The 138,664-nt window shown below is 53.9% G+C and overlaps 3 protein-coding genes across 12 annotated transcripts in view; 2 read left to right on the forward strand and 1 right to left on the reverse strand.

Annotated features, from left to right (window-relative positions):
* Window positions 1–38,017: 38,017 nt before the first annotated feature.
* On the forward strand, window positions 38,018–62,057 carry GALNTL5 (polypeptide N-acetylgalactosaminyltransferase like 5). Its single transcript, XM_060196846.1, has 8 exons — window positions 38,018–38,358; window positions 41,573–41,696; window positions 43,559–43,725; window positions 48,417–48,539; window positions 54,894–55,143; window positions 57,528–57,645; window positions 60,579–60,728; window positions 61,805–62,057. The coding sequence occupies exons 1-8, from the start codon at window positions 38,103–38,105 to the stop codon at window positions 61,955–61,957; spliced, it is 1,341 nt and encodes a 446-aa protein (XP_060052829.1). The 5' UTR covers window positions 38,018–38,102; the 3' UTR covers window positions 61,958–62,057.
* Window positions 62,058–70,669: 8,612 nt separating this feature from the next.
* Window positions 70,670–97,956, forward strand: GALNT11 (polypeptide N-acetylgalactosaminyltransferase 11). 2 transcript variants are annotated; one of them, XM_060196835.1, is made up of 13 exons: window positions 70,671–70,755; window positions 70,792–70,855; window positions 81,818–82,153; window positions 85,818–85,941; window positions 86,925–87,091; window positions 88,794–88,919; window positions 90,457–90,706; window positions 93,365–93,482; window positions 94,609–94,761; window positions 95,192–95,410; window positions 96,672–96,776; window positions 97,286–97,423; window positions 97,506–97,956. In XM_060196835.1, the coding sequence occupies exons 3-13, from the start codon at window positions 81,856–81,858 to the stop codon at window positions 97,641–97,643; spliced, it is 1,836 nt and encodes a 611-aa protein (XP_060052818.1). In that variant the 5' UTR covers window positions 70,671–70,755; window positions 70,792–70,855; window positions 81,818–81,855; the 3' UTR covers window positions 97,644–97,956. The 2 variants fall into 2 exon arrangements, with proteins under 2 accessions (XP_060052819.1, XP_060052818.1); XM_060196836.1 differs by lacking the exons at window positions 93,365–93,482; window positions 96,672–96,776; window positions 97,286–97,423; window positions 97,506–97,956 and having other exon boundaries at window positions 70,670–70,755; window positions 95,192–95,331.
* Window positions 97,957–103,918: 5,962 nt separating this feature from the next.
* KMT2C (lysine methyltransferase 2C) overlaps window positions 103,919–138,664 on the reverse strand; it is a 146,194-nt gene continuing 111,448 nt past the window's right edge. For 3 of the 9 annotated variants that reach the window (XM_060196824.1, XM_060196822.1, XM_060196828.1), the window contains 22 exons: window positions 136,115–136,226; window positions 131,585–131,663; window positions 129,960–130,023; window positions 127,925–128,157; window positions 124,470–125,924; window positions 120,794–121,009; window positions 120,118–120,282; window positions 118,336–118,477; window positions 118,023–118,170; window positions 117,139–117,317; window positions 116,913–117,049; window positions 115,349–115,598; window positions 114,698–114,837; window positions 114,297–114,404; window positions 111,884–112,997; window positions 109,769–109,905; window positions 109,218–109,360; window positions 108,157–108,325; window positions 107,566–107,682; window positions 107,328–107,401; window positions 106,815–106,923; window positions 103,919–105,689 (listed from right to left, as the gene is read on the reverse strand). In XM_060196824.1, coding sequence (XP_060052807.1) covers window positions 105,597–105,689; window positions 106,815–106,923; window positions 107,328–107,401; window positions 107,566–107,682; window positions 108,157–108,325; window positions 109,218–109,360; window positions 109,769–109,905; window positions 111,884–112,997; window positions 114,297–114,404; window positions 114,698–114,837; window positions 115,349–115,598; window positions 116,913–117,049; window positions 117,139–117,317; window positions 118,023–118,170; window positions 118,336–118,477; window positions 120,118–120,282; window positions 120,794–121,009; window positions 124,470–125,924; window positions 127,925–128,157; window positions 129,960–130,023; window positions 131,585–131,663; window positions 136,115–136,226 — 5,384 coding nt within the window. In that variant the 3' untranslated portion in view covers window positions 103,919–105,596. Of the gene's footprint in view, window positions 105,690–106,814; window positions 106,924–107,327; window positions 107,402–107,565; window positions 107,683–108,156; window positions 108,326–109,217; window positions 109,361–109,768; window positions 109,906–111,883; window positions 112,998–114,296; window positions 114,405–114,697; window positions 114,838–115,348; window positions 115,599–116,912; window positions 117,050–117,138; window positions 117,318–118,022; window positions 118,171–118,335; window positions 118,478–120,117; window positions 120,283–120,793; window positions 121,010–124,469; window positions 125,925–127,924; window positions 128,158–129,959; window positions 130,024–131,584; window positions 131,664–136,114; window positions 136,227–138,664 lie in introns of those variants that run through there. The other 6 variants (XM_060196823.1, XM_060196829.1, XM_060196827.1 and 3 more) reach the window with 6 other exon arrangements.

Genomic DNA, 138,664 nt, shown 5'->3' on the forward strand with positions numbered 1-138,664 from the left:
GGGTCCTTGTGCATGGCAACCCTATCTATCTATCTATCTATCTATCTATCTATCTATCTATCTATCTACTCATTTTTTCCTATGGTCCTGTCTTCTCTTCCATTTAAAGTCACACCTACATCTATTACCACTTCTTTTTTCTTCTTCTCTCTCAAAGTCCAGAATGGGGGGTAGTGGTGGTGGTAGTGGCTCAAAGACCTCTAGTCATCTTCCCTTAACATTTCTCCCTTTCTGGAATTATGGATTCCTTTTGGGGAGCAGAAGGTGGGAGTTCTGGGTTCTGTAATAGCTTCTCCTCTGGACATGGGTGTTGGCAGGTGGATCCACACCCCCCAGCCTGTTCCTACCTTTCCCTAGTGGTCTTTCTCTTTCCCTTTTACTTTCTCTTTCTCTCTTTCTTGTTTTTGTTACTTTGATTTAATTAATTAATTAATTCGGTTTACCAGAGCCCTGCTTAGCTCTGGCTGATAGTGGTGCTGGAGATTGAACTTGGGACCTGCTGTGCTGCTGTGTGGTGACTGGAGCTTGAACCCAGAGCCTCATACCTGGAAAAAATGTGTGCTCCAGTGGGCGAGCTGCTGCCAGCCCCTGAAGCTCTTTCACTGTGTCCCAACTCTCCAACAGCTAGTGAGGAACCTGCTGGTTCTTAATGACACCCTGGGCCATACACATGCGCATGTGCACACACACACACATACACACACACACACACACACGCACAATGCACACACACACGCACACACACAATGCACACACACACACATGCACACACACACTGCCATGACTCCAACATCAGTTCATTCTTTTTCTTTTAGTAAGAGGGAAAGACAGACATCAGAGAGATAAAGAGAAGGAGAGACATATGGGGATCAGGCAGTGGCACACCTAGTTGAGAACACAGAATACAAAGCATAAGGACCCATGCAAGGATGCTTGGAGCCTGGAGCTTGGAGCCTGGAGCTTGGAGCATGGAGCATGGAGCTTGGAGCATGGAGCATGGAGCATGGAGCATGGAGCATGGAGCCTGGATCCTGGAGCCTGGAGCCTGGAGCCTGGAGCTCGGAGCCTGGAACTTGGATCTTTGAGCCTGGAGCCTGGAGCTTGGAGCTTGGAGCTTGGAGCCTGGAGCTTAAAGCCTGGTACCTGGTGCCTGTATTCCGGATTCTGGATTCTGGATCCTGGATCCTGGAACATGGAGCCTAGAGCCTGGAGCCTGGAGCCTGGAGCTTGAAACCTGGAGCCTGGAATCTGGAGCTTGGAGCTTGGAGTCTGGAGCTTGGAGCTTGGAGCTTGGAGCCTGGTACCTGGTGCCTGTATTCCGGATTCTGGATTCTGGATTCTGGATCCTGGATCCTGGAACACGGAGCCTAGAGCCTGGAGCCTGGAGCCTGGAACTTGGATCCTGGAGCCTGGAGCTTGGAGCCTGGAGCCTGGAGCCTGGAGCTTGGAGCATGGAGCTTGGAGCATGGAGCTTAGAGCCTGGTACCTGGTGCCTGTATTCCGGATTCTGGATTCTGGATCCTGGATCTTGGAACATGGAGCCTAGAGCCTGGAGCCTGGAGCTTGGAGTCAGGAGCTTGGAGCTTGGAGCCTGGTACCTGGTGCCTGTATTCCGGATTCTGGATTCTGGATCCTGGATCTTGGAACACGGAGCCTAGAGCCTGGATCCTGGAGCTTGGAGCCTGGAGCTTGGAGCTTGGAGTCTGGATCTTGGAGTCTGGATCTTAGAGTCTGGAGCTTGGAGCTTGGAGCTTAGAGCTTGGAGCCTGGAGCATGGAGCCTGGATAGTGGAGCCTGGAGCCTGGACCCTGGAGCTTGGAGCTAGGAGCCTGGAGGCTGGAGCCTGGAGCCTGGAGCTTGGAGCTTAGAGCCTGGTACCTGGTGCCTGTATTCCAGATTCTGGATTCTGGATCCTGGATCCTGGAACACGGAGCCTAGAGCCTGGAGCCTGGAGCTTGGAGCTTGGAGCCTGGAGCCTGGAGTCTGGAGCTTGGATCTTTGATCTTTGAGCCTGGAGCCTGGAGCTTGGAGCTTGGAGCCTGGAGCTTAAAGCCTGGTACCTGGTGCCTGTATTCCAGATTCTGGATGCTGGATCCTGGATCTTGGAACACGGAGCCTAGAGCCTGGAGCCTGGAGCTTGGAGCCTTGAGCCTGGAGCCTGGAGCCTGGAATCTGGAGCTTGGAGCTTGGAGTCTGGAGCTTGGAGCTTGGAGCCTGGTACCTGGTGCCTGGTGCCTGTATTCCGGATTCTGGATTCTGGATCCTGGATCCTGGAACACGGAGCCTAGAGCCTGGAGCCTGAAGCCTGGAGCCTGGAGCCTGGAGCTTGGAGCCTGGAGCCTGGAGCCTGGAGCCTGGAGCCTGGAGCCTGGAGTATGGAGCTTGGAGCATGGAGCTTAGAGCCTGGTACCTGGTGCCTGTATTCCGGATTCTGGATCCTGGATCTTGGAACACGGAGCCTAGAGCCTGGAGCCTGGAGCCTGGAGCCTGGAGCTTGGAGCCTGGAGCCTGGAGCTTGGAGTCTGGAGCTTGGAGCTTGGAGCTTGGAGCCTGGTACCTGGTGCCTGTATTCCGGATTCTGGATTCTGATCCTGGATCTTGGAACACGCAGCCTAGATCCTGGAGCCTGGAGCTTGGAGCCTGGAACCTGGAGTCTGGAGCTTGGAACCTGGAGTCTGGAGCTTGGAGCTTGGAGTCTGGAGCTTGGAGCTTGGAGCTTGGAGCCTGGAGCCTGGAGCCTGGAGCTTGGAGCCTGGAGCCTGGAGGCTGGAGGCTGGATCCTGGAGCCTGGAGCCTGGAACATGGAGCTTGAAGCATGGAGCCTAGAGCCTGGAGCTTGGATCTTTGAGTCTGGAGCCTGGTGCCTGGTTTCTGGTGCCTGGAGGCTGGTGCCTGGTTTCTGGTGCCCAGAGCCTGGTGTCTGGAGCCTGGTGCCCAAAGCCTAGTGTCCAGTGCCTGGAACCTGGTGCCTGGAACCTGGTGCCTGGAGCCTGGTGCTTAGAGCCTGAAGCCTGGTGCCCAGCAGAGCAGAAGGAAGCCACTGTCTGGGCTCACAGGAGACAGGAAGCAGGTGATCTGTTAGCTGCCAGTGGCCGCTTTGCTTTTGCTGCTAGTCAATCCCTAGAAACACCAGCCACTACATGCCAGCCAAAGGGTGTCCGCCTCCCCATAAAGACTTTATGGCCTGTGCATTCCTGGTCATGACGCTTTTCAGGCAGAGGCCTCTCCAGGTTACAACGCCACAGGTGTGGAGGACGGTCCACAGCCATCTAAGGTGTGTCACCACCAGAGTCCTGTCTACCACCCCCTCATCACCATAGCTACCTCCCCACTCTCCTCTCCAGCCCACAGCCCTGGCTCCATCTCACTGTTGAGAATGACAAGAATTTTTAAAAATTAATTTAATTTATTTATTTCCGTTGCCCTTGTTGTTTTGTTGTTGTAGTTATTATTGTTGTTTGTTGGTATGCATTCTATTTACATAACCACTGTATTCTATTTACATAACCACTGCATGGCATTGGTTTAATCCCCACTGGTTCATGATATCTTTTTGCTCTGCTCCCTCTCCTTGTCACACCCTGATTTTCACCAGTCACTTTTCTCTCCACCCTCTCTGCATCGCACCCTGTTCCCACCCTACTGTGCTACTATATTTATAAGGACAAGATTGTTTGTAGTTTTTAGTTTAGCTTAGCTTGGTATAGATTGCGCTGCGTCCTGCATGAATAAAGAGATACTGCGTACAGCTCAACCATGAGTCCCTGGTTGTCTGTTACCCGCCCGTGAAGCCAGCCCGTCGAAAACAACAGTTGTTGTTATTGATGTCATCATTGTTGGATAGGACAGAGAGAAATGGAGAGAGGCGGGGAAGACAGAGATGGGGAGAGAAAGACAGACACCTGCAGACCTGCTTCACCGCCTGTGAAGTGACTCCCCTGCAGGTGGGGAGCCAGGGGCTCAAACCAGGATCCTTACACTGGTCCATTAATGCTTTGTGCCATGAGTGCTTAACCCACTGCACTACCTCCTGAATCCCCAATGGAAAGAATTTTTTTTCTTTTTTATTTAAGGAAGGATTTATTAACAAAACCTTAGGGTAGGAGGGGTACAACTCCACACAATTACCACCACCCAATCTCCATATCCCACCCCCTCCCCTGATAGCTTTCCCATTCTCTATCCCTCTGGGAGCATGGACCCAGGTCATTGTGGGTTGCAGAAGGTAGAAGGTCTGGCTTCTGTAATTGCTTCCCTGCTGAACATGGTCGTTGACTGGTCGGTCCATACTCCCAGTCTGCCTCTCTCTTTCCCTAGTAGGGTGGGTCTCTCGGGAAGCGGAGCTCCAGGACACATTGGTGGGGTCTTCAATCCAGGGAAGCCTGGCCGGCATCCTGATGACACCTGGAACCTGGTGACTGAAAAGAGAGTTAACATACGAAGCCAAACAAATTGTTGAGCAATCATGGACCCAAAGCTTGGAATAGTGGAGAAGAAGTGTTAGGGGGGTACTCACTGCAAACTCTAGTGTACTTCTGCTTTCAGGTATATATTTTGCAGTAGTTTATGGATACGTGTGAACATATGCTCTCTCTCACAGAAACTGGTGTATATCTAGGTTTTGGGAGTTTGTTAGAAAGTGAACCACCTGAGATGGAATTAGAGTATACTATGAAAGGAAAGGTCTCACCCGAGTAATGAGGCTGAAGGGTTGTCATTCCACACGTGAAGTCTCTGGACACAGTCTGAAGTGAAGCATGTTGAGGTGGCAATTGTTGCATTGGTTAGGTTGTGATCGGCAGATGCAATATTATTTGATATGGATTGGGAGAGGCATACGGGAAAGTGGGCCCTATCCAAGGGTTCCAGGACTGGGGGAAGTAGGGGCTCTATAGTGGAGATGTGAGGTTCCTGCTGTCTTAGGGTTCAAAAAGACAATCAATAGTTAATGTTATCATCACATTATTTGGTAACTGGGTTAACTTTGAAAAGTCCTTTTGTTAGGGTTTGCTGTACAGTACCCAGTATCTTGTATATAGCTGTGCTATTGGTTGCTTCTGATCTACTTGGTCTAGCCTTTTGAGAGAGTCTGCATATCAATTACACAGCCTATATATTAAAAAGATTCAGTTTGTGTTTTGAAAAACTTTGATACATATAATTGATTTTCCCCCTCTCATATTAATTAACTAGTGATTTATATGACTACATTTCATTTTACTAGGAGTGTACATAAACACCATTCCCACCACCAAAAGACTGTGACCCATCCCTCCCACCCACTCCCACCCCCCCACCGGCCCAGGAAGCTGCATGTCTACCCCTCACCACAGGGTTTTTACTTTGGTGCCCTACTTACAATTTGGTCAGGTCCTGCTTTTGGTTTCCCTTTCAGATCTTCTTACTCAACTTCTGTTGATGAGTGGGATCATCCCATACTCATCTTTTATCTTTCTGACTTAGCTCACTTAACATAATTCCTTCTAGCTCTGTCCAAGATGGGTCAGAGAAGGTGGGTTCATTGTTCTTGATAGCTGCATAGTATTCCATTGTGTGTATATACCACAGCTTTCTCAGCCACTCATCTATTGTTGGGCACCTGGGTTACTTCCAGGTTTTAGCTATTATGAATTGTGCTGCTATGAACATAGGAGTACACACCTCTTTTTGGTTGGGTGTTATGGAGTCTTTGGGGTATAACCCCAGGAGAGGAATTACTGGATCATATGGAAGGTCCATGTCTAGCCTTCTGAGAGTTTTCCAGACTGCTCTCCACAGAGGCTGTACCAATTTACATTCCCACCAGCAATGTAAAAGGGTTCCTCTGTCCACACATCCTCTCCGGCATTTGTTGCTGCTGTCCTTTTTGATGTATGCCATTTTTACAGGAGTGAGGTGGTATCTTAGTGTTGTCTGAATTTGCATTTCTCTGACAATCAGTGACCTAGAGCAATTTTTCATATGCTTGTTAGCCTTTTGGATCTCCTCTGTAGTGAATGTTTTGTTCATATCCTCTGCCCATTTTTGGATGGGGTCATTTGCTTTTTTGGTGCTAAGTTTGCTGAGATCTTTATATATTTTGGTGATTAGTTTCTTGTCTGATGTATGGCATGTGAAGATCTTCTCCCATTCTGTGAGGGGTCTTTGTTTGTTTAATAGTTTCTTTGGCTGTGCAGAAGCTTTTCAATTTGATGTAGTCCCATTGGTTTGTTTCTGCTTTAGTCTTCCTCGCACTTGGGTTTGATTCATCAAAGATGTCCTTGAGGTGTAGGTGGGAAACTGTTTTACCAATGTTTTCCTCTAAGTATTTGATTGTTTCTGGTCTGACATCTAGGTCTTTGATCCATTTGGAGTTGATTTTTGTTTCTGGTGAGATAAAGTGGTTCAATTTCATTCTTCTGCATGTTACAACCCAGTTTTCCCAGCACCATTTATTGAAGAGAGCCTCCTTTTTCCATTTAATCCTTTGGGCTCCCTTATCAAAAATTAGACGTCCATAGGTGTGGGGATTTATTTCTGGGCTTTCAATTCTGTTCCACTGGTCTGTGTGCCTATTTTTGTTCCAGTACCATGCTGTTTTGATGATGATGGCTTTATAATATAGTTTAAAGTCTGGGAGTGTGATGCCTCCATTTCTGTTTCTTTTCTTCAAGATGGTTTTGGCAATTCTAGGAGTTTTCAGATTCCAGATAAATGATTGTAGTGTTTGTTCTATTTTCTTAAAGAAGCTTGGTGGAACTTTGATGGGTATTGCATTAAATTTGTATATGGCTCTGGGGAGAACATTCATTTTGATGATATTTATTCTTCCAAACCATGAGCATGGGATATCTTTCCATTTCTTGGTATCAGTTTCTATTTCCTTGAGTAGCGACTCATAGTTTTCAGTATACAAGTCTTTCATTTCTTTGGTCAACTTTATTCCTAGGTATTTGATTGATTTTGCTGAAACAGTAAATGGGAGTGATTTCTGGATGTCTTCTTCTTTGGATTTAGTGTTTGCATAAAGAAATGCCACTGATTTTTGTACATTGATTTTGTAGCCTGATACCTTGCTATATTGCTTAATAACTTCCAGTAGTTTTCTGCTGGATTCTTTAGGTTTTTCTATGTATACTATCATATCATCTGCAAATAGTGAGAGCTTGACTTCTTCCCTTCCAATCTGTATTCCTTTTATTTCTTTCTCTTGCCTGATTGCTATGGAAAGAACTTCCAATACTATGTTGAAGAGTAATGGTAACAGTGGACAGCCCTGTCTAGTCCCCAATCTGAGGGGGAATGCTTTCAGCTTCTGTCCATTGAGTATGATGTTGGCTGTAGGTTTGCTATATATAGACTCCACTATCTTGAGGAATTTCCCATCTATTCCAATTTTTTGTAGCGTTTTGAGCATGAATGGGTGTTGTATTTTGTCAAAGGCTTTCTCTGCATCTATTGAGATAATCATGTGGATTTTGGCTTTGCTTTTATTGATGTGGTGAATGACATTGATTGACTTACAGACGTTGAACCAGCCTTGCATTCCTGGGATGAATCCCACTTGGTCGTGATGAACAATCTTTTTGATATGTTGCTGTATCCGGTTGGCCAAGATCTTGTTTAATATTTTGGCATCTATGTTCATCAGAGATATTGGTCTGTAGTTTTCCTTTTTTGTTCTGTCCCTATCAGCTTTTGGTATCAGGGTGATGTTGGCTTCATAGAAGGTGGAAGGGAGTATTCCTGTTTCTTCAATCTTATGGAAAAGCTTAAGAAGTATGGGTACCAACTGTTTCCTGAAAGTTTTGTAGAATTCGTTTGTGAAGCCATCTGGTCCAGGACTTTTGTTGTTGGGGAGATTCTTAATAACGGTTTCAATTTCTTTGTCTGTGATTGGTGCATTTAGATTTTATAGTTCTTCTTGGTTCAGTTTTGGAAGGGCATATGCTTCTAGCAATTGTTCCATTTCTTCCAGATTCTCTAGCTTGGTGGCATATAGTTCTTCATAGAAGTTTTGCAGGATTCTCTGGATTTCTGTGGTGTCAGTTGTGATATCTCCTCCATCGTTTACAATTCTATGAATTTGAGTCTTCTCTCTTTTTTGTTTGGTGAGTCTGGCTAGGGGTTTGTCAATTTTGTTTAATCTTTCAAAGAACCAACATTTGGCTTCATTGATCTTTTGTATGATTCTTTTATTTTTGATGTTGTTTATTTCTGCTCTAACTTTAGTGATTTCTGTCCTTCTGGTTGCTTTAGGGTTCCTTTGTTCCTCTTCCTCTAAGTCCTTGAGGTGTGCAGTAAGGTCGTTCATTTGAGCTTCTTCTTGGTGTTTAATATGTAATTGTATGGCTATAAGTTTCCCTCTCAGTACTGCTTTAGCTGTGTCCCAAATATTTTGATAGGTTGTGTCTTCATTTTCATTTGTTTCCAGGAACATTTGAATTTCCTGCTTGAGTGAGTCTCTGACCCAGTGGTTCTTAAGGAGTATGTTGTTTAGTTTCCAAATTCTGTGACTTTTAATAATTTTCTGTTTGTTGTTAAATGTTAGTTTTACTCCACTGTGGTCTGAGAAGATACTTGGGATGATTTCAATGCTCTTGAATTTATTGATGCTGTCTTTGTGGCCTAACATGTGGTCTATCCTTGAGTATGTGTTATGTGGATTTGAAAAGAAGGTGTATTCCAGCTTTTTGGGGTGAAGGAGTCTGAAAATGTCCAAGAGGCCTAGTCTGTCAATCTCTTCATTCAATTCTCTTGTATCTTTGTTGGTTCTCTGCTTTGTTGATCTGTCTAAGTGTGAGAGTGGGGTATTGAAGTCTCCCACTATTATTGTATTACTATTGATGTATTTTTGAAATTCTTTCAGTAGGTGCTTAATGTATTTAGATGGTCCCTCATTGGGTGCATAGATGTTAATAATTGTTAAGTCTTCTTGGCTGATTGATCCTCTAATCATTATGTAATGTCCTTGCCTATCTTTTATTACTTTATTTAATTTAAAATCTATCATGTCTGGAAACAACAAGTGCTGGTGAGCTCGGCTCCACTGCTGTCAGGAGTGCAAACTGATTGGGACCCCTGTGGAAAACGCTGTGCACTGTACTTAAGCAAGTGAAAATGGGGGCCAGGGCGTGGCGCACTAGGTTAAGCGCAGAGAGCACAAGATGCAAGGACCTGCATGAGGATCCGGGTTCGCGCCTCTAGCTCCCACCTGCAGGGGTCAAGAGTCTGTACAAGTGGTGAAGCAGATCCACAGGTGTCTTTTTTCTCCCGCTCTCTATCTTCCTCTCCCCTCTCAATTTCCCTCTGTCCTATCCAATAAATGAAAAGGGTAAAAATGATCACCAGGAGCAGTGGTATTGTAGTGCTGGCACCAAAGCCTGATAACCTTGGAGGGGAAAAAAAAAAAAAAAAAGGAAATATCTTACACGTTTGCATTATCCAGAAGGCTCCTTTGCATTTATCCAAAGGACATGAACTCACTCATTTGAAAGTATGTCTGCACACTGCATGGAAGTATGCATGGAAACTGTCTAAATACCCACACTCAAGGGATGATTTAAAAAGTTGTGAGAGTTATACTCAGTGGAATACTACTCTGTCATCAAAAGGATGCCATTTTGTCTTTTGCTACCCTGTCGGGCTGTGACGCAGAGGAGAGAGAGGAGATCCAGAGCGGAGAGGGAACACAAATCTTTATTTGCGCGTGGGCACCTCAGAGTTGGGTGAGAGCGCAGCGGTTTGGGCCACGTGGAGCTAGCAAAATGGCCGCCTCCCACTATGCGCAACAAAAAGCGAGCAAGAGAGAGGAGGGGCAGAAGAAGAAGGGCTTTTATGGGAGAAATTCTGGAAGTGACCAGTCTGGAAAGGATTGGCTAGGAAACAAGGCACTCTGGGAATAAGGTTTTCTCTGGAATTGACAGTACCCTGAGGGGACAATATGGTGGAACAAGGCGCTCTGGGAATAGGGTTTTCTCTGGAATTGACAATACCCTGAGGGGACAATATGGTGGATGTGACAAGGCGCTCTGGGAATAGGGTTTTCTCTCGGGAATTGACAGTACCCTGAGGGGACAACATGGTGGATGTGACCGCATCTGAACAATTTCCCAGCACTACCCAGTAGACGGAACTGAGGTGTTTGCGGTATCCACACTCCACCCACCCGACTGCACATCAGAACCACAGCACGGACAGAGACTCTTTAGGCTTGCGACTGAGTCTACAAAAGGCACTTCTTGGTGGCACACCCGCTTACGCGCTCATAGTACAAAGTGTAAGGACCTGGATTCAAGCCCCCGGCTCCCCACTTGAAGGGACATTGCTCCACAAGTGGTGAAGCAGGTCTGCAGGTGTCTCTCTTTCTCTCTCCCTCTCTATCTTCCTCTCCTCTCTCAATTTCTCTCTGTCCTATCCAATAAAAAATGGGGGGAATATGGCCTCCAGGAGCAGTGGATTTGTAGTGCCAGCACCGAGCCCCCAGCAATAACCCTGGAGGCAAAATACAAGAATCCCAACCTCCCAATGCCTTCCTGCACCTGGCAGGCCAGAGTGGTGCAGACACTGTCCTCAGACCTGGAGTATAGGACTTGCATGTGAGAGCTCAAATCCTACCACCGTGATGCTGTGGTTCTCTCTCCCCCTCTTCCTCCCTCTCCCCTCTCCGTCTCTCATTAATAAGAAAATGATGGGGGGCTAGCTGCTGTCACACCTTGATAAGCGCACATGTTACAGCATGCAAGGACCTGGGTTCAAGCTCCCAGTCCCCACCTGCATAGGGAAAGCTTCAGGAATGGTGAAGCAGGACTGCTGGTTTCTCTCTGTCTCTCTGTCTCTGTCTCTCTCCATATCTCTCACTTGTCTCAATTTATGGCTATCTCTGCACAATAAATAAATAAATAATAGAGATAATAAAATTTTAAAAGAAAAATGCTGGGGTACCTGGCATTGGAGCACCCGGTTAAGCACACACATCTCACTGCGTGCAAGGACCTGGGTTCCAACTTCACCTCCAGGGGAGAGGTTTCACAAGTGGCGAAGCAGGTCTTCAGGTGTTTCTCTGCCTCTGCCCCTCTCTATTTCCTCTCCTCTCTCAAAATTTCTCTGTCCTGTCAAATAAAAATAGAAAGAGAGAATAACAGAAAAAAAGTGACCGTCAGGAGCAGTGGATTCCTAGTGCTGGCACTGAGATCCAGTGATAACCTTGGAGGCAGTAAAAGAAAAAGATGATAAAAAATACATGGTGTATTTCAGAAAAGCAAAGGGCTCTGGGGAAGGAGGGAAGGGAGGGGCTGGGGAGATCTGGGGTCCAGGTGCAGGGGTGGTGAAAGGGGCCCAGGGTGGGGGTGAGTACTCTGCAGACACCTGTCACGGGAGACAAGAGTTTGTCCCATGCGTCAACAACTGTCCTGTAGAGCGATGACTTTGGAAATGGTGAGAAAGTGCGGTGAGGATAAGGATCACTGGAGCACGTACACGAGGTCTGAGAGCAGTTTTCTCCTTCACTGGAGGGAATGTTTCTGAGCTGGAGCATTGAGGGGCTGCGGGTGGAAGTGGATGAAGCATCAGGGTTCAAGGATAGTGCCCATACCACCCTGGCCTGTCAGGTTCAGGGAACCATTGGGAGACTGGAGTTCTTCCTTTTAATTAATTAATTAATTTATTTTATTGGGGGATGAGTAGTTTACAGTTGACATTAAAATACAGTAGTTGGTCCATGTGTAACATTTCTTAGTTTTCCACCTAACACTCTAACCCCCCACCTAGGTCCTCTGCCATCATGTTCCAGGACCTGAACCCTCTTCCCCACCCAAGAGTCCTTTACTTTGGTGCAATACACCAACTCTGATCCAGGTTCTACTTCTGTTCTGATTTCTCCACTTGTGTCCATGAGTCAGATCATCCCATCTTCCTCTTTCTCTTTCTGGCTCATCTCACTTCACAGGATTCCTTCAAGCTCCATCCAAGAGGAGGGGAAGAAGGTGATGTCACCATTTTTAACAGCTAAGTAGAATACTTAGCATTGTATATCTAGACCACAGCTTGCTCAGCCACTCATCTGTTGGGCACCTGGGTTGCTTCCAGGTTGTGGCTGTTACACATGGTGCTGCTCTGAACACAGGTGCACACAGATCTTTCTGGATGGGTGTGTTGGGTTCCTGAGGATCTATCCCCAGGAGAGGAACTGCAGGGTCACAGGGCAGGTCCACTTCCAGCTTCTGAGAGTCTCCGGACTGCTCTCCTCTGCAAGGTTATCGTTGGGGCTCAGTGCCAGCAGGACGAATCCACTGCTCCTGGCAGTCATTCCCCCCACCACCTTTTTTCCCTTCTACTTTATTGGACAAGACAGAAAGAAACTGAGAGAGAAGAGGAGGAGATAGAGAGGGAGAGAGAGAGACACCTGCAGACCTGCTTCACCGCCTGTGAAATGTCCTTCCTACAGGTGGGGAGAGGAGTCTCAAACCTAGGTCTTTGGGCCTGGTAAGGTGTGTTTTCAGCCAGACACATCGACTGCCCATGGAACTCAGGCACAAAGCCAGTCTCCTGAGGGACACGTCTAACCCTCTGCTCCCAGCCAATCATTGCCACAGGGAGGGGGGAGGGGAAAAGAGAGGAGAGAGAGAGAGAGAGAGAGGGCAGCAGGCAGCAGGCCATGACTCACTGGGCGAAGGGGCCCTGGTGCTCTCTGCAGAAGCAAAATCCTTCCAGGAGGCAGGCAGCCCAGGAGGGCAGCCACTGCCAGCTCCCTGGGGGGAGAGGCCCTGCCAAGTGGCGACGTTTGACCCAGATCTCCAGGGTGGGGCCAGGCTGCAGGCAGAGGCGGGCAGGGGTGCCTGGGCAGAGCTGAGTAAGAGAGGGCGTGCCAGGGGCCCAAGCACTGGCTCTGGGAGTGTGACCAGAGGAGGATGGAGGCAGAGGGCTCTGAGAACAATCTAGAATGTTTCCATCCTTACCCTGTGGGCCGAGAAGGTGTTGGGACAAAGTGACACTGTGGGGTTAGTGTCTGGAAGAGAAGATGAGGCTGGCAAGGGGAAGGCGGAGATAGAATGGGGGGGGATTGGAGGCCCCAATTGTTTTATGCAGAAGCTGAAGTGGGTTGAGCAGTGGCCCCAGGAGCAGCACGGGGGTTAGAGTGATGGGCTGACAAGCCTGGGGTCCTGAGTTCAATCCCTGGCATCACATGTGCCTGAGTGATGCTCTGGTGTTCTTCAATCTCTCTCTCTCTTCCCTTTTGTTGCCCTTGTTGTTTTATTGTTGTAGTTATTATTGTTGTTATTGATGTCATCATTGTTAGATAGGACAGAGAGAAATGGAGAGAGGAGGGGAAGACAGAGGGGGAGAGAAAGACAGACACCTGCAGACCTGCTTTACAGCCTGTGAAGTGACTCCCCTGCAGGTGGGGAGATGGGGGCTCGAACCGGGATCCTTATGCCAGTCCTTGCGCTTTGTGCCACCTGCATGTAACCCGCAGCGCTACCGCCTGACCCCTCCCTTCTGATAGGAAAAAAATCTTTTTTTTTTTTTTCCCTCCAGGGTTATTGCTGGGCTCGGTGCCTGTACCATGAATCCACCACTCCTGGAGGCCATCTTTCCCCCCTTTTGTTGCCCTTATTGTTGTAACCTCGTTGTGATCATTATTATTGCCATTGTTGATGTTGTTTGTTGTTGGGTAGGACAGAGAGAAATGGAGAGAGAAGGGGAAGACAGAGAGGGGGAGAGAAAGACAGACACCTGCAGACCTGCTTCACCGCCTGTGAAGTGACTCCCCTGCAGGTGGGGAGCCAGGGGCTCGAACCGGGATCCTTACGCCGGGCCTCGCGCTTTGAGCCACATGTGTTTAACCTGCTGTGCTACCACCCGACCCCCAAGGAAAATAGATCTTAAGGAAAAGGATCTGAGCCAAAAAAATATAATCCAGAGGTATTTCTGAGCTGACCGGTGCTGGGTTTCTCAGATCATCAGCTGGAGGGAGGCAGCAGGAAACATCAAGAAGGACACCAGGGATCTTTCATCTTTACAAACTCTGGGTTCAAGCTCTATGTGGGGCGACACCAAAGGAAGAGATGTTCCAGATGTGTGGGAGACGGGAATGTGCACACACTGTGTTAAGTTCCAGATGTTTGAGATGAAGGACTCAGGGAGCTTATCCCCTGGGCAGACGCCCTCACCCGTGTGTCCTGGAGCCTCTCCTCCCCAAAACCCTGCCCCCACTAGGGACAGACAGACAGACACAGGCTGGGGGTGTGGATCCACCTACCGACACCCATGTCCAGCGGAGAAGCAGTGACAGAAGCTAGAACTCCCACCTTCTGCAAAAAGAACTTTGGCCCTTATTCCTAGAGGGAGAAAAGTGTCAGGGGAAGATGATGATCAGAGGACTCAGAACTCCAACTCCATCAGGACCCCAGAGAGAGAAGAGGAAAAAAGGAAGGACATTTGGAAGTAGAAACAGGTGTAGGTGTGACTTAGAAAGGAAGAGAAGACAGGACCAGAGGAAAAATAAGTGGGAAAAAATATAGATAGATAGAAAGATAGATAGATAGATAGACAGACAGACAGATAGACAGACAGACAGTTACAGAAACAATAGGCAGCTTGTATCTGTGACCTTGGGAGAACTACTGCAGTTTCTAATGGAGGAGGCGAGGACACAGAACTCTGGTGGTGGGACCTGTGTGGAACTGTACCCCCTTATCATGTAACTATGCGAATCACTGATAAAAACGACAAGTAAGGGGTGTAGGGGTTGAATGGAAGGGTCTGGAAGGAGAGATACAGGAATCATAGGCTGGGCTGGTTGGCTCAGAGGTGGCACTGAGTCCACAGCAGCACAGGCCACGGGGAAAGGGGTCCCCAAGTCCTGATGGTCACGGAGTGCTGAGTGACAGGCTGAGCCAGGTTTCGGGTGACGTTCGGGGCAGTGTTGGTACCTCGTGGCAGAAACTGTTGCTTTCATGCTTTCTTCTCTCTTCCTGGGTGCAAGTCTTCGCTTGACATTTGCAAGTTCTGAGTAGCACCGAGGAAGTGGGCAAAAACCGCCGCTGGTGGGTTTCACTTGCATGAATGACGTGTTGACACGTTTGTTCTCCTCCTGTTTAACTGAGGCCCGTGATGATGCTCGGACCCGTGCTGGGGCCTCTGGGAAGGGGGGATTCATGGAGACACAGCCTTGCTCAGAGCAGTGCCCTCCCCTGTCACTGTTAAGGATGTGCTTATTAATTTTTGATAGGACAGACAGAAATTGAGAGGGCAGAGGGACATGAGACAGATGATTGATAGATAGATACTAGATGATAGACAGGTGATAGACAGATGATAGAAGATAGATGAAAGATAAATGATATAGATAGATAGATAGATAGATAGATAGATAGATAGATGATAAAGAGAGACACCTGCAGCCCTGCTTCACCACTCATGAAGCTTCCCCTGCAGCTGGGGGCCGCAGATTTGAAGCTGGGTCCTTATGCGCTACCCACCCAGCTGCTCTGTTAGAGACAACGCCTGTGTGGAGGAGTGGGGTGGGGGTTGTGCTTGGGAGTGAACAGGACTGAGACTGGACGAGGTCATCACTGTATCCTGAGGGAACTTCGAGAACTTCTGTTTCTAGAACCAGAGGACAGGAAAGCAAGCTTCTTTTCCCCCCTGTCCTTTTTGATTTGTGATGAACAGTGGGTCACAAGAGTGTAAGGGCATAGGGTCTAGGTCCACACCGCACCTCCCACCAAACTGTCCCCAGCTTGCTCTCAAAAGAGTTCCCAAAGAGTTCTCACAAAGACTTATGGTTTGCTGGGTTTTGCTGTTTATTTATTTCAAGTTCATGTAAATGATTTCTCAAGATTCTGCATCTGAGCGAGACCATCTGGTAATTGTCTAAAATCTCTTTATTTTACTAAGTCTCATCACCTCCATTTCCGTTCATTGTATCCCAAAGGACACAATATCATCTTTTTTATAGCAGAGTAGTATTCCATGGAATATCTATCCCATAACCTTTTTAGCCAGTTATCTGCAGATGGGCATCTAGGCTGCTTCCTCTCCCTGGCTGTTGTGAATAACGCAGCTGTGAGCAGAGGCATGCATGTGTCTCTTCTAATTAGTACCTGAGTGTCCTGTAGATAAATGCCTCAGAGCGAGAGACAGGCTGGGAGCATGGGTCCACCTGTCAATGCCCATGTTCAGCAGGGAAGCAACGACAGAAGCCAGACCTTCCACCTTCTGCATCCCCACAATGACCCTGGGTCCATACTCCCAGAGGGATAGAGAATAGGAAAGCTGTCAGGGGAGGGGATGGGACATGGAGTTCTGGTGATGGGAATTGTGTAGAATTGTACCCCTCTTATCCTATGGCCTTGTCAGTACCTCCATTTTATAAATTAAAAAAATAAAGACAAAAAAATGCCTCTGAGCTGGAACACAGGATAATTCCATGTTTATTTGAGGAAGAGTGATTGTCTGTTGCCAAGCCAAACACATCAGGTCCCCATGCTAGATGGCTGTGCCCACACCTAGCTGCATAGCTATTTCCCAGCACACAGGGGCTGCCACACTACACCGTTCACACAGTGAATCTCTCTCTCTCTCTCTCTCTCTCTTGCTCTCTCTCTCACACACACACACACACATACACTCACACATAGACACACACACACACACACACACACACACTCATACACACCCCTTGTCTCTTCATGGTTAAAGATGTGGACACTTGCCATGTTTTGTTCCAAGAAAGCAAGGATCCTGGTTCAAGCCCCCAGATCCCCACTTGCAGGAGAGTCGCATCATAAACGGTGAAGTAGGTCTGCAGGTGGGGACTGAGGACGTGAACCTGGGTCCTTGCACATTGTGATGTGTGCACCAGCCAAGTGAGCCACCACCTGCCCCCCCCTTAAATCCTTTTCAGGACCTGGCTCTGTGGTACTAAAGACATTCACACTTTCCCCTTTTCCTTCTGTCGTGTGGCCCCAGGCGCTCACAGGGACATGCCATAAATTGGTGTCCTTTCTGGGTCAGTTGTCTCTTTCTTCTGCTTTTAGAGAGAATAAGAGACCCCATAGCACCAGCCTACTATCCAAGAGCCCACCCCCTCACCTCATAATGCCCATGCTGCACCCATGGGGCATCAGGGCTCGAACCCAGGGCCTCGTAGATATTAGGCATGTGCTCTAAGGAGTGAACACTTTCTTGGTCCCCAGGCACTCACACTCCTGCCATGTACTTCCAGAAACTTCTCATCTTTCCAGCCCAGCCCTCCCTGGTTCACTGGGGCCCTGGGAGGTGGCAGGAAGTGGAGTGTCACTTCCTGAGGTGATAACCAGAGACTCGATTCTGCTGACAGAGCACCTTGCTCCATCACTCACCGATCACAGGACACTGGGCTGCAGCACTGATTCAAGAGCAGGCGGGGAAGGGGGAGGCCACTGAGCGGGTGGGGGTGGGAGGGCGGCCACCCAGAGGGACACAGCAACGGCAGATGGCCAGTGGTGGCTGGGCCTGTGACCCCAGGCTCCAGCCATGCTGGTCTCTCTCTCTCTTCCTCTCTCAGAAAAGAAAGGAGTAATCAAACAAAACAGAAAGTGGGGGATGGACAGTGGTGTGCTGTGCATGGTGCTGAGAAGAGAGACCCCACAGCCCTGCCCACCCCCCATGGGCTCCCTGGGTGCTGTGCCTGGTGCTGAGAGAGGAGAGACCCCACAGCCCTGCCCACCCTCCATGGGCTCCCTGGGTGCTGTGCCTGGTGCTGAGAGAGGAGAGACCCCACAGCCCTGCCCACCCTCCATGGGCTCCCTGGGTGCTGTGCCTGGTGCTGAGAGAGGAGACACCCCACAGCCCTGCCCACCTTCCATGGGCTCCCTGGGTGCTGTGCCTGGTGCTGAGAGAGGAGACACCCCACAGCCCTGCCCACCCTCCATGGGCTCCCTGGGTGCTGTGCAGGGTGCTGAGAGAGGAGACACCCCACAGCCCTGCCCACCCACCATGGAGCTCCCTGGGTGCTGTGCCTGGTGCTGAGAGAGGAGACACCCCACAGCCCTGCCCACCCTCCATGGGCTCCCTGGGTGCTGTGCCTGGTGCTGAGAGAGGAGAGACCCCACAGCCCTGCCCACCCTCCATGGGCTCCCTGGGTGCTGTGCCTGGTGCTGAGAGAGGAGAGACCCCACAGCCCTGCCCACCCTCCATGGGCTCCCTGGGTGCTGTGCAGGGTGCTGAGAGAGGAGACACCCCACAGCCCTGCCCACCCACCATGGAGCTCCCTGGGTGCTGTGCCTGGTGCTGAGAGAGGAGAGACCCCACAGCCCTGCCCACCCTCCATGGGCTCCCTGGGTGCTGTGTCTGGTGCTGAGAGAGGAGACACCCCACAGCCCTGCTCACCCTCCATGGGCTCCCTGGTGCTGTGCATGGTGCTGAGAGAGGAGACATCCCACAGCCCTGCCACCCTCCATGGGCTCCCTGGGTGCTGTGCAGGGTGCTGAGAGAGGAGAGACCCCACAGCCCTGCCCACCCTCCATGGGCTCCCTGGGTGCTGTGCAGGGTGCTGAGAGAGGAGAGACCCCACAGCCCTGCCCACCCTCCATGGGCTCCCTGGGTGCTGTGCCTGGTGCTGAGAGAGGAGAGACCCCACAGCCCTGCCCACCCTCCATGGGCTCCCTGGGTGCTGTGTCTGGTGCTGAGAGAGGAGACACCCCACAGCCCTGCTCATCCTCCATGGGCTCCTTGAGTGCTGTGCTTGGTACTTCCTTTTGGTGCTGGGCTCAGTGCAGGCCCTCAGGTGTGGTGAGGCGTGTACTCTGCAGGTACTCTCCTGAGCCCTCCCAGCCCAGGGTTGTCAGGGATACAGTGAGACTTGGGGAGCAGTGGCTACCTTGCAGATTTCCACATGAGTTGAGACCTGGACACTCCCTGCTCTAACTTAAGTCCCTCTCCACAGTTCTTCCGTGGATCCCCGTGGTCCTAGGATTGTCCCATGGGCATTTATGGGTGGGGTGAGCCGTGCAGACAGCAAGGAGCCCACCTGGGAAGCCTAAACTTGCGGTGCCCACTGCCCACGCCTGATCATGGCAAACCGCCCCCTTTGTACCAGCTCTGCCTCAGGTCTCTTTCAGCCACCAAGTTGCAGATGCTACCATGACGCCAACCTGACTTCCCTGGGCAGACGCCCTCCCCTATGTGTCCTCCCCTCTCTTCCTCCCCCATTTCTTGCTCCCCCTCCCCTCCCCTATTGTCTTTCTGAAGGGCAAGTGGCTTTCTCTTAACAGGTCTGCTCTAGTAAACTCCCTGTCCCCTGGCTGTGTGCTGCCTTGTTCTCTCTGGGTTCCCTGAGCATTGACGACCAGGAGGCAGACAGACATGCCTTCAGAGAGGACCATCATTGCAGCGCACAAGGACCCAGGTTCAAGCCCCTCGTCCCCGCCCGCAGAGGGAAAAGCTTTGCGAGTGGTGAAGCAGAACTGCAGGTGTCTCTCTGTCTCTCTCCATCTCTGTCTCCCCCTTCCTTCTTGATTTCTGGCTCTCTCTGTCCAATAAATGCGGATAATTAAAAAATTGTATAAATAAGAGAAAAAGGAAACTTGTTAAGCTTGTCGCTATGAGTTACTAAGGGAAAGGCAGCCCCCTTTATTAAACGGACCAGTCTGCTGAGCCTGTCGTGTTAAACAGACATGGCTTCCTGCATTCCAGCTAGGAGTGTCCCGTCTCTGCCTGAGAATCTGATAAGTCACTAATTAGATGCTACTCTAAAGCCAGCAAACACTTGCTAATGGGCCAGAAGTGGGATTTCACAGCCTTGAGTCAGAGACAGTGAAAGGCCCTCAAGGAAGAACAGTCAGATCTGACTGCTGCCCCGGCTCCAGTCACTGCCCCTCGATGGCCTGGCCCTCAGTATCCTCAGTCAGCTCAGCTCAGCTCAGCTCTAGGTGCTCCTCCTCCCCCTGTGGTTTCCTCGTCTTCTTCCTCTGTCTTCTGACATTTATGCCCCAGAGTTCAAGAGAAAAAAAAAAAAAATGAAGAACAGAACTGGGAGGTATCATGCTCCCAGATCTCACCCATTTTATAAGGCCGTTATCATCAAAACTGCCTGGTCCTGGAACAAAAATACAGACACTGACCAGTGGAACAGAACTGAGAGCCCAGAAATAAGCCTCCACACCTCTGGACACTTAATCTTTGACAAGGAAGCCCAGACTATTCAATGGAGAAAGGAGAATCTCTTCAACAAATGGTGCTGGGAAATTTGGGTTGAAATGTTCAGAAGAATAAAACTGTACCACTACATTTCACCGAACACAAAAGTCAATTCCAAGTGGATCAAGGACCTGGATGTTAGACCAGAAACTATCAGATACTTAGAGAAAAATATTGGCAGAACTCTTTTCCATCTAAATTTTAGTGGCACCTTCAACGACACAAATCCAATTGCAAGGAAGTTTAAAACAAAAATAAATCAATGGGACTACATCAAATTAAAAATCTTGCACAGCAAAAGAAACCACTACCCAAACCAAGAGACCCCTCACAGAATGGGAGAGGATCTTTACATGCCAGACATCAGACAAGAGGCTAATAACAAAAGTATATAAAACAAATAACAAGAGTAGAGGTTAATAACAAAAGTATATAAAACAAATAACAAGAGTAGAGGTTAATAACAAAAGTATATAAAACAAATAACAAGAGTATATAAGTAACAAAAGTATATATCTCATCAAACTCAACAAGAAAACAAACAGCCTCATCCAAAAATGGGGAGAGGATATGAACAGAATATTCACCGGAGCAGAGATCCAAAAGGCTAACAGACATATGAAGAAAAAGGCTTCACACCTGAATTCTTTTTAACTTTTTATTATCTTTTTTATTTATTGGATAAAAACAGCCAGATCTTAAGAGGGAAGGGGGTGACAAGAGAGACAGAGAGACAGACCTGCAGCCCTGCTTCACCACTCGTGAAGCTTCCCTTTTGTAGGTGGGGACCAGGGGTTTGAACCTGGGTCCTTACACACTGTAACATGTGTGCTCAACCAGATGCACGGGCCCCTACACCTGAATTCTTTAGAATCGGGAAGCAAAGGCAGCAGCCTGGGAGTGACCTGTGACAGGTGTGAGCTCGGGACCCAGCTCGGCTCTGAGAGGAGACCTGGGCCAAGAGCCGTCAAGGAGGTGACAGGCACTGAGGACACAAGCAGGGGGACAGATGGACAAGGCTTATGCAACCCCTGGCCATGTCTACAGGCCTGGGGTCACTCTGGAGGAAGGCAGGGCTGAAGGGGGCTGGGGACCCAGTGCTCCCCCCAATCCACCAGGTGGACGAGGTAGTGGACTCGTCTGGCATCTTGGGGGATGCGAAACTGTATCCCTGAAGAAGGAAGGAAGGAAGGAAAGAAGAAAGAAGGGAGGGCAAGGGAAAGGACAGGGGTGAGCTGTGTAGTAGCATGCAGGACAGCAGGGCGTGCGTGAGCGTCTGGACACAAGAGCAAAGCAGAAGGAAACAGGAGGGCAGGGGGAGGGAGGGCAGGGCAGGAAAAGGGAGAGCAGGGCAGGGGAGGGGAGGGCAGGGCAGGACAGGGGAGGAGAGGGCAGGGAAAGGGAGGGGAGGGCAGAGGAGGAGAGGGGAGGGCAGGACAGGGGAGGAGAGGGCAGGGAAAGGGAAGGGAAGGCAGGGGAGGGGAGAGCAGGGGAGGGGAGGAGAGGGCAGGGCAGGACAGGGGAGGAGAGGGCAGGGAAAGGGAGGGGAGGACAGAGGAGGAGAGGGGAAGGCAGGACAGGGGAGGGGAAGGCAGGGGAGGGGAGAGCAGGGGAGAGGAGGAGAGGGCAGGGCAGGGCAGGACAGGGGAAGGGAGGGCAAGGCAGTGCAGGGCAGGAAGGGCAGGTCAGGGGAGGGGAGGGCAGGGCAGGTCAGGAAAGGGGAGGGCTGGGCAGGACAGGGGAGGGGAGGGCAGGTCAGGAAAGGGGAGGGGAGGGCAGGGCAGGACAGGGGAGGGGAGGGGAGGGCAGGGCAGGGGTGGGGAGGGCAGGTCAGGAAAGGGGAGGGGAAGGCAGGTCTGGGGTGGGGAGGGGAGGTCAGGAAAGGGGAGAGCAGGGCAGGTCAGAGGAGGGGTGGAGAGGGGTGGGCAGGTCAGGTCAGGGCAGGGCAGGGGTGGGCAGGTCAGGGGTAGGGAGGGCAGGTCAGGAAAGGGGAGGGGAGGGCAGGTCAGGGGTGGGGAGAGCAGGGCAGGAAAGGGGAGGGGAGAGGCAGGAAAGGGGAGGGGAGAGGCAGGAAAGGGGAGGGGAGGACAGGGTGGGGAGGGAGCCACATGGCACAGCTGCCTTCTGCTGGACGCCCCCAGAAACTTTGAGCTCTCCTGCGTTTGCATGGTGCTGTCCACTGGGTGACCTGAATTGTCAGGGCACGTGGTTTCTGATGCTTTTGCGGACAGAGAGCTTCTCTCTTGGTTCTAAGTAAGAGAAGGAAGTTCACAGAGAGAGACCCACACAGCCTGCTCTGTCATCTACGGTTGGGTTTATGCGATGCTTGCTCTCATTTCTACTAAGACAAAAAAAGGAAGAAGAAAGAACGGAAGGAAGGAAGGAAGGAAGGAACGAAGGAAGGAAGGAAGGAAGGAAGGAAGCCGTGTGCTGGGTTCTTTACTGTGGGCCTAGCTGGAAAGGGCAGTAGCACATTCAGAGCTGCACCGCCCGCCTGAGAGCCGAGGAAGCCCCAGCACAAGTGAGAGTGGAGTGGGTTCCAGGAAGCCGGCAGGAAGCTCTGTGGGGGAGGAGGGAAAGCAGCCCTGGGGAGCGCGCCAGGCCTTGCAGATGCACCCCATGCACGGCCTCCCTGAGCTGCCTCCAAGACCAGTTGGTAACCGGAGAGGCGGAGGAGAGAGACCAGAACACTGAGCTGTCACCCGCAGAGCTTCCTCAGTGCTGTCCACGGCACCTCCGTGTGGTGCCAGGGCTCAAACCCAGGACCCCTCACCACTTTCAACTCTCACACCCTTTCTTATTTTACTTATTTATTTTTAATTTGTTATGAAAGAGAAGATAGTAACACAGAGAGAGAGACCAGAACACTCTCAACTCTGGCATGAGGTGTTACTATAGATTGAATCTTGGGAGTCTGGCGGTAGCACAGTGGGTTAAGGGCATGTAGCGCACAATGCAAGGACCGGCATAAGGATCCCGGTTCGAGCCCCCGGCTCCCCACCTGCAGGGGAGTCACTTCACAGGCGGTGAAGCAGGTCTGCAGGTGTCTGTCTTTCTCTCCCCCTCTCTGTCTTCCCCTCCTCTCTCCATTTCTCTCTGTCCTATCCAACAACGACGACATCATCAACAACAACAACAATAATAACTACAACAATAAAAAAAATAAGGGCAACAAAAGGAAAAATGAATAAAATAAAATAAATGCTTAAAAAAAGATAACTTGAATCTTCAGCCTTTGGGGTCTCAGATGCACAGGAAATATCTTGTTTGCACGATATTCATTGATTCATTTGTTTTTACCAGATAAAGGCTCAGTTCAACAAACACAGCACAGCTCTGGCTTTTGGTGGAGCTGGGACTGGACCTCAGGCATGGAAGTACTTTTACGTGAGCATTATGCTGTCTCCCGGGCCTAGGGTTATCACTGGGCCTAGGTGCCTGCACCATGAGTCCTCTACTCCTGGAGGCCATTTTCCCCATTTTGTTGCTGTTGTTATTGTTGTTACTGTTGTTGTCGTTATTGCTATTGGATAGACCAGAAAGAAATGGAGGGAGGAGGGGAAGACAGAGAGGGGGAGAGAAAGACAGACACCTGCAGACCTGCTTCACCGCCTGGGAAGCGACTCCCCTGCAGGTGGGGAGCCGGGGGCTCGAACCGGGATCCTTATGCCGGTCCTTGCGCTTTGCACCGTGTGCGCTTAACCTGCTGCGCTACTGCCCGACTCCCAAAATTCGATCTATAGTAACACCTCATGCCAGAGTTGAGTGTGTCCTTCCTTCCTTCCTTTCTTCCTTTCTCTCTCTCTCTCTCTCTCTTTCTTTCTTTCTTTCTCTCTCTCTCTCTCTCTTTCTCTCTCTCTCTCTTTCTTTCTTTTTTCCCTCCAGGGTTATTGCTGGGGCTCAGTGCAGGCACTACAAATCCACTGCTCCTGGAGGTCAATGTGTTGGTCTGCTTCTAAATTCTGCTTCTAAGACCCCTTCTGTTGCATTGCTTGACGCTGTGGTCTATTTACATCATCATTGTTTTCATTGGTTTAATCCCCACTGGTTTGTGTGCTAGTTTCCTTCTCCCCACCCCCTATCCTACGTACTTCCTCTTCTTGACACTTCTGCCTCAGGAGACATAAAAGACAGGGCTTTCTAATGAAGAGAGATTAGATTAGAAGAGATTAGATCAATAAAGATTGAACTGCGTTCCCAGCTCAGCCATGAGTCCCTGGTTGTCTCTCTACTGCCTGCGAAGCTAGCCCCCTGGCAAATGGCGCCCTGAACAAGGACTGGCACCAATGCTTTCCATTTTACTGGGTAGGACAGAGAGAAATTGAGAGAGGAGGGGGAGATAGGGAGAGAGGAGAGACACCTGCAGACCTGCTCCACCACTCATGGAGCTTTCTCCCCTTGCAGGTGGGGAGTTGGGGTTTGAACCCAGGTCCTTGTACTTAACCAGGTGCACCACCACCTGGCCCCCCAAAGGGCAGTTTTCTTAGCACAAATCAAAGCTATAAATCATCTGATATACCCAACCCCAATTTTTGGGTGGTAAAAACATTGTATGGTTGTGTGTTTCTAACTGAAAAATGCGTCATGACTTTTTCCACAACCCCTTACGTGCGCTATACAATGCATTATCTTTGATGATTTCTCTGATAATGGCTGCTATGGTGATTTCACCAGAGCTGCTCTGCTGTGACTCACGGTGAGGCCAGGGAAGGAGCCTGTCTTGGAGTGAGAAGATGAGTCTGTAGCAGCACCACCGAGCTGTCTCCCTGCCCCTGCCCCCGTGAGCTCAGCGTCAGAGCCCGGGCGTGAGGCTCCCTCCTTACCCGTCATCCCAAGACCCTTCCCATCTCTAAAGCAGGCTGACTCCTACCTCGAGGGCCCCAGGCCCCGGCTCTTCCCATCGGCATGTCTCTGCTTGGGGATCCCCCGAGGAGCTCACTCGAGGGGGGTTACAGAGTTCTGTGTCTCAGTCTCTCCTTCCTTCCACTGGCCAGTGATCCTGTCAGAGCCTCATGCCTGTGTCCTTGTCCCACCTCTCCCCAAAGACCTCTTCTTTTAGCATTTTTATTGGGGGGATTAATGGTTCACAGTCAACAGTAAATACAGTTGTTGATACGTCGGTAAAAGTTCTCAGTTTTCTGCAAAACGTTCTGTCCCCCAGCCCAGGTCCTCCTCCACCATCAGCACCAGGACCTGAAGGCTCCCCCTCCCCACTACCCAGAGTCCTTTACTTTGGGGCAAGACACCAGACCCAGTCCACATTCTGCTTGGTGTTTCCCTTCTGTTCTGATTTCTCCACTTCTGTCCCTGAGTGAAAACAGCCCGTCTTCATCCTCTTTCTGGCTGATCTCACTTCACAGGATTCCTTCCAGCTCCATCCCAGAGGAGGGGAAGAAGGTGACTTCACCCTTCTTCACAGCTGAGTAGTATTCCACTGTGTATCTAGACCACAGCTGTCTCAGCCACTCATCTGTTGTTGGACACCTGGGCTGCTTTCAGGTTGTGGCTGTTACACATTGTGCTGCTGTGAACACAGGTGCACACAGATCTTTCTGGATGGGTGTATTGGGTTCCTTAGGATCTATCGCCAGGAGAGGAACTGCAGGGTCACAGGGCAGGTCCCCTTCCAGCTTCTGAGAGTCTCCAGACTGCTCTCCACAGGGGCTGGAATCATTGACATTCCCACCAGCAGTGAGGAGGGACCTCTGTCCCCACAGCCTCTCCAGCATTTGCTGCTGCTGCCTTTTCTGCTGTGTGACATTCCCACAGGGGCGACGTGGTGTCTCACTGCCGTCTTTATCTGCATTTCTCTGACCGTCAATCACCTGGAGCATCTTTTCATGTCTGTTGACCCTTTGCATCTCTGCTTTGGTGACTCTTCTGTCCATATCCTCTCCACACCTCTTCCTTTTAAGTGCAGAGAAAGATGAGGAGGAAGAAGAGAGTCACCACGGCCCTACTCCGCCATCATGAGGCTGCTCCCAGGGTTCCGTGTGGTGCTCTCCTGTGGAGCCAGGGCTCTGGTCCAGGCCCCTTGGGCACGGCAAGGTGGCTGAGCACCTCCAGCCCTGAAATCGCTCTTCCTTTTATTTATTTTTACTGTGCTGATTTGTTTTTATTGCCTCAAGGTGGTCACTGTGACTAGAGAGCTGCACGATGAATCCACAGCCCCTGTGAACATTTATTCTTTCCCCACCCCCCATGTTTTGTCTTTCTATCTGTGGAGTCAGAGAGAAATTGATGTGGGAGGGAGTGATGGAGAGGGAGAGAGACAGAGACACTTGCTCTGCTGGTTCACCACTCTTGAAGTGGAGACCAAGGGCTTGAACCCAGGTCCTTGTGCACATGGTACACCATGTGCACTCAGCCAGGTGCATCACTGGCCGGCCCCCGCCTCCCTCACCAAGTGGGGTGGCACCCTGGTGCCTCTGCCGTTCACTCACCTGTGGAGAAGCTGCCAGGAACACGACCTGCTGGGCTAGCTTCGAGGGCAGGAGACAGATGACTGGGGACTCACGGCTGAGCTGGAAACGCAGTTCAATCTTTATTGATGAGTGGGGATGCAGTGCAGTCAATCAAATCTCCCTTTATTAGAAAATCCTGGCCTTTATATCTCCTGAGACGGAAGTGTCAGGTCAGGAAGAGGAAGTACACAGGATAGGGGGTGGGGAGAAGGAAAAAGCGTGAAAACCAGTGGGGATTAAACCAGTGCGGGTCTCAAATAGACCACAGCGTTAAGCAGTGCGATCGAACCTAACATGATGATCAAAACAGAAGGGGTCTTAGAAGCAGAATTAGAAGCAGACCAACAACTGCCCAGGAAGATAGCGGTGAGGCAAGGCCAAGAGACCCCACGCACGCAGGCTTCCCACTTCACCACTGACCACCACTGTCAGATGACGAGCCTGGTCTGTACAGCATCGGAGCCAGAGAGTGCTCTAGGTCTCCCAGAACAGAACTGAGCAGTGCTCCAGTACAGACAGACAGACAGAAAAGTCGCCCCTGTACCTTCCTTTCCCCGCTCCCATCCGAGTGCTAACCAGGCCCGACCCTGCTTAGCTCCCGAGACCAGACGAGACTGGGCGTGTTCAGGTGGCGGTCAGGCCTTTCCCTTCTCTACCTGAGAGTCAGCTCAGGGTGACTTTCTTTCTATTAGATCAGGACCAGCCAGGTGGCTCAGGGGATAGCTCCCCTGGTGGGGCACACAGCTCGCACGTCTGAGGCTCATGTTTGATCCCTCACACCTCATGTCCTGGAGTAGGTAGTCCCCTCTCTCTCTGTCCATCCCTCCCTCTCTCCCTCTCTCTCTCCATCCCTCTCTCCCTCTCTCTCTCCATCCCTCTCTCCCTCTCTCTCCCTCTCTGTCTCTCCCTCTCTCTCTCCCTTCTTCTCTTTCTCCCTCCCCCCCCTCTCCCTCTCCCTCCCTCCCTCTCTCCCTCTGTCTCTCCCTCCCTCTTTCTCTCCTTCTCTCTCCCTCTCTTTCCCTCTCTCTCTCCCTCTCTCTCTCCCTCTCTCTCCCTCTCTCTCTCTCCCTCTTTCTCTCCCTTTCTCTCTCCCTCTCTCTCCCTTTCTCTCCCTCTCTCTCTCCCTCTTTCTCCCTCTCTCCCCCCTCTCCCTCTCTCTCTCTCTCCCTCCTTCTTTCTCTCTCTCCCTCTCTCTCTCCCTCTGTCTCTCCCTCTCTCTCTCTCTCTCTCCCCCTCTCTCTCTCTCCCTCTGTATCTCCCTCCCTCTTTCTCTCTCTCCCTCTCTCCCTCCCTCTTTTTCTCTCTCTCTCCCTCTCTCTCTCCCTCTGTCTCTCCCTCCCTTTTTATCTCTCTCTCCCTCTCTCTCCCTCTCTCTCTCCCTATTTCTCCCCCTCTCTCTCCCTCTTTCTCTCCCTCTCTCTCCCTCTCTCTCTCCATATCTCTCCCTCTCTCTCCCTATTTCTCCCCCCCTCTCCCTCTCTCTCTCCCTCTCTCTCCCTTTCTCTCTCTCTCTCTCTCCATCTCTCTCCCTCTCTCTCTCTCCCTCTTTCCCTCTTTCTCTCCCTCTCTCTCCCTCTCTTTCCCTCTCTCTCTCCCTCTTTCTCTCCCTCTCTCTCCCTCTCTCTCCCTCTCTTTCCCTCTCTCTCTTCCTCTCTCTCTCCCTCTCTCTCTCTCCCTCTCTCTCCCTCTCTCTTTCCCTCTCTCCCTCTCTCTCTCCCTCTTTCTCCCTCTCTCCCCCCTCCCTCTCTCTCTCCCTCTCTCTCTTCCTCTCTCTCTCTCCTTCTCTCTCTCCCTCTCTCTCTCCCTCTCTCTCTTCCTCTCTCTCTCTCTCCCTCTCTTCCTCTCTCTCTCTCTCAACTTTATGTAATTAAATAAAATCAAATGTGGGGGATAGGAGACACCACCATGATTCTGCAAAAGACTTTTCTGCCTGGGTCTCCGAGGTCCCAGGTTCAATCCCCTGCACCACCATCATCCAGACCTGAGAAGGTTTCTTGGTAAATAATAATAATAATAATGGCAGCAACAATAATGTTAGTAGTAGCAATGATAAGGCTGGGGAAATAGCATAATGGTTTTGCAAAAAGACTTTCATACCTGGGGCTCTGAGATCCCAGGTCCAATCCCCAGCACCACCATCAGCGAGAGCTGAGCAGTGCTCTGAATACATAATAACAACAGCAGTAACAGTAGCAGTAGTAGTGATGGGCTGGGGAGACAGCCGTAAAGGTTTTGCAAAACAATTCTGATGCCCGAGGCTGTGAGGTCTCAGTTTCAAATTCCAGCACCGTCAGCCAGAGCTGAGTAGGACTCCAGTCTCTCCCGGTTTGTCATTCTCTCTCATAAAGAAAAAGAAGTGGGGGAAACCCAGGCAGAATGAGGGTCAGCAGGTTAGCTCTCCCAGACAGTGTGCCTGCTCTGCTGTGCTCGCAGCCTAGAGACCCTCACCACACCCCTACCCGGCCACGCGCACTGGGAGCTCCAGTGCAGTGACGCCATTCTCTCTCCCTCCATCTGTCTGTCTCTGTCTTTCTAGCTGAAAAAAAATCAGCCTGGAGTAGTGAAGCCCTGGCAACAAGGAAATGAAAAAGAGAATCCATCGAAATGAAGGTCTCCTGATAATCCGAGAGAACGCGTGTTCTCCTGTGCGGGAGGGGAGTCTCCTGAATTTATGGTCTCTCCACGCAGGCGACCTCCATGGTGGCATGTGGCTTCCCTCTCCCCCGGGCCCCTGCCTTCTGGCGTGTCCTCTTCTTCCTCCTCCTCCTCTACTCCCTTCAGCCAACACCTGCCTCTTGTCAGCGATTGCCTCGGGCACCTCCAGGCCCTCTGCTCTGTCTCTCTCTCCCCTATCTCCCCCTCCTCAGTTTCTTTCTGTCCTGTGCAATAAAATGGAAAAAATGGCCTGCAGGCTCAGTGCATTCACAGTTCAGGCACTGAACACCAGCGATAACCCTGATGTCAATAAATGAAAGAAAGAAAGGAAAGAAAGAGAGAGAGAAAGAAAGGAAGGGAGGAAGGGAGGAAGGAAGGAAGAGAAAGAAAGAGAGAGAAAGAGAAAGACTGTTTAAAAAGAGAAGGCTGCTGTCCTCAGTAGTAAAACATAAAGGAACTTCCTTCTGCCCATCACCCAGAAGAGTCCATAAAAAGACATGAAAGAGGTCAGTTTCCACCTCTCTTGACAGCTCGCCCTGTTTCCCTCAGGTCCTCTCTGCCTGTCTGTCACCTTCCCGGGGGACGATTTCTTGACTTGTCTCCTCTGAACATCCTTCACATTTTCTGTAACACCTTGCAGGGCAAATAGGGCAGGGCACGTCTTCCGGAGACAGCAGAATGTCTCTTGGTCCTGGAGGTCAGACAGCAGGAGCTGGGCCTGGGTCTCAAGCATGTTCTGTGCTCCAGCACTGGGCTGCCTCGAGCTAAAAGCCTTGTTCTCTTACTTTCAGATGTGGGAGTCGGGCGGTAGCACAGCGGCTTATGCACACGTGGCACAAAGCGCAACGACCGGCATAAGGATCCCGGTTTGAGCCCCCGGCTCCCCACCTGCAGGGGGGTCACTTCACAGGCGGTGAAGCAGGTCTGCAGGTGTCTGCCTTTCTCTCCCCCTCTCTGTCTTCCCCTCCTCTCTCCATTTCTCTCTGTCCTATCCAACAACGACAACAACAATAATAACTGCAACAATAAAACAAGGGCAACAAAAGGGAATAAATAAATAAATATTAAAAATAAAAGAACCTCGGGGTCGGGCGGTGGCGCAGTGGGTTAAGCGCATGTGGTGCAAAGCGCAGGGACCGGCATAAGGATCCCGGTTCGAGCCCCCGGCTCCCCACCTGCAGGGGAGTCGCTTCACAGGCGGTGAAGCAGGTCTGCAGGTGTCTGTCTTTCTCTCCCCTTCTCTGTCTTCCCCTCCTCTCTCCATTTCTCTCTGTCCTATCCAACAACGAATTGCATCAACAAGGGCAATAATAATAACCACAACGAAGCTACAACAAGGGCAACAAAAGGGGGAAAAAATGGCCTCCAGGAGCAGTGGATTCATGGTGCAGGCACCATGAATAACCCTGCAATAACCAGCAATAACCAGCAATAACCCTGGAGGAGGAAAAAAAATAAATAAATAAAATAAAATAAAATAAAAGAACCTCAAGTCTTACCCCCACATACAGAAGACTAGAATTCCCTTTAGCTGAGCACAAGAAGCTCCCTCAACATAGAGGGGAGCACTCTAGGACTTTCTGCAAGGCCCTTCCCTCTTCCACCTGCCGACTGGGGTATCAGACAGGGTTCTCCTAGGGCCGGAACTCCCTGTGTGATGTCACAGGACTCTGTGAGGTGGCCCCTGTGGGCAGGGCAGGGTGGCGGGTGTGGTGAGGCATTGGCTGAGCACTCAGCTGACCGCTGGGCTGGGCACCATCCCTGCTGTGAGTTGAACCCCCCCCCCCACAGGCTCAGTGGAAGAGAAGACCTCAGTGACCCCGCTGGGAAGAGAGGACAGCAAGACAGGCCCTGGGGGGTGGGGGTGGGGTCTCTGGGAGGACGGGCAAGGGGGTCCTCTCTCCTCCTCTTAGGCCTGGGGCCTCTCAGATTAGGATACAGAAGATTTCATCTCTTTAAGATTTAAACATGTCTATTCATCTTTGAGAAAGAAAGAGAGAGGATAAGAGGGAGGAGGGAGAGAGAGAAGGAGAAAGAATGAGAGGGAGAGGGGAAGAGAGAGAGAAAGGGAAAGAGACAAGAAAAGACAGGGAGAGGGAGGGAGAAGGAGAGAGAGAAGACCAGAGCCCTGTGTAGCTTTGGCTTATATAGCAGTGCTGGGGATTGAACCTGGGGCCTCCAGGGCCTCCTCAAGTATGCAAGCCCTGTGTTGTAACACATGGAACTCTCTCCCTAGCCTTGTGCAGTTTTTATCTGCGTAAGACCAGAGCAAATGCAGGAATGGGAATCAAGCAACTTCAGGTGTGCAGGCCCTGTGTCTGTCTAATGCACTGAGCTGTCTGTTCCCTGGGCCCAAGAGCTGAGTGATTAGCAAGAGAGTCTGGGGAGTTGGGCGGCAGCACAGCGGGTTAAGTGCAGGTGGCACAAAGCACAATGACCGGCATAAGGATCCCGGTTCGAGCCCCCGGCTCCCCACCTGCAGGGGAGTCACTTCACAGGCGGTGAAGCAGGTCTGCAGGTGTCTGTCTTTCTCTCCCCCTCTCTCCATGTCTCTCCATTTCCCGTCCTCTCTCCATTTCTCTCTGTTCTATCCAACGACAACAACAATAACAACAATAATTACAACAATAAAAAAACAAGGGCAACAAAAGGGAATGAATAAATAAATATTAAAAATTTTTGAAAAAGAAAGGGAGAGTCTCAGTGGAGGTGGGTGGGCTGACAGAATGATGTTCCTCCTTCCAGAACCAGTTTTGTCAGCTGTCTGTCCACTGTCTTAAGACGAGTGCCCCTAGAGATTCCTGCTTATTCAGAAGAGACAAAGCCTGTGATGTCACCAGAGAGTGTCAGGTGTTGTAGAGGCATTAAGATGACTCACAGAGAATGGCAGGCTACAAAAAACAATCCTTCCCAGAAAAATCCATGGTGACAGTTTCTGAAAGAATCCTTATGCTGGGGGCTGATGGTGGTGCAACTGGTTAAGCGCACATGTCACCAAGTGTAGGGACCTGGGTTCTAGCCCCCACTACCCACCTGCAGAGGGGAAGCTTCCAAGTGGTGAAGCAAGTACTGCAGGCCTCTCTCTCCTTCTCTATCAACTCTTTCCCTCTTAATTCAATTCTGTCCCGTGAAATTTAAAAAAAGAAATAGTGACCGTCAGAAGCCATAGATTCATTGTGCCAGCCCTGAGCCTCAGCAATACCCTGGTGGCAATTAAAAAATTAATTAAAATGAGTCATTTTTTATCACTATTGTTCTTCTTATTAAACATTTGCTTATTTCTGTGTGTGTGTGTGTGTGTGTGTGTGTGTGTGTGTGAGAGAGAGAGAGAGAGAGAGAGAGAGGAGAGGAGGATATCAGAGCACTGCTCAGCTCTAACTTATGGAGTTTTAGGGCATTGAACCTGGGATTTTGGATCCTCAAACATGAGTCTGGTGCATAACCTGTGTGCTGTCTCCCAGCCCTGTTAAGATTTTGTTAGGCCAGCTAGGGAATGAACAGGGCCCTCTGCAGTCAATCCTGTTAATACATCTTTCCATCCCTATCTTTTTAAATTTTTTTTATTGTAAAGTCTATCATGTCAGATAGGAATATAGCTGTTCCTGCCCTTTTTTGTGGGCCACTGGCTTGTATGATAGTTTTCCATCCTTCCACTTTGAGTCTGATTTTGTCTTGTTGAGTTAGGTGGGTTTCCTGTAGACAGCATATTGTTGGGTTGTGTTTTCTGATCCATCTTCCTACTCTGTGCCTTTTAATAGGTGAATTCAGGCCATTGACATTTATTGATATCAAAGATTGAAGTTTTTTAACGCCATTCTTATAGATTTTTAGGGTGTTCCGATATATGGCATATTTATGGTGGTCTGACTGTTTATAGGAGACGTTTCAGAACTTTTTTCAGGGCAGTCTTGGTGATAGTTGATTCTCTCAACTGTTGCTTGTCTGTGAAGGTTTCTATGCCTCCATTTAGTCTGAATGACAGTCTAGCAGGATACAGTATTCTTGGTTGACAGACTTTCTCATTGAGCACTCGATAGATATCTTGCCATTCTCTTCTGGCCTGTAGTGTTTGTGTGGAGAAGTTTGCTGCTAATCTTATGGGTTTTCCTCTGTAGTTGACTCCTTGTTTTTCTCTTGCAGCCTTCAGGATCCTTTCTTTATCCTTATTCCTTTCCATTCTAAGTATCACATGTCTTGGTGTCTTTAGGTCTGGGTTAATTCTGTTTGGGACCCTCTGGGCTTCTTGAGCCTTTATGTCTTTTATGTTGTCTAGACTAGTTCTCAGCTATTATGTCCTGAAGAATGCTTCCTTCCCTTCAGTTGGGAAATTGTGCAGATGTGGTCGAACACTGGCAGGGCCCACAAACCATTGTATTTCCATGCAAGTTCACATTATCCCCTTAGGCCATTGCTAATAGTTAAAACCATTGCAACAGTTGCTAAGGACGCTTCCACCTTCCCAACATGCCTTTTGCCTCTCTCCACACCCTTCCCTAGCCGATCCCATCCTGACTTGCCACTTCTGGAATTCTCCCATAAAAGCCCCTCCTATTTCCACTTTCATTTTCTTTGCTCTTTTCTCTTCTGAGACCCAGCCTGGAGAAGGGCTGGTGGGCATAGTGAGAGGCAGCCATTTTGCTAGCTCCACGTGACCTGAACCACTGTGCTCACATCCAATTCTGTGGTGTCCACGTGACTAAAGATTTGCATTTCTGCTCTGCCATGAGTTCCTGGTCTCCTCTCTCTCCCCCACAACACAACCTGACAACCTTCCCTCTCTTTCTTCCTCTGGTAATCCAATAATGTGTATATTATTTCTTTGAAAGTCATCCCATAGGTCTTTGTTGTTGTTTTCATTACCTCTTAATCTCTTTTTGCGATCTCTTACTTCTTTTTCAGTTGTCTCTAATTCGTCCTCTATCTTCCTAATTCTGTCTTCAGCCTCGTTTATTCTATTTTCTCTCCCCTCTACTGTTTTCTGGAGTTCATCTATTTTATTACCCTGTTCTGATACTGTTTTAGCTTGTTCATCTAGTTGCCCTCTAATAACCTTGAGATAATTAGTGTTTTCTTCCAGAGTCTCATTTGTTGTTTCTGCATTTCTGATGACAATTTTTCCAAACTCTTTACTCATTCCTGTGATTATTTCCTTAACTAATGTTTGGATATTGACCTCATTATCTTTTGGTTCAACCTTTTCAGGGCTTTTAGCTGGACTCTTCTCCTGGTTCATTTCTCCACTATTTCTTCTTGTTGGTTTAACCATTGTATATAGTATGTTATGAGGTCCCTCTATCAGTACTTTTCAAATTACTGGTCACTCTTGCCTGGATTGACTTGTGTCTAAGTAAGGTCATTAAAGGGTTCACAGTTGTGGAATTTGACAGTTGTTTCAATATTATTTTAATCCCTGAGTTGGAGCTCTTTGGCTTAAAAGCCTCTTTTGTTCTTTTTCTTCCTATGGGAGCCTGAGGGCTTTTAAACTATAGGCTCCTCAGCTTAATCACTGACTCCCGACCAAGAAATAAAGCAGGGTAGAGCAGAGATAATACAGTGGTTATGCAAAGAGACTCTCACAGCCCCACTACTAGGCCACTGAGGTATAGCTCTTTTCCTGAGTTTCGTGGTTAATTCTCTGTCCCCAGATGTCAGCACAGGGCCTCCCCCCTGCTGCTCTAGCTTCTGAGGGCAGTAGCAATGGAGACTCACAGTTGCATTTGGCGAGTCTCAGGGGAGTCCTCTCCTCCCTTCAGCCGTCTGTTTGTTGGCAAGACAGAATAGAGGTGGTGTCTCAACTGGTAAACTGCTGAACTGCTACCAGCCACATAATCGCTCCCTAGGCTCCTCTCTGTCCACAAGCCACACGTGTTTGCACTCACCGGTGATTTGGTGGGTTCCTGAGGTCGTTCTAGTCCTGTCTTGTTGCGGTCCCAGGTGGTCTCCTTTGGTGTTCCTAGTTGACCTGGGAGAGGAGAGGAGAGAAACACAGCTGCTGCTGCTCCATAGCCCCACCTCCACGCTCACTCTGATCCTGTTAATACATCCCTCAGACCCACTTTTTTAAAAGTATTTTTTTTATTTATTTATTTCCCCTTTTTGTTGCCCTTGTTTTTCATTGTTGTTGTAGTTATTGTTGTTGCTGTCGTTAGATAGGACAGAGAGAAATGGAGAGAGGAGGGGAAGACAGAGAGGGGGAGAGAAAGACAGACACCTGCAGACCTGCTTCACCACCTGTGAAGTGACTCCTCTGCAGGTGGGGAGCTGGGGGTTTGAACCGGGATCCTGACGCCGGTTCTTGCATTGTGCGCCATGTGCGCTTAACCCACTGAGCTACCGCCCGACTCCCCAGGCCCACTTTTTAAAAATTTAATTTAATTTAATTAAAAAAATATTTTTATATTACAGAATTACATGTTAACAGGGGTTTTAATTCACACCATTCCCATCACCAGAGTTCTGAATCTTCACTCTCCCCACTGCAATCCACCACAGTTGCCCTAAAGTTGTAGACATGGGCCAATCATCTTCTCTACAGCTGTCTGTCCACATTTATACAAAGTTACCCCTTCTTTTCCTCATGCAATTATCTCTTCTCCAATAAACCACTCATGACATCGTAACTACCTCCATATGTCTGTCTCCTTTTCCTTCTTTCTCTCTGGTGCTGATGGAGCTGGAGTGCAGAGTCCTCTTATCTTCATCCTATCACTTCTCCCCCACTGGGAGTATGGATCAAGGCTGTTTATGAGGAGCAGAAGATAGGAGTTCTGGCTTCTGTAGCTGCTTCTCCACTGAGCATGGGCACTGACAGGTTGATCCATACTCCCAGCCAGTTTATAGCTTTCCCTAGTGGACTAGAGTTCAGGAGAGGTGAGGGTCCAGGACACATTGGTGAGGTCGTCTGCCCAGAAAAGTCAGGGTGGAGTCATGGTAGCATCTGTAGCTTGGTGTCTGGAAGTTGGCATGACCTAAGTTAAGACAAGATGGTTAATGAACAGGAACCAGAAAGTAGGATCAGAGCAGATGAGATTAGGGGTTTTAGGGTAGAAGAAAGCTAGGAGAACTATTTTAGGCATGTTCCTGGGGGCACACAACTATAGTAGTTTTGCTTGAGTTTGGTAGCTAGCCAGAGGTTGGATGAAAATATTGTCTGAGAGAATGCTGTCAGAGTGGAGCAAAGGGCCAGAAAGTTGGATTAGGGCAGGGAGTAGCTCCCATTTTTATAAAAAAAAAAAATTATGTGGCTAAAATGAACTGTTTACCTCTATCCACATGCTCCAGGGCCCATATGTAAAAGCATATTTATATTTAGCACCAGAGCCTGTGTGACCTCTAAGTCTCTATTGGTCTGAGCTTATAGTTCTTGGTCACATCTGAGGAACACTGCAGGCTGCACTCATTCAGGACCAGACTTTTTCAAGTGGCAGGGCAGGAGACCCCCAGCGTCCCTTCAGAGACTGGGATTATCCCTACCATCATTGCTTTATGGTAGAGCCAAGGCCCTGAAAGGGCCCACAAGATGCTGTTCCTTGCCGAAACAACCAGTGGTGGTGGAGAGAGGGACCCTTTCGAGGTCAAGGCCCATCAAATGTGTATAGGAATCCAAGGATTCCCTGACTAGGACCCCGGATGATCAGATGGTGTGATATTGGCCAAAAAGGTCATTATTAAGTGAGCCAGTCTCGTATCCTTATCCATCTTTTGTAGTCCTCTCTTTACCTGATGATCTTAGATCTCCTCTCAAGTTGTTTAGGTGTTGAGTATCATTTGTTGAGCCCAGCCAGAGTTAGTTTTTGGGGTCTGTCTTCTTTGATCAGGCTCACTTTTTTTCCCATTTTTTATTAGTATGCATGGGAAGACAGAAGAGAGACCCCACAGCCCTGCCCACCCTCCATGGGCTCCCTGAGTGCTGTGCCTGATGCTGAGAGAGGAGAGACCCCATAGCCCTGCCCACCCTCCATGGGCTCCCTGGGTGCTGTGCAGGGTGCTGAGAGAGGAGACACCCCACAGCCCTGCCCACCCTCCATGGGCTCCCTGGGTGCTGTGCAGGGTGCTGAGAGAGGAGACACCCCACAGCCCTGCCCACCCTCCATGGGCTCCCTGGGTGCTGTGCAGGGTGCTGAGAGAGGAGACACCCCACAGCCCTGCCCACCCTCCATGGGGCTCCCTGGGTGCTGTGCCTGGTGCTGAGAGAGGAGAGACCCCACAGCCCTGCCCACCCTCCATGGGGCTCCCTGGGTGCTGTGCCTGGTGCTGAGAGAGACCCACAGCCCTGCCCACCCTCCATGGGGCTCCCTGGGTGCTGTGCCTGGTGCTGAGAGAGGAGAGACCCCACAGCCCTGCCCACCCTCCATGGGGCTCCCTGGGTGCTGTGCATGGTGCTGAGAGAGGAGAGACCCCACAGCCCTGCCCACCCAGCATGGAGTTTCCCCAGAGCTGCCCCGTGTGGTGTTAGAGATTGAGCCCAGGGCCTCAGGCTGTGCTTGACCAAGACATGTGCTCTATTGGTAAACCCTCTTGGATCAACACTTCCCTATTTACATGAACTCAGAAGCTCTTGGCCACAGCTCGTCTGGGGTGGGGTTTTCAGCACCTGCACATCTGAAATATTTGACAAGAGACCTCTTTGCTAATGCCTTGGGGTGAACTCTTGGGGTGTGAGTGATACTTACATGCACTTAATTCAAAGCCTGGTTTGTTCTGTCTGCACCTTGGAAGCATGTCTGCTGAGTCCCTTCTGTCCTGTCCTAGAACAAGAACTCACAGCCTGGACCATCAAGCTGTCTCCCGCAGCGTCTCTGGGAGAGATGCAAACTGAGGATGAGGGGTGCCACCAGCCAGTGCGTGCTCCTGGGCTCCCTGGCCTGCGGGTTGTGGCTGGCGCTGCTTCTGGCCTACCTGCTCCGTAACCTGGGCACTGAGCAGCTGGCCGGCGAGGACCCTGGCACGGTGTGGCTGCTCGGAGACAGGCGGCCAGCTCCCCACCCTGCAGCATGGCTGCCGGCCCCCCAGGAGAGGTTTGGGAGACCCAGGGAGGAGGAGGAGCTGGACGAGGAGAGGCTGGAGATGAGTCCGGGTGAGTCAGCAGGCCCCTGGTGGTGGGGGTGGGCAGTCAGACTGCGAGGGGGAGAAGGTCCACCTGCAGGGGAGGAGCTTCATGAGCAGTGAAACCAGTCTGCAGACCATCCCCACTCTCTCCTTCTCTATCTCCTCCTCTCCTCTCTATTTCTCTTTGTCCTATCAAACAAAATAGAAAGAAAGAAAGGGAGGAAGGAAGGAAGAACAGTGGCCAAGAGCAGCGGATTCATAGTTTAGGCACTGAGCCCCAGAGATAATCCTCGCTGCAAATAAATTTTTGTTGTTCAACTATATCAGAGTAGGCTAGAACAGGTATGAATAATTCGGCAGAAAGATAGCACAGTAGTTCTGCAAAAGACTTTTCTGCCTGAGGCTCTGACATTCCAAGCTCAATCCCCATCATCAGCCAGAGCTGAGCAGGGCTCTAGCAAAATAATAATAATAATAATATAACAATAAATAAATACAAAAAACCAGATATGCATTGGTTAAAAAGTGCAAACTGGAAGCCGGGCTGTAGCACACTGGGTTAAGCTCACATAATCACAGTGAGATTCACAAGGCTCCCAGTTTGAACCCCTGGCTCCCCATCTGCGGAGGGGGGGGTCGCTTTGCTAGTGGTGAAGCAGGTCTGCCAGTATCTATCTTTCTCTTTTTCTCTCTGTTTTCCTCTCATTTTCTCTCGGTCCTATCCAACAACAATGGGAAAAACAACAATAAAAAAAAAAGGCCTCCAGGAGCAGTGGCTTTGCAATGCAGGCCCCAGCGATAACCCTGGAGGCAAAAAAAAAAAAAAAAAGCAACCTATCTGAAGGTTTGTTTGCTTACTAAACAGATAGAACCAGAGTGTCATGCTCCTGTGTTCATGAGATTCCGCAGATCTAACCCAAGACCTCACACAGGCAAACCGGTGGCTCTACCATCGCTAAAATACCTCCCCCCCACCGCCACGTGACCATGTGATGCCATTGCTCCTGGTGGAGTTTTTTTTTTTTTTTCTTTTAATTTCAGAGACAGAAATGAAGTCAGAACACTGGGAGAAGGTGAGACACCGCAGCACCACTCTACCACTCATGGAGTGTCCCTGGGCACTATGTGTAGCTCCCATGTGGTGCCAGGGGCTCAGCCATAACAAAACGTGTGCTCTGCCAGGGAAGCTGTAGCCAGGCCCTGCTCCCAGGTGTGAGCCTTCTAACATGACTTGCTGTATTTGTTCCAGATAACCCTAGTCTGCGAAGTCATCTATTTGGATGGGTGCAAGAAAACTGTGCCCCTCACCACCCCATCCCCTCCGTGCCAGAGGTAGCCTGCAACTGAACACATGGACATTTTTCTTTTCTATTTTCTTTTATTTTTAATTTCTTTATCGAGGGATTAATCGCTTACAGTTGACAGTAAATACAGTAGTTGGTACATGCATAACATTTCCCAGTTTTCCACATAACAATTCACCCCCTACTAGGTCCTCTGCCATCCTGTCCCAGGATGTCTTCTTTCTATTTTATTAGAGAAGACAGAAATTGAGGGGCCGGGTGGTGGCGCACCTGGCTGAGCGCACATGTTACAGCACGCAAGGACTCAGGTTCGAGCCCCTGGTCCCCACCTGCAGGAGGAAAGCTTCACAAGTGGTGAAGCAGGGCTGCAGGTGTCTCTCTGTCTCTCTCCCTCTCTATCACCCCCTTCCCTCTCAATTTCTGACTGTCTCTATACAACAGATAAAGATTTAAATAAATAAATAAATAAGAGAAGACAGAAATTGAGAGGGGAGAGGGAGATGGAGAGAAAGACAGAGAGATACCTGCAGGCTTTCCTCACCACTTGTGAAGCTTCCCCCTGCAGGTGGGGAGCTGGGGCTAGAACCTGGACCCTTGCACATGGTAACAGGTACAGCCAGGTGCGCCACCCCCTCCCCCATGGATTTTCACATGCCCTTTGGGTGTTTGCATACTGTCTCTGGGTGAGACGTTGTATCAGTGTGTACAATCTGTTCTTCACAGTGAACTCACACTTAAGGAAGAGCCTGCCTGTGGGTGTGGGTGTGTGTGGGTGTGTGTGGGTGGCTTTGGGTGTGGCTGTGGGTGTGTGTGATGGGAACTTTTCTTTGAAAGAAAGAAATGTCCTTACTCCATTTCTCCTTCTCTCCCACAGGGAATCAGAATTCCATTTTCTCTGGATATATGTTTAGGGTGGGGTGATGTGGAGCCTCTTGAATATGGCACTCCACTACTGCCACTGAATATGTCTTTATCCTTAATCTCCGAGTAGAGAGGAGAGACAGAAAGAGAGAGGAGAGACACCAAACCACCATCTTACCACTCATGGAACTTCCCCTGGTGTCACAGCGGTGCTCCTCTGTGGTGCCAGGCAATTGAGCCCAGCTCTTTGTGATGAGAAAATGTGTGCTTTATGTGGTGATCTGCTTCCTGATTGCTACCCCTTCTATTTTTCCTTTCTCTCTCTCTCTCTCTTCATTTTTTCTCCCTCCAAGGTTATCTCTGGGGCTCAATGCCAGCACTACAAATCCAATAGTCCTGGAGGCCATTTTCTCCACCTTATTCGATTGGACAGAGAGAAATTGAGAGAGATGGGGAGACAGGGAAAGAGAAAGATAAGACAACTACAGACCTGCTTCGCTGCTTGTGAAGATTTCCCCTGAAGTTGTGGAGCAGGGGGTTCGAACCCAGACCCTTGCACGAGTCCTTGTGCTTTGCACTATGTACACTTAACTGGGTGTGCCATTAGCTGGTCTCACTTTCTTTTCCTTCCTTCCTTTCATTCTTTATTATTATTATTATTATTTTTTGTCACCTGAGAGCTTTAGACTTTCAACAGGAAGCCTATCCCAAGGCCTTTTATTGTTATGTCCAGTATGTTTGGGCTGTTTCCATAGCTTTGCTATATTCTTTCTCCAGCAGAATGTTCGGAGCGGGGAGCCCAGCCCCTGCCATGACCTATATTGCCCCTTACAATCATTTCACCTGGGTGTGATTCTTGATGGAAACAGAGAGCCACAGAGCCTGCACGGCTGGGAAGACATCAAGAGACATGAAAGGTGCTGAGGCTGCTGCGCTAGTGGGACAGGCTGGCCCCAGCCGGGCCTGGCGTCTGGCTGCAGTTGAGCTTCCCAGAAAACACAGGACTTGGCAGGACGGAGTGAGCCTGGGCCCATGTCCTGTGTCAGCTCACCTGACTCTGCCCCGCCCCCCTTCCAGGCAACAAGAGAATTCTCTACGTACCGTCAGATCTAAATGACGAAGCCCTGACTTTCGGATTCAACGTCACCAAGAGCAGAGTCCTGGGCGATGAGAGAGAAGTGTCTGACACCAGGAATGAGATGTAAGTTCCTCCCGCATTTGCCAAGTACTTGACTTCTTTCCTACTGAGATGGTTTCACAGGAAAGAGCCACCATAGCACCATTCTGCTGCCCGAGATGCCAGGGCTCAAGCCTGAAGCCACAAGCATGAAGTCTGCCAATTTAGTTCCTTGGTGGGAACTTTATTTGTTATATAAAGAGTTATACATCTAGGGGCTGGGCAGTGGTGTACCTGGTTGAGTGCACCTGTTACAATGTGAAAGGACCAATGCAGCATCACTTTAAAAAAATAATCATCCAGTTCTTTAAAAACGTTTTCTATTTATTTTATCTAATTTGATAGGATAGAAAGAAATTGAGATGGGGAGGGAAATAAAGAGGGATAGAGACACAGAGAGACAAAGACACCGGTAGCTCTGTTTCACCACTCACGAAGCTTCCGCTGGCAGGTAGTGTTGAGGGTGTGAAAGCCTAACTGGGACTTTCCCCCAGCTTTCTCCCCTGTGAGTTCATCACAGTCTCTTGAAAGAATTACAAGGGAACATCAGTGTTAGGTATGTAATTCCCAATTTTATTAATTTAGGAGGTATAAATTCTACTGAAGGGGCTGGGTGGTGGCTCCCCTGGTTGAGTGTACATTACGGTGCTCAAGGACCTGGGTTCAAACCACTAGTCCCCACCTGTAGGGGAAAGCTTTGGGGCTGCAGGTGTCTCTCTGTCTTTCTCCCTCTCTATCTTTCCTTTCCTCTTGATTTCTGGCTGTCTCTATCCAATAAATAAAAATAATTAAAAGGATTAAAGAAAAGAAATTCTACGGAAGTGAACTTAAATAATTAATTGAGCATGGGGGGGGGTAGGACCTGACCACTTGGCAGATTCTCAGAAGAAAAAAGTCTCTCAAAAAAACCTCTCTTCTTCTTATTTTTTTTTAAATTTTATATTTATTTATTTATTCCCTTTTGTTGTCCTTGTTGTTTTATTGTTGTAGTTATTATTGATGTCATCGTTGTTGGATAGGGCAGAGGGAAATGGGGAGAGAAGGGGAAGACAGAGAGGGGGAGTGAAAGACAGACACCTGCAGACCTGCTTCACCGCCTGTGAAGCGACTCCCCTGCAGGTGGGGAGCCAGGGGCTCAAACCGGGATCCTTCCTCCGGTCCTTGTGCTTTGCGCCACCTGCGCTTAACCCGCTGCACTACCACCCGACTCCCCTTCTTATTATTTTTAAAGATTTTGTTTATTTATGAGAAAGATAAGAGGAGAGAGAAAAAAAACCGGACATCACTCTAGCACATGTGCTGCTGGGGATCGAACTCGAGACCTCATGCTTGAGAGTCCAAAGCTTTACCACTGTGCCATCTCTGGGACCACTATTATTATTATTATTATTATTATTACTGATTTAATACTGATTTACAAAATTACAAGATAACATGGGTACAATTCCTCACTGTTCCCACCACCAGAGTTCTGTGTCCCCATTCCCTTGACTGGAAACTGCAGTGGTTCTCCCAAGGTCACAGATATTCGCTGACTATTATTTCTATATCTATCTATCTATCCTTTTTCTCCCATGGTTCTGCTTTCTCTTCCTGTCTAAGTCGCACCTACACCATTACTACTTCCAAATGTCCTTCCTGTTTTTCTCATCTCTCTCCGGTCCTGATTCAGAGCCTTCTGGTCACCTTCTGACATTTCTCCCCCTTTGGGAGTCTGGACCCAAATTCTTTGTGGGTGCAGAAGGTGGGGGTTCTGGCTTCTGTAATCTGCATATTCACTTTGTAGGTGTTGATAAAGCGCATGTAGGGAAAGCTGCTTGCATGAGACCCTGAAACAATGAAGGTTTGTACAGGAACCCCCCGCTCCCTCTGCTCCACGCCCGCAGGTGCCGTAAGAAAAGGTACCCATACCACCTGCCCATGGCCAGCGTCGTCATCTGCTTCCACAATGAAGAGCTTCACGCCTTGCTCCGCACGGTGTCCAGTGTCATCGCCCGAACCCCAGCTCACCTCCTGGAGGAGATCATTTTGGTGGATGACTACAGTGACCTCAGTAAGATGGTGGCTAAGGAGCCAGGGAGCCACCTTCGAGGGCAATGCCCTCTCTCTCCCCCTCTCCCATTGCTGGCATGCTTTTCTTTAAAAAAAAAAAAAACTTCTATGGGGAGTCGGGCTGTAGCACAGCAGGCTAAGCACAGGTGGCACAAAGCGCAAGGACCGGCATAAGGATCCCGGTTCAAACCCCCACCTCCCCACCTGCAGGGCAGTCGCTTCACAAGCAGTGAAACAGGTCTGCAAGTGTCTGTCTTTCTCTCTCCTTCTCTGTCTTCCCCTCCTCTCTCCATTTCTCTCTGTCCTATCCAACAACAATGACATCAGTAACAGCAACAATAAAAACAGGGGCAACAGAAGAGAATAAATAAATAAATTAAAAAAAACTTCTATGTATGTATTTGTTGGATAGAGACAGAGAGATTTTGAGAGAGAAGGAAGAGACAGAGAAACAGAAAGATACTGCAGGCCTGTCTCACCACTGAGAGCTTGAGTCAGCACTCCTGAGTTATTTTGGGTGGGTGTCAAGGGAACGTCACTCTGGGAACTAATGGTGATTGGGTGTGAGAAGCCCAGTCCAGGTGCTCTGACTGATCCCGCTTGGCACAGTGTCTTCAAGGTGTGAGCAGTTCCTTATTTATGGCCAAAGAGTGGTCTGCCTCTTGTGCATGCGTTTCTTGGCCCTTTCTTTCTTCTCATCGGAGGATGCTGTGTTCACTTCTTGGGTGCTGTGGGGGGTGGTATAATGGACAAGGGGGTGCAGAGTTCTACTCAGAAGAAAAGAGAAACCTCACACCTCACTTCCTTTGAGATTGCTGGATCTGCAGAGTCAGGGAAGGCATGAGTGGGAAAGGATTTGCTTTCCCTGTAGCTGAGCTCAGGGCTGTGAGGGTGGAGGGGTCTAAGGCAGTGCTCTGCAGACATATTTGCTAGGGTGCAGCTGCTGGGGTGGTCCAGTGGGGAGAGTGCCAGACTTGCAAGTGTGAGGTGTGAGTTCCATCCTAAGCTTTGCGTGGCCCTTGTCCAAGGTGGTGCAGGAAACAGGGTGCTCTGTGTGCTCTCACGGGGCTCCGGAGTCACTGGGTGCAGTCCGGAACTCACTGCTGCCCCTGCCCCTGTGGGCTGGAGATGTTGGAGGCTGGGGGAAGTGTCCCCCACTTGTCTGGCTAGAGACGCCCCCCCCCCCCCAGGCCCTCCTCCTGAACAGCCCAGGACTGCGGCTGCCAGGACAGACTGCTCCCCCAGCTCCTGCTGGGGCTCTGGGTTCTGTCTGGGAAAAATGAATCAATATGGAAATAAAGAAAGTCACCCCAGCTCACAGCTCTCCACTGATGTGCCGTTCACATACCAAAGACCAGGAAGAAGGGAACACTTAGAGGAGAAAGGCCTGCGGTCCATTTGCCCCACCTGCGGGCTTTTGCCAGAAGATAAGCAAAATCAGGACTTGAATGTGCTGTCTGCCCCCAGGCAGCTTACACACCCTCTCAACAGGCAGAGTAGGAGCCAGGGACAGGCCGCCGGAGAGACTGCATCTGTGGGCGCTGTGGATGCTACGGCCCATTCCTGCACCTGCTCCCCTGGATGTGGGGAAGCTGCGAGAGGAGCCAAGTGGAGAAAGGCCATCTCCAGACGGCCTCACCTGCTGTTTGGCGGTGGGAGAGATCACAAAAAATGAGGGAACTGCGTAAGACAATAGCAAGCTTGTGCACTACAGAAAAAAAGAAAGAAATTTCAGGTCAGGGAGATAGCTCAGCCTGTTAGAGCACAGGGTGTGCATGTTTGAGTCCCAGAGGCTGCAGGTTTGATCCCTGGCACCACCTTATACCAGAGCTGAGAGGGCTCTGGTGTGTGTGTGTGTGTCATAAGAAACATAGGAAGGAAGGAAGGAAGGAAGGAAGGAAGGAAGGAAGGAAGGAAGGAAGGAAGGGAGGAACGGAAGGAAGGTAGCTAGAAGGGAAGGAAGGAAGGAGGGATGGAGGGAAGGACGGATGAGAGAGAGAGAAGGAAGGAGGGAGGAAAAGAATGAAAGATTAAATGAATAAGGAGATCACATAAAATACTCAAAAGATTTATACAGAAATGAGGACAAGGAAGAACCCCCCCAGGATCACCTTGAATCCTCCCCACTGAGCCCAGCCCCCACCCAGATTCTGGGAAGTGGGACATTAGACACTGAAGCCGCCTGTGTTTGTGCTCCCGGCTCCTCTGTCATCAGTGACCTCCAGAGAGGGGCAGAGGCAGGGGTGGGTGTGGTGCAGGCTGCACGGCCACTGAGGAATGCCCCTTCTAACCACAGGGACAGCTAAGGCCCAAGCGGTTGATCACTGGCCTGAATTGCTCCCAGCCAGAAGCATCCCTGTCATTAATGAGGTCAGATTAGGCCAAAACACCATGATCTGTCCCTCTCCTGATTTCTAGTGGCTTCTATAAAGATGTGTAAGCAAATGAACTTGCAAAAAAAAAAAAAAAAGACACACACACACACACAGTAATGGGATTGACTGAAAGTACTGATGATGGTCAGAGGGAGAGAAGGGGGGTTGGGGTTTGGGGTTTGGGGGTAGGCAGCAGCAGCACACTGGCTAAGCAAAAGGAGCCGGGTTTGAACCCCTACTCCCCACCTTAGGGGGTCTGCTGCATGATCGATGAAGCAGGTCTTTAGGTTTCTTTCTTTCTCTCATTCTGTCTCCCCATTCTTTATCAATTTCTCTCCGTCCTATCAAATAAAAATAGAAAGAGTAGGAAAAAAAAGGGAAAATGTCTGTGCAAGAAGCAGTGTGTTCATAGTGATAACCCTGGTGGCAATAAAAAAAAAATAGGGCCAGGGGGACAGGGAGTCTGGTGCTGGATGCAGAAGTCTGAACACACACACACACACGACACTCCTGAAGCCTTCGACTTCTGCGAGCCTGGGCTTGGGCAGAAAACTCCCACTCCCCACCCACAGGGGGAAAGCTTCATGATCAGTGAAGCAGGGCTGCAGGTGTCTCTCTATCTCCCCCTTCCCTCTCAATTTTTATATCAAATATAAGACGAGTAAAATCAAAATAATAAAAAGAATTCTGTAAACCAGATCACTAACTACATTTTAAATAGACTTTAAAATATCTATAAATTATCATATATGGGAGCCTTGAGGTAGTGTAGCTGGTAGAGAGAAAAAACACATCATCATGCTCAAGGACCCAGGTTCAAGCCCCCGTACCCCACCTGCAGCAGGGAAGTTTCCTGGGTGCTGCAGGCATTTTTCTCTCTCTCTCTTTCTCTCCCTCCTGCTCCCATTTCTCTTTGTCTCTGTCAAGAAGAAAGAAAAAGGATGGTCCCTCAGGAGCAGTGGGTTCAGTGCACAGGCAGAGTGCCCCAGTGACAACCCTGTTTTATATATATATATATATATATATATATATATATATACTGTTTGTTGTATAGATGTACGTGGATATATATTGTGCCGTGTGATATATAGAATGGATTGATACTATGTAGTATAATGAACGTTTAAATGACATGTTCATGCTTCATTAGTCTACACTGCATAAAATGAGTGGATCAAAATCATAAACATGCCATTGTTTCATTTTATTAAAGTTAGATGATTTCCCTGGAAATGTGGAAGCTGCTTCTTTGTTTTTTATTGTTATCGATTTAATAATGATTGACAAGATTTTAGAATAAGAGGGCTTCAATTCCACAGAGTTCCCACCGCAGAGTTCCCTGCCCCATCCCCTCCATTGGAAGCTTCCCAGTTCTTTATCCCTCTGGGAGGATGGACCCAAATTCTTTAGGGGGAGCAGAAGGTGGGAGTTGTGGCTTCTGTCATTGCTTCTCCGCTGGACATGGGTGTTGACAGGTGGATCCACACCCCCAGCCTGTGTCTGTCTGTCCCTAGTGGGGCAGGGCTCTGGGGAGGGGAGGCTCCAGGACACATGGGTGAGGGCGTCTGCCCAGGGAGGTCAGGGTGGTGTCATGGTAGCATCAGCAACTTGGTGGCTGAAAAGCATTAAGATATAAAGCAGGGGGCAGGGGTAGATAGCATAATGGTTATGCAAAGAGACTCTCATGCCTGAGGCTCTAAAGTCCCAGGTTCAATCCCCTGCACTACCATAAGCTAGAGCTGAGCAGTGCTCTGGTAAGAAAAAAAAAAAAAAAGGTAAAAAAACAAAGATATAAAGCAGGACAAATTATTTAATAATCAAGAATGGAAGTCTCTTCTTTTTCTTTCCCATCTAGAGTTAATTTTTGTTTCTTTCTTTTTTTTTTCCTCCAGGGTTATCTCTGGGACTCAGTGCCAGCATTATGAATCCCCAGCTCCTGGAAATCATTTTTTCCATTTTACTGGACAGGACAGAGAGAAATGGAGAGAGGAGGGGAAGATAGAGAGGGAGAGAGAAAGACAGACACCTGCAGACCTGCTTCATAGCTTGTGGAGCAACCCCCCCTCCCCCCCCGCAGGTAGGGAGCCAGGGGCTCCAACCCGGATCCTTCTGTGGGTCCTTGTGCTTAGTACTATGTGCGCTTAACCAGGTGTTACCACCCAGCCCCCAGGTTGATGTTTCTTACACAGTTCTATGGAACAGCAAGCACTGTCTTAAGGATAACCAACCATAGTTGTGTTCAGTTGTTTTGATTTCTGTGATGAAAGCTGATAAACTGTCAGATTGGGCAAACTGGGGAATTTTTCTCCCACCCCAGATGACTTGAAAGAAGAACTTGGCCATCGTCTGGAGAAATTCTGGAGAGAGGTTAAGTTCATCAGGAACAAAAGGAGAGAGGGGCTGATTCGGTCCAGGATGATCGGTGCGTCTTCTGCTTCAGGTATGAGCACTTTCTCTGAGACCAGACCTGGTTGGGGGGGGCGGGCAGTCCAGGACCCTCCCTGCCAGGCCACAGCCCCTCCTGGAGACCTGTCAGGACCCACTGGCATGAGCAGAGGGATGAAAAAATACTCCAGCCCTGGAACCCAGAATCCCCACCCCCACCCCGGCTTGGAAAATCTGCTTCAGAATGCCCGTTGCTTTCAAATGGAAGTTCTTGTGGGGGTCTGAGAAGGAAGAAGAAGGGGGCTTTGGGGCTGGCACCTGTGCAGGAAAGATGGGAGAAGGAAGTGGTTTGAGTTGAAAAGCTTCAGGGATATGGATCCATCTGCCAACGCCCATGTCTAGTGGAGAAGCAATGACAGAAGCCAGAACTCCCACCTTCTGCTCCCCATAGAGAATTTGGGTCCCTGCTCCCAGAGGGGGAGAGATGTTAGGGGAAGATGACCAGAGGGCTCTGAACCCCAACTCCATCAGGACCCAGAGAGAAGAGAGGGAAAAAGAGGAAGGTCATTAGGAAGTGGTAACAGGTGTAGGTGTGACTTAGAAAGGCCGGGAAGGCAAGACCATAGAAAAAAATAGGCAAATATATATAAATATAGATAGTTATATAAATAACAGCCCTTATCTGTGACCTTGGGAGAACCACTGCAGTTTCCAGTAGGAATGGGAACACAGAGCTCTGGTAGTGGGAACGGTGTGGGATTATATTCCTCTAATCTTATAATTTTGAAAAGCAATATTCAATCATTTATTAAAAGAAAGAAAAATAAAGAGCTTCAAAGGCTCAGTTTTGCCAGTGAGGACTAGACCTCACACCCACGCCTCAGTTTTGAGTCCTGAGAAGGCAGGTGAGCAGCCCAGGCGCCTCATGGGGCACCTCTGGGTGCCTCAGCTCCTCACCCTTCCTGACTGTGACTAGTAACTCAGGCGGCGTCTGCCAGAGTGAGTCGTGTGGACATTTAATTTCTCAGCTCTGTGTGTCCACCAAATGCGACTATCGGGCCACAGTCCAGAGGAGTCAGTGATTGGAGCAAAGGTTTCTCCTGATTGATGTTTAAAGACTGAAACCATATGGGGGGTTAAAGGCTAAAATACTATAAATAGAGAACAACGCACAGTTTTGGTGAGCAGCTTGGAGATTTGAGAAGTTCCCAGGCTTGCTTTCCAGCTAAAGAGACTGGATTGAGGTCACGTAGAAGTCAGGACTCAGAGCCTGAAGTTCTGGTTTCCATGACAACAGTGGCATCCCCACACTGCCCCATCATGGACCACAAATAGATGTCAGAAAATTCAAAGAGTATAATGGTTTGAGGTAGGGTTTTTTTTTTTTTTTTTTTTACTGGCTGTACACTGTGGATTACAAAGAAATCTGACAAACATCAGGATGCTGGCCAGACTTCCCTGGATTGAAGACCCCACCAATATGTCCTGGAGCTCAGCTTCCCCAGAGACCCACCCTACTAGGGAAAGATAGAGGCAGACTGGGAGTATGGACCCACCAGTCAACGCCCACGTTCAGCGGGGAAGCAATTACAGAAGCCAGACCTTCTACCTTCTGCAACCCACAATGACCCTGGGTCCATGCTCCCAGAGGGATAGAGAATGGGAAAGCTATCGGGGGAGGGGGTGGGATATGGAGATTGGGCGGTGGGAATTGTGTGGAGTTGTACCCCTCCTACCCTATGGTTTTGTTAATTAATCCTTTCTTAAATTAAAAAAAATTAAAAAAAAAAAAAGAAAAAAGTAATAGAGAATATAAAAGAGAAAAAAAAAAAGAAATCTGACAAAAATGGATCATGTATTTAAGCTGAAAAAGATTCTCCACGAATTCCCCCAATTTTTGTATAACCCAAACAATTTTTGTATACTACATTCTCAAAACATCGAGACCGAAAATTTAAAACTATAGCAGTAGGGGCTGAGCAGTGGTGCGCCCTGTTGAGAGCACATGTTTCGTATATAAAGTTTTTCTTAGTGATTTGATAATGACTGACAAGACTGTGGTGTAAGATGGGTACAAGTCCATACAATTTCTGCCACCAGAGTTCCCTGTCCCATCCCCTCCACTGGAAGCTTCCCTGTTCTTTATCCCTCTGGGAGCAGGGACCCAAATTCTCTATGGGGAGCAGAAGGTGGGAGTTGTGGCTTCTGTCATTGCTTCTCCGCTGGACATGGGTGTTGCCAGGTGGATCCACACCCCCAGCCTGTGTCTGTCTGTCCCTCGTGGGGCAGGGCTCTGGGGAGGGGAGGCTCCAGGACACACGGGTGAGGGCGTCTGCCCAGGGAGGTCAGGGTGGTGTCATGGTGGCACGTTTCTATGTTCAAGGACCTGAATTCAAGCCCCTGGTCCCTACCTGCAGAGGGAGGAGTTTCATAAGCAGAAAAGCACTGCTGCAGTCCTCCCTATTCCTCTCTTTCTCTCCACCCCCCCTTCCCCTCTTCTCTATCTACCACTTCCCTCTCAATTTCTATGGCTATCCAAAAATATATCCCTTTATAAAAAAAATGATAGCGGTAGCAATCAACATAGAGGTTAGTGAAGAGCACTTCTGAGACACGGCTACCTCACAGACTTATTTCAGGGGTGCAGGGTCACAGACCTTCAAATGCACGTGGCCACACCCACTAGCCAAGTGCAGACCCCCTTCCCCCAGGCCCCAGCCCCCAACCCCTTGTTCCCACTGCCCCATCCCCTCAGCTCCTGGGGAACATCCAAGGGACTGCTCCTGTTGGCTACTTAGACGTGTTGCTTTCCTTTGTTTCTCTGTGACATCTGAGTAGGACCACCTCCATTGTTTGCCCCTTCACCATGAGCATTTTCCAGAGCTCACCTAAGAGAACTTTTTTTTTTTTTCCATTAATCATCAGACTTAGAATCTTTTGGCCCTGGGGGGAAATTTCCATGTAGGAAGAACAAATGGAATTTAAAGATTCAACTCTAAAGTCTCAAGGTTTATCTTCCCCTTTGAACTGGGATGTCCAGATCATTTCTATAGGTCCGATCAAGCTGGTTTCAGGAGTACTGATTCTTTTTTTTTTTTTTCTCCATCAGGACTATCTCTGGGGCTTGATGCCCTCACAACAAATCTAGAACTCCCAGTAGCCATCCAAATGCCCCTCCCTTTTTCCTCCTCTCTCTCCAGGTCCTGATAAAATTGGAGTTCAGAGCACTCTGGTCATCTTCCCCCTACCCTTTCTCCCCCACTGGGAATATGGATCAAAATTATTTTTGGGGGGTACAGAAGATGGGAGTTCTGGCTTCTGTAATTGCTTCTCCAGTGGACATGAGTGTTGGCAGTTTGATCCATGCCCCCAGCCTGGTAAGAGAACTTTTCAAATAGACAAGAAATCAATTCCTGACAGCCCAGGGTTTATTTACTTTTCAATTGGAAGTTTGGACCAGAGAGTCCCTCCACCAGCTGGCGTGTCCCCTCCCACCGCATTCCTACTTCTCCTCCGGTAGCCACTCATCTGCTCTTTGTTTTTGTTTATTTTTTATTTTTTAAAGACTTTAAAAAATATTTATTTATTCATTTTCCCTTTTTGTTGCCCTTGTTTTTTATTGTTGTAGTTATTGTTGTTGTTATTGTTGTCATCGTTGTGGGATAGGACAGAGAGAAATGGAGTGAGGAAAAAGACAGAGATGGGGAGCGAAAGACAGACACCTGCAGACCTGCTTCACCGCCTGTGAAGCGACTCCCCTGCAGGTGGGGAGCCAGGGGCTCGAACCAGGATCCTTACTCAGGTCCTTGCGCTTTGTGCCATGTGCGCTTAACCCACTGCGCTGCCGCCCGGCTCCCTCATCTGCTATTTGAATCAACGAACTTGGGGGTTTCTTAGTTTGCTCTGTGTCACCCCACATGTGATGAACTCAAACAGGGTTTTCCTCCCCGACTGGCCTCACTTGACATAGCGCCTTCAAGGTGCCAGCACGTCGTCACAGATAACAGACTTCCTTATTTATGGCCAGAGAGTGGTCCGCCTCTCATGCTCTTTATTTGCTCATTATTTCTTCTCATCAGAGGATGGCTGTTTCTACGTCTTGGGTGCCGTGGGGGTAGTATGATGGACAAGGGGGTGCAGAGTCCTTCTCGGAAGAGAAGAGAAACCTCACACCTCACACCTCACTTCCTTTGAGATTGCTGGATCTATTTTTTTTTTTTTTTGGCCTCCAGGGTTATTGTTGGGGCTCAGTGCCTGCACCATGAATCTACTTCTTCTGGAGGCTATTTTTTTCTCCTTTTGTTGCCCTGGGTCTTTTATCATTATTGTGGTTATTATTGTTATTGTGGTTATTATTGATATCATTGTTGTTGGACAGGACAGAGAGAAATGGAGAGAGGAGGGGATGACAGAGAGGGGCAGAGACAGACAGACACCTGCAGGCCTGCTTCACCACCTGTGAAGCGACTCCCCTGCAGATGAAAGTTACTTAATGTAAATTTATCTGAAATATAACCCAAAAAGGGGGGGGTATTTGTTTACTTCTAATAACCCACTGATAATGATGAAGAAGAAGTCTGAAAGGAAATCAGAAAATAGTTGGAACGAACTTAGCTCATAGACTGTGGGGAACACTGAATTCATCATGCCTTCCTGTGTGGTTTCAGGATCCACTGCTGCAGAAACCAGCAGGAGTTTGGATGAGGACTGCATCAACTCTGTAGATTGGGGAGTGGGGTGGGGGGGCGACTGTCCTTTTAACAAAATCACATCTCCTGAGTGAAATGTCGGTGGTTTCCCACTCTTCTGGATTTCATGTTGGCTGAAGCTGCGAATCTAGTCTCTGCACCTGAAATTTGAGGTCGCTTCCAGTTGGAGCCCACCAGATGGCCCCGTTCTGTGTTTTATCCATTAGGGTCTTTCCCATAATCTCTAAGCAGAACAGACACTGAGTAAAGTTTCAAGTCAGGCAAAAGCATTCATGCCTCTCAGGTGCCAAATTAAATGCCCAAGGAAGCAGCCTCACTGTCAGCATTCTCGAATCTGAGTTCACTGATCAAGACTAAGCTACAGTGATTTCCCCTATTTTTAATTTGTGATTAATAGTGAGCTACAATATGTTAAAATGACTATGTGGAGTTCACGCCACACCCACACCACACCCACACCAAACTTCTGCATCTACCCAAAGATACATTAACCAACATAATTCTCACTCTTAGAAACAGTTTGCTTGTGGGCCAGGTGGTGGCACACCTGGTTGACCTCTCACATTTCAGTGCACAAGGACACAGGTTCAAGCCCCTGTTCCCCACCTACAGGGGGAAATCTTCACAAGTGGTGGTGCAGGGCTGCAGGTGTCTCTCTGTCTCTCTCCCTCTCTCTCTCTCCCTTCCTCTCTCAGTCTCTATCCAGTAATAAATAGATAAAAATATTAAAAAGAAATAGTTTCCTTTTTTTTTTTTTTGCAAGTTTACGTGCATGACTTCTCTGGATTCCACACAGGAGTGGAGCCATCAGATAGCTATCTTCCACCTCTTGTTTCTCTAAGCATCATCACCTCCAGTTCCATCTCAAACGAACATTTTTCTCCTCCATGGAAAGCCAACCCAGCTCTACCTTCTCCCCACACCACCCTCCATCCCAATTTCACCAGCCCCCCATGACATAGTGTAGCCTTTTTCTGGGCGCCTTGTCCTGCTCCTGCGATGCCCCCATCAAAGCTCCTTTAGAGCCCAGCTCTCTCTCTCTCTCTCTCTCTGTCTCTCTGTCTCTCTCATATAGTCACTTTCTGAAGCACTGGGATAAAGATGTCAACACATGAGTCATAACATCAACCTCCCCCTTTCCTTTTTCTCCCCAAGGCAGTTTGCATCTTTTCTTTCTTTCTTTCTTTCTTTTTTTTTTTTTTTTTTACCAGAGCACACTGCTCAGCTCTGGCTTATGGTGGTACGGGGGATTGAACCTGGGATTTAATGGAGCCTCAGGCTTGAGAGTCTGTTTGCATAACCATTATGCTATCTACCCCCACCCAGTTTGCATCTTTTCAAGATGGCTTGGAGGCTAGGTGGTGGCGCAACTGGTTGAGGGAACATGTCACCAAGTACAAGGACCTGGGTTTGAGGCCTCAGTGCCCACCTGCACGGGAAAAGCTTTGAGAGTGATGAAGCAGGGCTGCAGCTGTCTCTCTATCTCTCTCCCTCTCTATCTCCCTCTTCCCTCTTGATTTCTGGCTGTCTCTACTCAATAAATAAAAAATAAATAAGGAAAGAAAGAAAGCATGAAAGAAAGAAAGAAAGACAGCTTTGGCTGACTGGCATCCTTTGCCACCCTCCCTCATGGAGTGGAACTTGGGTTGGGCTGTTAGGAGTCTCATCGCGTGGCCCAACACACACACTTGCCTCCTCAGGGGACGTGCTGGTGTTTCTGGACAGTCACTGTGAAGTGAACCAAGTGTGGCTGGAACCCCTGCTGGACGCCATCGCCAAGGACCCCCAGATGGTTGTGTGTCCTCTGATCGATGTCATCGACTCTGTCACCCTGCAGCTCCGGCCTTCCCCGCTTGTCCGGGGAGCCTTCAACTGGCATCTACAATTCCAGTGGGATCACGTGTTCTCTTATGAGATAGAGGGACCAGAAGGGCCGACCACGCTCATCCGGTGAGAGTCCTCCAGCTGTGGGCAAGGACACATGCGCCTTGGGGCCCATTGATTCAGCCTGCGTGGAGACCTTTATTTCATGTGTTTAGTTATTGCACAGAGACAGAGAAAAATCAAGAGATTTTTCTGTGAAGCGACTCCCACCTGCAGGGGAGTCGCTTCACAGGTGGTGAAGCAAGTCTGCAGGTGTCCGTCTTTCTTTTTTTTTTTTTTTTAATATTTATTTTATTTTATTTATTCCCTTTTGTTGCCCTTGTTTTATTGTTGTAGTTATTATTGTTGTTGTCGTTGTTGGATAGGACAGAGAGAAACAGAGAAAGGAGGGGAAGACAGAGAGGAGGAGAGAAAGATAGACACCTGCAGACCTGCTTCACCGCCTGTGAAGCGACTCCCCTGCAGGTGGGGAGCCGGGGTTCGAACCGGTTGGTGTCCGTCTTTCTCTCCCCCTCTCTGTCTTCCCCTCCTCTCTCCATTTCTCTCTGTCCTAACAATGACGATTCTAAATATTCTTATATTTATAATTATTATTATAATTATAATTTATAATTATATATAATTTATAATTATAATAATTATAATTATTATTATAATTATAATTTATAATTATAAGAATAATTACAACAATAAAACAAGGGCAACAAAAGGGAATAAATATAAAAGAATCGACAAAGCTGATGCCTTTGCCCTGTTCAAAGACACCCATCCAGATGTTCCCACCTGTGACATAACAGGTTGAGAGAAATGTGATTTTCTAGGCTACTCGTCTTGGAAAACATGTCTATTTGTTTTTTGTTTGTTTGCTTGTTTTTTGTTTTTTTTTATTACTTTTTTTTTTTTTTTTCTCTTTTACCAGACCACTGATCAGCTCTGGCTTATGGTGGTGCAGGGGAATTGAAACTGGGACCTTGGAGCCTCAGGCATGAGAGTCTCTTTGCATAACCATTATGCTATCTACCCCTGCTCCTTGCTTGATTGTTTTAATAAGGGAGGAGAGAGACAGAAACAAAACATCCCTCTGGCATACACCATACCAGGACTTGAACTCAGGACCTCATGTTTTCAGGTCCAGTACTTTCTCCACTGCACCACCTCCAAGGCCACAGAAAATACATCTCAAAAAGGGAGAGTAGTCTGAACGCTGTGATTCTTATTTTTTAAATTTATTTATTTATAAAATGGAAACACTGACAAGACCACAGGATAAGAGGTCTTCCCACCACAGAGCTCTGTATTCCCTCCCCCAACCCCCCCCCCATAGCTTTCCTATTCTTTAGCCAACGAGGAGTATGAACCCAGGGTCATTAAACGCTGTGATTCTAACTGCGTTTGGAAGAGGCAAGGAAGGAGGCTGAGGACTGTTCAGGGCAGGGACAGGGACAATTTGGTCTGGCCCTGCCAAGGCCGCCTTAGGCAGCACTCAGAATTCAATCTAAAGCCCCCCCCCCCATAGCTACATAAGTGCTGACTTTTAAGCTGGTCTTTTTTCTAGGGCCCATGAATGGTGCTGTAAATATCCAAATAGCCCTTGGCAGGAAAAAAAAAAAAAAAAAAGACTCCCCACCCTTGATTTAGAGAAATTGTCATGGACCCACAGAAGGACGATGGTGTCCAGCAACATACACACTGTGAAATGTGGCTCAAGAGGCCAGTTTTGAGGGGCTGGAGAGTGAGCTCCCTGTTGTGACATGCAGCTCAGGATGGAACCCCAGCACCACATGGGAGGACCTGTGGCAACAGAGAAGTTTAGTGGCTGTGGTGCCTCTCTGTCTCTCTAGACAGAAGAAAAAGTAGCCCAGAGAATTGAGATCATATGCAAAACCCTTGCTCTAACCCAAACACACACAGAGACACACCAACTGACATGCACAGACACACATACACATACAGTGACATGCACAGACACACACCGAGACATACACACAGACACATGCATAGACACACACTAATCTTGACATCAGTTTGGTCATTTTTTTCTATTTTCTCTTTCTCTTTTTTCATTTTTTTAAACTCCACCAAAGTTATCTCTGGAGCTCAGGGCCAGCACTATGAGTGTATTGCTTCTAATGCCTTTTTTTTTTTTCTTTACTACTTTATTTGATAGGACACAGAAATTGAGAAGGGAGGGGAGATAGGGAGGAAAAAAGACAGACACCTGCAGACCTGCTTCACCGCTTGTGAAGCTTCTCCCCTGTTCGAGCGGGGGCTCGAACCCAGTTCCTTGCGCACGGTGAGTAACATGTGTGCTTAACCCGGTGTGCCACCACCTGCATCCTTTTCTTTCTTACTCTGGCCTATTGCTAATCTTCATATAGTTTTGGCAAAAGCCTACAGCGACTAGCTCTGCGGGCTCAAGTGACCACTTCTGTGTTGTTTCCTCTTCCCAGGTCCCCTGCCATGGCCGGTGGGATCTTTGCTATCAACAGACGTTACTTCAGTGACATCGGTCAGTACGACCGGGGGATGGACCTCTGGGGAGGAGAGAATGTGGAACTTTCGCTCAGGGTAACTCAGGGCCAGGGTGGGCAGAGGTGGTCTCACACACATGGAGGGTGGCCGGGGGCTGTCCGATGTGCTGCCCTGCTGGGGTGGTTGCACCCACTTTCCCTTTTTCTGTCCCCACCTGGTGCCACTCGATCTGTGGGGCTCCTTGCAGAAACGGCGGCCGCGCCATGAAATAGGCGACGTGCTGTGCCAGGGCTGCAGAGCCGTTTGTGAGCCTCTTGTGTGGAACTGACGGTCTTGGCAGCTGTCCTCTGGTGGGAGCGAGTGAGCAAAGGTGGAGGGTGCTGGGGCTGGGGGGCTTGTAGATATATGTCTGACCCCTTTAGGTCTGTCTCTCTGTCCTTCCAATGGAGGAATGAGGTGGAACTCTTGTTGTCCTGGAACCCCTGGAATTCAGAGGTGTTTGCTGAGCATGATGGGAATGGGGGGACCTGAAAGGACAAGTGGATTCTGGATTGATTAAAAAAAAAAAAAGAAAAAGAAAGAAAGAGGTTCAGGAGGTGGCGTAGTGGTAAAGCTTTAAACTCTCAAGCAGGAGGTCCTGAGTTCGATCCCTGGCAGCACATGTGCCAGAGTGATGTCTGGTTCTTTCTCTCTCCTCCTGTCTTTCTCATAAATAAATAAAATATTTTTTTAAAAAAAAAGAAAAGGGGAGTCGGGCTGTAGTGCAGCGGGCTAAGCGCAGGTGGCGCAAAGCACAAGGACCGGCATAAGGATCCCGGTTCAAGCCCCGGCTCCCCACCTGCAGGGGAGTCGCTTCACAGGCAGTGAAGCAGGTCTGCAGGTGTCTGTCTTTCTCTCCCCCTCTCTGTCTTCCCCTCCTCTCTCCATTTCTCTCTGTCCTATCCAACAACGATGACATCAATAACAACAACAATAATAACTACAACAACAAAACAACAAGAGCAACAAAAGGGAATAAATAAATAAAATAAATATTTAAAAAATTTAGAAAAAAAGAAAAGAAAAGAAAGAAATAAAAGAAGGAAGGAAGGAAAGAAAGAAAGAAAGGCAGGCTAGGCGGTAGCAGCGGGTTAAGAGCACAAGGTGAAGCTCCACGACCTGGCGTAAGGATCCCGGTTCGAGCCCCCAGCTCCCCACCTGCAGGGGAGTCGCTTCCCAGGCAGTGAAGCAGGTCTGCAGGTGTCTGTCTTTCTCTCCCCCTCTCTGTCTTCCCCTCCTCTCTCCATTTCTCTCTGTCCTATCCAACAACAATGACAGCAATAACAACAACAATAATAACAATAACGATAAACAACAAAGGTAACAAAAGAGGGAAAAATAGCCTCCAGGAGCAGTGGATTCATAGTGTAGGCACCGAGCCCCAGAAATAACCCTGGAGACAAAATAAAGAAGGGAAGGAAGGAAGGAAGGAAGGAAGGGAAGAAGGGAGGGAGGGAAGACGGATAGAAAGGAGGGAGGGAGGGAGGGAGGAAGAAAAGAGTAAAATCGGGAGTCAGGTGGTAGCACAGCAGGTAAAGCGCATGTGGCATGAAGCAAGGACCGGCGTCAGGATCCCGGTTCGAGCCCCCGGCTCCCCACCTGCAGGGGAGTCGCTTCCCAGGCGGTGAAGCAGGTCTGCAGGTGTCTGTCTTTCTCTCCCCCTCTCTGTCTTCCCCTCCTCTCTCCATTTCTCTCTGTCCTATCCAACAATGACAACAACAATAACAATGAGAAACAATAAGGGCAACAAAAGGGAAAAGGAAGGAAGGAATAAAGGAAAGGAAAGGAAAGGAAAGGAAAGGAAAGGAAAGGAAAGGAAAGGAAAGGAAAGGAAAGGGAGAAAGAGAGGAAGCCGTGCATGAGGCAGGGTAAACAGCATAATGTTCATGCAAAGAGACTCTCATGCTTGAGGCTCCAAAGTCCCAGGTTCATCCCCCCGCCACCACCACTATCAGCCAAAGCTGAGCCTTGCTCTGGTAAAAACAAACAAACAAAAAAAACAAAACATGCATGTGTGAGGCCCCAGATCTGCAAAAACCAACAAACAAAATTATTTGATGGGACAGAAAGAAATTGAGAGGGGAGGAGGGTCAGAGAGGGAGGGAGAGAGAGGTGCCTGTAATACTTCTTCCTTCATTGTTTGTGAAACTTTCCACCCTGCAGGTGGTGGTGGGGGGTGCTCACACCCTGGCAATAGAAGGTGTTTAACTGCAAGTCACATCAGCTCAAAAAGCAAGTTCTCTCAGTGTGGTGTGTGTCTGTATGCCCACAGGGGCGCCTGGGTTAATGCTGACAGTGTTCGTGGAAGTGACCGTTCAGCTTTGTGCGATGAGAAACTCAGTGGCATGAAGTGTTTGACGGAGAAAAATGACGAGGACTGGAGGGAGTCTGCAGCTCTCCTGAGACTTGCATTACTCTCAGAATATCGAGACTTTTTTTTTTTTTTTTTTTGCCACCAGGGTTATTGCTGGGGCTCAGTGCCCACACCATGCCTCCACTGCTTCTCGTGGCCTTTTTTTTTTTTTTTTCTTTTTCTTTTGATAGAGAGTGAGACAGAGAGAGTTAGGGAAGGAGGCAGACAGAAGGAGGGACACCTGCAGACTGCTTCACAGCTCATGAAGCTCCCCTCCTCCTGCTGCAGGAGGGGACTGGGGGCTTGAACCCGGGTCTGCGTGCACTGCAACGAGTGTGCTCTGCCGGGTGTGCCCCGTGCCCCCAGCTATGCTAAGGCAAAACCTCTTGCTACTCTCCGGGCAGAGTCAGCACTGGGACGGGCCATGTAGGAGAAACTAGCTGTGAGAGTGCTGGCGCCGGTGAGAGTGCTCTCCCCGCGGAGAGCCTGCCCTTCTCCCTGTCCCAGCGTGGGGCCCACGGGTGCCCGTGAGCCTGACCCACTGCTAGCTTCTTCCCTCCCGGAGCGAGGGTCCTCACGGGATCTGCGGGGCGGGCTTGCCGTGAGGAAGCAGCTAGCTGGGCTGTCCCTCTGCCAGGTCTGGATGTGCGGGGGCCGGCTGTACGTGGTACCCTGCTCCCGCGTGGGCCACATCGCCAAGCAGCCCGTCCAGTACAAGCAGGCGCTTCTGCAGGCCATGGACCGGAACACCGTGCGGCTGGTGCACGTGTGGCTGGACGGGCACAAGGTGAGCCTCCCCTTCTGGTTTCTCCTGAGAGGCCGCCTTTCCCTTCCCACCTGATCCTTCAGATCAGTGGGGGCCGCAGCCCCCCAGCCCACCAGCCCCAGACACCATTCCTGAGTCATTTCTCTTCGCCTCCTCTCTCCCCCTCTTTTTTTTTCTCCTCATTCTCCTCCCTCTCCCCCATCTCCTTCTCTTTCTCTCTCCTTCCCCCTCCTTCTCCTTCTCCTTCTCTTTCCCTCTTCCCCTTCCTCCCCTCCCCCTCTTTCTCCTTCTCTTTCCCTCTTCCCCCTCCATTCTTTCCCCCTCTTTCTGTCTCACTCTCCCTATCTTTCTCTCTTTTTGTCCTCTTCCTCTCCTTCTCCCTCTCCTCCCTCTCCCTCTTCCCCCCTTCCCTCTCTCTCTTTCCCTCCCTCTCTCCCTCTCTCTCCCTGAGGCATAAACAAGTGACCTAGGGAATTTTGTGTGATGGAATTCTCATACATGAGGTCCAGAGTTGCATTTAAAAAAAAAAAAAAAGATAAATAGTTCAGCTGGCAGAGCACAGGACTCACATGCTCCCAGGTTTGGTTCCAACTCCCCCCACAATGCGCTGGTCCCCTTCCTACCCCCATCCATGCTCTATTTCATATGGAGTGAACCGTATTTCCTATTGGTTACTTTTTTATTATCTTCATTTATTTACTGGATAGGGACACCCAGAAATTGAGAGGAAGAGGGAGAGAGACAGAGAGACACCTGCAGCCCTGCTTCACCACTCACAAAGCTTTCCCCCTGCAGGTGGGGACCAGGGGCTCGAACCCGGGTCCTTGAGCACTGTAAAATGTGTGCCTCCACACGGCCCCTGGAGTAAAATTTTATGTTTAAAAAACAAAACAAAACAGGAAACACCCAGCCACGTAGTACTGATGTGTGGGGAAGCACACTAAGCTCTCTCACCTCTGTGTGCTCTCCACTAAATTACCGCTTCTCGGCTCCCCCCGGAACACGCACAGACACGTGAGTCTGTATCCTTTCAGCCCTGACTGAGAATTCAGACCGTGCTTTGGTTGCGGGGTTTCATGTGTGAAATGCCCACATAGGAGCAGTTTTTCCGACGAAGGCCGGATCTGAAGTCCATCGCCTACGGGAACGTCACTGAGCGCTTCGAGTTACGGAGACAGCTGGGCTGCAGGTCTTTCCAGTGGTACCTGGACACAGTCTACCCAGAACTGGAGTCGCTGATGCTCAGCTGAGAAAAAGCAAATGGATCATTTCACTGAGGCTGAATCACGCAGCCAGTCCCCCGACACAGAGAAGAGTGCAGGCCCAGAACACCCTAAAGCTGTGGGAGCGAAGATAGATAAAGGCAGAATGCTTTTCTCTCCTCCTCCCTCGAATGAGAGCTCTTAGTGCTTAGTCCTGTCACTACTTGCTGGGGGCCGTCAGACCTCGAGCAGGAGAAATGCACATTACCAAGTGGTTGAGTGGTTAAGACGCTGCCAGGGACTGATCTGGGTAAAGAGTAGTAGCACTCACTCCTTGCCAGACTCCGGCAGACTAGAAAGACCGACCATTCTTGGAGTGTTTGCCAACTCCCTTTCTACTTCAGACCAGTGACCTGGCCAAGGGCCTTCTTAGAAACATGTTCACATGCACCAAAGTGAAAAAACCCTAGGGGGAAGGGGAGGGTAGATTTTCAGCTCCACTACATGGGGGGTGAGAGTAGGAACACGAACCTTTGGTGGTAGAAAAGGCGTTATTATACACGTCTACTAACTTAGAGTCTTATAAATCACTAATCAATGTGAAAGGGAAGAATAGATTGAATGTCTCGAACGTTTTGATACATAGACCCCAGTTCTGAGTATATATTTCTTCAATCTAAGCATCTAAAGTTTCAGATTGGTAACCTGACTGAATTTTAACAGTGAGCTTAAATTGTTAATACATTCCTAATAATGACTATTTCTTTTTATTTAATTTATTCCCTTTTGTTGCCCTTACTGTTTTATTGTTGTAGTTATTATTGTTGTTATTGATGTCGTTGTTGGATAGGACAGAGAGAAATGGAGAGAAGAGGGGAAGACATAGTGGGGGAGAGAAAGACAGACACCTGCAGACCGGCTTCACTGCCTGTGAAGCGACACCCTGCAGATGGGGAGCCGGGGGCTCGAACCGGGATCCTTATGCCGGTCCTTGTGCTTTGCGCCACATACGCTTAACCCTGCACTACTGCCTGACTCCTTCTTTTTTATTTCTTTATTAGAGGATTGATGGCTTATAGTTGACAGTAAAATACAATAGCTTGTAGATGCATAACATTTCCCAGGTTTCCACATAACCATTCAGCCCCCACTAGGTCCTCCTCTGCCATCCTGTTACAGGACCTGAACCCTTCCCTACACCCCAGAGTCTTTTACTTTGGTGCAATTCACAAACTCTAGTTCAAGATCTGCTGAGTGTTTTCTCTTCTGATCTTGTTTGTCAACTTCTGTCCATGAGTGAGATCATCCCAATAATGACCATTTCTTTGAAATATTAAATCACCTATAATCTTAGACCAGGGAAACCAGAAGCAGCTGGCGTCATATATAAGATACAGTTATTTGTAAATAGCATTAAATGATATAAATCATGGTAAGGTCTTGTATGATACAGCAAATCGTAACCATAGGATTTTCTTTTTTTTTAATTATTATTTTTATTTACTGAATAGAGATAGTCAGAAATGGAGAGGGGAGGGATATATAGAGAGGAAGAGAGACATCTGCAGCCTTGCTTCACCACTCATGAATCATTCCCCCTGCAGGTGGGGGCTGACTCGGGGCTCAAACCTGGGTCCTTGTGCATTGTAACACGTGCACTCAACCAGGTGCACCACCACCAGTCTCCCTTTGGACACTGGGGCCGTCCCTACCATTGTTGTTCCACATTGAGGGCAAGGTCCTGTAGAGGCCCGCAAGAGGGTCCACGATGCTGTCACTGATGGAGATGACACTTGATGATGGAGAGAGGGGTCTGTGAGAGGTCTAGGCCCCTCATGTCTGTGTGGGAACCCAGGACTCCCTGACTAGGGCCCCAGATGATGGGGTGGCCTGGTAGTGACCAAAAGAACCACCATTAGAATGTGCCAGTCTGTTGCCCTTATCCAGCTTTCGTAGTCCTTACTTTGTCTGCCAGGGTTAGACTTAAGAGTGATTAAGGGAAGTGAAATGGGACATAGGTGAGGAGGGTATCTAGGTCTAAGTAGAAACTATTTGATTAAGTGCTTTGTGGTGATTTTTTTTTTTTTTTTAGGTCTTTCTCCTTGCTTGCTGCACTTATTGAGTCACTTCGAACTATTGTGCACTTTGACTTTAAGGTGAATGAATATTTTCCCCTAACTTACGTAACATGTGTATATATGCCCTGTCTCATGGGCTCTGGTCTATATCTAAGTTCCGTAATTTTGTTGGGAAGTGCACCATCCGAAATGGAATTAAGGGAGTCCTATGAGCTAGGAAAGGTCTCCCCAGAGTAATGAAGCTGAAGGGTTGGCATCCTCCACACGGCGGCTCTGGACACAATCCGAAGGGAAACATGTTGAGGTGGTACTGGTTCTATAGATTTGGTTGAGATCAACAGATGCAGTATCAAGTGGGATGGATTGAGTGAAGCATGAGGGAAAATGAGCCAAGCTCCAGAGGTTCCAGGACTGGGAGAAATGTGGATTTATAGAGAACGGAGGGTGGGGGAGTGCAGCAGGTTAAGCGTAGGTAGTGTGAAGCACAAGGGACGGCATAAGGATCCTGGTTCAAGCCCTCGCTTCCCCACCTGCAGAGGAGTCGTTTGAAAAAGAAGTGAAGCAGGTCTGCTGGTAACTATCATTCTCTCCTCCTCTCTGTCTTCCCCTCCTCTCTCAATTCTCTTTGTCCTATCCAACAACAAGGACAATGACAATAACAATAATAACAAGGGCAATAAGGCCACTAAAATGGAGAAAATGACCTCCAGGAGCAGTGGACTCACAGTGCAGGCATCAAGTCCCAGCGATTACCCTGGAGGCAGAAAGAAAGAAAGAAAGAAAGAAAGAAAGAAAGAGGAAGGTTCCTGCCGTCTTAGAGTTTAAGAAGGCAATGGATAGTTATTGTTAAAACCAAGTTATTTGGGAATTTGGTTTACTTTGAAAATTCCATGGGGGCTAGGTGGTGGTGATCCAGCTTTCTAGTTCTATTTCCAAATATGACACTAGCTCCCCAGACAATACCTTTAGCCCACCTTTATGTTAGCTGTCAGTCTCAGGAAAAATTAGTAAAGTCATGGACCCCACTGAAATTTACCTAAATCGACCTACTAGCTTTTTCCAAAATGAAGACGCCCAAATCTCATCTGCTCTATTTTTTACCTTTACGTTCCTGATTATCAAGTAATTTGTCCTGCTTTATATCTTAATGCTGTTTAGCCGCCAAGTTGCAGATGCTGCCATGACACCACCCTGACCTCCCTGGGCAAACGCCCTCACCATGTGTCCTGGAGCCTCCCCTCCCCAGAGCCCTGCCCCACTAGGGACAGACAGACACAAGCTGGGGGTGTGGACCCACCTGCCAACACCCATGTCCAGTGGAGAAGCCATGACAGAAGCCAGAACTCCCACCTCCTGCTCCCCCTAAAGAATTTGGGTCCATGCTCCCAGAGGGATAAAGAATAAGGAAGTCTCCAATGGAGGGGGTGGGATATGGAATTCTGTGGTGGGAACTGTGTGGAATTGTCCCCCTCTTATCCTTTGGTTTTGTTGATCATTATTAAATTGGAAAAAAAAAAAAGCTCACAGTCTTGGTTAGTTCATCACAGACTCTAGTTCACCTCTGCTTCTGGTGACCCTTCTGTCACTTGAAGACACTCCTCCTAGGTCTTTCTGGTTTTGCCTTTACTGTTTCCTTCCCCTCTTATGTATATGTGCCCACAGCTAACTTGACCCTTCCCTCCTGGATGCATGTTGACTGTTGATACTTGTCCTAATAGACTCAGGGACTGTCCAGCTAGGACTGGGAAAAGGGAAGCTAGCCGGTTCCATTTCTGTCCTGTTGTAGGGACTCCCAGATGCTGGGGTTAGAGGGGTAGATCTTGCAACCACACTGATCAAGGGGGCCGTGTTATCAAGAATTGTAGCAACAATGAATCGAAAAGGAGGACTGTTGTTGGCTTGAGAACAACTGAAGGTGGGACCAGGTGGTGGCACACCTAGTTAAACACTCACATCACAGTGCACAAAGACCCAGGTTCAAGACCCTGGTCCCCACCTGCAGGGGGAAAGAGTGGTGAAGCAGGGCTGCAGGTGTCTCTCTGTCTCTCTCCCTCTCTATCTTCCTGTCTATGTCCCACTCCCCTCCCAATTTCTCTCTGTATCTATCCAATAATAAATATTTTTTAAAAAGAACAAGTGCAGGTGAAAAGCTTCTCTCTCTCCTTCTCTGTATCTAAACAACAAATCGCACATCACAATCGGCAGGCAAGTACTTGCTGGAAGCCCGCATTTGCCTGTAGGTTGGCAACAGTTGGGAAGAAAAAAAACAAAACCCTCAAAAAACCTTTGAGCTAATTGGGAAGCATCTGCTAAGCCACCTCAGGGTCTTCCAGGAAACAGTCGTTCCTGCAAGTCTCAAATTGAGCCTGGGCGTTGTGTAACTAAAGTGAACTTCCAAGGCTCTGTCCGCAGACACAGTTGTCGGTAGCCACAGGCGCGAACAATTATCCATCTCATAATTCACTCTGGGTGGAAGGACTCTGAACTCACGTCTGTCTCACTTCACCCACACTGCTTTGTAAGGCAAGCCCTATTTTTAGTCCAGCTCCACAGGTGAGAAAATGAAGGCTAGAATTTGTCTGGGGTTGGGATGCCAGCCTTAACCAATACAAATTCAGGAGACCCGGTTACATGTGAATTTTGGGTAACCAGTATGACTATAGTACTGCACACTCCCCGAGCTATACTTCTGCTTAGGCCCATTCGTTGTTTATTGGAGTTTTCACACCGCACCACTGCCAGCTGCCAGCCCAGTCTGAGCCCCGGTATTTGAGGAGAGCGTTTCGACGTCCTTCTCTAGAATGGTGAACTCCTGTGGTTTCCTCCAAGGCCCACTTGCTAGAACTCCACATTAACTGGGAGAGAGGGAGAGGGGGAGGAGAGGGAGAGGGAGAGAACTCCACATTAACTGGGAGAGAGGGAGAGGGGGAGGAGAGGGAGAGGGAGAGAACTCCACATTAACTGGGAGAGAGGGAGAGGGGGAGGAGAGGGAGAGGGAGAGAACTCCACATTAACTGGGAGAGAGGGAGAGGAGGAGGAGAGGGAGAGGGAGAGAACTCCACATTAACTGGGAGAGAGGGAGAGGGGGAGGAGAGGGAGAGGGAGAGAACTCCACATTAACTGGGAGAGAGGGAGAGGGAGAGAACTCCACATTAACTGGGAGGGAGAGGGGGAGGAGAGGGAGAGGGAGAGAACTCCACATTAACTGGGAGAGAGGGAGAGGGGGAGGAGAGGGAGAGGGAGAGGGAGAGAACTCCACATTAACCTGGGAGAGAGGGAGAGGGGGAGGAGAGGGAGAGGGAGAGAACTCCACATTAACTGGGAGAGAGGGAGAGGGGGAGGAGAGGGAGAGGGAGAGAACTCCACATTAACTGGGAGAGAGGGAGAGGGGGAGGAGAGGGAGAGGGAGAGAACTCCACATTAACCTGGGAGAGAGGGAGAGGGGAGGAGAGGGAGAGGGAGAGAAATCCACATTAACTGGGAGAGAGGGAGAGGGGAGGAGAGGGAGAGGGAGAGAACTCCACATTAACCTGGGAGAGAGGGAGAGGGGAGGAGAGGGAGAGGGAGAGAAATCCACATTAACCTGGGAGAGAGGGAGAGGGGAGGAGAGGGAGAGGGAGAGAAATCCACATTAACCTGGGAGAGAGGGAGAGGGGAGGAGAGGGAGAGGGGAAGGGGGAGAGAGGAAGGGGGAGAGGGAGAGGAGAGAGGGGGAGGGGGAGAGGGAAAGGGAGAGAGACAGGGAGATGGAGAGAGGGAGATGGAGAGAGGGAGAGGGAGAGAGGGAGAGGGGGAGAGGGGGAGAGGGAGACGGAGAGACAGAGAGGGGGAGAGAGAGAGAGGGAGGGAGGAGAGGGAGAGGGAGGTATAGAAAGGCACAGAAAGACCAGAGTCCTGCTCCACTCTGGCTGATGGTGGTGCTGTTACTGGAGTCTCAGACACAGAGTCAGGCCCCCCAAGGCTGGGATGCAGGAAGCCGTGTCTGTGCCGCCGGCAGACGCAGCTGGACTTCTGTCCAGGCACCATGGCGCTGCCCTCGATACAGTGACCACCTCCCCACAGCCACCAGCCGCACGGGGCCTGTCTCTTCTGTGTGTCCAGAGAGTGCACCTTGTCTGGCTGGTCGGCAGGCTCTGGGGCAGAAGGAGCAGATTCTCAGGCCACCGACAAGGCCACTGGGGTGACAGCAGGAGGAAGCCCCGTGTGTGCCGGGGGGAGGTGGCCACCAGCTGCGTTTCTTCTTTAACTAAGACGTGAACCCTTACTTTTCTCTTTAAAAGTGAACCCTTGCGAATCTGGGGAATGTTATGCATTTAAAAAAAAAAAAGAAGTAGAAACGCAAAGCAGAAATTGACTGAGTTTCGAGTATGGCACCAAAGTAAGAAAGCAGAGGTACACTAGAGTTTGCAGTGAGTACCTCCCTAATACTTCCTCTCCACTATTCCAAGCTTTGGGTCCATGATTGCTCAACAATTTGTTTGGCTTCGTATGTTAACTCTCTTTTCAGTCACCAGGTTCCAGGTGTCATCAGGATGCCGGCCAGACTTCCCTGGATTGAAGACCCCACCAATGTGTCCTGGAGCTCAGCTTCCCCAGAGACCCATCCTACTAGGGAAAGAGAGAGACAGACTGGGAGTATGGACCGACCAGTCAATGCCCATGTTCAGCGGGGAAGCAATGACAGAAGCCAGACCTTCCACCTTCTGCAACCCACAATGACCCTGGGTCCATGCTCCCAAAGGGATAGAGAATGGGAAAGCTATCAGGGGAGGGGGTGGGATATGGAGATTGGGCGGTGGGAATTGTGTGGAGTTGTACCCCTCCTACCCTATGGTTTTGTTAATTAATCCTTTCTTAAATAAAAAAAAAAAATTAAAAAAAAAAAGTGAACCCTTGCTTGGACTCAGTGCTGGAGACTGAACCTGAGACCTTGGAGTCTTAGACCTGAGAGAGTCTTTTGCACAACTGTTGAGGTCAGAAATGACCGGAAGTACCTGGGGGAAGAGAGACACGGTTGCACCACTCCAGAATGCACACACCTGGCGGAAGGAAGGACGTGGCCGCACAGGAAATGGAGGCGGGGCGGGTGTGGGCGTGGCTCAGCCAGGAGGCGGGGCCGGGCCTGGGTGTTTATAAAGGGGCCAGGGGCCTGGCTGGGTCCCACCGCCTCGGAGGGCCTGCCATCATGCGGTCTGGTGAGTGGGGGTCTCAGCATGTCTCTCTCTCTGGCCCACCTGTGCTCCAACAGGTGGGTGTTCTCCGTTTCCCTGAATACAGTTCCTTCTTTTTCTTTTTTTCCTCCCCCCCCCCCATGCTGATTGCGGGGGCTCAGTGCCGCACTATGAACCCACTGCTCCTGGTGGTCCTCCCCCGACCCCAACTGGACAGGACAGAGAGACATGGAGAGAGGAAGGGAAGACAGAGAGGGGGAGAGAAAGACAGACACCTGCAGACCTGCTTCACCGCCTGGGAAGCGACTCCCCTGCAGGTGGGGAGCCGGGGGCTCGAACCGGGATCCTTGTCTAGGTTCTTGAACTTCATACTATGTACACTTAACCAGGCATGAAACTGCCTGAACCCCCATCTGTTGAGAAGTTTTCTGGCTCTGTATCATTTTTTTTTTTTAATAAACATGTGCTGACAGTTTTTTTATATTTATTTATTTTCCCTTTTGTTGCCCTTGTTGCAGCCTTGTTGTGCTTATTATTGTTATTGTTGGTGTCGTTTATTGTTGGACAGGACAGAGAGAAGTGGAGAGAGGAGGGGAAGACAGAGAGGGGGAGAGACAGACAGACACCTGCAGACCTGCTTCACCGCCTGTGAAGCGACTCCCCTGCAGGTGGGGAGCCGGGGGCTCGAACCGGGATCCTTATGCCGGTCCTTGTGCTTTGCGCCACCTGCGCTTAACCCGCTGCGCTACCGCCCGACTCCCAGTTTTACTGTTTCTTTCCTTCCTTCCTTCCTTCCCTTCTTTACTTTGCCTCCAGGGTTATCGCTGGGCTCAGTGCCTGCACTATGAATCCACTGCTCCCGGAGGCTATTTTTCCCCCTTTTGTTGCCCTTGTTGCTTATCGTTATTGTTATTGTTATTATTGTTGATGTCATCGTTGTTGGATAGGACAGAGAGAAATGGAGAGAGGAGGGGCAGACAGAGAGGGGGAGAGAAAGATAGACACCTGCAGACCTGCTGCACCGCCTGGGAAGCGACTCCCCTGCAGGTGGGGAGCCGGGGCTCGAACTGGGAGCCCTCACGGGTCCTTGCGCTTCGCGCCGCCGCCCGGCCCTCGCCTGTGGAGCCCGCGGGGACAGGCCGCCCCCACCATCAGTCTGACTTGACCCTTCTGGGTGTCCCGGAGGTGCCCGCGCGCGACCCCGTGGGTCCCTGTGAAGTGCGGCCCCAGGCCCGCGGGACAGAGCCAAGGTCAGGGCCGCCCTGGGCGGACACGCGGGGCCTGTGACGTCGATCGCGGCGCGCCGCCATCACGAGTTCCCCGCCACGGGCAGTGACGTCGCCGACGCAGCTCCTGCCGTGAGCGGATACGTCATCCGTGGCGCGCCGAGGGCGGGACGACGTCACGGGACGCGGGTGCTGCGGCGGGCGGCGACGTCACGGGGAGGGAGGGCGGGGCGGCGCAGGACGTCCCTCCGCGCACGTGGGGCGTCACGTGACCGGGCGGCGCGCGCTGATGTCAGCCGCCGCGCGCACGGGGCGGGGCTGTCACGTGGTCGGCGGGCGCGCAGCTGCGTTTCTCTGGGCCGCTGGGTGCGGGCGGCTCAGGTGCGGGCGGCTCGGACGCGGGCTGTGGCGGCCTGGAGATGCCGCAGCCCGGGGCCCCGAACGCCGCCCTCCTGCGCCGCCGGCCGAGGGGTGAGTGGCGGCGGCCCCGCGTCGCCTGGCCCGTTAGTTCGTCTCCTCAGGCCTGGGTGGGGTCTGCTGGCTGGAGCCGGGGTTCTGGGCCGGATTTGCAAGCGGCATGGGGGGACGGGAGTCGGGGGGTTCGGGACTGCGGGGGGTGGGGGTCCCGGGTCTGCGGGGGGCGGGGGTCCCGGGACCGCGGGGGGTGGGGGGGTCCCGCGTCTGCGGGGTGGGGGTGTCCCGCGTCTGCGGGGGGCGGGGGTCCCGGGTCTGCGGGGGGTGGGGGTCCCGGGTCTGCGGGGGGCGGGGGTCCCGGGTCTGCGGGGGGCGGGGGTCCCGGGACTGCGGGGGGCGGGGGTCCCGGGTCTGCGGGGGGCGGGGGTCCCGGGTCTGCGGGGGGCGGGGGTCCCGGGTCTGCGGGGGGCGGGGGTCCCGGGACCGCGGGGGGCGGGGGTCCCGGGTCTGCGGGGGGTGGGGGTCCCGGGTCTGCGGGGGGCGGGGGTCCCGGGTCTGCGGGGGGTGAGGGTCCCGGGACTGCGGGGGGTGAGGGTCCCGGGTCTGCGGGGGGCGGGGGTCCCGGGTCTGCGGGGGGCGAGGGTCCCGGGACTGCGGGGGGCTGGGGTCCCGGGTCTGCGGGGGGTGAGGGTCCCGGGACTGCGGGGGGCGGGGGTCCCGGGTCTTCGGGGGGCGGGGGTCCCGGGTCTGCGGGGGGCGGGGGTCCCGGGACCGCGGGGGGTGGGGGGGTCCCGCGTCTGCGGGGTGGGGGGGTCCCGCGTCTGCGGGGGATGGGGGTCCCGGTTCTGCAGGGACTGCAGGGGTCTGGGGTCCCGGGTCTGCAGTGGGAGATGGGGTGACCCTACTCTTCAAGCCCAGTGTTGGGGTTGTGGGTCTAAGCCGGGGTGGGGTGCCTGGGTCCTGTCTGCAAGTTTAGAGGTCTTGCCACTGCTCTGGGTTTGGGGAGGCCTAGGTGGGAGGTCAGGCTTCTGCACTGGGGTCTGCGATGCAGGGTGGGCAGGGGTCTGCACGCTTGGAACTGGGGTCTGAAGTGGGGATCCTCGTGTTCTTGTCCGGGGCTGCAAGGGGGCAGGCGGGGTCTGGGTTTGGTCTGCTACCAGGCGTCCGGGGTCTCTGAGCCGGGGTCCCCCCAGGCTAAGGGCGACGTTGGAGAGCCCTGGGGACCTGGAGGTGCACCCCGCGTTCCCGGCCGGCCGGGGCTCCCCGATGATAATGTCTCTGTGCCGTAGCCCCTAGTTGCCGGCTGCCGGTGGCTCCTGTCGCCCATCACTTGGGTGGCCGGGAGTGAGTTGGGCTGAGCGGAGCCCTCCGTGTCCCTGCTCCGCTCACTTGTTCCTCACCCCAAAGCTGTCTGGGATTCTGACGGCCCCGGGTCGCCCTGTCGCCCGGGCAGGCGCACTGGGGTCTGTCTGCCCGCCGATCGAGCGTCTTGGCCCAGGCTTCCTGAGTGGCGGGAGGGCCTGGAGGTGGCTGGGTCTGCACTCTGCCGGCCCGGCAGTGCCCCGTCCTGGGAAGTGGGTGGGGGCTGTAAAGGGGCCTTGAGGTTCCTGGGACCCGTGGGGGTGGGGGGGCAAGAAGAGCCGCTGACTTCCCGGCTTCAAGGCAGCGCTGTGGCTTGGTGCTGCGGCTGCATATACCTTCCTTGCCCTCAGAGCCCCCGCCCGCCAAGCTGCAGCCATAACTGGCGACAGACAGCAGCAAAAGACAGATCTGACGCCTCCTCCCTTCCCACAAGCTGCCACAGTTTCTGTGGTCGAGAGAGACAGAGAGAGAGCGAGAGCGAGCCCTTCCAGAGTCCCGTTCTTGCTGTCTTGCTGTCGCACATGTGACTGAGTGGGGGGCGCCCCAGCCCCAGGAGAGTGTCAGGCCAGCGGCCCTCGACCTGCCTGCAGAAGGCCCGGCTGGCCGTCTGTGTGCTTCGCACTTTGGGCTCTTGGAGTAGCTAGCAGTTCGCATCTGTCGGAATGATTGTTTCTGGGAGCTGTCCATCTTGTGGGCTCTGGGGTTAGTCCTTGATTGTTGTTAAAATTCGGAGGCTCCAGCTGGCCGGGCTGGCTTCACGGGCGGGTAACAGAGACAACCAGAGACATACGGCTGGGCAGGGAAGCTGTATTTCTTTATTCAGGAACAACAATTCATAAACTAACCCAGACTAATCACCAAACAGAACTCTGCTGCCTCTTTCTCACATGGCGGCACCAAGAACTCTCCAACTCTGAAACTCTGGAACTCTCCCGGGTTCCTTGGGGCAGGGACAAGCGGGTGCAAAACTAGCAGGACTGAACCAATTTTCTTGGCAGGGGGAGAGCTAGAACAACCCAATGTAAAGCATACAACACTTGAGGCAGGAGGAGAGGACACAAGAAGTGTTTTTTTTTTTCTTTTTCCTTTGTCATCACTAGGGCCTCACCAGGGTGACATTTGCAGGTAGAGAGACAGAGACAGAAAGAAACAGAGACCACAGCCACAAATTCCCTTTAGTGCAATGGGGGCCGGGCTTGAACCTGGGTCGTGCCTTGACATACACATCTCTGTCTCGCCAGCCCCAACGTGGCTCTGCACTGAGCCCCTGCCCCCGGCCCAGGGCTCTGTGGTCCTTGAGCTTGCGGCGTTACGTTGGGGATGTGCTGCCACTTTTTTTTTCTTTCTAACAATTAAGAAAAAGGCTTTATGGGATACAGAGCTCTAGTGGTGGGAGTGGTGCAGAATTATAACCCTGTTGAAGTTTTGTAAGTCAGTGTTTACTCACTAATAACATTTTTTTAAAGTCTTAAAAAGAAGGGGGGTTGGGCGGTAGCACAGCGGGTTAAGTGCAGGTGGTGCAAAGCGCAAGGACCTGCGTAAGGATCCCAGTTCGAGCCCCCAGCTCCCCACCTGCAGGGGAGTCGCTTCCCAGGCGGTGAAGCAGGTCAGCAGGTGTCTGTCTCTCTCTCCCCGTCTTCCCCTCCTCTCTCCATTTCTCTCTGTCCTATCCAACAACAATGACAGCAATAACAACAATAATAACCACAACAATAAAACGGGCAACAAGAGGGAAAATAAATATAAAAAAGGAAAAAGTTTGAAGGAAAGGACTAGAGTAGTACTCTGGCGTCCATGTTCCATGCTGACGATCAAACTCCATGACCCCAATCCGTGCAAGCCTGGCACCTGCCCACTGCCCTCCTCCTGGACCGCCCTCTCAGGTGTCCTCTCTCTGCCTGGCCCAGCCAATTGTTTCTGATTACGTTTGATTATGAGTCTCTGTTGACATGCTGTTGGCTGCAGGGGCTGAGAAAGAGCCGTGCTCAGGGCAGATCCTAGGCGCTGGGTCATCGAGAGCAGACGTGGGGTCGGGACTGGCTGCGGCGGAGTGGGCTTGACAGGTGGTTCTGTGAGTGACTGCACGGGCCCTTCCACGGGGCTGCGACTTCCCTTGGTCTTCTTTCACGGATCTTAACCAAGGAGGCCTGCTACTTCCTTTGTAAATACTGATTTATTTGACAGGGACAGAGAAATTGAGGGGATGGGAGAGGTGTCCACCTGCAGCACTGCTGCACTGCTTGTGAAGCGTCCCCCTGCGGGTGGGGGTCGGGGTCTCAAACCCAGGTCCTTGTGCACTGTAGCGTGCGCTCACCCAGGTGTTTCACCACCTGGTCCCTGAGACCTTTCTACACGGGCAATTGACCACAGGGCCTTAGGCAGTGCACCCGCCGCGCAGGTGGGCCAGACGTGGGCTGTGTTAAGTGTCTGCTGTGCCTCCTTTCCCCGCAGCAGGCAGGGCAGTGTGGCTCCCTCTGCCTTTGAGACTTGCTGTGCAGACCCCCGCGAATCTGCTCCTCTCCGCTTTCCCGGGAGCTTGCCCTGACGCTCTCCCAAGCCCATCCTCTCCTCACCGCGCCCACAGTGGGGGCAGTGTTCTCTGCCGGGGCTGGGGAGTGAGTGTGTGGGGGGTGTGCGGGTGTGGTGTCATCGCCTGCTCATTCCACAAGGACATGCGGGCGGGGCTCCTGCCAGCTGGCCGCCATGTGTGTCCACTTGACTAGTGAGTTGAAATGGAAACGCTGCTGTTTGCTGTCGGGCAGTTTGGATTCTAGCGAGCACTGTGAGAGACCAGCCTCGAGCTCCTGGGAGGTGAACATTGAACATTTTAGATAGCGGAAGCTTTGTAAATGCTAGGAACTGGGTTTCGCACTGAAAGGAAAAGTTACCTTCTTTTTAAAAAAATATTTATTTCCTTTTGTTGCCCTTGTTGTTTTATTACTGTAGTTATTGTTGTTGTTATTGATATCACTGTTGTTGGATAGGACAGAGAGGAAAGGGGAGAGGAGGGGGAGAGAAAGACAGACACCTGCAGACCTGCTTCACCACCTGTGAAGCGATTCCCCTGCAGGTGGGGAGCCAGGGGCTCGGACCGGGATCCTTGTGCTTTGCACCACGTGGGCTTAACCCGCTGCGCTACCGCCCGACTCCCGGAAGTTACCTTCTTTAGTTCAGCAGAATCGCCTCATCAGTCTTGAAGTTCATTGGACTTGGGATTTCAGACTGCGTGCTGAGCATTTTAATTTGTGCTCAGATTTCTCACAGCTGCGCCATTAACATGCCCCTTTGATTAGCTGCCATTCTCCGCCTCTGAGGGTAGATGCCCTCAGATATTGAAGTCCTCTTCTGATTTGCTCTTAGGATGAGAAGTTTTTCCAAGACTCTTCTTACTTACTTTGGTTTTGAATGAAAGTCATGCAGTTTAAGTGACAAGAAGAAGTATGTCTGCAGTACCTTTCATCAGAGACTCTCCTCACCTACCTGTTAGTTGCTGAGAGTGGTATAATATTTCCCACTCGGTGTTGGGAGAAGAAAAAGTAGGCTAGATTAGTAGTGATGAGAGTTCTGGTGGTTTATAATTTCCAGGTTTTTGCTTCCCCATTTCTCGTGTTTAGCAGAACAGCGCCCAGCCTCACATCCCAGTGTCGACTTTTCCTTGAGGATTAGTTCCTCGATGATTTGCCGAAGACAAGGGCTGCATTGTTTAGTGCAGGATGATGAGAAGACTGATGAAGTACTTCGGTCATGCTGACTTTGGGGAGATAGCACGGTGGCTTATGCAACAGGCCTTCACGCCAGAGGCTGAGAATTCCCAGGTCCAGCCCCTGGCACCACCATAAGCCATTGCTGAACAGGGCTCTGGCCAAAACCCAGAAAGCGAGGAAAGTCTCGGGTGTAGAGTGAGCAAGGTTGTGTAGTGACTGTCCGTAGCGTGGCTCCCGCATGAGGAGCGGGCGTGTGCCGTGTCCTTTGCTGCTGGAGAATGGCGAGGAGACTTTAGAGGTCGGCCACAAGACATTCTCGATAGTTAGCCGTGTGTCCGCAGCAGTAGAAGGCGCCTGAGTTGGGATTTGCACGCTGCTGTGTGCCCAGCGTCCTGATTCCCTGTTGTGTAATAGTGAAGGCTGGGCTTTGCCCAGAAGGTCCCAGGCCAGCTTTGGATCCTGTTCTGGTTCCTTTCCCCCTAACAGGGCTGACCTTTTCCCCTCCAGTAACTGCAGGAGAACCTAGAGCCTGGCTACCATCACAGCTGTCTTTCCTTAGTTTGGGGACGTGAGTAAGTCACCTACGGTGTGGGGGCACTTTTTTTTTTTTTAATATTTATTCCCTTTTGTTGCCCTTGTTTTATTGTTGTAGTTGTTGTTGTTGGATAGGACAGAGAGAAATGGAGAGAGGAGGGGAAGACAGAAGGGGGAGAGAAAGACACCTGCAGGCCTGCTTCACTGCTTGTAAAGTGACTCCCCTGCAGGTGGGGAGCCAGGGGCTCGAACCGGGATCCTTAAGCCGGGCCCTTGCGCTTTGCACCATGTGTGCCTAACCCGCTGCGCTGCCGCCCGACTCCCCGAGTGTAACCTTCTAAGCAGACTCCTGCCCGCTGCTCCTACCTGTCGGAGGCTGTCTGTCTGAGACCATTAAGCCTCAGTGAAGCAGAGGCTTCTCTGGCCTTTTGCGGCCATATTTGTCACATAGATGCTTCTTGACTTGTTTGATCTGGGCCCTGTAGTGGGTCCCCCTTTCTCTGGTACAGACAGCCCCGTGGGGAACGCCCTTATTGAGGCGCATCTCTTACTGCCGCCCGGGTAGCCGTGTAGCAGAGGATTGCCAGACCCAGGCCGACACCCTCATTGTCCTGGGTGTCGCCCATGGCCCCTGCAGCCTTGCCTGCAGAGCAGGCGGTCAGCTTTGGGGAGATAGCAGGCACTGGCAAATAGCGCCTGCTGGGAGGGCTTGCTGTACGGCTTGATGTCTTTCTGTCTGTCTGTCTGTCTGTGACTGGCATGGCATGTGAGGCTGCTAGTCCTTGTCTTTACTCTCAGACTCTGAGGTTGTGGCTGACGATGCAAAGTAGCACACGGCGCAGCTGAGAGAGTGAGAGTGCTGACTTCGGGTGAGCTCAGCTCAGCTCTGCGGCAGACAGAGAGGCGACACTGGGGGTATACGTCCACCTGGTCCTCAACAGGATGGTGGGGGTCACACTCTGGTCCCCCAACTCCAGCATTTACTGTGTGTGTGTGTGTGGGTCACACTCTGGTCCCCCAACTCCAGCATTTACTGTGTGTGTGTGGGGGTCACACTCTGGTCCCCCAACTCCAGCATTTACTGTGTGTGTGGGGGGGTCACACTCTGGTCCCCCAACTCCAGCATTTACTGTGTGTGTGTGGGGGGTCACACTCTGGTCCCCCAACTCCAGCATTTACTGTGTGTGTGTGGGGGGTCACACTCTGGTCCCCCAACTCCAGCATTTACTGTGTGTGTGTGGGGGTCACACTCTGGTCCCCCAACTCCAGCATTTACTGTGTGTGTGGGGGGTCACACTCTGGTCCCCCAACTCCAGCATTTACTGTGTGTGTGTGGGGGTCACACTCTGGTCCCCCAACTCCAGCATTTACTGTGTGTGGGGGGGTCACACTCTGGTACCCCCACTCCAGCATTTACTGTGTGTGGGGGTCACTGTGGTACCCCAACTCCAACATTTACTCAGCCACACAGGGACTGGTCGCCCATCCACCTGCCCACGTATGCACCCCATTCCTCCTTCCCCCCTTGAGCACATTTTCAGAGAGAGGAGGAGAGAATGAATCAGTGCAGCTCGGTCGCTCTGGCATGTCTGATCTGGGGGTCGGGCTCAGGACCTCACACCTGGGGGCCGCCCTCTGTGCAGGGTGCTTATCCTGGGCCTCGGCTGCAGCACCCACTCCCGGGTCTTCTTCGAGCCTCCCCCCACTCACGTCTCCCCTCGCCTGGGCCTGGCCGGACCCTCCTCACTGCCGGCACCTCCCCGGCCTCCTGTCCCAGGAGAGTCCTCGCGCCCCTTCCTGACCGAGACTGAGAAAGGCCTGGGGCCTCGCTGCCTTACCTCGATGAGACTTGTGTTCACCACTGGCTAACCTTTGTTCCTCTAGCTTTTGGAAAGTGTACCAGCCTGACATCTTAACTGCTGAAGTCTCAGGTTTTGCTAACTATTCAAGTTTGCTATTGAAGGAATATTGTTCACTAGCTGTCTTCTATTAATCGACCTCACACGTTTGCTTTGGCCCCAAGTTGGGTCTTGGCCTCCCGTGCTGGGGGAGTGGGGGGCACAGGCCAGGAGGCTCTGCTCCGTGGTACGGCTTCGCTGTCTGCTGCCAGGGTGCAGCCGGGCGTCCGTTTCCAGTGTTGAGATGGCCACGCTTCTCCCCTCGGCCGTTAGGAGGCGACACCGTGCGCGGTCTTCCTTGGGGTCCCCGCCCAGCCGCCCGCAGCCCTGCTGCTATGATGACTGTTGTGGCGATTACATAAAAGAAACGAGCTGATGTCCTAAACCTCTCATTTTGGAGGGTCCTCGAGTATTAAAAAATGTTTTTGCAAGAAATGCGTTTTGTCTTCAGCAGGGCTTTACTGCTCTGGACTGACTTTTTCAGAGAGAGGGAGAGACGCACAGCCCCAGAGCCACCCAGGGCCGTGCAGGCATCTCCCGGGCAAGCCGTCGCGCCAGCCCTCGCCAGACTCTTACAACTCGAGGAAAGTAACGATCCCTCGGTAGAGCTGTTGGGCTGTTGAATGAGAACGTTGTGCAGCTGAAGAAACAAGGCCTGGGGGCCAGTTGGCACACCTGGTTGAGTGCACACACTATGGTGTATAAGGACCCAGCTTCAAGCTCCTGGTCCCCCCACCTGCAAGCTTCATGAGTGGTGAAGCAGGGCTGCAGGTGTCTCTGTCTCTGTCTCTTTCCCTTTCTATCCCCCCCTTCCCTCTTGATTTCTGGCTGTATTTATCCAATAAATAAGTAAAAATGATGCAAAAAATTTTAAAAAATTGAAAAAGAAACAAGGCCTCTTAGTACCAAGTTGCCATGGGCACAGTGAGCCAGGGGCTCCTCTGGGGACTCCGGACGAGGTGGCCAGGCCCTGTGGGTGGTCGTGAGGAGAAAGCTCCATTCAGCCCTGGTGCTGGCAGCGGGCGGACTGCTGAATCTGTCCCCTGCGCAGCGGGCCGGCCTGTGTCTGTCGGCTTTGCCGGGGGTGGGGCACCGTGGTAGCCTTCCTCAGCTTCCTGAGAAGCGGCGTTTGAGCAGAGCCTCTGACCTGGGTATGTGAGCGGCACATCTGGGGAGACCTGTGGCGGCCAGAGGAAGAGAAGCAGAGCCCCCAGAGCGCTTGTTCGGAGGTGTCCTATACTCAGAGAGTTCTAAGGAGACCAGACAGGGAAGGAAGTCGAGTCCGGAAGGGACATGAGACTGGGACCCGGAGGCCGGGGCTGGAGGCGGTGCGGCCAGGGGCATGGCTGGGGAGCCGGGTTGTGGGCAGTGGGCTCACAGCGGGGGCTGCGGGGGAACGTGGGTCAAGACTGGGGGGGGGGGGCTCAGCAGCCAGGTCCAGGGTTGACCCCGGGCCCGCATGCGCTGGAGCGGTGTTCGCGCCCCCCCCCCATTTCTTTATTTATAAGGAACTTTGAGCCTGGGCGTTTTACGGGCTCCAGGTAACACCCCGCATGCTGGGGTGAGGGCGCGGGTGAGGGCTGGGCAGAGCCGCGCCAGGGGTGTGGGCTGGCTCTTCTTGGGCCCTTCCGCCTGGCTCCTCTCTGTCTTCAGGTGGAGGAGGACCAGGAGCGGTTGGGGTTAGGTGCCGGCCAGTTGGGGGGCTGGGGGCTGCTGCCTGCTGGCTCCCCTCTGCCCAGGCAGATGTCTTGTTGGCGACGAAGCTGCCTTGTGCGCTCAGAGGCTTCGGTGCCCAGCGGGGAATGGCCGTCCCTCTGCCGGCCAGCTCTGGCCGCCCTTCTGGGCCGGGTCCCCGCTCCGTCCCCCACAGAGGTAGAAGCTGCCCGGGGACGGTCCTGCCAGTGCCTTCCCCTTCGCTCGGGCCTGTCCCAGCTGTCTTCTGCTGCTCTGGCTGGGCTGGGCTGGGCTGGGCTGGGCTGGGCTGGGCTGGGGACACAGCTTGTTTGTAACCTTCCAGAGACATCCAGTGAAACAGTAACTTTCTGCTTCGTAGGTAGGTCGTTAAAAAGTTATAAAGAAAGGAGCCCTTTGTTTAATCTCCTGGGCTTATGGTATGTTCTTAAATGCCAAAACGCTTTTGAAAATAAGTATTTTTCTTAAACTTGTGCTGCTGTGAGGTGAGGGGAAAGAGACAGACCGGCACTGCTCAGCTCTGCCCTACATGCTGCGGACGGAGCCTGGCGCCCGGGGCCTCACAGTCCGCCGCCGCCTCTGCTGTGTGTGCTTGGTCCTGGAGCTGCTGGACTTTCGTTTTTTGAGTCGTATTAGATGCTGATTGGAAGGGTGACTTTTTAATTGCCACCAGGATTATCCCTGGCTCTTGGTGCCTGCATGGCGAGTCCACTGCACCTGGTGATGGGCTTTCCTTTTCCCCTTCCTTTCATTCTTTCTTTGATAGATAGAAATTGGGGGGAGGTTAGAGACACCTGCAGCCCTGCTTCACTGCTCAGGAAGCTTCCTGCTGGCGGGGAGTGGGGCTTGAACCTGGGTCCTTGTGCACAGTAATGGTTGTGCTCGACTAGGTGAGGCTAGCATTTCTGATGAAATACTGTTTCGTACCGTAGCAATAACGAATAGTGTACTGGCAGTGTCTGGCTTGGTTTCTTCTGTGTGTCTCTTCGCGAGATTTCCCTGCCTTCATGTTCGGGAGACTAAACGGGGGTCAGGAAGAATCCCCCCGGCACTTGTCCAGAATTACGTGTATTGCTAGCTTTGGCACTGAGTGGGACTCAAGTCTAGAGTGTGCCTTAGGGTGGGATTGTCTTTGGAAAGCAGAACTGTTTCAAGTAGGCTATTTTCACAGCAGAGTTTACGACCTGGGGTGAAAGTCTTGCCAGTTCACTGTTCAGAGGGACCTTGGTGGACTCCCCGGATCCATGTATTCAGAGAGGAGGTGAGGGGTGGCCACTGAGGCAGAGAGGAGGTGAGGGGTTACCACTGAGGCAGAGTGGAGGTGAGGGGTGACCACTGAGGCAGAGTGGAGGTGAGGGGGTGGCCACTGAGAGTGGAGGTGAGGGGTGGCCACTGAGAGTGGAGGTGAGGGGTGGCCACTGAGAGTGGAGGTGAGGGGTGGCCACTGAGGCAGAGTGGAGGTGAGGGGTGGCCACTGAGGCAGAGAGGAGGTGAGGGGTGGCCACTGAGGCAGAGTGGAGGTGAGGGGTGGCCACTGAGGCAGAGAGGAGGTGAGGGGTGGCCACTGAGGCAGAGCATGGGGGGTGTGTGACCGATGAGCCGCATCTGCTATTGCGCTGCCCTTAGTCTTCTGGGCGCTGCCTTTGGGGTTGCGTGAGCCTCTGTTTTTATCCCTGGCACCCACACCTCTTGTTACATGTGAAATCTGCTGATGCAGGGGGACTGTGCTGACCCTTCAGACTGTTCCCTGCCCGTCTGGAAGCTGACTGGGGGCGGGTGAAGGATGCCCAGGTGTCCCCGGGTCCCTGACGTCCCTGTCTCCCCCTCAGGACGCTGAGCATGGCCGCCCTGCTCTGCTGAGTCTGCAATGGGAAGCCTGACGGTGCGATACTTCTGTTACGGATGCCTCTTCACGTCTGCGGCCTGGACGCTTCTGCTTTTCATCTATTTCAACTTCAGTGAAGTCACTCAGCCACTCAAGAATGTGCCCATCAAGGGGTCCGGGCCTCGAGGACCGTTCCCAATGAGGTTCCATCCCCGGTTCACCCGGGGGCCTGGCCGAGCGCTGGAGTCGCAGCTGAGGTCCCACAGGCTTGACCGCGTGGCTGGCGACAGTCATGAGGAAGATCTGGCCGGAGGCGACGCGAGAGCCTCCTTGGAGCTAGGTGGGTGTGTCTGGCTCCCAGGCTTAGTACTGGGCGCTCGGTTCCACGTGAGGGTTAGCTGACAGGCCTTCTGGGCGAGGGCCTGTGATTTTGAAAGACCTACTGCTGCGTTATCTTCTAACTTGTTCAGTTCTGATGCCAGTATTTTTATGAGGGTTGAAAGCAAGTGATTTTAGAATAGAAAAAGTACCAAGGAAAAGTAAGTGACTGGAAAGAAAATGGAAATTCTACGGGGACAGATTTTGGCTTCTCTCATTATTTAGTAAGGGAATTAGAGGACTAGTGACTACATTTGAATGACAGAGTTAAGAAAGAACGTAAACCACTGGGCTGTACATACGCCAGGAACACTTCTATCTAATGAGACGGACCTTTATAAGAATCGCCATGCTGGAATGATGAGTTAAAAAAACACTGATGGGGAGTCGGGCTGTAGCGCAGCGGGTTAAGCGCAGGTGGTGCAAAGCACAAGGACCGGCATAAGGATCCCGGTTCGAACCCCGGCTCCCCATCTGCAGGGGAGTCGCTTCACAGGCGGTGAAGCAGGTCTGCAGGTGTCTGTCTTTCTCCCCCCCTCTCTGTCTTCCCCTCCTCTCTCCATGTCTCTCTGTCCTGTCCAACAACGACGACGACATCAATGACAACAACAATACTAACTACAACAGGGGCAACAAAAGGGAATAAATATATAGTAAAAACTCTTTCCCTCGAAAATGATACTCTGTTCAATTTAGAAACATGTATCTATAATCTTTAGATACTGTGATAGTTTAGAACCATTGAATTGTCTTTAGAGCTTTAATAAAACCTGATTTAAAAAAAAAAAAAACCTGATTTTGTTGTAGCCGTGTTAAATAAGTAACTGAGTGACAGCACATAGTAAGAGAGTCGGAGAGTGAAAGGTCTGGGTGGTGGTGCCTGTGGTTAAGTGCACACATCATAGTGCTCAAGGCCCCGGGTTCAAGCCCCCGGCCCCCTTTTAGAGGGGTCAGTCTTCACTGGTGGTGAGGGAGTACTCTATCTCTGTCCAGTAAGTAAATATATGGAAAGAAAAGGGAAGATCCATAGGCTATAAAAGAAATGGTGAACCAGATTTGAAAGAAGTGTGTGTGTGTGTGTGTGTGTGTGTGTGTGTGTGTGTGTGTGTGTGTGTGTGTGAGAGGGGGGGGGGGGAAGGCACTAGGGTAAGGGTGAGTTTATTTAGGAAGTAGTATATCTCCAGAGGGCTTTGCTTCTGAGAAGGAGCAAAAGCGCCTGAGAGGCACGGGGTGTGGTGGGGGATGGAGAGAGAGGGAGAGAGCTGGAGACAAGCAGGACACTGCTCAGCCCTCACTTGTCGCGGCTCCAGGGCTTGAACCGGAGCCTCTGAGAACCCCCGCACAAGCCCTGTTCTCTACTACGTGGAGCTGCCTCCTCAGCCCAGAAACAGCTTTTTTGTTGGGTTGTAATTTCAGAGCATTCAAGCAAATTTCTAGTACCTGATGGTCTTCTTAAACATGAAGCAGAAAGTATTCGGAATTTCAGGAAATGGAAGCTGGTGCCTATGTCAGTTTTCCTTCTGATCTTTTAAAATAGCTGTTTAGATATTTGAATAGCACGCATGGAAAACTTTCTGCTGTTCTAGTCATAGTCATTCTGACAAAAGCTACAGAGTCCTGACATCAGCTTGACACTTTTGAGTGGACTTTGCGGTGAGAGAGTAGAATGTTCTGCAAAAGACTTGGAAGCTACAGTCCCAGGGCCCCAGGCTCAGACCAGAGGCGAGCAGAGCTCTAGTTACAAAGAAGGAAAGAAAAGGAAAAGAGAGAGCTGGAGTTCTTCAGAGTAACAGGCTCAAGTTACCTGGCTGGAAGATCAGATTTGTTCTAGAAAATCCAAGAGGACCCACAGAGCTTCAGCCCAACGCGGCTTGAATAGGTAGGTAGTGCCAGACACTGCTCCAGGCCGCTGGAGCCTCTCCTCTGCTGGGTGCCAGCCTCGTGCTCCTGCGGGTGCCCACGGTGCTCTGTGTTCTTCCGTCTTACCTGTCTCGTGGGAAGCTCTTTCTCGTATGTACTAAATAAACACATTTAAAACCATTACAATAGCGAGTGAGTTCAGCAAAGCACAAGGTCCAGGAGCAGCAGAGAGAGTTTATTTCTGTCTACTAGGGAAGGGGGTCTGACAGTGAGGTCAGGGAGTGGCCACGTACAGCGAGGAACAGACTGTGTCGGGTCCAGAAGGTGCAGGGAGTGCCACATTAGAAGCAGGGAGGAGAGCGGATGGGCTGCGGCACACCCAGTGGGGCGCACACCTCACCATGGGCGCGGAGCAGGTTCAAGCCTCCAGTTCCCACCTGCGGGGGGTGGGGGTTCACATGGACTCAGAGCACTGCAGGCGTCTGTCTCCCTCCGTCTGTCTGTCTGGCCCCTCAGTCTCTGTCTCTGTCAGGAAAGAAGGGAAAAACTGTCCGCCAGGAGTGGTGCATTCACTGTGCCGGCGCTGAGCTCCAGTGACAACCCTGATGGCAGTTAAAAAATAATAATGAAGCAAAGGGGAGAATGGGTTTTATCATTTACTCTTCCGTTAGTTACAAAATGAATCGAAGCAGCTTCAGATAGACCAGGTAATTGAACTTTGGGACTGGGAAAAGTCAGAGACATTCTGTTCATAGTTTTATGAAGCGTAGTATTGCTTTGAGGTGTCCGGCCTGCTGGTCCCATCACATGACTCCAAAGGATGTCCACAGTAGCACCCACCGGCTAGGCTGGTGTTTTCTTGCTTGTGGTGAGAACTTTCCAGACTGATTCCGAGTGACTCTCCTGCCCACCGCACAGCCGGTGGTTGTTAGCCACCCCACCCCACCCCACCCCACCCCACCCAGCCCCAGCCCACCCAGCCCCGGCAGCTCCCATTTTCTGTCCCTGCCCCTGAGTGCGATAATTTTTTTTAATATATAAGATTGTCCTCTGATAGGGTGTCAAGGAGTGTTCAAGAGCTTGGACAGCCTCCTGGGTGCTGGGGACCGAGCTCGTGGTTGGAGCATGATCGAAGTCTCTGCGACCCTCAAGGCTCCATCCTTACCTAAGATGCCCAGAGAGCTTTGGTCTGGCAGGACAAAGAGTCTTTGAAAGTTCCAGAGAGGGAAATCTTATTAACAAGGGAGTTTTCAGAACAGATCTCGTTCAGACCTGGGCGTCCTTGAAACATCTCCCTTATTAAATGGAAGAGGTTGTCCAGCCATTTAAAAAAAAAGCCTATTTGGCTTTTAAAATTATTCTCCTGCCGAATTGACTGAGGAACCCTTTTTCTTTATGAAAACTAGTGGCATCCGGTTTACACAGCCGGACCGGGGCAGTGAGGGAGGGAGGAAGCTCCACCCCAGAGAGAGCCTGGCTGTGTCAGGCCAGAGGGTCCCGTTGCCTTAAGGTTAGGCACAAGTTCTCACTACGAAGCTGACTGCCGTCTGTGACCAGAGAATGGCCTAGAACAGAGGGAGGCTCGGCTAAAAATGCACGCGGCCAGGGCCTCCGACAGCCCGTCAGCCCGTCGTCGGTCCTGTACTCTGCGGCCTCTCTGAAAGTCACCCTTCCTCCTGGCCACGGGGGAGGTCCGGTGTCTCCTGCGGCTCTGGCAGACTAGACGGCGGCCTTCCCGCCGCGCTGACCCGCCTCCCTCTCTGCAGGCATGATTTTCAGCGAGCGCGACCAGGAGCTGCGGGACCTGGGCTACCAGAAGCACGCCTTCAACCTGCTCATCAGCAACCGCCTGGGCTCCCGCCGGGCCGTGCCCGACACCCGGAACGCCGCGTGGGTGTCTCCCTAGCGCGGGGCTCCGTCATTCCCGCTTCACAGCTAGAGGGAGATGGAGAGACCCGTCGGCACCGCTTCGGGGAGTCCCCCGGAGCAGTCAGGGCGCTCTTCCGCGGTGCCGGGGCTTGGTGCTCTCTCCTGACCCTGGGTTTCTCCTCGGTCCGTTTGCAGCCTGGCTCTGAGGCCGCGCTTGAAGTCATGTGGGGCAGGGGGGGCTCAGGCTGTTTGCGGAGGCCCGCTCTAGGCCTGCTCCTCAAGTTCGCGCTCTACCCGCGGCTCTGCGCTCAGCCTTGCCGAGAGCTTGTGCTTGCCGGGCGGAAGTAGCACAGGGCTGGAGCTGGGCGGGTGCAGAAGCAGGTGAGGCCACGCAAGGGGAGGGCCAGCGGGGGCAGAGAACAAGGGGGGCGTCTAAATAAAGGCCCGGCAGGCAGTCCACCCTGGCCAGCTGGTGGTCGGGCTGAGCCCAGGGCGCCATCAGTTCTCTTCGGTCAGCGCTTCTGTGCTGTTGCCCAAGCTTGGTGTGCGTGCTTAATGCTCCATCGAGAGTCTGGGCTCTGCAGAAATAGTGCACTTTTTTTTTAAAGATAGGACAGAGATATGCAGGGAAGAGGGGAAGACAGAAAGGGGATGAGAAAGGCAGACACCTGCAGACCTGCTTCACCGCCTGTGAGGCGACTCCCCTGCAGGTGGGGACCTGGGGGCTCGAACCGGGATCCTCACGCCGGTCCTTGTGCTTTGTGCTTTGCGCCACGTGCGCACTACCGCCCGACTCCCCAAAATAGTGCAGTTTCATGGAACCTCTGTCAAAGCAGAAAAAGACACTTTAACCTTGACTGAGAAGGAATGAGAGCAGCAGGCTTCAGAGGGAGAGACCCTTAGCAAAACGTGACCCACAGGGTCTCCTCAGGTGCTTAAGAATGTGGGGAAGCGGCCGCAGCGGGCAGCCCCGCCAACACCCAGCTTTCCCCGCGCCTTTCCAGGTGTAAGGACAAGTCATACCCCGAGGACCTGCCCGTGGCCAGCGTGGTCATCTGCTTCTACAACGAGGCGCTATCCGCCCTGCTGAGGACTGTGCACAGCGTCCTGGAGCGCACGCCCGCCCGCCTGCTGCACGAGGTCCTGCTCGTGGATGACGACAGTGACTTTGGTGAGGAGCGGGCCCTGGGCTCGGTCTGCAGAGGCTGCGGAGTCCCCGCGGCCCGTTCATAAGCCGCTGCCCCGCAGCGGGCCGGACATTGTCCCCTGGCGTGCCTTTCTAAACAGTCTCTTCACTGGCCAGTGAGAAAGGTGCCTGTGTCCCCTCCACCCAGTTCTCCGTGGCTGACCAAACACTTGATTAAGCCACCGGGAAGACTGAATGCCAAATTCGAGCGTCTGTGGCATTGAAGAGTTTCTTGACCATCGTGTATTTTGTTCTTCATTTTGTGGTTATTTTACCTGAAAGGGGAAATTCATGAAAATTCACATTGATTTATAGACTAAGGAAATTATATTCTTTTTTTTTTTTTTTTTGCTTCCAGGGTTATTGCTGGGGCTCGGTGCCTGCAGTAGGAATCCACTGCTCCTGGAGGCTATTTTTCCCATTTTGTTGCCCTTGTTGTGGTGTTTGTTGTAGTTGTTATTGTTGTCATAGCTGTCGCTGTTGGATAGGACAGAGAGAAATGGAGAGAGATCGGGGAGACAGAGAGGGGGAGAGAAAGACAGACACCTGCAGACCTGCTTCACCACCTGTGAAGCGACTCCCCTGCAGGTGGGGAGCCGGGGGCTCGAACTGGGATCCTTACGCCGGTCCTTGTGCTTTGCACCACGTGCGCTTAACCTGCTGCGCGACCGCCCGACTCCTGGAAATTGTATTCTTTAACCTATGTGATCTCAGAAGTCACGGCCTTTAAAAAGGTAAGGCAGCGGCATTTATAAGCATTACTCTGTGCTGGGCCAAGTGCTGGCGCACCAGGTTGAGTGGCCCTGCTGCCATGCGCAAGGACCCGGGTTCAAGCCCCTAGTCCCCACCTCCCCACCTGCAGGGGGGAACTTCATGAGCAGCGAAGCAGGGCTGCAGACATCTGTCTCCCTCCCCTGCCCTCCACTTCTCTCTGTCCTCTGTCTCTTCTGTCCGAGAAGTCGGAAGGATGACCACAGTGGATTCATGGTACAGGCACCGAGCCCTAGTGATGACCCTGGAGACAGGGAAAAAATGTATCCACTGCTGCTGTTGGTCCAACGATGGAAATGGTGACTCAGCTGTTCGCGGTTATCTTGAAACAAGACAAGTTACTAGCTCTCCTTCATCTTAAATCCGATGACCGCAGTCTGCTGAGCATCCCTGCGAGACATTGACATCAGACATTCCTCGAGTAGTGCAGCAGCTCTGTGGCAGTCGAACGAGGGCCGGATGCTGGCTGGCTTGGCAGTGTCCGTGTTCCCTGACGGGCAGGCGCCTGGGTTTGCCCCCCGCCATGTGCTGGTGCCTGCGGGAGCCACGCTCTAGTCTCTCCTCCTCTTCGCTGCTTTGGCCTTCTCCGCCCCTCTCACCCCTCTTGAAAAATAAAGAGCAAAAGAGACAGCCCCCGGGGGCGGTGGAGTCATAGTCCCTCAGTCCCAGTGGTGACGACATAAAAGAAAGACCGCTAATGGATCACGTTTCTTCACTGATAGTCCAACTCTTACCCTTCATTTCTTCCCTCTTACCTGCAGAAAAATCTACAGTATTCTTTCTGAACACAGGAGCCGAGGAATCTCTGCTCTGTGCTGGATAACTTGCTGTCTCAAGTACAAGATGAGCTTTAAAGTAGTCACAAGCTGTCGATGATTCTTATCTCTGCGGTGTGTCTCATTCTCTCTCTCCTCAGATGATCTGAAAGCAGAGCTGGATGAATACGTCCAAACACACCTCCCTGCAAAGGTGAAGGTGATAAGAAACGCCAGACGCGAGGGGCTGATCCGCGGCAGGATGGTGGGAGCGGCCCACGCCACGGGTATGGTGCTCCCGGCCTCCCCTCTGCTGCGGAGGGAGGGCTCTGATCAGTGGGGCGCGTGTGTGTCGAGGGGCTGGGGGTTCATGCCCCGGGCCTGCTTATTCAGCTAGAAAGAGACAGCAGGGAAGACGGCGCCAGAGGCCCCCGTGAGGTGGGGGCTGGGCTTGGAAATGCAGCCCAGATGAGGGTCCCTGTGGCATAGCACAGTGACTCAGGCTCCCTACCGCTGTGTTTTCTGGGCAGCCCCCTTTTAATCTAACTTTCTAAATCCCCGATTTTTCATGTGATTAATAGTGGGTTCCTGCAGGGTCCCGTTCCATGCCACACCCACCGCCAGAGTTCTGTGTCCTCACCTGCCCACCCCCAGACATACTCGCTGAGTCCTCACAGTCTTAGAGACAGATGCTTTGTTTGCTTCTCTTTGTACATACTGATATTTTCCCGAGTGCTGTGTATCAGATCCCTAGGTGCCACTGGCGTGAACCCAGCCGAGAGTCGCCTCTCATCTGCTGATTTTGCTAGGCACAATGACTTCCAGTTCCATTTCGTCCCAAAGGACACAATCTCATCTTTTTGATGGCATAGTAGTATTCCATGGGGTTTCTATCCCATAACTTCTTTACCCAGTCACCTGCTGATGGGCATCTGGGCTGTGTCTACTCTCTGGCTGTTCTGAATGGGGGTGGCTGTGAGCAGGGGCGCACGGCAGCCCTGATTGTTACTGTTTCACAACTCCTCAGATAGTCGGTATTTAATTCAGGACACAATGTAACTGACCTCGTGTCACTTATTAACGTCCAGATAAAACCTGCCTGGCCGTTTGCCTGCCAATCGACTATAAGCCAGTTTACGGGGTGGATAGCGGTTTGCGGCACAGCTATAAACCAGTTGACGGGGTGGGTAGCGGTTTGCAGCGCAGCTATAAACCAGTTTATGGGGTGGGTAGTGGTTTGCAGCGCAGCTATAAGCCAGTTACGGGGTGGATAGCGGTTTGTAGCGCAGCTATAAGCCAGTTACGGGGTGGATAGCGGTTTGTAGCGCAGCTATAAGCCACTTACGGGGTGGGTAGTGGTTTGCAGTGCAGCTATAAGCCACTTACGGGGTGGATAGCGGTTTGCAGCGCAGCTATAAGCCACTTACGGGGTGGGTAGTGGTTTGCAGCGCAGCTATAAGCCAGTTACGGGGCGGGTAGCGGTTTGCAGCGCAGTGGGCGCATGGGGACAGTCTCAGCTCTCCGTGACAGGCGTCTGCAGAGCACTCGCCTCCCTGCCCTGCAGCACAGCAGCCCCAGCCCCAGCTCCTGCCTTGTGTTTCCCCTTCCTGTCCCATTCTTAAGCTCTGCCCGGCTTTAGTCAGAGCGCGCGCCCCGGGGACACGCAGCCCGACGTCAGTCAGGTCGTGGAAGAAGGTGACAGGTCAGCTGAAGGGGCCGGGCGGTGGCACAGCCGGCTACGAGCAGAGCACCGCACGAGGGTTCCGGGCGGGCGGGCGGGGCAGGCGGGCTCTGCCTCAGGGCCGTGGCCTCGTGTGCCCTCAGGGGAGGCCCTGGTGTTCCTGGACAGCCACTGCGAGGTGAACGTGGAGTGGCTGCAGCCGCTGCTGGCCGCCATCCGCCAGGACCGGCGCACAGTGGTCTGCCCCGTCATCGACATCATCAGCGCCGACACGCTGGCCTACAGCTCGTCCCCTGTGGTGCGAGGCGGCTTCAACTGGGGGCTGCACTTCAAGTGGGACCTGGTACCCCAGTCGGAGCTCGAGGGCCCGGCGGGAGCCACCGCACCCATCAGGTAAGCCTCCTCCTCGGGTCCGCCGGCCCTCGATGGGGGCCGTCTCCCTGCCTGGCCGCCCCTTCCTCCAGCGCCAGGAAGCCGGTGCCCGAACTCCCCCTGTGCCCGCGGTGCGTTCAGGGTGCCGGGGCGCCTGGGGCGCACGCTCTGCTGGCCCCTCTGGGGTTTCACCCGCTGCTGCCGATGGGGCCCAGAAACCCACCAGCCCACGTCCAGGGGAAGGAGGCATCTGTCGGTTAGAAACAGCTTCTGGGGTGCAGGCGCTCTGCTGAGCGGCGGGAAAGGCGGGCGTCTGCTCAGGGAGGGGCTGGGAGGCTGGCTCAGTGTGAAGGTGCCTGTGCCCTGGGGGCTGGGTGCTGGCTCCAGGCGCCACCCGGCTGCAGGCTTCTGGCCAGGACGTCTAAGGTTCCCACTAACCACCAGTAAGTCCCAGTGTGGGGTCACTGTCTGCTCCATCTCTCTTTTATTTCCTTTTATTTATTTTTTAATATGTATTCCCTTTTGTTGCCTTTGTGTTTATTGTTGTAGTTATTGCTGTTGTTAATGTCGTCATTGTTGGATAGGACAGAGAGAAACGGAGAGAGGAGGGGAAGACAGAGAGGGGGAGAGAAAGACAGACACCTGCAGACCTGCTTCACCGCCCGTGAAGCGACTCCCCTGCAGGTGGGGAGCCGGGGGCTCAAACCGGGATCTTTATGCCGGTCCTTGCGCTTTGTGCCACATGCGCTTAACCCGCTGCGCTACCGCCTGACTCCCCCATCTCTTTTCCCTTCTTTTTTGAGATGTGGGTGGAGAGGCAGGCGGAGAGGGAGGTGCCCTCAGAACAGTGGGGCCCGGGCACTCGGGGCAGCCCTGCCATGCACGTCTAGCTGAAGTCTCACGCACCTGTTTCTGTGCGTTGTTTCTTCCCGTCTCCTTGTACTCGGTCCTGCTGTGAGAGAGCTTTGTTTTAGATGGCCGCTAGTGTCGACTTGGTCCCAGCACTAGGAATTGAATGCTCCTTCCTCGTGGCCGTTTCCATACTTCTTCTGATTTATTTGGCAGGACAGAGAGAGACTGAGGGGGAGTGAAGGTAGACACCTGTATTTTACCTTTCGTGAAGCTGCCCTGCTGCAGGTGGGGAGCTGGGGCTCGAACCTAGGTCCTCGCGCGTTTGTGCTTTACCGGTGCGCTGCCACCCGGCCCGAGAAGGCTGTTTGTCCCTCCCATGCTTCTTGACCCTCCTCTGCTAAGCACGTGGTCACGGCAAGAGGCGGGCCTCGGCGAGCTCAGGGACACCTGTGTGCAGGGCTCCGTGCAACAGTGACTCTAGGGTGAAAAGTGCTCGCAGGCCAGGGCCCCCGGATACCTGTCCAGTCACGGGCCACGCGCTGGCCCTGAGGCATCCTCACCCTGGTGGTTCGCCGCAGTCCGGCTCCCTGTGGGGTCTCCCCCCTTGGTCTCCCCGCCCCAGCCTCACTGGAGCCCTGCGACTCACTGTGTTGCCCTGCTCTGAAACCCCCGGGCGGAGCTAGTAAGCACGGCGCGGGGAGCTGGGGAGACGAGTCGGCCCATCTGTGGGCTCCCCTCTGGCCGGGGCGTGCAGGGAGAAGCCAGAAGGCTCCTCGCACTGGGCGGCTCTGCCTCTCTTCACGTGGGGTCTCAGTCATGTCTGCAGGGCCCTTTGGGTCAGGTGATCTGTGGGGCTTCCTGCGGCGTGCCCCACTCAGCTGCCCGACTCGCCACGCGTCCCAGCGGTGACCACTGGGCTCATCTCCTGAGGCACGGTGCTTGCTGGGGGACAAGTCACCGCAGCTGAGAGCCGCTGGCCTCACATGTCAGAGATGCCCGTCTGGGCTTGTCGGCACGGAGGCAGGCCCTGAGTCCACTTTCTTTCCGGGGCTCCTGGGGACCATCAGAGGAACTAAGCTCATTCTGGGTGAATTTCTGTCAACTCTGGTTCTGGTTTTTCAGACGCCTTAAAAAGTATGAATGGGAGAGAGGCCCAGAGCATCCCTGGCACAGGCGGTGCGGCGCCAGCCACGGAGACTGGGACCTCCTGCTTGAGGCGCCAACGCTCCTGTACTGTGCCACCTCCTGGCAGTAAAAGCCTTTTGGGCACTGCGAAAAGAAGCCTTCGCTTCCCGCTCACCGTCTGAGGCCTCGGGATTCCGCTAGGAGAGTCCGCTCCCTCCCCGTGCTCACGGTTACCTAGTGGTTGTTCTGAAGACTTGCTTCTCTGGCCGGGCGGGGGCGTGCCGGCCGGGTTAGGCGCACACAGTACCAAGCGCAAGTTCCCAGTTCGAGCCCCGGCTCCCCACCTGCGGGGGAGGTGAGGCAGGTCTGCAGGTGTCTTTCTCTCCCCTCCTCTCTCAATTTCTCTGTCCTGTCCAAAAAAAAGAGGCCACCAGGAGCAGCGGATCCATAGTGCCTCGAAATAACCTTGGAGGCAAAAAAAGTTTCTCAGGGGAGGGGAGGGCGGAGGAAATAGCCGGCTCGGCCAGACCCAGCGGCGAGTGCAGGAGGCACCAGCGCTGTGGCCTCTGTCTCGACCTGAGGGGGGCTGTCGCGTTCCTCGGGGCGTGTGCTGTGGGCTGCGCCCCGGCGCTCCCCAGAGCTCCTCCGGCCCACTGCGCCCGCTGCAGAGCGAGCCGTACAGAAGCCGCCTCCCTTCCCCAGGTCGCCGACCATGGCCGGCGGGCTGTTCGCCATGGACAGGCGCTACTTCAGTGAACTCGGGCAGTACGACGGCGGGATGGATATCTGGGGAGGAGAGAACTTGGAGATCTCGTTTCGGGTAACTTTTCCTGCACAGCTGTGTGGTGGAGGGGTGGGCCCGCCGCCCTGCGTCCTTGGAGACTCACCCGAGAAGCCGCAGGGTTGGCACGCGTGGTCGGCCTGCGGCCGGGAGTTGCCCGTCTGACCCGTGGCTTCACGGCACATAGATTTCCGGGCGGCTGCATTCCCTGGCCGCCCAGGCCCCCGGGGGCAAAGAGCACTGCCCCTGAGAGCCTGTTTTCGTGACGGAGAGGTGAGGGCCGGGTGGCTGGGCTCCCTGACCTTTGGAGGCTTTGCACACAAGCCCCTGTTCCACTCGGCGAAGTGGCCCGGTGTGCGTTGACAGAGGAAAGGAGGCACCAGCCATCCTCCGTGTGTGTGTGTGTGGGGGGGGGGGGGCTAGGCCCCTGGTCCGGCTGACGTGGGTCCCACCCACCTGTGGGAGAGCTTGCTGCAATGCCCGAGAGGCCTTCCCGTGCGGCCCGGGGCGGTCAGGCACGTCCGGACAGGCCCTGCCCTCGTGGGGAGCCGTCAGCCCGAGTCAGCAGCTGAAACGTCACTCGGGAGGTCGGGCCAGTCGGAGTTCTTTCTCCGTGTGGCCTGCGGCTTGTTCACGTGCTCCCGGGGCCAGGATGGACGCAGGCCTTGTTTTTTTTCCCTCCAGGGTTATCGCTGGGGCCGGGAGGCCATTTCTCTCTGTTTTGTTGCCCTTGCTGTTGTTGCCGCTGTTGTTGGATAGGACAGAGAGAAATGGAGAGAGGAGGGGAAGACAGAGAGGGGGAGAGAAAGACAGACACCTGCAGACCTGCTTCACCGCCTGGGAAGCGACTCCCCTGCAGGTGGGGAGCCGGGGCTCGAACCGGGATCCTTACACGGGTCCTTGTGCTTTGTGCCACGTGCGCTTAACCCGCTGCGCCACCGCCCGGCCCTCTAGACAGGTCTTTCCTAAGATGGTCGGACTGGACGAGGCCGGCTTGAGCACCCCGGCCCTGTGCTGACGGACGTGCGTGGTCAGGTGCAGAGTGAGGCTCCAGCCCGGGCAGTAGGCAGGCCCCTGCTGCCAGACGGCTCCTGTTTGGGCCGCTTCCTGTAGACAAGACCCCGTGCCGTGCAGCGCCCCACCGTCCGCGCCTTTGCCCCCGCAGATCTGGATGTGTGGCGGCAGCCTCTTCATCATCCCCTGCTCGCGCGTGGGGCACATCTTCCGTAAAAGGCGCCCGTACGGCTCTCCGGAAGGCCAGGACACCATGACGCACAACTCGCTGCGGCTGGCCCACGTGTGGCTGGATGAGTACAAGGTGAGGCTGCTGCGCTGCTGTGCCCGCACCCTGCTGCCCCCAGCCGCCTTCCTCCCTGCCCCTCCCGGAGCTCTGGGCCCACGCACTCAGCACCCCGGAGCCCCCGGAGCCCGCGCGGATTCCCGATTCCGCTGAGCTTGGTGCCTGCGGAGCAGGAGACGGGCCTGGGCTCCGAGTCCCCCCGGCAGCCGCTCGGAAGCTGGGGGGTGAAGCCACGTGGCGAGGCGGGTGCCCGAGGGCTCGGTGGCTTCAGCTCTGGGACCTGCGTGAGGTGCAGGTCTCACTGGTTCAAGACCTGCATGTTTCTTCGGCGACAGCAAGAAGATGCCAGCGTGAACTCCATTTTGCTGGAGATAAAGTTCTCATTAGGACTCCGATTCTGCTGCCGCCCGGTCACTCGAGGCGCGGTGTCCCTTTCCGTCCCCCTCAGGAGCAGTACTTCTCCCTGCGGCCAGACCTGAGGACCAAGAGCTACGGGGACATCAGCGAGCGCGTGGAGCTAAGGAGGAGGCTGGGCTGCAAGCCGTTCAGGTGGTATCTGGACACCGTCTACCCTGAGATGCAGGTGTCCGGGCCCAACGCCAAGCCCCAGCAGCCCGTCTTTGTCAACAGGGGCCCCAAGCGCCCCAGAGTCCTGCAGCGCGGCCGGGTGAGTCCCGCTGGCCCGTCCGTTTTACTTGTCCGGCACGACGAGGCGGTGTCCGGTGAGAGGCGGCGGATCGTGCCCGTCACGCTGCTGCCGGTGCGAGGCCTGGGGGTGCCACCGTCCCCGCCGGGGGCGAGCCGCGTGCCCACTTGGCAGTCGCGGGAAGGAGGGGTTGGTGTGGGCGCGGGGTGGCACCCGGCCCTCTGGGCGGCTGTCGGGACCGACTAGAATACCTACGACCACGATGTTTCCACCACCCCTCTCTTTTTTAAGTTTTGTGATGAGAGAAGCGGAACAACCAGGGCTTGAACTCCTGAGCTCGTGCTCAAGCCACTGCCCCAGCTCCTGGGCCTCTTTCTGGTCCTCGGGGTTTCTTCCGTTGAAAAGCACGCTTCCCCCCACACGCTGTGTTTTAGAGTTTGCGCTCCGGAATCCGGACGCAGGGGCCGTGTCCAGTGCCCTCCTCTCTGGGGCTCCAGAGGCCGGTGCCCGTTGGCCATTGTCTCCACCTCCAGGGTTACCCCCGGGCTCGGGGCCGGCGCTACAAACCCCCTGCGCCTGGTGGCCATTGCTGCCGTTATCTTGGACGGGACAGAGAGAAATTGAGAGAGGAGGGCAGGGGGAGGGCAGGGGACACAGAGAGACCTGCAGCCCTGCTTCACTGCTTGAGCTTCCTCCCTGCAGGTGGGAGCGGGGCCTTGAACCCAGGTCCTTGTGCTCTGTAGTGTGTGCGCTCGACCAGGTGTGACTGCGCCTGGCCCCTCTCTGTGTGTGTATGGTTTTTTGTTTTTAGCAGCGCACCGCTCAGCTCTGGCCTATGGTGGTGTGGGGGATTGAACCTGGGGCTTTGGAGTCTCATTGCAGAACCATTATGCTGTCTACCCCTGCCCTCCTCAGTATAGTGTCATTTTCAAAAATTATTTATTTATTATTGGATAGAGAGAGGGGAATTGAGAGGGGAGGAGGACACAGAGAGGGAGAGAGACGCCTTGCCACCCTGCTTCACCACTCACGAAGCCGCCGCCCCCCCGCAGGTGGGGATCAGGGCCTTGAACCTGGGTCCTTGGGCGCTGTAACGTGTGCTCTCATCCAGGTGCACCACCACCTGGTCCCTCGCTGATTTTTATGACACCACCTGCTCGTGTTGTCGACCCTTCCGGTGCGGAGTGGGGAAGGAAGTGTAGTGGTTCCGCTCGAGACCCCAGAGCCCCGGGTTCGCCGCCTGGTGGCCCGAGCGGGCGCTGAGCCGCCTCGTCTCCTGCAGCTGCTCCACCTCCAGACAGGCAGGTGCCTGGTGGCCCAGGGCCGCCCGAGCCAGAAAGGAGGCCTCGTGGTGCTCAAGGCCTGCGACTACGGGGACCCCGGCCAGGTAAGGGGCCTCTGCCGGACTGCAGTTGGGAGCCGCCTTCGCCGGCACTGCTCAGGGGCCTGTGTGGCGGGGCAGAGACAGGTCACCGTGTGCACGGAGCGGGTTCGAGCCCCTGCCGCGAACTGTCAAAGAAAGGGAACCGTGGCCGTGCCACGGCCCAGTGGCAAACAAACAAAACAAAACAAAACGCCGCCTGTGTCTCTGCACGGCCTGGGACTCGAGTCGCCACCCTGGGGTCCACCACTGGCGCGCAGGGACCCGGGTTCAAGCCCCGGTCTGCACCTGGAGCAGGGTGGCAGGTGCCTGCCTCTCTCTGCCTTCCCCTCCCTCTCTGTCTCTGTCTCTGTCTCTGCCGCACGAGCAATACAGAGACTTCACCTGAAGCCTGAGGCTGCTCAGAGCACCCGCCCAGCCCCAGTGCCCCTCCCCCTGTGCCCCCTTCCCCCGGATGCCCCTCCCCCTGCGCCCCCTCCCCCGGTGCCGGCCGGCCTGACGCGCTGGGCCCGCAGGTCTGGGTGCTGAGCGAGGAGCACGAGCTGGTGCTGAGCGGCCTGCTGTGCCTCGACGTGTCCGAGACGCGCCCGTCGGACGCCCCGCGGCTCATGAAGTGCCACGGCTCGGGGGGCTCGCAGCAGTGGACCCTCGGGGTAAGGAGCGGTGGGGGGTGTCCCCGGCTCCGCCTCCACCTCCCGGGCCCAGACGCCGAGCGGCCGCCTCTTGTCTCTGCAGAAGAACGACCGTCTGTACCAGGTGTCCGTGGGGCAGTGCCTGAGGGCCGCGGACCCGCTGAGTCCCCGGGGCCCCGTGGCCGTGGCCGTGGCCATCTGCGACGGCTCCCCCCCGCAGCGGTGGCACCTGGAAGGCTGAGGCAGGGACGTGACCGAGCCTGTCCTGCCAGGTGCCCTCGGAGCCACCTCAGGCTTTTCTCCTGAAGGTGGGAAGCTGGGACGGACTGGACGACCCCCGTGGCAAGACCCCTGTGCCCACGCGGACGTGGCTCCCGGACCGACTTGGTGCCGGGCAGGGGGACGTGGGTGGGCGCTGGTCCCAGCCGCTGGGAGGTGGTGAGGGGCCGCGTCGCAGTGCCTACGTGAGCTTCTGTCTCAGGAGCAGCTAACTTATAAATTATTTTGATGGGTGATGGTACGGGCGCATTAAAATAAAGGATCCTTTTAAACCCTTCCGCCTCCTGTGCAGCGTGCGGGGAGAGCCGCAGCTGGGTCCAGGCGGTAAATCCGCGAGCGGCCCTGAGCCTGGAGCTGGGGCGGGGGGGGGACACGACAGAAGCGGCCGGCGCAGGGGTGTAGCGGGCCGGCCGGGACAGTGGAGAATCGGCTCTCTCCCGGTGGCCGCGCAGGCTCCCAGGACACTCGCCCAGTCACTTGGGTCTCGAGGCACAAAGTACTCTGGGTGATGTCTCTGCGTCCCAGACAGGGCGGCTCTGCTGTGGGGCGGGGCCAGGAGAGGGAGGCGAGCAAACTGTCCTTCTGTCTGCTGATGACAGCCTCAGGACAGACAGACAGACCGGGCTCGGGCTGCAACAGCAGCAGCCCCCCCCCCCCACACACACACACGATACATCGCCCGGAGGACTGCACTGTCGTGTGCGTCCCCTGACGGCTCAGAGGACACGCAGGCTGCTGGGAACTGAACTTCCTACTTAAAAGCCAGTGCTGGAGGCCAGGCGGTGCCGCACCTGGTCAGGCCCATATGTGACAGTGCGCAAGGACCCGGGTTCAAGCCCCCGCCCCCATGTGCAGTGGGAAAGCCTCACGAGTAAAGCAGGCCGCAGGCGTCTCTGTCTCCCTATCTCTCCCACCCTTCAATTTCTCCAATAATGAAAAATGCTTTAAATTTGTTATGAAGCAGGAGGCCGGGCGGCGGCGCAGCGGGTTAAGCGCAGGCGGCGCAAAGCGCAAGGACCGCCATAAGGATCCCGGTTCGAGCCCCCGGCTCCCCACCTGCAGGGGAGTCGCTTCCCAGGCGGTGAAGCAGGTCTGCAGGTGTCTGTCTTTCTCTCCCCCTCTCTGTCTTCCCCTCCTCTCTCCATTTCTCTCTGTCCTGTCCAACAGGAGCCTCTCGGCCTGAGGGGCACATGGCCGCAGGTGGTCTGCACTCCCGGCCCTGGAGGAAAACGGAGAAAGCGGTGCGGACCTGCCGCCAGGAGCAGCAAGGGCAGCACAGTCCGGGGCAGGGAAGCCAGGTGGTGGTGCACCTGGTTGATCGCACATGCCAGAGTGCGCAAGGACCTGGGTTTGAGGCCCCGGTCCCCACCTGCAGGGGGAAAGCTTCACGAGTGGTGAAGTAGGGCTGCAGGTGTCTGTCTCTCCCTGTCACCCCTTCTCAATTTTTGGCTATCTCTATCCAACAAATAAAGATAATTTTAAAAAAAAGGTCAGGGGCGGGGCTGGGAGGGCGCCAAGCACAGGACTGGCCTAAGGATCCCCGTTCAAGCCACAAGCAATGAAGCAGGTCTGCAGGTGTCTCCCTCTCTCCTTTCCCCTTCCCTCTAAATTTCTGTCTCTACTCAACACTAAATAGAAAAAAAAAAAATTAATGGAGTTGGGCGGTAGCGCAGAGGTTAAGTGCACGTGGTGCAAAGCGCAAGGACCGGCATAAGGATCCCTGTCCGAGCCCCCGGCTCCCCACCTGCAGGTGGTGAAGCAGGTCTGCAGGTGTCTGTCTCCTCCTCTCTGTCTTCCCCTCTCTCCATTTCTCTCTGCCCTATCCAACAATGACATCAATAACAATAACTACAACAATAAAACAAGGGCAACAAGAGGGAATAACTTAAAAAAAAAAAGAGGCCAGGTAGTGGGACAGCCAGTTAAGGGCACATAGTACCAGGTGCAAGGGCATGGGGTTCGAGCCCCTGGCTTCACACCTGCAGGGGGGATGCTTCACGAGCAGTGGAGCAGGTCTGTAGGTGTCTCTCTCCCTATTTCCCCCTGCTCCCTCAATTTCTCTCTGTCCTGTCCAATAAAATGGAAAAAATGGCCTCCAGGAGCAGTGGATTCACAGTGCTGGCACTGAGCTCAAGAGAGAACCCTGGAGTCAGCAAAATAATGATTAATCAGTGTCTCCAGCCAGAATCTGCACACGGCCCCCCGGGACCCCTTGACACAGACCCATCTAGCTCCTGGGCTGAGTTGCTGGGCCAGGAATAGCTGCTGGGAGGGAGGGAGCCGGGGCCCTGGAAGCTCCCCTGAGCCCCATGAAGACATGAAGAGCCCCATGAAGAGCAGCTCTCCTGCTCAGGGCGCCCAGTGGGCGGGTTGGGCTCCAGAGGGGGCGCTTCTCGGTTACTGTCCCCAAACGTTCCCCGCCCCGTTGCTACTGCGCAGGTCAGGGAAGGCTCAGCGGGCAGAGCGCAGGACTTGGTGCCTGCAGCTCCCAGCTCCATCCCCACACCTCACTCCCAGCTCAAAGGAATCAGGTGAATCTTGAAAATGATTGGTTGGGGCCCGAGTGGTGGCACACCTGGGTAAGCACACACGGTATACTAAGCGCAAGGATCCGGGTTCGATCCCCCGCTCCCCACCTGCAGGGAGGGTGCTTCACAAGAGGTGAAGCAGGTGTCTCTGTCTCTCTCTCTCTCCCTAACTCCCCATTTGTTGTTTTCGCTGGGCTATGTTGTTTTCGCCGGGCTGGCTTCACAGGCGGGTAACAGACGACCAGGGACTCATGGTTGAGCTGTAGGCAGTATCTCTTTATTCATGCAGGACGCAGCACAATCTAAGCCGAGCTAAGCTAAACTCAAGGTACCCTAAAACTCACAATGCTGTCTTTATATATACTTGCCAAGTAAGGTGGAAACAGGATGTGATATAGAGAGGGTGGAGAGAAAAGTGACTGGTGAAAATCAGTGTGACAAGGAGGGGGCAGAGCAGGCGAGAATCCTATCACTGAACCACCAATGCCCTGGAGGGAGGGTGGAACTTGTTAACAGTGGTTATGTAAATAGAATGAAGTGGTTATGTAAATAGAATAGTGTTAAGCAGGGGGGATTTAAACCAAATGACACAGAAGGGGTCTCATGCATACCAACACCCATTTCAGTTTCTCTTTGTCCTGTCCAATGAAATGGAAGAAAAAAAAAGGCCAGGAGCAGAGGCTTCATAGTGTCATTCCTGAGCCCCAGTGACAACCCTGGGGGAAAAAATAATAATTCGTTGGTGGTCAGGCAGTGGCGCACCTAGTTAAACGCTCACATCGCAGTGCGCAAGGACCAGGGTTCAAGGCCCGGGTCCCCACCTGCAGGGGAAAAGACATGAGGGGTAAAGCTGGGCTGCAAGTGTCTCTCCCTCTCTGTCTCCCCCTTCCTCTTGATTTCTGGCTTTATGGAATAATAAATAAGATCTTAAAAATTAACAGTAACTTGTTGGGGGCCAGGAGGTGGTACCCATGTCGAGTGCACACACTACAGTGCACAAGGACCCGGGTTCAAGCCCCTGGTCCCCACCTGTAGGGAGGATGCTTCATGAGCGGTGGAGCAGGGCTGCAGGTGTGTCTTTAGTTTGTCCCTCCCCTCAGTATGTCTCGACCCAGGATAAGTCAACAGGTGTAATAATAATATGTCGCCACGGTAAGGCGGGACCTAGCCGGTGACCAGTACAGAGAAGGGGAGCGGCGGCCGGGAAGCTCGCAGGACGCTGGAGGTGGCAGCACGGCCCCAGGTCAGTTCAGACCTGAGTGGGGCCGCCAGGCGCAGCGAGGACCCCGGGCTGGATCCTGGCGGGAAGAGCTGCCCGGTAGCCCGTGTTTCGTCGGCTGCCGCGCAGGCTCCGGGCCCGGCACCGCACGGGAGGCGCCGCAGCAACGGGAGAAGCTGTGTTGCTGTGTGACGAAAACAAGCGGGGGGGGGGGGGGGGCGTCCCCTAGGGGACAGTCAGGACGCAACCCGGCAGGCGGAGCGAGAGCCTTCCTCCCACCTCCCCTGTGTTGGGGCCCCGAGTTCAAATCTCGGCCCCGGGGACAGAGGTGTCGTGTCTCTCCGTGTAAACACGAGGCCGGGCTCGCTCCCAGGGCTCTGCGTTCGCTTCACGAGAGAGAAGCTGGGGCGGGGGGGGGGGGCAGGGACCCCCGGGAATTCTGGGGCGGTTTCGGAGAGTCCTCACAGCTCACAGCTGCAGAGTTGGGAAAGGAGGGAGACGGGAACCACACCGCCCTGTCAGCCCTCAGTCTCATGCCGGCCCGAGTGCAGGCGGGGCAGGAGGCCAGGCCTGTCCACTTAGCTCCCTCAGTCCCCTCAGGCCTCTCCAGTCCCCTCAGGTCTCTCTGGTCTCCTCAGGCCTCTCCAGTTAGAGAGGGGGAGGAAGGAAGGGAAGGAAAGCAGAAAGGGAGGGGAGAACAGCTACAAGGGGGCAGGTGGCGCCTACATGGGGGACACAGGTGGCACCTGCTGGTTCCCCACCCCGTTCCCACCTCTGCCCCCCCAGCAGTGGAATGGAGGGAGGAGGGAACCCAGAGTCCCTCAGCTCAGGCTTGTGCCCCAACCCTGAGGCGGGAAGCCCCTCTGCTCTGGGGTTAACATGCCCTAAGGTGTTGATGTCAAGCTTGGGTGGTGGAACTTCCTGCCTGAGGGGCCTGAGGGGAGCTGAAGAGGCTGAGGGGACCTGAGGGAGTTGAGGGGCCTGAGGAGGGGACGGAGTGTGGGACTGTGTGAAAGCTTGGTAGAGCTTAGGGGAGCTCTCCCATCCCTGGATGGAGGTCTGGAAAGACACCCCACTTGTTAGCCTCTCTCCTTATAGAGATGAGCCAAGAGGGAAAAGTCTCCCAGACTCAGTTTCTCCTTGTTAGTCTCTCAAGCTCACAGGAAGCCTACAAGCCTCTCACACTTAGTTTCCCCTGATAGCAGGCCACATGGCTGCCTGCTTTGGGGTTCACTCAAGGTTCACACATCCACTCCACCTTCTGATCATATAGGAGAACACACTCCATCACACATCCCGGCAGTGAGACCCCATATTCTGTTTACTTGTGCCCTTTGCTATCTGTGATTCACATCAGGTTTTGTTTTTCTTCTCTCCCTCACCTTACTGGTTTAACCCCTATGCTCCTCTCAGATACCTTTGGATAATTAACTCGCCTGCATCATGGAGACTAATCATTTTGACCTTTATGTATCTCATCAATTCTTGTCATACCAGCCCCTACCTTGGGGGCAGGCTGACCTTTAAGAAACCTGTAATTTCTGACACGTGAAAAATGTTTAACTCAGTATAAAATCCTGTGCCCTTCTCCAAATAAACAGATGTTCGTACCAGAATGTCTCCCGACACCTCTTTCTAATTCACACAGCCACTAGAGCTGGTGAGGGAGGGTGGGAGGCTTACCCCTCCTTTGGAGCCACTCCACGTGAGCCCAGCAGCTGAGGGGATTACTCTCCTCCTCCCTCTCTCCCTGCTCCCTTCTCCCTCTTCCCATTTCCCTCAGCAGTGGCAGGGCCGCCTTATTAGGGGCTGAGTCTGGGGAGGGGTTGGCAGGTGGTGAGGTGCTGCCAGGCCTGAAGGGTGGGGGGCTCCCCACAGGCAGGCGGCTGGGACCCCCAGGTCCAGGGCAGGACTCCCCCCACATACATATCCCACAGCCCCCGGCTCTGTGGCCCCACAGGGACCTGGACGCCCACTCCCGTGGGAGGAGACGGACAGAGGGGTCGGACCACCGAGCTGGGGAGAGCCCCTTGCCCTGCGGGCTCTGGGACTTGTGCAGGGCCGGCTCCAGCCCCGGGTCTGAGGCCCACAGCTCTGCCCGGCACTGGCCTTTCAGGTGGATTCCCAGGACGGCAGATGAGAACCCCAGGGGCGCAGGGGCCTGGCAGCTGGCGCCCACTGCTGACGGGGGAGGGCCCCCAGCAGGCCCCGCACCCTCAGGCCACCTGCCCAGCCCCCCAGGACTTCGGCTCAAACCCCAAGGGACAGAGGTGACCAGCCGGCCGCACCCCTCTAGCCGCCCACGGACTGAGGAGACGCGTGTGGGGACAGAGCCACGTTCAGACAGTGACTCTGGGGGACAAAGAGCCGGTCTGCAGCTACCAGAGCACCAGCCTCCCCCAGGACGGCCAGAAGCGGGGGCCCCCTCCCTCCCGGATTGGGCTGCGAGGCCCTGGGTCCCAGAGCTGGGGACAGACACCCGGGCTCTCGTAGATGTAAAATATTTTATTTGTAAATGGTGGTCTTCTAAATCTGTGTCCACGAATTCCAAAACCCATAACACTCTGTGTACTTCAAAAAATTCAATTTTGCCAACATTAGATACTATTATACAGAACAGGAAACAAAACAAAACCCGGTAGGACAAATACTGGTTAAGGATGTCAAGAATATCGTACAAGAGAAGAAAAATATCCAGGAAACAAATTTCATACAGCTATTTATCAAGAGAAAAATATATACACTGATTTTTTTTCTGTAAGATAAAAAATACATCATGCCATGTACACTGCGGCGGCAGCCCACCGCAGACTGCCCACCGCCCGCCGGATCTGTGCACACAAAACCTCGTGGGTACGCAGACGTGAAGTGTCAGTACCAGAACCTTACGTACAAAAGGAAAAGCTATCACCTGGTTCGAAACGCCGATCAGGATTCTACAGGCAAACACAAAACAGCGTGTTTTATTAGAGAAATGTAAACAGTTCATACAAACACGGTTTAAAATTAATCTTCCAGAACCTATTGCCGTGGGCGGCAGCTGTGAGCAAAGTCACTGCTCTCCTCTTTTTTTTTTTTTTCTTTCTTTTTCTTTTTTCCAGATTCCTGTGTTAGCTAGAAGGCGAGAGCGTTAGAGAGGGGGCTTCCTGCTCTATGCGGGCCTGTTCCGTTTCACATGATTCCTTGCGGCTGGAAACAAAGTCCTAATCACAACTACCTGTGCGAAGAAGACAGACCCAGCCTCCCCCCAGGGTGCTTGGCAGGCATTCACAGTTATCACGAGTCGTAAGCACAGGAAAACCTGACTGCAGAAGTAGGACTGCAGCCATGAGAAAAATGAGTCTTAAGTTACCAAAACAGCCAGAAAAGGCGCAGCCGTGGCCCCACGCGCCATCCTACCCAGGGAAAGTGTAAAAAACAACCAAGTGCTAAGAGACCGCAGTTTCCAAAAAAGCCCAAACACTAGGTTGAAATTTTGGTTGTTACGGAAATCTCACGGCAAGTCCGGAACACAAAGACATCTCGACATCCCTTCTCAACTGAAGTGAGCACCAGCTGCCGCGAGCCTGGGAGCATTTGGTCAATAACTATTTTTATACTGCCTTTTCCTCCGAGTATTTACACGTCTGTACAGAGTAACAGGGCTTGTTAGTTCTGCAGGGACAGTAGCAGCTCGGCTTTCTTCTAACTTTTATTTAAAAATAGCTTCATTCACTTATTCAATAATAAATACAAAAAGTTTCTCTTATTTTACAGAAATCAAAAACTACAATAAACTGACTCATGGAATCAAGTATTTAAATGTTTTTAGTGCAAGTTATTACCCCTTAGCTCTATCCCTAAGGAAGTCATGTCAGTACATTCCTTGTTCAGTGGTGTCTACTTTATGTAAAAACGAACTAGAGGACCTGCCCCCGTCTCTAAGGCGCGGCCAGCACTACGGGCTGCTGGTGACCTCAGTCCTACATTCATGGCCCCTGCCCCGGACCCTCGGGAACCCCGGAGCCCCAACCCACCGGAGCCTGCGAGGAAAGTGCTGGGCCGCCCTGGGAGCCCCGGGGAGGTGGGGGTGGGGTGGGGGGAGGCCCGGCGGCCGCCCCAGCCCCTCACAGAGCGGGCCTCTCCGCGGGGTCGGGGGTCGGGGGTCGAGGGTCCCGGGCTGGAGGCCTCAGTTCATCCACTTGCGGCAGTTGACGGCCCCGCAGTGACAGGGGATCTTGTGCTGGTCGTCCTCGAAGTCGAACTTGTAGTCGTAGCACAGCTGAGGGGAGACGGGCGTTGGGGCTCAGGGCTCGGCTGGGGCTGCCACCCCGAGTGACAGGGGCGAGGGGGTGGAGCCGGCTGCGGCTGTCACCCCCCCAGGGGAAGGGGCTTGGGCTCGGCTGGGGCTGTCACCCCGAGTGAGAGGGGCATCGGGGGTGGAGCTGGCTGGGGCTGTCACCCCCCCCAGGGGAAGGGGCTTGGGCTCGGCTGGGGCTGTCACCCCCCCCAGGGGGAGAGGAGCGTCAGGGGGTCGGGCCTGGGGGGGGGGCGCCACGCTTCGGAAAGAGGGGCCCGGCTTGTGTCCAGCCACGCGCCTTCCCAACAGACCACAGGGAGGTGAGCAGGGCCTGAGGCCGTGGGGTCCATCCTAGATGCTCCTTAGCTAGAGCTGGGCAGCGCCCCCACCCCCAGTAGAGAATGGCCAGGGCTGGGCAGCGCCCCCACCCCCAGTAGAGAATGGCCAGGGCTGGGCAGCGCCCCCACCCCCAGTAAAGAATGGCCAGGGCTGGGGAGACAGCACAGCGGCCCTGGGTTCAGTCCTGAGCACCAGCCGCAACCAGAGCAGGGCTCGGTCGTTGTCTTCTTTAAAATTTTTAAATTGTCTTAGTTTTATTATTCCACAAACAGCCAGAAATCAAGGGGGAGGGGCAGAGAAGGAGATGGGGAGAGAGACAGAGAGACACCTGCAGCCCTGCTTCACCACTTGTGAAACTTTCCCCCTGCAGGTGGGGACCGGGGGCTTGAACCCGGGTCCATGAGCCCTGTACTGTGTGCGCTCAACCAGGTGGACACCGCCCAACTCGTCTCTCACTAAACGTCACTAGATTGGCCACGTCTCTGCCATGTCTCTGCCCTGCTGTGGAGGCCCCCATGGGTGTCAGAAGCCTGGGGAGATCAGGTTCACCCCAGAGGGAGGGGACCCTGGGTGGGGCTGGGGGTGCAGGAGTCCTCCAGGGACGGACACCCCAGCACCGGAGACGCCTCACCCTGGGCTGTGGTGGGGGCCTGAGCAGGCTCCAGGTAGAGCCAGCAGGACCCCACACACACACACACACACCTCCCTGCCTCCCCCAGCCCCGCCGGGCCCTCCCTCCCTCCCTCACCTCCTCCCTCCCTCCCTCACCTCCTCCCCCTTCTGGATCCTGCGGCTGGAGCTGATGATGATCTTGTGCCCTCTCTCAAACGTCACCACCTCCGCCACGCAGTTGGGGGCACAGGAGTGGTTGATGTACCTGCGGGCAGGTGCGTGAGTCCTGGGGATGGGGGGCTCTGCTGGGGGCACCCCATAAGTGTCCACATACCCTGTACACACCCTGCAGCCCCCTCACCTGCAGCCCCCTCACCTGGCAGGGCCCCTCACCTGGCAGGGACCCTCACCTGCAGCCCCCTCACCTGGCAGGGACCCTCACCTGCAGCCCCCCTCACCAGGCAGGGACCCTCACCAGGCAGGGACCCTCACCTGGCAGGGTCCCTCACCTGCAGCCCCCTCACCTGGCAGGGCCCCTCACCTGGCAGGGCCCCTCACCTGCAGCCCCCTCACCTGCAGCCCCCTCACCTGCAGCCCCTCACCTGGCAGGCCCCCCTCACCTGCAGCCCCCTCACCTGGCAGGCCCCCCTCACCTGCAGCCCCCCTCACCTGGCAGGCCCCCCTGTGAGCGTGGCATCAATCACGTGGTCATTGTCCATACGGAACATGTACACACCGCGGTTCTGCAGGGAAGACAGGCTTCACCTTCACACCCACTCGGGGCCTCCAGGGAGCTGGACGGAACGGCGCCTCCCAGATGGGACGGCACCCCCAGGACAGGGCAGCCCCCCACCCGGGACAAGCAGCCCCCCGGGACAGGGCAGCCCCAGGCCGGAGCCCCAGGCACCTGCGACTCGTAGAGCTTCTCCTTGCGGTTGGCCACCTCGTTGCGGATGACGGTGCCAATGTACTCGATGACCATGGTGTGCTTCTCCATGTCGCGAGCCGCGTACAGCCCCAGGCCCTGCGGGACAGGCGCTCAGACCCGGAGCACCCCCCACCCCCGCACCCCCGGACAGCTCCCTGGCCCTCGATCACAGGGGCCGGACCGCATCTGAGCGGTGGCCTGCGGGACAGAGGCGGGCAGGCGGGGCCACGGCCTCATGGAAGAGGGGGGGCTAGGGAGGCTGAGCAGCGCTCCAGTGCACAGGGACCTGGGTTCAAGCCCCCTGGTCCCCACCTGCGGGGGGGGGGGGTGCCTCACGAGTGGTGAGGCAGAGCTGCAGGTCTCTCTGCCTGTGTCCAGAGCAAAATGAAACCTAAACTATGAAACAAGAGAAAGGAAAAACAACCGAGACACAACAGGCTTCCCACGGGCGCCCTGCACGGGACCCGGGCTCGAGGGCCGAGCGTTCTGTCTCGGCCTCTGTCTCCCGCGTGCGAGCCGGAGGGGGACCGGCCTGCTCAGCTCGGGCCTCCTGGACGGGGCTCCGCACACCTGGATGCGGCTCCTCGCCAGGTAGACGTTGGACTTCCACTCGCTCTTCATCCTGCGGTACTGCGAGGACTTCGAGTGCACGAACTGCTTGCTGTAGGGTGCGTTCAGCTCCCCCGTCACCGTGCTCTGGAAGGACTTGGAGGTGCTGGTACTGTTCAGTGTGTGCGGCCTGCGGGGGGACCAGGGGCTGAGGGGTGCGGGGCGGAGACCACGGGCTGAGGGGTGCAGGGCGGAGACCACGGGCTGTGGGGGGGGGACCAGGGGCGCTGAGGGGTGCAGGGGGGAGACCACGGGCTGTGGGGGGGGACCAGGGGCGCTGAGGGGTGCAGGGGGGAGACCACGGGCTGTGGGGGGAGACGAGGGAGGCTGAGGGGGTGCAGGGGGGAGACCACGGGCTGTGGGGGGAGACGAGGGAGGCTGAGGGGGTGCAGGGGGGAGACCACGGGCTGTGGGGGGGAGACGAGGGAGGCTGAGGGGTGCAGGGCGGAGACCGCGGGCTGTGGGGGGTACCAGGGGCGCTGAGGGGTGCAGGGGGGAGACCACGGGCTGTGGGGGGAGACGAGGGAGGCTGAGGGGGTGCAGAGGGGAGACCACGGGCTGTGGGGGGAGACGAGGGAGGCTGAGGGGGTGCAGGGGGGAGACCACGGGCTGTGGGGGGAGACGAGGGAGGCTGAGGGGGTACAGGGGGGAGACCACATGCTGTGGGGGGAGATGAAGGAGGCTGAGGGGGTGCAGGGGGGAGACCGCGGGCTGTGGGGGGAGATAATGGGGGCTGAGGGGGTGCAGGGGGGAGACAAGGGGAGACATGCTGTGGGGGGAGACGAAGGAGGCTGAGGGGGTGCAGGGGGGAGACCGCGGGCTGTGGGGGGAGATAATGGGGGCTGAGGGGGTGCAGGGGGAGACAAGAGGGAAGACGGGGATCTGCAGGGGGGAGACGAGGGGGGCTGAGGGGGCACAGGGGAAAGACCCGGGGGCTGACAGGGTGTGGGGGGACGCAGAGGCGGGGGCCACAGCCGGCACGGCGGGCAGTGGAGGCTGGGCCGTGGAAGGAGCCGGAATACCTTAACACGAACCTCTTGACATGGGCGCTCATGCGGGGCTCACAGCGCGCACAGCCCGAGGGGTTGACGGCCAGCGGCAGCTCCATGAGCGGGTTGCGGCCGTAGCGAAAGGAGTAGCGCTCGCAGGCCTCCACGCCAGGCAGCTACAGGACGGATGGATGGACGGACGGGCGGGCGGGCGGTCAGCCCCTGCCCCCGTCAGCCCCGGGGCCCGCCCTCCCCAGGTGCGCCCGAGACAGGACGGGGACAGGGAGCGGGTCCGGGGCACACAGTGGGCACAATACCCGGCCCAAGTACCCAGCTCAGCGCCACATCATGGTGACTTCCTCTCCCGCTGCTCCTCCCGCCTGTGCCAGTCTGACCCACGGCCCCCCAGAGGAAATCCCCCAGCGCCGCCCGTGCCTGGGACGCCACCTCCCACCGGAGCTCATCCGTGAGACTCAAGAGACGCCTGGGATGTGTGTGTCACCCCTGGCGCTGGGCATGAGCACCGGAGGCCGGGCACAGGTGGGCACCCAGAGGGCGGGGGGGGCCACAGGGTGGTCACTCACGGATTCTGCGATCCGGGCCACGGCTGAGACGGTGAGGCCGAACAGGTCCTCCCCTTTCAGGTAGGCCGGGAAGAGCTGCAGCATTTGCGACTTCTTCCTCGCGCACGCCACGGGCTCCAGGATCTTGTCCCAGACACCTGCATGTGCAGCACAACACAGCAGCCTGCTCTCAGACAGGAAGCGAGGCGGAATACAGTCCCGGGGGCTTCCGGACGCCTGGCGTCCGCGCTCGCCTGCTCCACTGTCACAGCAAGAATGTGGAAATGGGGCCGGGGAGACGGCACGGGGGGGTCTGCAGCAGACTCTCCTGCCTGAGGCTCCGAGGCCCCAGGTTCGATGCCCAGCACCACCATCCGCCAGAGCTGAGCCGGGCTCTGGTGTCTCCATGTATCTTTCTCTCTGAATCTCATTAAATAAAAACCTAAGTTCGTAAAAGCGCACGTGCACACGCTGGAGAAAAGGGGCAGTGGGTGGGAGGTGGCGTGGTGGGGAGAGATCTGGATTCTGAAGCCTGTGGACACAAGTTCAATCCTCAGCACAGCGTGTGCCAGAGTGAGGCTCTGGTTCTCTCTCTCTCAATAAACAAAACCAAAGACAGAAAAAGAAAGAAAAGGGGGTGCGGCTGTGCACACCCGGCTAAGCGCGCACACACGAGCACGCAAGAGAACGCAGGTTCAAGGCCCCACCCCCCACCTGTGGGGGAAAGCTTCCCGAGTGGTCGAGCGGGTCTGCAGGTGTCTCTCTGTCTCCCCCTCTGAATGTTTCAATTGCAAAAAGAAAGAAGGAAAAGAAACGAGACGGGGCAGGGAGATTGTACAGTGAGAGCACAGGACGTGTGGGCTGGAGGCTCCAGAGGCCCCAGGTTCCATCCCTGGCAGCCCCCCCCCCCCCCCCAGAGCTCGGCAGAGACCTAGTCTGTCTGTCTGCTCTCGGATTCTCCGCACCATCTTTAGGGCCGGCTGGTGCAGCTGCCGTCACGGGGCCCACGTCAGGCCTCTGCTATCTGACCTCTCCGTCTGCAAAGAAGTCCACTTGGGGCAGTGAAGCTGAGAAGGGACAGGGGGATCTTCCAGAGAGCAGACGGGAAGGGAGCGCTGGGTACAGCAGCTGGCCCCGTGTCGGCGGCCTCCTCCATCAGCAACACCTGCCGGCCCCCGCCAGCTTTCAGCTGGACACGCACTGCCGGTGTCTCTGGGTCAGCTGCAGAGCATTTTCTCACAATGCCGTCCCCCCCGAGATCCACCCCCACTGCCCCGGCAGGGTGGAGCTGTGTCTTGTCATTCCTCTCTCCTTTTTTAAAAAAAATATTTATTTATTTATTGGATAGAGACAGCCAGAAATCGAGAGGAAGGGCAAGACAGGGAGGGACAGAGACAGACACCTGCCACCCTGCGTGTTCACCACTCGCAAAGCTTTCCCCCTGCAGGTGGGGACTGGGGGCTTGAACCCCGGTCCTTGCGTCATGTGACGTGTGCTCAACCAGGTGCGCCACCACCCGGCCCCCTACTTCTCTCCTCAAACAGTAACAGAATAGAGAAATAAGTTAAAATCTGGATCTAGGGGGTTGGATTGGTGGCACAGTCAATAGGGTGCACACGCAAGGTCCTGGGTTCAAGCCCCCATCCCACCTGTGCTACAGATGTCTTTCTGTCCCCCCTCTCCCATTTGTCTCTATCCAATAAATAAATATAAACAACAAACAAACAAACAAAAAGCAGCGGGGCCCGGAGGGTTGTGAGCAGAGGTGCTGGCTCACTGCCCAGCTCCTGTGGACGGAAGCACCCTCGCTCCCTGGGGCCGGGCCTGAGCAGACACCACACACCTTTTCTTTTTAACTAGAGCCCCGCTGAGCCATGGCCGCTGCTGGTGCCGGGGACTGAACCAAGAGCCTCAGAGCCCCGGGCAGGAGAGCCTCTCTGCAGAACCGTGATCCTATTTCCTCAGCTCTTTATCATTATTTCCCGAGAGCCCCACTGAGCCCTGGCCGCTGCTGGTGCCGGGGATCCAACCGGGGCCTCGGAGCCCAGTCGGAACCACAGGGCAGCCTCCCTGCACAGCCCCCGGGCCGGGGGCCCCCCGCCAGCTCGTGACGCCGGCCAGTCACCCCGGCCCTACCTTTGGGCGAGGAGCCGCTGAGCACCAGGTCCTCGTGGCCCTGCTCCAGCACGCGCACCAGGAAGAGCGGGCGGCCGTCCTGCTCGGCGATGGAGCAGAGGTAGCGGCAGCGGCGGTGCGGGTGGCGGGTGCTCCAGTAGAGGCGGCTGGCCTCGTAGCCCACGGGGAAGAGCGCGCTGGGCGAGTGGAAGGCGGCCATGTGGCGCGGCGGCAGCTGGCCCAGCGCGTGGAAGATGAGGCTGCCCACGCGCAAGGTGTGCTGGCGCTCGCCCCGCTGCACCAGGCCCGCGATCTGCCGCACCTCGTCGCGCTGCACGTACACGCGGCGGAAGACCGCAAAGTCGCTGAGCTCCTGCTCCTGTAGCCCCTTGGGCCGGTGCGCCGGGCACAGCAGCGTCTTGTCCTTGAAGAACATGCAGGGCACGCGCGTGGCGCAGGGGAAGTGGTAGACGTTGGCGCAGCGGAAGCGGTGGCAGCCGCTGGTGGCACCCGGCCGGTGGCAGGAGGCGCACTTGACCTGCAGGCCACGGCGCAGCGCCAGCTCCACGTTCATGAGCGCGCCGGCCTGCGTCTCGTACACCTCGGTGGACCAGAGCGCGCAGTTGAGGTGCACCCACAGGTCCAGGTCCAGGTTGAGCAGCCGCGCCGGCCCGTCCGTCCGCCCGTCGCCCTCCTCGTGGCAGAAGCAGCAGCGGCGGCCATCGCGGGGGGCCGGCTCGGGCCTCAGGGGGGTGCCCACCTGCTGCAGGGCGGCGTCGGGTTCGGCCTCGCCGGGGGGCGGGCAGGGGCCGCGGGGAGCGCCCGCCTGCGGGCTCCACTTGCGCCACCGGAGGCCGCGCCACTTCTTGGGCAGCGGGCGGCCCTCGTCCAGGCCCCCGGGCACGGCGCGCGGCCGCGGCTTCAGCTTGACGGTCACCTTGAGCTCGTCGGGCCTGGCCTCGGCGTGGGCGGCCTCCAGGGCCAGCGGGAAGCTGGGCGGCGGCGAGGCGGGCGGGGACGGTCGCTCCCGGGGCGCGGGCAGGCGGTGCACGTCCAGGCTGGAGGTGTTGGCGCTGTACTGGTGGGCGGCCCTGGGCGGCGTGGCCGTCAGGGGGGACTGTGGGGGCGCCGGATCCTGGGGACGGAAGGAAGGACAGACAGACAGACAGTGTGTGTGTGGGGGGCCGGGCCCGCAGGGCACACACCCGGCTGCGCTGGGTGCTGCTGGCCAACAGAGCTGAGTGAGGTGGGGTCACCTTCTCCACAAAGCCAGAAGGCCAGAGAACGTTCTGGCCAGGACACCCCACGGGCCACGGCAACAGCTCTCTGTGGCGGGGGGACAGACACATGCCCGGCCTGTGCACGCTCCTGGTTTGGGCCTTGTGTCACGAAGCAGCAGCCCTGACGCCAGGGGAGGCTTCTGTGCTCCAGCTCACATGTGCTCTCTCTCTCTCTCTCTCTCTGTGTGTTTCATTTGCTTTACTTATTATTGGATAGAGACAGGTAGGAATTGAGAGGGAGAGAGACAGACACCTGCAGCCCTGCTTCACCACTTGGGAGCAGTCCTCTCTTGCAGGTGGGGACCAGGGGCTTGAACCTGGGTACTTGTGCACTGTAGTGTGTGCGTTCAACTAGGTGCGCCACCACCCGGCTGCTCAGCATATTCTCTCTCTCCCTCTCCCTCTCCCTCTCCCTCTCTTTCTCTCTCTCTCAACAGGAAACGGGCTGGTGGTGGTGTGAGTGGGATGCAAGTGCAGGCCACACCTGGGATACCTGAGATAGCCGGCAGAGGCCCGTCAGGGCAGCGGCAAGGAAGGGTTCCCTGATCTGCGGGCCAGAGCGAGTCTCCTCTTAGACCAAGCCTGGAGCCCGTGCCCCCGGAGCAGACCCTCAAGTCGGAGTCTGAGGAGGAGGCGTCACGTCCAGGGTCAGGGCGGAGAGTCACAGGAGCCCCAAGGCCGCGCCTACAGACAGGCCGGCCACGTGCTTCTTCTCGTGGTCACTGGCCAGCTGGCTGAGTACCCAGACTGAAGATTCCAGCAAGGGGGCCGGGTACACTAGGTTAAGCACTTCCATTACGATGCACAAGGACCCAGGTTCGAGCCCCCAGTCCCTGCCTGCAGGGGTGGTGCTCTGCAAGTGCTGAAGCAGTGTTGCGGTGTCTCTCTGTCTCTCCCTCCCTCTCATCCCCTTCCCTCTCGATTTCTGGCTGTCTCTATCCAGTAAAATAAAGGTAATAAAAAAAAAATTGAAAAAAAAAAAAAAAAAAGATCCAGCCCCCAAGCGTCACTCAGCTCTGAAGGCTGATTTGCACCATGAACCTGCATGGCCTCACAGCAACACGCTGGGCCTGGGGGGTGGCGTGGTGGCGTGGGGCCGAGGGTCCTGCGCGGTGGGCTCTGCCCCACGGGCCGGCCAGGGAGGGCAGACCTACCTTGCCCCCTGGGTCTTTCACTTGTGTGGTCGACGTGTAGAGCACGAAGCAGTTGTTACTGCAGAAGACAATGTCCTTCTCCACTCGGCTGGAGTGCTCTCGGGATTCCTGAAAAGGGAGAGGCATGTGGCCACCTCTGCACGCCCCACCCGGACCCAGGGAGGATCAGGCGAGACCCGCGGCCCTTCTCTGGTCAGAATGACACATGCCGTGTGTCCCTCCCAATCTTGGGGGAGTGTGTACGTGTGGGGCCTGAGCCAGAGACAGCACGTTTCCGAGGGCTTTTAAGTTCAGGCCAATGTACCCCCTGAGCGTGTCCCGGGGGATCCCCGAGGGCCCTTCCTCTCAGGGATCTGGGCGCCGGGCAGGAGGGGGGAGGTCCAGGCAGGCAGGGGTGGTACCTTGCCAGCAAAGGCCAGGTCTCTGAAGGACTTCCACACTCCACTCCCGAGAATCACCACCTTGCAGTGGCAGCACCACTGCGGCCTGAGCGCGGGGCCTTCCGGGAGGCCGGGAGCCGGGTCCTTGTATCCAGGGAGACCTGGAGGCGAGACCCTCGTCAGGGGGTCACGGGAGTGAGAGGCCAGGTCAGACACCCCAAACACAGCCCCTGAGCCCAGCCTGCGCCACTGGATGTCAAAGCCCATCTCCAGGCCTGCGTCACTTGTCCCCACCGGCGGGGAGGGCGTGCTGAGAGCAGGGATGAAGAGACACATGGTGGAGAGTATGCCGAGAGCCCCCAGTGCGAGTCTGGGAGTTGGAGAGGGCTGGGGGTGGGTGCTGGGCCCCATGGAGGAGGGAGCAGACAGACAGGAAGGGCCCAGCCCACAGTGGCAGGGGTGGGGGCAGGGCGGGAAGCCCCAACTCAAGCTGGGCAACATGCCGGATCGGAGCAGCACAGGGGGGCAGTCACCCCGGCAGACGGGTCCCCCACGTGTGTTGCTCTGTAAAGGCCGTGCGTGTGCACGCGTGCACAGGGAGCATTCAGAGAGCAGGGCCGGGCGCCTCGGGGAGGCGGGGTGGTGGGCAGAGAGCAGGGCAGAATGGCTCACCGTTGCCCACTGGAGGGAAGGGCAGGGTCGGCTGCTTCAGCCGGTGAGAGCTGGCTAGCCGGGGCGGGTGTGCAGATCCTGGTGGAGGCCCGCGGAGAAACACATGCTGTCGGTACTCCGTGCCGGGGTTTCCTCTGTGGCCACTGACCAAGCCCACGGAGGGAACGTCTGGAGCCCTACTAACCTCGTAGCTGCTGGGGACACGCACGTGGAGGAGGTCGGAAAACGCAGCCACAACGCTGCTGATGTTCTGGGCCAGGAAACAGAGGCGCCTTAGCCGCCAGGAGACCGGAGTGCACCGCGGCGCCCCAGCCAGCGGCCACGCGGCGCCCAGCCCCACGGCGCCCGGACAGAACTGCACGGGGGCGACCCGGCTTGACTCAGCAGCCGGGCAGGGCTTTTGTAAACAAAGCCAAGGGAGGGCCGAGTGGATGGGCCATGGGCAGGCCCGGGGGACACTGGGTCCAGATGGACCCGAAACTCCACACTGCTCTGTGGGTTTGGTGACATAAAAATGGCTTCAAAGTGAAAGACTCGAGGGGTGGGGGTGCTCAGGTCCTGGAACACGACAGCAGAGGAGAACTGGGTGTGTGTGTGTGTAGATTGCTATGTGGAAAACTGAGAAATGCTACACATGTGCAGCTGCTGTCTTTTACAGTCGACTGTAAACCATTCATCTCTCAATGATAAGAAAAAAATAAGGGAGCCGGGCTGTAGCGCAGCGGGTTAAGCGCACATGGCGCAAAGCGCAAGGACCCACGTAAGGATCCCGGTTTGAGCCCCCGGCTCTCCACCTGCAGGGGAGTCGCTTCACAGGCGGTGAAGCAGGTCTGCAGGTGTCCGTCTTTCTGTCCCCCTCTCTGTCTTCCCCTCCTCTCTCCATTTCTCTCTGTCCTATCCAACAACGATGACATCAATAACTACAATAATACCTACAACAATAAAACAACAAGGGCAACACAAGGGAAAATAAATAAATATAAAAAATTTAAAAAAATAAAAAATAAGAAGACAATGACTTCAGGGGGCCGGGCGGTGGCTGAGATGTGAGTGTGCGCTGACGTGGGTTCACACCCCCCTCTCCCCTGCAGGGGGAAGCAGGGCTGCAGGTGTCTCTCTGTCTCTCTCCCTATCTTCCCGCTCCTTCTTGATTTCTCTACCCAACCACTAAAGAAAGAAAATATATTTTAAAAAGTGACTTCAGAGTTAAGAGGTTGAAAAACTACTTCTTGGCTAAGTGAGGGCTGGCTGCAGTGCCCTGCACACATGGGCTGCTCCTGCTGGCTGTCCCAGCAGGCATGGCTCTGCACTGGCAGGCCCTCGAGCGCCATCGCTGGCACTGCCGTGGGCCAGGGTCATGCTCTGGTTTCTCTCTCGTGTGTCTTGTGAAGTGAATAAATGTTTGAAAAATTTAAGGAGAAAAACTGCTCCCCCCACCCGCCTTAGGAAAGTCTGGGCCCTCCCCTGGCAGCGCCTTCTGGGCCCCAGGAGGCTGAGCTCCCCCACAGGCAGCCGGGTGGCCCCCCACGCCCATCTCCCCCAGCAGGGCCCCGTGGCCTCTTACCTCAGCAGCCGTCGGGTGCAGAGTGATGGCCACAGAGATGAGGCCCGACCGGGGGCCATTGGGGGACGAGCCGAAAGGCGGCGTGAAAAACAAGGCGCCTGGCTCAGCCTGCACGTCCTTCCGCCGAGACTCCGAGCCTGGGGGGGTGGGGGGGCAGGGTCAGCCGAGGGGCAGCTGCATGGGCACTGGGCGCCCACCCCCACGAGCACGCGGGGGGCAGACCCACCTTTGCCGGCGCCGCTGGGCAGCAGCGGGATGGTGGGGGAGGGTACGGGCTCTGGCGGCTCCTCCTTGACGAGTGACAGGTCTGGGTACCGCCTCACTTCTGTGCCCACCACGCTCTCGGGTGAAGACGAGGGCACAAAGCTGTCGGGGGTGTCCCGCTCCACGGTGTGCTCTTGTACCCTGTGGGGACACACGGGCGTCAGAGGCGGCCTCCCCGCACCAGCCTGGCATCTGAGGGACCTGAGGGGCGGGTGCCTGCTGCCCACGGATGGCTGAGCTCGGCACCTGCCGGGACAGTCCCACCTAGCTCACAGCCACCGCAGACCTCAGCACGCAACCCCCGAGGGATGGGCCAGGGGAGGGGACTGGCCAGAGGGCCTCAGCCGCCCCCGAGAAAGGAGGGGAGCAAGCCCGAGGAGCCCCCGAGGAGCCCCGGAGGCCCCAGGAGCTAACAGGCACACCGAGACGCTGGCCCACGGCGGCTCCCGTGAACATCTGGGCAGAGGGGGGGACGAGAGCTCGGACCCCGAGGCCCGGCCTTCACCTCTCTTCTCAGGGCCGGAGATTTTGTGCTTAACCGGGACTTGGTTGAAAAGTGTCGCAGCAGACAGGGAGGCTGACGGGCCTCTCTCAGGAGACAGGGGCTTGCTGGGGTGGCCAGCGGCCGTGACCATGTGCTAGAGGGGCCCAAGACTGTCCGCGCACCCACCGCAGGCCCCATGGGGCGCTGTCCTCAACAGCGGCTTCAGGCACCGTGTGCTCCGTGCGGACATGCCCACGGTGCCTGCTTCTGCTCCGGGCGCAGTCAGTGGTGGACCCTGACATCCCTCCCAGGCGAGTCTGAACCCGGCTCTCCAGAGCCACCGGGAGTGAGCGGGGCCCCACCTGAGGTCCTCCTGGTTGCTGTGCGGTGGTGTGGGCAGGGAGGCCGGGATGTCCACCGTCTTTGGGCCCTGGGTGATGGCCCTGGCCAACAAGTCCTCATGGGGTCTTAACTGCAGCGGGAACGGCTTGGGTCCCAGACCCTTGGTCACTGAGGGGGGGTGGAAGCACAAGTGGGAGGCGCTTAGTGAGACACACAGATGGGCGGGGGGGGGGATTTCCTGAGCAGGCTGCGCCCCACCCCTGCCCCCACCGCACCGCGGGCCAGGGCTGCTCTGTCCGGGGGGCGCAGCCGCAAGGGGGCCGAGGCGAGTACCTTCGTGGCTCACGAACACGCCGGCTTTCCCAGCAAGCTCCTCCGTCGTCGCAAAACCATTGGCCATCTTCTGACAAGTCATAGGAGGTGGTGTAGGAGGAAGAGAGGCAGGGGGTGTTGGAGGATTACTTAAATTATTCTGCTGCAGGAGACCAAAAGATTTTGCATTATATGCTACTGAGCCACGGCAACGAGCCTGCCACAACACAGTTCTGCGAACTTCCAGCCCACGACAGCGAGGCTGAGGACCCCAAGCCGAGCCGAGGTTCTGATGCGGGCGCGCCGCACACCGGGCTCTCCCGGGGGGGGGGGGGGGAATGCTGCCCACTCAGAGCCAGGAGCCGGGCTGCCCGGCTCTTCAAATCTCACTGGTAAGTGAGGAGCGGTAAAAAGTCCACCCCCCACGCAAGACAAAAGCCCAGTCCCCCAGAACTCCTCGGCTATGTCCTTCTGAGGACCCGACCCCAAGTCTATTCACGAAGCCTGAGAGGCCGCTTCAGCCGCGGCACCTTAGTCTACAGAATGGGGGGAGCAGCCCTGAGATGCCAAGGGCTGCCCCGCGGCCAGCATCCCGCCCCTCAGACACACAGCTCCCTGCTCCTCAGGCCAGCCTGCCCTGCACCCAGTGGGCACATGTGGCACAGACAGGGGGCTTCCGGAGGATGACCGGGAAGGCGTTTGTGAGAGCTGGGCGGGTTCTGACGGGAGAGAGAAAGCCTCCCATGGGAAGAGCTGGTCTCGGTGGAGACCGCCTTTACTGTTAGAGAGAAGCTCTTGGGAAAGCTTCTGGTGTCTTTAGTTTTATTTTCACTAGAGACACAGAGAGGGAGACCAGAGCACTGCTGAGCTTGGGGCCCTGGGGGCTCAGGCCTGCTGTGCCTGTCTGGTGTGCTACCGATGGACTAGCTCCCTGGCCCTCAGATATTTGTGTGACAAACAAGAAACAAAAACAACAAAACCAATAAACAAAGACCGTTTTTCAGATGTGAAGACTGGCCAATGAGATGATGAGAACATTGTCAGCCAAACCCAGAAGACCCCCTCAGCCCGAGTTCTGCCCACAGCATGTGCCAGAGTGATGGTGTGCTGCCTCTTCTCTTCCCCAGTGTTATAAAGAACTACAGCTTGAAAAAGAATCGTTCATACCGCGAGAGAAATCTGACCTAGTCTGACGTTATCGGAGTCTGAGAATCAGAGCATCCATCACAGGGACTAACTAGTCCTTAACGTGATCTGAAGAAATTCATTTTTAAACCTTGCATCGCAGTAACTGACTAGTCTTTAAAATGATCTGAAGGAATTTATTTTTGAACCATGGCACTTTGTTTTTCTCCGGGCAAATTCCTATCAACGTCTTCCATTCTCCTGACTAGTGTGGGCTCAGAGTCACTCTGAGAAGAGCCAGAAAAAGTGCGGAGGAGTGGTTTGGGAGGGGACGCAGTGGATAAAGCACTGGACTCTTAAGCATGAGGTCCTGCGTTCAATTCCTGGCAGCCCATGTGCCAGAGGGATGTCTGGCTCTCTCTCTCTCCTCCCATCTTTCTCATGAGTAAGTATGTAAAGAAGAAGAAGGAGAAGGAGAAGGAGGAGGAGGAGGAGGAGGAAGAGGAGGAGGAGGAGGAGGAGAAGAAGAAACAAGCGCCAAGGAACGGAGGAAAACAACAGTGGGGTCCGGCACAGTTTTAGCCTCCCGGCCAAGTCTAAGCCCTCACAAATATGGGAAAAGGCCTGACGCGGACTCAGTGGGGAAGGAGACCAGGGGCGCCTGGCGCAGACACGTACCTTGTAGATCAACTGAGAATAGTAATCCGAAACCCCGTCAAGGGTGGCGCTGCCAAAAGCTCCTAGCAGCCGACTCCCACTATTACATTGGCCACTGCCATAAGGAAGAAAGTGCGCAAAGTTCACTCCAATGATCGGTTCCATTAGAGGGAGCAGAGAGAGCTGCTATCAAAAAACACAGTTGAGAGTAATGTGTATGGTGACCAAGACAGAGCGCTCCTCACACTAAGACCGAGGCGGCCCGGCTAAGGCTGTGCCAGCGTCCGGCTCGGCATCGGAGGGAGACTAGACCACGTCTAGATGGGCCGGCCTTAGCTCTTGCTCTGGGGGGCACAGACTGAGGCTGCTGCTGGGGGGCGGGGGGCTGTCTCCCACCTCTGAGGGGCTGCGAGGGGCAGGGAGGCGGGTCCCCATGGGGGTCCTCTCTCTGCAGCCGAGGGACAGGGGAGCGGACAGAGCTCCCGACAGAGCCTGCGCCTTCCTTCTCCACCCGCGTAGGCCCTGAGGACTGTGCCGCGGTCTTGGGGGGCCCAGCTCCTCTTACAGGCCAGAAGCCTGCCAGCCGCCCCCTGCCCCGATGCCATCTGCCCCAGCGCTGTCTAGTCAGGGGCTGCTTGTCGCCAAGGCGGCCCCGGGAGTGTCTGTGGGGGCTGCTACGAGGGAGGGGCTCGCTCACCTGCTTCAGGTGGGGGAAGGAGTCGGGGTGAGAGTACACTGGCTGCTTCTCCTCTTCGTCCTTCTTCCTCTTCTTGACGCGAGGGCCGGACCTCTCCGCGGTCCTCTGCGCGCGCCTGCTGCGCTGCCTCTTGGTGTCTCCTGCCCCCTCCGCCCTGGGCGACTGGTGACTGCTGCAGCCGAAAGCACCGAGCGCGGCCGGGGACCCCAGACTGGGCTACGGCGGCGAGAGGGGGGACACTCAGGGGCTCGCTCCCAGGCCTGCTCCTTGCCCCACACACCCTCGGGAAGGATGGAGGTGGGCGGACCGGCTGACTGGAGGCCGGGGGACGCCTGCCGTTCCCGGCCCGGTCAGTAGGGCACCCGGCAGCCGTAGCTCCAGATTCCGCTGATGCACAAGGCCCCTGACCACAGGGAACCCCACTAGCTGGTCTCAGGGACTCGTTTTGTTTCGCTGCCTCCCCACCCCCTGGAAGGGGTGGGACACCCGGGTGAAGGAAGCAGCACACAGCACTTTGATGTCAATGAAGGGAGGCGCATTTGCTGACGTCTGTCCCACATTCGGCTAAGAGTTGCCACCGACTGAGGACAGATGGGAGGGAGAGAGAGCCCAGCCTGGCAGCAAATGAACTGGGCTTGGCCCTCAGTGTGCAGCCAGCGGAGCAGCAGAGATGAGCCGCCCGCCCCACCCCACAGGGCCGGGGAGTCTGCCGCGCTCCTCAGGGGCTGGTGTTCCGGAGCCCCAGCGCCCTCGGGACGCAGGCCTGGCCGAGTCTGAGGGTGAGGCGAGAGCTGCCAGTTACAGCACACATGGTGGAGAATGGCTTTGACGCAGGGGCCAGAGACAGAGCCCATGGGGGGGGGGGCAGGAGGGATGGGGCGAGGAGACGGCACGCAGTACTGTGGCTGTCTCTCAGGAAGCAGTGAAGTCACGCTCGCTCTAAACGCTGCAGGTGACATCTGTCTGTACACAGCCATGCAGTAGACGCTCACCCTGCGGGAGGCCAGTGTCTGCCCACTCTCTCTGTCTCTGTCCCCTAACTGCAAAAGCAGCTGATTCTGAAACAAGTAGGTTTGGACAGCATCACGCTTCTGCCAAAGACTCTCTTGCTTGAGGCTCTGAGGTCCCAAGTTCAGCCGCCAGCACCACCCTCAGGCAGAGCTGAGCTGAGCAGGGCTCTGGGCGCTCTCTGTATCTCCCTCCCTGCCTCCCTCCCTCTTTCATTGCAAATAGTATAAAAGAGAGAGACATGTATTGAACTGCTCTGACTACCTTGGGGTTTTTTTTTTTTTTTTTTTGGTGGGGAGGTGTCTCCAGAATTATTGCTGGGACTCTGACTCTGTGTTGGCACTATGAATCCACTGTTCCTGGTGGCCGTCTGTCTTTCTTTCTGTCTTTCTTTCTGTCTTTCTTTCTTTCTTTTCTTCTTCCTTCCTTCCTTTCTTTCTTTTTCTAAAATAGCTTTATTTGTTGGATAAAGATGGTCAGAAATAGGAGGGGGGGTGAGAGACAAGACACCTGTAGTCCTGCTTCACCATTCGCAAAGCTTTCCCCTGCAGGTGGGGACCAGGGTCTCAAACCTGGGTCCTTGCGTATTGTAATGTGAGCTCAACCAGGTGTGCCACCACTTGGCCTCCATTTTTTCCCGTCTTATTGGATAGGACAGTGAAATTGAGAGAGGAGGGGGAGAGAGAGAGAGAGAGAGAGAGAGAGAGAGAAGGAGAGAGAAAGGACGGGGGAGAGAGAGAGGGAGAGAGAAAGACAGACACCTGCAGACCTGCTCTGTTGCTTGTGAAGTGACTCTCCGGCAGGTGGGGAGCCGGGGGCTCGAACTTGGATCCTTGTGCTTCATACTGTGTGCTTAACTAGGGGTGTCACAGGCCTCTCCCAACTCTGCTGTTTTCAGCCCTGGACCTCGCCTGTTTCCCCATTTAGACATGCTGACGGGCATGTCTCAAAGCGGAGCAGCTCTCCCCGCTGGGCCGCCCCTGCGGCACTCTGGCCGAGCCCCCACACGGGAAAGGCTGCCTTCCCGCAGAAGCTCCTGGGTTGTGGGACCTGAGGCGCAGGCCGTGCTCACGAGCTAGGCTCCTGCCAGCTAGAAAGTGCACTTGCCCACCTCTCAGAGAGGACTTTTCACGGCGCAGAGCACAGGTTGTGACAAAGCCCGCCCACTGGGACGGTTTCCAGCCTCACCCACCTGAAGACCCAACAGGCTTTGTGTTTTGCCACCTTGCTGCTTCTCTGCTCCAGACCTGACAGGACTCTGTCTGAGACCACGTGCTTTACTGAGCGTGCAGACAAGCAAGGGCTCTAATTACTGTGTGTTGAGGGTGCGGCCTCTTGTTTATATTCTGTTAGGACATTCTCACACATCCTAGATTACTGCATCCTTTTTTTTTTTCTTAAATATTTACTGGATAGAGGCAGAGGGAAGGGGGTGATAGAGAGGAACAGAGACACACCTGCAGCCCTGCTTCACCACACAAAGCTTTCCCCCTGCAGGTGGGGGCCAGGGGCTCGAACCCTGGTCCTTTTTTTTAAAATTTAAATTATTTACTTATTATTGGATAGAGACAGGGGAAGAGAGGAGAGGGGAAGAGAGAAGAGGGACCACCCTCAGCACTGCTCCAGCACTCACGCTGTTCTCCTTCTGCAGGCAAGGAAGGAGGCTTGCACCTGGCTTCTTGTGCCTCCACTGGGCAAGCCTCCCCCAGCCCCTAGAAGACAGGGACCAGGAGACAGCTTACCTGGTGGAGCAGGAACTGAACCACCCGGGCCGCCCTCCCTAAGACTCAGAGCTGGGCACCCACATGGGCTGCCCTCCCTAAGACACAGAGCTGGGCGCCCACCCGGGCCGCTCTCCCTAAGACACAGAGCTGGGCACCCACCTGGGCCGCCCTCCCTAAGACTCAGAGCTGGGTGCCACGCCTGGGCCGCCCTCCCTAAGACTCAGAGCTGGGTGCCACGCCTGGGCCGCCCTCCCTAAGACTCAGAGCTGGGTGCCACGCCTGGGCCGCCCTCCCTAAGACTCAGAGCTGGGTGCCACGCCTGGGCCGCCCTCCCTAAGACTCAGAGCTGGGTGCCACGCCTGGGCCGCCCTCCCTAAGACTCAGAGCTGGGCGCTCACCCGGGTCGCCCTCCCTAAGACACAGAGCTGGGTGCCACGCCTGGGCTGCCCTCCCTAAGACTCAGAGCTGGGCGCTCACCCGGGTCGCCCTCCCTAAGACACAGAGCTGGGTGCCACGCCTGGGCTGCCCTCCCTAAGACACAGAGCTGGGCGCCCACCCAGGCCGCCCTCCCTAAGACTCAGAGCTGGGCACAAACTCGGGCCGCCCTCCCTAAGACTCAGAGCTGGGCACCCACCTGGGCCACCCTCCCTAAGACTCAGAACTGGGTGCCATGCCTGGGCCGCCCTCCCTAAGACACAGAGCTGGGCGCCCACCCAGGCCGCCCTCCCTAAGACTCAGAGCTGGGCGCCCTCCCTAAGACTCAGAGCTGGGCACTCACCTGGGTCGCCCTCCCTAAGACACAGAGATGGGCGCCCACCTGGGCCACCCTCCCTAAGACACAGAGCTGGGCGCCCACCCGGGCCGCCCTCCCTAAGACAGAGCTGGGTGCCACGCGGGCTGCCCTCCCTGGGACACAGAGCACGTGGGGCTCCTCCGCCACTTACCAGGCCCTCGGCAGGGCTCTGCCTCCCCACGGGCTTGCCAGGCTTTGTGCCGTCGTCTTCGGAGCCCAGGCCGCCCCCAGGCTTCTGGTTCAGAAGAGCAGCGGCCTTCTTGTTCTTCAGCAAGTGTTTCAGGAGCTCGTTGCCCGAGTCCCCTTTGACAGGGGGGCCGCTGTTGGGCTGGGGGGGGCTCTGGTCGGTGGAGAGGGGGGCCGTGGCGCTGTCTCCCACCTGACTCCGCGCCTGGTCTCCTGGCAGAGGCCCCTCAGGGCCCAGGTGTGGCTCGGGCTCCCCCACCTCCAGCTTGACCCCCACGGCTGTGGGCGGCGTGTCCACTACCGGCTCCCCGGCCTCGGGCCCCGTGAGGGTCTGTGGAAAGTCCCCGGCTGGCGGCTTGCTGTCCACTTCTGCACACGGCGGGGCAGCCGGCTCCCCTGCCTCGGGGTCCCCCTGAAGGGGCGGCTCACTGGGGGTGCTCCTGGTGGGGGTAGAGGTAGCTTCGGAGACGCTAGGGGTTGGTGGGGCAGTGCTGTCCGAGTGGGGTGTGGAGGGCGTCTTGGTGGACTCCACGTCTTCCTCCTTCTTCCTCTTCCTCGTCCTCTTCCTCTTCCCCTTCTCCTCAGGGATGATGTCAGAATACAGCTGGATGAGGGACGGGGTGGCTCCTGGGTCCTGGCCGCAGGAGACAGTGCTCCCGGGTACGGGGGGTGCGGCTGGCAGAGCTGGGGGGCCAGGGGGCAAGGTGGGGGGCTGCTGGAAGCTGTGGGTGCCCCCAGGGCCCTGCTTAGCAGAATGGAAGCCGGGGCCGCCCGCAGGCAGGGCATCGGGGGCATCGGGGAGGAAGGCTGGTGGCCCGGGGGGCCTGCGCTCGGCGCTCTGCAGGAAGGCTTGGGCGGGGGGCGAGCCCAGGGGCCCGGGTGGGTGCTGAGGCGGCTGCAGGATGTCCCGGGGCAGGTCAGGGGCGCCGCAGAAGGGCAGGGGGGGCGCGGGCAGGCCCTGCTGCAGCGCCCGGTGGCGGTCGGCATCCCGCAGCAGCTGTAGGCGCAGGCCCTGCTCCCGCAGCCGCTCCTGGCGCTCCCGCTCCTGGAAGCCCTCGCTGAAGGGGTTGTTGTCCTCAAACTGCACCCGGGGCGGCGGGCCTCCCTGCGGGCTGGCGCTGGGCACAGCCCCCGGGGCCGGGGTGCAAGTCTTCATGGGCATCTGGGGGGCCGGGGGGTTGAGGGGCAGGTGGGCTGGGGGCCCGGGGGGCCGCCAGGCGGGCAGGCTGGGCGCACGCACAGGACCAACGTGGGCTCCCAGGACCCCGGGGTGCGGAGGGTGGGGCGCCAGGGGGAAGCCGGGTGGGGCGGGGCCGGGAGCCAGGGGGGCCTGTGGCTGCCCCCCCAGCGCACACTGCTGCTGCTGCTTGAGGCGGTAATCCTCCATCAGCTCCGCGTGCTCCTTCTGCTGCTTGCGGATCTGCAGGGGGAGGAGACGGTGACCCATGGCCAGTGGGTCACCCCTGGCAAGGACAAGGCCGCCCCACAGGGAAGAAACACGAAGGGCTACCAGGCTAACAGCGGGACTGGACTAAAGGCAGCAGCCAAAGCTGCTCGCAAAGCGGGTGTCGCCCCCAGCAGAGTGTACACGTTACACTGCACAAGGACCCACATTCAAGCCCCCACTGCCCACCTGCAGAGGAAGCAGCAATGAAGCAGGTCGGCAGGTCTCTCTCTCTCTCTCCCTACCTCTCAATTCCTGTCTCTCCAGACACACACACACACTCTCACACACACTCACACACACACACTCACACTCACACTCTCACACACACACTCACACAGACATACACACACTCTCACATACACACACACACTCACACACTCACACACACACACTCTCACATACACACACACACACACACACACACACACACACACACACACACTCCATATCCTTCTATCCCTCCTAAACCCAGGGGCCTTGGGCCAGTGGCATCCAGCTGTTTGCATCTGTTTCTCCCACTCTGAGAGCCCAGCTGTGCCTGTGCCTGTGCTCAACCAACCAGCCACCACTGGGGAAGTCTGGAGGTCACCCCAGGTTGGGGTCCCTGACAGAGCTGTGTGTGTGTGTGTGTCTGTGAGTGTGTACGTGTGTGTGTTAGTGTGTGAGTGTGTATTGTGTCTGAGTGTGTGTGTATGTATCTGTGTGTGTGTGTCTGTGTCTGTGAGTGTCTGTGTGTCGTGTTTGTGTAAATGTGTGTGTGTGTGTATGTGAGTGTGTGTGTGAATGTGTGTCTCTGTATGTGTGTGTCTCTGTATGTGAGTGTGTGTGTCTCTGTGTGTCTGTGTGTGTCTTTGTGAGTGTGTGTGTGTGTGTGTGAGTGTGTCTGTGTGTGTGTGTTTCTCGATGTAAACCTTCGGTGGAAACATTTCTTATTTTTATGAACCTAAGTTTTTCAACTAACAGGTTAACACAGAGCAGTGTGTGAGCACTACCATTATTTCAAGTAGAAATCCCTTGGCCACCGCTCCTAGCAGGTCTTTCCCCAGACAGAGAATGGAAGACATATAGGAAAGGAGGGAAGCAGGGAGAAAGGGAGAGGGGAGAGACAGCGACAGAGAGAGAGGGAGGGAGAGAGAGGAGCCAGCACAGCCCCACCCTAAAGCCTTCTCGCTTCGCAGTGTGCCCAGGTGGTCGGCAGGGACTCAGACCCTAGTCCTCCGACATGAGCAGGTGAGTTGGCTCCTGGCTCCACGGATCAATGTGCCTTAGGAGCAAAATCTTAGGACAGAAACAGGTGTGAAAAAGCAGCAGCTAGTGGCCCAAACTCTAGCTCCGGTCTCCCCGGGAAGCAGGGGCCAGCTCCCCGTGACAGTCTGCCTCGGACCTTCCGGCCGATGGAGAAAGCTCAGCACAGGACCTCAGAACAATCACTTGGCCTGTGCAGTGCAAGGACTCATTAATCTCCCTGCTGGGAGCTGCTGCCCGGGGGCCATGGGGCTGGGGGGCTGGCATCTCCCCTCTGAGATCGGTCTCACAGCTGTCCCTGTGGGGCAGCACATGGGCAAATTCACCACCGCAGGCAGCTTTTTCCCCCTTTTCTTTTTGACAGGACAGAGAGGAATTGACAGGAGAGGAGAAGATAGAGAGGGGCGCTTCCCTCAAGGGACCCTGGTCCTCTGAGCATGGTGGCATGTGCATCAACTGGGTACAGTATTGGCTAGGCCCTGGGACACCTTTCTCAGAGAGAGGGAGGGAGGGAGGGGCAGAGAGGGGCTGGGGAGAGACTCTCATGTGAGAGAGCCTGAGAGAAAACACCAGGCAACAGCAGCTCCCCCGTTGGCGGTGTCTGGGCTCCAGCCAGGGCTGTGCGCACAGCAAGGCAGGCGTGCTGCCCACTGAGCAGTATCTTGCTGCCACTGGACGCACGTCACTGTCGCATGTGTGCAGGGAGTGGCAGGTCCGGGTGTGCCCACCTGCTCCAGCTGTTTCTGCACCACGTTCTGCTGCTCCGTCACGTGCTTGAGCTGCTCGGCATCCTCCTCCGGGAACTCCCGGCCCGCTTTCTTGGCTGTGCGCTGCTTGGCGGAGAGGGCCTTTTTGCATTTCCTGTGGGCACCGATTTTCTCCTCCAGGTACTTCTGCTGCATCTGAAGAAGCTGCTGGGTCTCCTGGAGCCATTCTTCGTACTGCTTACGCTGCGAGTCGTCTGAGGAGGGAACGGGAACGTGGACCGTGTCAGTCCTCTGAAGAGCCCGCCATCGTGAAAGCACACAGGCCCGTTCTGACGGTGCTGTGAGAGCCTGTCTCTCTGAGGAAGCTACAGGGCTCCAGCTCACAGGACAGGGGTTGGCGTCACCCTGCAGTCCTTCATTTCAAAGCTCTCATCTGCTCAACCACCAAATCCTCTGACCTACGAGTCAAGCTGTATAATGTTACCTGTGGAGTTTATAAGCTCGATGGTACAGAAACCCGACCGAGGCCCAGCGCGGGGGTCGGCTAGGTAGCACTTCCCATGGGAGGATCCCAAGTTCAAAATATCCCCCCCAAACCCCCCCCCCACCCGTTTCTTAAAAGTGAGAAAAGATCCTCAACTTGGAGGGGGACAACTGCGACTGTTGAGAAAGGACCAATCCGGAGCCTACGTCTTTCTCCCCTTCCCAATGCCAACATCGCTGCGCTGAGGGCACGCTACTGGAGGGCACGTGACAGCAGAGGGCTGCTGTCACGAGTGTATGTGTCACCTCACTTACGGAGGGTGACACCGAGCTCTTATGAGTTTTGCCATGTAAACTTTGTAAAGGAGCCAAGTGAGGGAGTCATTAAGCAAGTCACAGCGTCTCCACGTCTACGGCCTCCAGCACTGTCTCCCACACCAGTCATGGCCCCTCGTTTGGGACCGCCGTTCCGTCTCCGTTCACTGAGGGAACGTTACTTTGCCGAGGCCAATACCCCACTCCCCGGCCCCTGGCCCCTGCCCCCTGCTTCTAGGGTGGCGGAATTCTGACTATACCTTGGGACTCACTACAAAAGACAGAGAGATGAATAAATACAATTCCAAGAAGGACATTAGCTGAAAAATCACATCAATGGAAACAGAATATTGTCATACAGTTAAGAATCTAACCAAAGCCAATTGGCAGCACAGTGAAGCCAGAAAAAGCCAGTTGGTTTGCAGCAGTCTGCGTGCTTTTAACGCAAATGTGTATTCAAATTGGAGTAAGATTGAATGCAGGGGTAATTCCAAAAGGTCAGACTTTGGGTTTGTGCCTAAACCCAGAAGTTCCAGTCCACGTATGAACTTGCAATCTAGTCTAGTCAATTTGAGGGACATTTGTCAAGAACAGGCTTTTTCACAAGAGTTCAGAAGTTCTGCTTCTGGTAGAATGAGACCTACCTACCGCAAGGAAAGCCTTTCTGGTTTCTGGAACCAGGAGAGCAGAGGTGAGCAAAATGAAAAATAACGGTGAAGAAAAAGTTAGCTAAACAGTCTGGAGATTTCAGAAAGGTTCAGTCTGGGGAGGACTTTCACTGCTATCCTGAACCGCCTTGGGACCCCTGAGGCTGACGCGAGACTCCAGCGGCGGGCGGGAGTCCTGCATTCCCGGCCTTCACACCATGCTGCCAGCCCGACTGAGTTCTGGGCCTACTCCCTTGGGTGCCTGGTCACTCGGGCCGACAGTCAGTAGATCGAGAAGTGGTTAAGTGCTACAGACTGCAGAGTCGCCCGAGCTACATACAAAACCAGCAAGAACAACACTGAAGAGAAAGGGGCGGGGGCCTTTTCTGTCCTAAGTCTATTTAAATGCTTCCAACTATCATTCTTCATGCAGGGGGGGAGGGGGAGCCACGGAAACACATGCCTTGAAGAAGAGACCCCTGGCTGGGCAGCGGTGCTCCATGAGAGATGAGGGCACCTGCACTTAGAGACTGCTCGGCTACAGAAGACGGTGAGTATAGTGCAGACAAGCAACCCCCAGAGAACACGGAACTTATTAGATTTATACTTACTGACAAAGCCTGGACCAAAATTTGGAGGATTAGGCCTAGAAATCTGATGTGTTATACTGCCATCCTAAAATAAGTAAAATTTACAAATAGGTTTATTCCACATTTCAGTCAAAGGGGGGAAAACTTCTTAAAAAGAAAGAAAAAGAAATGGAAGGGGGGGGAACTAATTGTCTATGACATCTTTAAAATCTTGAATTTTTGAGAAGAGTAGATTTGATTTATTGGTAACAATCTAATTTTTGACACGTTATAACACTCTGAACTGTTGCTTTTTATAGACTTCAGTTGAAAAACAACAATGCTTGAGGTAAGGGATTATTCTTCAAAAATATAAAAGTCAGGCGAATCTAATAATGTTAGTACCTAGTTAGAGAGTCACACAGGACTTTCTTTTAAAATTTTTTTCTAAGACTGCTTTGTTGATGAACCCTACCTGGCCTCTTCTGCGACTAAGACCTGTTCCAGATGTACTGAATTTCACTCAACAAAGAAAAACAAAGTTTTTCACCAACAAGAACCAGTTTTTCTAATGTATACAACAAAACAAATGAAAAGTAATAAAAAATTGCAATGCTAACTTTCTATTCTAAGTTCTAGGAACTGTAAGCTGATCAAATGACTCGATACTTCCAGAGGGGTTAAATAAAAGTCATTAAAGCCTCACAATTCCGGGCAACTGCCTGATAAATAAAACCAGCCTGACAGAGATGTCTGCTGTGTGGCCTTGTGCTGTGGTCTTATGAGACATGAGCTATCTAGAAGGTAGCGACTGTGGAGCCCAAAGCCAGGACGCACTCCACAAAGTGCCAGGGACACTGCAAAAGCAGATTCTGTGGCATCTGACTAGAGAATTTGCCCCGGGCGGAGCGGACTGAAAGGCATGAAGCTATATGCTCTTTCCACTGCCCCAGAGAGCACCCCTTTCCCATAATGACGAGCATGCAGTCATCAGCGTGAGACTCTGAAACAAAGCTGGCATTCAGGACGTCCCACAAAGCCATACCACAGGGACTTCACATTTGTCATTAAGCAAACACTTAGGGAGGAAAAATCAGCAAAGAAACACACTTAATAAGTGAGTGGTTTTTAAATGTCCTGGCTATAACCTGACACTACATGCTTAAGTATTTATATTGGGCTGTCAGAAAACTCGTGACGGATTTATATATATATATTTTTTTCAAATGCAAAAACGCATCGTGACACTGCCAATAGCCCAATATTGAGAAGTATGATGAGTGCTGTAAATGTATTAAAAAAAAAAGCAAATTATTCCAGGGAATAGCAGAGTACAGCTGTGCAAACACTACTGTCATAATTGGTATTTCCTACCGTTTCCAAGTCTGAAACTGCCTGGATTAGCATGGAAGCAGAGGCCCCGCGAACGCCTTTCTGCTTAAGACTAAGTCAAGCAAAAGCTCCGGGAACTTGGCTCCCCTGCAGCCGGCCCTCCACCCTTGCGCCCGGCTGCCTGCAGACCCGCCTGGCTGGTCTCTGCTCTGAGCAGCACCGGACGCCGCTGCTCTGAGTGGGGGCCGTGCGGCAGCGTCTGAAGCTCCCACCTAGGAGCTTTCTAGGAGTGAGTGACCCGTGTACAGAGCAGGGTGCCGAGCGAGCAGTGATACCTGAGGGGTCGCCTGTGGCAGGAGGCTCTGGCCGTCAGTGTTCTGTGCTCCTGTCACCCCCTGTCCCATGAAGGGGAACCTGTGAAAGGAGGAACCAAGGGTCACACAGCGGACAGCTGAGGCAGGCACGGCAGGAGGCAGCAGTCGCCCTTTCTCCCAAGTGTCCTTCACCGAGCCACCTCCGACAGACCCTGCGTGGCCACTTGCAATCCTGCTACACTCCATGGTCTCTTAACTGAGCTCACTATAGGTGTTTTTTTTTTTTTTTTTTTTAACTCTATCATCGGGCAGAGACATAGAAAGTGAGAGGAGAGGGGGAGATAGAGAAGGACAGAGACAGAGAGACACCTGCAGCCTTGCTTCAACACTCACGAAGCTTTCCCTCTGCAGGTGGGGAGCTGGGGCTTGAACCTGGGTCCTTGCGCACTGTAGCGTGAGCACTTAACCAGGTGCGCCAGCAACTGCCCATAATGAGGGGATTTGAGGCAGTTAAAAAAAAAAAACAAAACAAAAAGCAAAAAAAAACGCCACCTGGACTAACCCAGAGGCATACTCGGTTCTCTGCTCAGAATGGCAAGTCCACTGGACAAAAAACATCCCAATGGCATAGCTTCATTCATAAATTCTGAGGAAATCATCTCTTACTCTGTCTTGAAAAGCTAACCGACAGATTAGATATTTTGTATTCTGAAGCTGACATGTCCCCAGAAGTTTCATATGTTTTTGAACATTTCTACATCTGTTAAAAAGCAAATCGGAAACTGACCAGTGACAAAGAAAGTCTGTGAGGTTAAAAACACCCGCCAGTCCTTCTAAACTGCAGAGAACTCCTTCAGCGCTGCAGAGAGTTCCCAGAAGATGGGCTGCTCAGCGGAGACATGCAGCCGGGACTGAACAACAGTAGCTTGCACTCGAGACTCACAGCGCTCGGAGGCCAAACCGAACGCACAGGCTCCACATCTGACTTGGGCTGCGGGTCAGCTTCTGAATCTACTTCGCAGCATCTCTCAATTCTTTCCCCAGGTTTGAACTGATCTACTGGTCACCACAGTCCTAGTATAAATGTGCTCGCTCTCTCTCCACCACCAGGGTTCTCTTTTATTAGTGGCATTTTAAAAGACTTTATTTATTAATGAGAAAGAGAGGCGGAGAGAGAGGGAGAATCAGACATCACTGTGCTGCCGGGGTTTGAACTCAGTGCCTGAGAGTCCAGTGCTGCTGCCAGGATTCTCACTGGGGCTTGGTGCTGGTGCTACAACCCACTGTTCTGACGGCCATATTTCCTTCCTTCCTTCTCCCTCTCCATCTTCTACTTTATTGGCTAGGACAGAGAGAAATTGAGAGAGGAGGAGGAGGAGATGGAGAAAGACACCTGCAGACCTCTTCGCCACTTGTGAAGCTTCCCTCCTGTCCTGCAGGTGGGGAATGAGGGCTTGAACCCTGGTCCTTGTGCACAATGTGGCCGCCCAACCCTGACATGATCTCATAATCAAACCATCTCCCGACATCAGGGGCTGGCAAGCTGTTCACCCGGCAGAGGGCACATGTTCCCAGCGTACACGTTCAGTCTCTCTCTCCTCTCTGTCTGAGTCTCTCACCCACTACGATAAAACTATGGTCATAAGGAGTGCTGGACTCGTTCAGGCACCCTTGTGGAGAAATAGCTGGTGATAATGAAAACAAAACAAAACAAACAAGAACAAAGTATCTGACTACCACCCTAGCCTCTGGCTATTTTAGGGAGCCGTGTCCACTCACTCCAAACACTCAGGAGCCCTGAGAGGGCAGTGGTTCTGTCTGAGGTCCAGCCTCTTCAACACCGGGGTCAAACAAACTCTGCTTCGCTGGCTGGGCGTGGCCCTGCCGTTACTTCCCGGCGAAAGCTCTCTACCGCACAGACTCTTCATCACTGAAGCTCATCCCTGCTTTGAAGTTGGGATGGTGATCTGACTGCTAAATTTAGAAGTAAACATGCAATGGTTTTCAAATGTTACGCTATCCCAGAAATAGCAGATTGCTGTTAGAATACTGTTTGAGGGGCTGGGCTGGGCTGGGCGGGAAAAGCTTCACGGGTGGTGGAGCAGGGCTTCAAGTGTCTGTCTCTCTCCCTCTCAATTTCTGGCTGTCTCTAGCTAATAAATAAATAAATAACTTTTAAAAATACTATGTTTTCAATCTCTCTCTCTCTCTCCCTCTCTGTCCTAAGAAGGAATGCAAAGGTTTCTGGGGAAGTCAGAAAAGGTCAGGACGCAGCAACCACCTCTGTGATGGCGGCATGTGGGTAGGAAGATGCCCAGTGAGGAGACCTCTCTAGCATCCACTAAGTCCATTTTGAGTTCAACAGTGGGTCTTGGGGGCTGGGCGGTAGCACCGTGGGTTAAGCGTACGTGGCGCAAAGCACAAGGACCGGCCGCGTAAGGATCCTGGTTCGAGCCCCCAGCTCCCCACCTGCAGGGGAGTCGCTCCACAAGTGGTGAAGCAGGTCTGCAGGTGTCTGTCTTTCTCTCCCCTCTCTGTCTTCCCCTCCTCTCTCCATTTCTCTCCTATCCAACAACAACAGCAGTAACAATAATGATAACAATAAACATGATAAACAACAAAAGGGAAAAAATAGCCTCCAGGAGCAGTGGATTTGTAGTGCAGGCACAGAGACTACTCTGGAGGCAAAAAAAAAAAAAAAAAAAAAAAGTGGGTCTTAGCCAGTCCCCAACAGTTGAAAAGAAATACAGCTTTTTAAGATCCCTAAAAGATCAGAAATACTTTCTTAAATTCATGTAGATTTTATACTCAGTTCTATTATTATTTATAATTTTAATTTTTTTAATTACCACCAGGGTTACCACTGGGGCTTGGTGCCAGCATTATGAATCCACCACTCCTGGTGGCCATAATTCTCCTGTTTTTCTTTTTTCTATCTTTATTTTTGACAGGATGGAAAAAAACTTGGGGGGGGGGGGAGGGAGACAGAGAAAGACACCTGCAGACCTGCTTCCCCTGAACCTGTCTCCCCTGCAGTGGAGAGCAGGGGCCTCCCACAGCCCTGTCATTCAACGACTGTGTGAGGAAGTAGCTGGGAGGCCCAGAGACTGTGCCTGCTCTGCCAACAATTCCCAAACAGCAACATGCAGACGACAACCCCCCATGCTTACAGCCTCATCTCCTAGGTCTCCGGTTGAGGAAAGGAATCCGGACTCTGTCTTTCCCATTGGTCAGAGCACTGATCAGCTCTGCTGTATGCGGGTGCCGGGGACTGATCCTGGGGCCCTGGTACACTGACAGCGGCACTGTCTCTCTGGACTAAGGAAGCCGCCTTTCTTTGAAAAGACAAGAACAGCTACGTGGCAGTCTCTGCCAGCCAGGGGCTCACGACCTGAACCTGAGAAGCACTGCTATGTGGCTTTGTGACTGAGCGTACTACAGCAGGTGTCCGGAAAGTCAGGATGCAGTTTTTGTTTTGTTTTTGCTTAGAAAAACACTGTAAGGGGGCCGGGTGGTGGCGCACCGGGCTGAGCGCACACGCCAGAGCGCCCAAGGACCCAGGCTCAAGCCCCACGCCGTCCCCACCTGCAGGAGAAAAAGCATCACGAGTGAAGCAGGGCTGTAGGTGTCTCTGTCTCCCTCACTATCTCTCCTTCCTCTTGATTTCTGGTTGTCTCTATCAAATAAAGATAATGAAAAAAAGAAAACCAGAAAAAATACACTGTGACTTTTCCAACAACCCAAGCTTTTCCTCTAGCTGCAGAGGGCCAGATGGCCCCTGCAGACTTCTAGAAAGCCTGCTTACTGCCTGACGGGGAAAGGCTTACACAGCCCAACCCTGGGCATGCAAAGCCCTCTTCGCTGGCCCCCTTGAGATCAAACTCACCAAGGTAGGGGTGCTGGTTCTAGAACTGGATCACTCGATATCTTTAGCAGAACACCTTACTCATTCCTTGGAACTGTTCTTTTTTTTAAATTTTTTTTATTTTATGAAAACCCCCCACAGGCTTAAATACATTTTCTTAACGCACTAGTTTAATTCCTCTTTCCCTGTTTATTTCCTCTCTTCATCTATTTGGGACTACAAACTGTGCTCAAGGAGCTTGCAGTTCCCGGAAACTACGCTAAAGGGATTTAAAGAGCAGACACTTGAGTGCCTGATGACGTCAATCTTGCACAGCTCCCTGGGACGTTTTCCTGGGCTTGTCCTGAACCTGAAGGGAAATCAAGTCTCGCCCTTCTGCAGCAGTTTGCAGTGGGCCCTACTTGGCGGACGTCACAGTGGTGGGAGTGGCTCACTGTCCACCGAAAGCAGATAGAGTTTGAGGAGTGACTCTGCTTTTCCTAGGAGCTAGCCACATTCACCCTACCGCTCCCTTTTCTTCTCTTTTTTCTCTTGTTCCCTTCTCATCATTTTCCCTAGAGCACTGTTGAGCTCTGTAGTACAGTGGTTCAGGGGACTGAGCTGGGGACCTCTGGAGTGTGCGTCACCACTATGCTGCCTCCCCCTCTTCCGGCTGAACAGAGACAGCGAGGGTCACCCGCACCTACCTGCTCATAACCATGGGAGGCATGCCCATGCTGTTTTGTACCATTACTTTGTTTATGCCTTTGAGGGCCACCATTTTGGCTTTCATAATAGGATCGGTAATCGCATCGAAATCTAAAGGACAACAAACAGATTTTAAAGTCAGTTTCACACAGATCGTTACGGGAGACGCTGTAACCATCGCAAGCACTAGGACTTATAGATCTATAACCCTTACCAGGCGTTATTGTAGTTTCTATACTAGACATGAAATCATCGTGAATTTAATCCCATCTAATGAGCTATCATTGAAGCAGCCATGCATACCTTCAGCTGACAAGAATTCAAACAAGAGTACCAGGTTCGAGGGAAGAAATAGCGATAATCTGAAGCAATGCAATTACTTTTCATCCTCATCTTTGCAAAGGGATTCCGGTTTTGTAAGGCATGTAACATCACAACTGGGAATCTAAGGTATTCCACTAACTGGCCTTAGTATTCAGAAGAAAGCATTCTTGGACTGCATCCTAGATATTGTAAGCACCCAGGCATCTTTCACATACATGTTAATGTACGTTCTAAGCAAGACAGGCACCTAGCAGGCTTTTCTTTAACCAAGATGCGATTAGAAAACAAACAAAAAAAAGAAGTTTTCTGTTTGAGTCACAGGCTCCCCACCTGCAGGGGGTCGTAGTAACACAAGCTGTGAAGCTGGTCTGCTGGTCTCTCTCTCTCCCTATCTTCCCCATCCCTCTCAATTTCTCTGTCTTATATAAAAAAAAAATAATAAAATGGCCACAGGAGCAGTGGACTTGTAGTGTAGGCACTGAGCCCCGGCGATGGCCCTGGAGGGGAACAAAACAAAAAAAAAGTTTTCTAGTGGTCTGGAGGTATTAAGGATTGAGGTCCCGAGTTCCATCCAAGACAGCACATGTACCAGGGTGGCGTCTGGTTCTTTCTCTCTCTCCTCCTATCTTTCTCACTAATAAGTAAGTGAAACATTTATTTTAAAAAAAGAAAGAAGCTTTCTATATACAAAAAAAAAAAAAAAAAAACCATTTTACAAAGACTTATTCTGTAAAAAGGACATTGTCTTGGGGCAGAGCAGGATGCACTATGTGGAGAGACTCAGGTTTGAGACCACACTCCTCACCTGCAGGGGGAAGCTTCACGAGTGGTGAAGCAAGTCTGCATATATCTCTCTCTCTCCTATCTCCCTCACTCCCTCAGTTTTTCTCTGGTCAGTCTAATAAAAAAAAAAAAAAAAGCAAATAAAAAAAGGGAAAAAATGCTGGAAGTGGCGGATTCATAGAGCCAGCCAGCAGTGACACTGGTGGCAATAAAAACAAAAAAAAGGGGGGTGGGGATGACAGTGTCTTTGGGTCCATCCTCCGTGACTCTAGTACCCTCCTTGGTCACGCAGGTGAGCCAGCACACAAGACACAGCCTCCGCTGTGCCAGAGGAAGTGCCGTGGCCAACCTGTCTCTGCTCTAAAATATCAACCCAGAGCTGTGAAGCCCCAGCAAAGACCCCCCCAAAAATAATGAAAATATTAAAAAAAAAAAAAAAAAAGAGAAGCAAAAAGAAAAAAAATCAAAAAACCCTTTTGTTCCTGTTGGCAGTGCCTCAGCCATAAAGGACAGCTGCCGAGGTCAGCCACTTAGAACTCTCAGCCTCTGGAGTTGCAGGAAGACCAAACTGAAGTGCTTCTGCCTAAAAGCTGGAGGGAGAGACAGACAGCCTGGGGGCGGCGAGCCCTGTCACCATAACCAAAGTGAGCCCAGTCAACCTAACCCCTGTGAGCCCTGTCACCATAATCACAAAGAGACCTGTCACCCTAACCGCAATGAGCCCTGTCACCCTAACCCCTGTCACCCTAACCCGGTTGAGCCCTGTCACCTTAACCCGTCACCCTAACCCCAGCAAGCCCTGTCACCCTAACCCCTGTGAGCCCTGTCACCCTAACCACAGTGCGCCCTGTCAACCTAACCACAGTGCGCCCTGTCAACCTAACCACAGTGAGCCCTGTCACCCTAACCCCAGTGAGCCCTGTCACCCTAACCCCAGTGAGCCCTGTCACTCTAACCCCAGAGAGCCCTGTGACCCTAAGCCCAGAGAGCCCTATCACCCTACCCCAGAGAGCCCTGTCACACTAACCCCAGTGAGCCCTGTCACCCTAACCCCAGAGAGCCCTATCACCCTACCCCAGAGAGCCCTGTCACACTAACCCCAGTGAGCCCTGTCACCCTAACCCCAGAGAGCCCAGTCACCCTACACAAGAGAGCGCTGTCACCCTAACCACAGTGAGCCCTGTCACCCTAACCCCAGAGAGCCCAGTCACCCTACATAAGAGAACGCTGTCACCCTAACCCCGGTGAGCCCTGTCACCCTAACCGCAGGGAGCCCCATCACCCTAACCCCAGCGAGCCCTGTCACCCTAACCCCGGCGAGCCCTGTCACCCTAACCCCAGAGAGCCCTGTCACCCTAACCACAGTGAGCCCTGTCACCCTAACCCCGGCGAGCCCTGTCACCCTAACCCCGGTGAGCCCTGTCACCCTACCCCAGAGAGCC

This window comes from Erinaceus europaeus, chromosome 8 (assembly GCF_950295315.1).
Source record: "Erinaceus europaeus chromosome 8, mEriEur2.1, whole genome shotgun sequence".
NCBI classification, from domain to species: Eukaryota; Metazoa; Chordata; class Mammalia; order Eulipotyphla; family Erinaceidae; genus Erinaceus; species Erinaceus europaeus.

Coding starts and splice junctions, on each gene's coding strand:
- GALNTL5 (XM_060196846.1), top strand. CDS start 38,103: ATGAGGGGTGCCACCAGCCAGTGCGTGCTCCTGGGCTCCCTGGCCTGC. Junction 55,144..57,527: donor GGGCCGACCACGCTCATCCG/GTGAGAGTCCTC, acceptor TCCTCTTCCCAG/GTCCCCTGCCATGGCCGGTG. Junction 57,646..60,578: donor ATGTGGAACTTTCGCTCAGG/GTAACTCAGGGC, acceptor TCCCTCTGCCAG/GTCTGGATGTGCGGGGGCCG.
- GALNT11 (XM_060196835.1), top strand. CDS start 81,856: ATGGGAAGCCTGACGGTGCGATACTTCTGTTACGGATGCCTCTTCACG. Junction 82,154..85,817: donor GAGAGCCTCCTTGGAGCTAG/GTGGGTGTGTCT, acceptor CCCTCTCTGCAG/GCATGATTTTCAGCGAGCGC. Junction 95,411..96,671: donor GAGTCCTGCAGCGCGGCCGG/GTGAGTCCCGCT, acceptor CGTCTCCTGCAG/CTGCTCCACCTCCAGACAGG.